A 144,179-nucleotide genomic window follows, 5' to 3' on the forward strand; every position below is an offset into this window, starting at 1 on the left:
AGTGAACAGCATCTCTTGATGTTTGGGGACATAGAGCAATTTGTATCTTCATGAGAGACAGTATCAAGAGAAGCTGACGCTGTCCAGAGGAGATATGGACCTAGTTATTGTCCAGATCACAGACACAGCCTGGGGCTGTGAAAGGCTCAAACAGCTTCATTTAGAAGAATGTCCTCTCCTGTGGGAAATGAGGAGAATGGAGGCAAGAAAAGCCATCCTGGAGAGTTCAGCTCACCTGTAAGGAGTTCAATGCCTTGCACAGGCACAGCATAGTGTCTTCAGAGGGTTGAAGAGTATGTTTCATTCTGATCTTGCATCCTTGCAGGCACATAGCTTCAATGTATTCTGTGTGAAAGCTGTGGGTGCACAAAAAGATGAGTTGAAAGCACAGCTGGGCCCAGGTGTATACAGGGACAGAGAGTGTGCTGGTGTGTGCAGGATGGTGGAGGAGCATGGCGTCTGGGCGTTCCCCTGCAAGGATCCACCTGTGAACAAGATGTCTGCTCTGCCTTTATGGTAAAGACAGTCTGGCTCTTGAGGACAGTTTTACTCCTCTTAAGGTAGACATTAACTTAGCTAGGTTGGATGCTTGGCAGTTGCAAAGGACATGTCTACACTATTGTTTCAGTTTGGATCACGAGTGAGCTTTAGAAGTGATTCTCCTGCTCAGCTCCACAGAGCTTTCCATGGATGCTGAGAACAGCCTAAATACTCCTCCCAGCAGCTTCCTCCATATTTTAGAGACGGCTTCAGGCAGTCAAACAATTGCCAAATTTCCAAGTTTGACAAAGCAGCTCTTTCACTGCCAAAGGAGGTACACTTCGTCCTTCCTGAGCAACAGCCCAGAAGTCTAATCAATGAAGTCTGACCATGACAATAAAGGAGAACCTGGACCAGGGTGGCAGTGGCAGATGAGGAGAGGTTGGATTTAAGCCCATGTGCACCCCATGCCTCTAGAGCAAGTCCAGAGCTGACTGTTTCCTCACAGAGATGAGAGGAAGGCCAGGGTCACCAGAGCCCTGGTCCAGCTGACAGACTATTGAGCAGCTCCCATCATTCCTTAACTGGGCCAAGGGCACAGCTGGGAAGGAGAATTCGATTTGAACACTACAGCTTGATGAGGAAGTATTGATTTCTCATTCCCTTTTATTTGTGGGTAGAAATTTGTCACCCCTATTTTTTGGTGGAAAACAGATAGTTTCAATGGATATTCCTCTAGAAGTTAAAATTAAAATATTTTCATTAAAAGAAAATTAAATTATTTGGGTTCAAAATATCACTGGAAATTAATCTACATCCAATAAATTCAATCTCAAAAGGCAATGGATGTTGAATTTCAGATTTTTTTAATCTGTGTGGATGTTGGGGAAGTCCTCCTTCTCCCTGTTTGCCAGAGGGAGATGATGCTGGAGCTCTACATGAGTGCTCTGCCTGCCTGAACCAAAGGGTTAGTTGCCCTCATTTCCTCCATCAAAATGATCATAGAATCATAGAATGGTTTGGGTTGGAAGCGACCTTAAAGATCATCTAGTTCCAAGCCCCCTGCCATGGGCAGGGACACCTTCCACTAGACCAGGTTGCTCAAAGCCCCGTCCAACCTGGCCTTGAACACTGCCAGGGAGGGGGCATCCACAGCTTCTCTGGGCAACCTGTTCCAGTGTCTCACCACCTTCGCAGGAAAGAATTTCTTCCTTCTATTTAAGCTGAATCTATCTTCTTTCAGTTTAAAACTGTTACCTCTTGTCCTATCCCTACACTCCCTGATAAAGTGTCCTGCCCCATCTTTCCTGTAGGCCCCCTTTAAGTACTGGAAGGCCGCTATAAGGTCTCCCCAGAGCCTTCTCTTCTCCAGGCTGAACAACCCCAACTCTCTCAGCCTGTCTTCATAGGAGAGGTTCTCCAGCCCCCTGATCATCTTCATGGCTTCCTCTGGACCCACTCAAACTGAACCATGTTCTTCTTATGTTGGGGACCCCAGAGCTGAACACAGTACTCCAAGTGGGGGTCTCACGAGAGCGGGAATAGAGGGGAAGAATCATCATCTCCCTTGATCTTATGACCACACTTCTCTCGATGCAGCCCAGGATACAGTTGGCTTTCTGGGCTGCAAGCTCACATTGCTGGATCATATTCAGTTTTTCATCCACCAGTATCCTCAAGTCCTTCTCCACAGGGCTGCTCTCAATCCACTCATCGCCTAGACTGCATTTGTGCTTGGGATTGTCTCAACCCATGCACAGGACCTTGCACTTGGCCTTGTTGAACTTCATGAGGTTTGCACAGGCCCACCTCTCAAGCCTGTCCAGGTCCCTCTGGATGACATCCCTTCCCTCCAGCGTGTCAACTGCAGCACACAGCTTGGTGTCATCGGCAAACTCACTGAGGCTGCACTCCGTCCCACTGTCCATGTCATCAACAAAGATGTTGAACTATGCCAGTCCCAGTATTGACCCCTGAGGAAAGCCACTCATCACTGGTCTCACTGGATTCAACGTTCTGCAAAATGGCAAAGCACTGCCTGACCGAAGCAGGCTCTGCTGCCTCTCACTGAAACATGCTGCTCTGGGTTGGTCCTCTCTGGGTTTTGGACCAGTAATTCCACCTCGGCTGTGTGCCTTGGGAAATGATGTGTTTCTGAGAGGGAAACATGGCACTTCTGTCAGCTCCCAGAGAGCCCTAGCCATGGTCCACATCCTCCTGGTTCTTCAGTGAGCCGCTTGAACACATCCATGGGTTGTTGCTTCTCACGTACACTGACTGCAAGCACCTTAGCATGGGGAGCAACTATTTGTTTGATATTCCTACAGCACTTAACACGATGAAGAAGTTTAGGGTGGTTTGGGATTGTTTTTTCTTCTTTTTTCAGGAGGGACCCTAGAAAGAAATGCAAAAAGAAATACAAGAAGAAAGCAGAAGATGATGTTATACACCATCTGATACAAGCTCATATTCCATGGCATCATAATGAATGTGTTCTGCTGAATTTAAAAAAAAAAAAAAAAAGGATTTTCTCAGCTAGCCATGGAAATGGAACATAAATGTGAAGTCAGTATGAACTAAAAATTTGTAACCTGATCCAGCCAGGTCATGGAGTGCTAAGAAGATTTTTCGAGTCACCTAAATCAAGGAATTGTGTGAGCCATGGGACTAATAAATCCTGATGTCCTGTGTCCTTCTTCTGTATAAGTGTTTACTGTCTAATGAGGGGACAGTTGTTAATTTTTCCTTCCAGAAAGAAATGAAATTCACTCAAACCACTTGATACCACTTCATCACTGGTTCCTGAGATAACCTGTGAGGGGCAGAACTTGCGATCTGCCCCAGGAGCATCCTGGAGGAGCCAAGGGAAGCCAGTGCACTGGCTACAGTAGTACTGGAGTACCTCTAAGGAAGTCTGGAAACACTGTTTGCAATGCAGGGTTTTTTCCTTCCACCTTCCATCACTTTGTCTTGCCTAGAGGAACCACCAGGTCTTTGGAAAAGCAAAGTATAAAGGAGTTAAAGGGAGATAAAAGTTAAAGGAGAAAAACATAAAAGAGTTCTGAACTAGGCAGGTGCTTACTAGAGAACAGGGTGATTCTACCTTTTGAGAAACTTTCTGGTAGGCTGCTCACTCAGCCACTTTGTCTAGTGAGAGCTGCCTTGGTGATGATGGTTTTTAGCTCTAGAGAACAAGTGCTCACAACTCTGACTTCCTGGCCATAAAGGGAAGGCAAGTTCATGCCTTTCCTTTCTTCATTCGTTCCCAGTGTGATTAAGTAGAAGCTTCTCGTGACCTAGTGAGACTCCTGCAGGGAGATGACAACCATCTGGAGAGCAATCTGATTAACTGAACAGATTAAGAGCACATTCTGCAAAGGACATGGGAGTGTCCTGGTAAGCTTCTTCTCTTTGAGAGTCTTTGAAGGATCCTGCCTAGAATCCCATTTTTTTGCAAAATATAGTTACAGTTCCTGTGCCCTTGTCCTGCCTTGAGAAAGCCAGAGGAAACTGCCAGTCACTCTCCTGCTGCTCCAGATGTCCCATCTAATGTCCTTCCTGGAGAGCAGTTGTTCCTGGACCCATCCTGGAGCTGCTCTTTTCCTGCTCTTGCAGAAGCAAGGGAGATGGAACAGCACTGGAGAACTGGTGCAAAAGTCTCCCTTGACTGACAAGTCAATGAATACTGAACTACTTACCTTTCCCAAGGGGTCACTGCCCTTTGACAGCCAGAGAGCTCAGGCTGATGGCTCTCTCAGGAGAGATTAGTCTTGCCTCGCTCTTACCTCAGGGAAAGAGAAAGCTGAGGCCACACTGTCACTGCTGGTTATTTCCATCTGTCCTGCTTCCCCTGTCGGCCTCCTTTGCTGTTTTTCTTCATTGTTCTTTTTTAAGGTGTAACAGATGAGTTGTGAAGTGCTGTGGGTGATGTCCTGGTGTCTCTGGCCTGCTGCCACTTCCATTACGTCACGTAGGAGCTGCAGGGTCATGTGAAGCCCCTGGAAGAAATCTCTGAGTTTGTCTTCATCACCCTGAGCAAACTTGCTACCAGCTATTGTGCAGCAATCTCCACTTCATGCTTTGATGTGACACCCTCAGAGAGCTGGGAGAAGAGATCCTTTCCCTCTTCCGCCAGCACTTGGTGTTAGACTGAAGGGCTGCAACATTATTGCTGCCTTATCTCTCATTGTCCAGGATCTGCTGCACGCTGCGACCTCCTGACACAAGTTCCCTTGGGACAAGAACACGGCGGGAGAGCAAACCTACCAGAGACCTGCTCCACTCTCTCCTCCCAGTCCCACACACGAATACTTCCGCACTCCCATCCATCTTGCTGGAGACCAGACTGCAGGTTCAACCCTGGCAAAAGATTTTCTTGCTTGGTACCTGCCCGTTGACTTTCTCTAGCATCTCTTGAGTCTGTGTTGCCCTTCTCCCTCCCCCAAAGGCCTGGCAGCCCCAAACCCTTGCCCAGCAGAGATGCTGAGGGGTTTCCACTGAAGCCTCTCATAACTGCTCTTCTTTCCTCTGTCCTCTCCCTCATGGCTTGGGAAGCCATGCACACCACGCTGAGTCAAGCAGGCAACAGCAAGCTCAAGCAAGTGTTTTTGTGGCTTTAAGTATTTGCTGCAAGTGCCAGAGTGCAGGGGGAGCAGAGGTGGCTGCCCCATGTTGGACACTTCCGTCTGTTCTCAGGCTGTTGCAGAAACTTGTGAACTTGGCCAAGTTCAGGCCCTTTCCAGCTTCAAACAGTCTTGGCAAAAACAATGTCTGCAGCTCGGGAGATTGATGTGGACTGGAAATAAAAGGCAGTTGATGTAATTTTGCTCCTTAACCTCCTGCGACAAGGCTTGGAGAGATGAAAAAAAAAATGTGATGGGAAGAGGAGGAGGAGGTGGAAGTAGCTTAGCATTTTAATGAAGACTTTTCAAAATGTCTCACACCTTGTCCCTGAATTCAATTTTCTTCCAGAAATTAACACTGAGGAGCATGGTGCTGTTGTCCAAGACAGCGGGGGATGATAATGCAAGATATCTGCACTGGTACATATTTTTTGGTTGATCTGCTTTTCCCCTTCTTTTGTTGAAGTTCAAGAAACATGCTTCAAAAGGTGTAAGTATGCACTTCAGACCTTGGGAAAAATGTTCCTTCCCTTGGAGGAGGAAGCCTGGTTTTGTGACAAAATTAATTTTTTTTCTTCTGTGGGGCTGTTAGAAACTGTCTTTACAGAGAATAATATTTAAAGTAGTTTGGTTGGAAGTGATTGCAGCCCTTTTTGTGTTACAACACACTGGAATACCTGAAATTCTCCTTAAAGTGTAGCAGCCTTTCCTAGACCCACTGACAACCTCCTGGGATAAACCCACGGAAAGAACATCTCTCTCCTGAGATGAGGTGTTCTGAGATGTCCCCTTCTTCTTCTCTCTGCCAGAACTCTGCGCCCACCATTGCCCACCTTTTCCACTGGCACCCATTGCTCAGGACAGGGCTACTGGTGCCCCAGAAAATCCACAGGGAATCATCTCCCTCTTATGGTGTGATCCCGTACTACACTTGGGTGCTCCTCTCCGAGCTCCCCAGCATTTGCTGCTCCTACGGGTGCTTGGAGGTGGCAGCTCGCCTGCCTGTGGGAGTAGGTAGGGGGGCAGGTGGAGAACGTGTCAACTAAACCATTACAAGAATGAGGGGGTCTAAAATGAGGATGGGCTGGAAATTAAGAAGAGGGTATAACTGTTAGCAGAGGAAAATGAAGGCAGGAAGGTAAAGACAAAGTTTTTCAGTTTATGAGTGAAATTGGAGGAGACGATCACCCATGGCTGCTGAGGACTGGAACCAGTGAGGCAGAGCTCCCAGCTGCTCCTTTACACACCAAATCCAAAAATACCCCTTTGTCCTGAAGCTGTGCTGGCTGTGGCACGCAGTCCCTCCTCTGGGAGAGGGATGCCAGGGGTTGTGAGCGGCACAGGCCTGTTCGCCCATCAGACAGATGAGCACTAACCTGGCAGGACTCAGTGCTAAGGCTGGAGGTGTTGCCTTCACCGCTTTGTCTAAACTCTTAACAATTCCATACGTCTCTTCTTGTCAGAGTCTGAGCTTGGTCTTATGGCAAGGGGGGCTGCAGCTGGGGAGGAGGGATGGCAAGAGCAGGGCAGGTTGCCCTGCCTGCAGTCCCAGCTTGCAGCCCAGCTCTACCTGTTCATGATCACCACGGTAGACCTTGTAGATCTCCACCTGATGTCTGCTCAGGGAAGAAGTTGACAACCAAACTTGCCAAAACAATCCTTAGGGCTGCAGGAAACATACAGAAGGCTGGGTCAGCACTGGCCTGCTGGGGCATACATTGCTCCATGGAGACCCAACTGCCTGGCTGGGAAGCACTGCAGCTCCCAGCTGGCCAGGGAAGCAGCTCCCCTCCTGCAGGACCCGGCTGGGAGGGAAGCTGGCATGTGCCTGGGTCCTGCCTAGGGCCCCTTGCCCGAAAGACAGGGCTGCCAATGTGCTCTGATGGTGCATGCCCAGAGCCTCGAGCACAGCAATCCCAGACCAGTCTTGTGCAGAGACAGATCCTAGTTTTCATCATTAAAATGATAAATGGGAAGCCTTCATGGAGCAGTTTCTGCTATGTCCATGCATCAGTCTTAAAAGAGGAATGCAGGAGCTTCCCTGTGTTCAGGTGACCGTTATTCAAAGAGCTCAGAGCAACTGTGGAGGCCTCACTTCATGATAAATATTCAGAGAGAAGAGCAACCTAGATTAACAAGAATTCCCAGTGAAACTGGCCACATTAATTTAAACCACCAAGCTATCCCCCTTTTGCTCGTCACACTTCGTGATTTTCATAAACATCACAAGTGCTTGTCTGATCACTTTTAAGCTAGACTATTTGTGTCCAGTTAACACCAGTAACATCCAAAAAGTTGGTGTGAAAGCGGTGCTCAGCAGCAGTCTGGGGGCACACGCAGGTGCCGGGGCCTCACACACATGGGGTGCATCCCCTTCACAGCTCATAGCAGAGGTACTGCCCCTCCACAGAGCTCCTCTCCACTTCCCACCTCCCAACCAGATCTCCTGCAGCTCAGCTAACATGACAGCTAATTAAGCACACTAATGGTCAGGTGCCCATCCTTTGAGATGGACCTGGGAGTTATCCAGGGGTTTGCTTCTGCTTCTGAGCAGTGCTGCTGGCTGGAGCCAGACTTCAGGAGCTGCTCCCATGCTCAGTCCTCATCTGTGAATTTTGCCCCCGGATTAAATCACTTTGACGCACTGCAGCAGCAGTGAAGAGGAAAAGCTAAATATATTGGCAGAATATAAGCCATGTATTTTGGTTATGCTCATCCCTTCACAATCCCAACCTGAATAGTGGCTGAATGCTCCAATGCTGTTCATTTTGTTGGGTTACATCCTTACAGCATGAAGGCTCCTGAAATTGTTCAATGAATCAGCAATAAAGCTAATGAATTTCAAAGGATATCCCAATATATGTGAGGTCTTCTATTTACAGGTTTTCCCTAAATATTTTTGCAAAAAGGAAAGCTGCAGTTCTCATGTAATGGCATGAACTTATGGGCTAGGAAAAGCAGTCTAGCTCCCGACTTCCCACTGACACAGGGAATGAGTTGGGAGCAAATCACTTCCAAACTGCTCAGGTCCCTTTCCTCTAGAGCTGCCAGGAGGAACTGCACATAGTTAGCCCTGCTGCATCAGCCCTGCTGCTCTCTAGGTGAAATTCCTGGACCCAGAGACCCATTAATCACCACAAACCCAAGGCAGAAAGCAGGAGATGAGTGTCTGTAAACCCTGGACCCTCATTTGCAAGGAATTCTCCAGGCTCCCAGTCCTGCTTGGTAAAACACCAGCATTCACCGCACCGTGTGTCCCGCAGAAGAAAGGCCCCTTGCCACCTACTGTTCCGTGCCTGCCCTTCAGGTGGAGTTTAAACAGGACTTCTCACTTAGCTTCTTACCTATTTGGTTTAACATAGTACATCTCTACTGACATTCAAATTATAGGGAAAATGGGGCGGGGGGGGGGCGAAATCTGATAATTTATTTGCTATTTTAGAATAACAGCCTCTGAGTAATGTTACCTACAGATGCAATGGTTGAAAATAAAACAAAGATTATGGAATTGAATGGATAGTCATGGTACAGCAAGCAGAGGTAGACACATCCTACTGAAATTGTAATTTAACATGGAAAGTACAGGAAAAAAAAGCTTAACAGAGGAGCAAGAAGGTTACCTACTGCTAGCTACTGCTAGGGAAGGTGGTGATGGAGAGGGAAGAAAAATACCCATAGAGATTTGTGAAATTCACCAAGTATTTTGTTCACACTCAATGTCCTGTCCATGCTCCCAATGCACAGATGTCACAGGAGATCCTTGTCCCACCTGGGAGGAGCATTTAGACCATTAAGATTTCTTTGTGTGACTGACTCCTCCAAAGTGGGCTTTTAATGGGCTGCAGTGATGGAAGCTGCTTGCGGCAGCTTCGGTGTCTCTCCCAGCGACGGCTGCTTCAGGCCATGGCAGCAGTCACGTGGCATTGCTTCTGGTCACTGTCTGGGTGACATTTTGTTCAGTATAAATTACAAATGTTACAAGTGAATGAACAGTTTGAAATTCATAGAGTCATAAATTGGAAGGCCAGGGGGGCCATTACCATCAGCCGCTCTGACCTCCTGCATAACACCAGCCATAAAACCGCAGCCGGGAACTCCTGCATCCAGCCCAGCAATTTCTGCCTGAGCAGGAGTGAATCTATGAGAAAGACACTCTGTCTTGATTAAAATCCCAATGTGACAGAGAGCTCATATATCCTGGCTGAGATCTCCTAAAGGCTAATTACTCTCTCAGAATTCATACCGTATTCTCGCTTTGAGTTTGCTCCTCTCCACAGGGTTCCTTACCTGCATTACTCACAAAGCTCCCCTGCAAAAACCAAACTGGATATTTCATGGTACCCACTGCTGTTTGGGGATTAAATTCACAAATCATCCTGAGCAAACAAGTAGGGGCATGAGATCACCTGCAGGTTTTGGAAGTACCAAAATATTCCGGACATTCATCAAATGTATTTTATACAAATGACTTGCTGAGTCCTCATCTAAAAGGAGTCAGAGGGTGCTTGTGCTCCCAGTAAGGGTGTACAGGGAAAAGCGAGGAGAGGGTGAGATGAGTGAGAGGGTTGACCCAGGGCTGATTAAGGAGAAAACTGGAGGAACTGTGCCAAGCCTCACCAGGAACTGGGGACCAAAAAAAGCCAAAAAAAAAGAGAAAAGGCACATTTTAGGAAGCGGAAGTGTTGCAGGTAAGATGAAGAAAAGGGGTTTGAAAGGGAGGTGCCAGGAGGAGGGACAAGTGCCACCTGTGCCAGGTGTGGAACTGGACTAAAAGCCAGGAAAATGCTTTCAGCCCCTGTGCTGGGTGCAGGCAGGGGAAGGAGACAGCTGCCAGCCACCAAGGCACCAGAGAGCAGAGGAGGGCAGGGGACCAGCTAGTTTCTCTACATTCACACCAGAGCAAAACCTGACCTCCCATTCCCATGGCAACCCTAACCCAGCTGCATCGCACCGAGGCAGATGAAGGCATAAATTTAACAGCAAAGCCAGTCATCTCAGACCCTTGGCGTGCACGATGCAGCTGAGTTTGGGTTGCTGGGGGAACCATAACTTTTTAATCACACTGCATTAAGGGTTTTATTACTCTGCATATTTATAAGGGTTGGTTTACTCAGATCCGTTGAGAGAGAGAGATTTGCCGTTTTTACTGTGTCTTTCATATTACCACAGGTTTTTCCCTCGTTTTGTACTGCACCGGTGCAGGCGACCAGGGTACCACTGCTGAGGGCAAATGCAGTGCAAAATAGTCACAGCATGAGCAAGCAAAATAGCAGAGATGCTAAAGAGACAACTGCAAAGTATCCAAAGGAGGAAGTTCATCGAGGCAGTAGATCAGTGCTTGATACAATATTTAATAACTCTGTGAATTTTGAGTGAAAAGGCAGCTGGGACAAATGTTAGAAGGATGTTTTACATAAATGGCAGCTACAAAGATTTCAACAACCAAAAAGAATGACAACCAAAGGGAAAAAAAACACTCATGAGCTACTTTCTGAAAGATTGAGGAACAAATGCAACACAGAAGAGAAGTATTCTGCCCTCCAGGGCCTTTGTGCACCCTTATTATTCCCCCTCCTGGCCTGTACAGCATTGCTCAAAAACCTATGTGGAAAGCTTTTGGAAAAACATTGACACCAGTCTTTGTTTGAATCAGCTGGAAAAAATGTACTTTCCAAAACATTTGGAAAGGCACAAAAATGACCTAAAGAAACCCTTGGAGGTTGTCCTGGGCTCAGGGCTCGGACAGATTTATTCCTTCAGATTTAGCTGCAGTGCTTTAACATGTGCCTCCAAACTGTACACTTTCACCCCACTGACTTTAGTATATTTGGGCTTCTTGCTGAGCTGCTCAGCCCATTAGACTGGCTGGAGTGGGAGGTGTAGAATGCCAGGGCCAGGCTTCTCCTTCTTCAGCCCTGGAGAGGACCAAGTGAGGTGCTGGGAGGCTGTGTGCAGCCCACATCGGGTGAGCAATTTGGCTGCCCCTGCTGAACCTTACAAACAGATGAGCTCATTACCAAGGAAAGTCCCTTCTGGAAGCAGCAAAAGCAAAAACTGTCAGCTTTGTGCCATGTGCTTTGGAAAATCCCTTCCAGTGCTCCACTCATCATGAACTCCATCCCAGACAAGCTGAATGTCTTATCTGGCTGTGCCTCAGCCCAGGCTTTTGATGCCAGCCCCATCTGTGGCAGTGATGCGTCAGAAGAGAAACAGGACATGTAGCTTCCTCAGTATGACTTCCAGCACTGGCTGCTGGGTCTTTGAGAGGGCTGTGGGCACCAGAAACACCAGGGCCTCCACAGGGGCTGAGAAGAGTTGGTTTGTTTATTCCAGTGAAATAAATACTGGGGAGAGAAGGAAGAAACAGGACCCACAGGGGGTTGCACAGGTTGGGGTGCTCCCACTGCTTGTATTTGTCTTCTCCATCTTCTCTCCTTTCTGCTCCTGCCAACTCTTGCCACAGCTCCCCAGCCCCTTCCCGCTCCCTCCAGCGATTGCCCATGCTCTTGGTGGGACCAGCAGCAGGAGCCATGGTAGCAGCAGCAGGTGCCCCAAGGACTCTGACACCTTTGCCTCTCTTGTCCCCTCTAACACTGCCAGCTCAGTGTCTCTTCTCACTCACTTTGCTCCAGTGTTGATTTTTCAATTTTTGAAGATTTTGGGCTTTGACTGTCAGGGCAATGAACAGGCAAATGCATCTCACATCAAAAGGCTCCAGCTGTGCTGGGCGAGCTGCTGCGCTGCAGGACTGGGGAGGATGAGCGCGGTGTGTTTCTCTGCACGTGGGTTTGCCAGGCTGCAGCCACAAGGTGACCTTCACATGGTGGGTCAGGGACAGCTGCCCTCGACCATGTGAGACTGCGTGTCATAGAGGAGCGGTCACCCTTGGTCAGACCAAATGTCCAGCTGACCCCATGGCTTGTCCCTGCCAGCAGCAGATGCCATGAGAGCAGGGTGAGGACAGACCCATTGCAGCACTTCCCCAACCTCTCCTCCCCACCTCTGGGGACCCAAGGTACCTCCTGGGCCAGATTTAATGTTTCTTTAGGCAATAGCTTTTAAATTATTTTCCTTTAAATGATTTTTTCCTGCCACATTTTGAAGCTGTGGCCAGATCCGACAGCCTCCGGTGGCAGAGCTCCACTGTGTAACTACATTCTGTGTGAAAGCACATCTCCATTTTGAAGCTGCTGCTTCCTGCTTTTTCTCCATGCCTCCAAGGTGTTGGCTGGGAAAAGGCGCTGAACAGTCATGGCCTATTTGCCGTCCCCTGGCCTCCTCTATCACCTCTTCCTTCAGCTGGGCTGAAAAAACCTGCCTTTTTTCCTGATATTGCAACCACTCTATACCTTCAACTACCCCTGCACCCACCCCTGCCCCTTCTCCTCCTTGCTGAGGGGGAGGGGGAGCAGAGCATCATGCGGGAGCCCAGCTGCAGGCACGCTGTGGCTCTCCGTAGTGCTATGATGAGCACTGGGGAAGAAAATCGTCCCCGAGCGGCTTCCCCGCAGGCATGGCATGGCATGGCATGGCAAACCCCAGCGCAAGTGAGCCAGGGGGTACCTGCTGCCACTTGCCCAGGGTGTTGGGCAGGAGATTACTATGGATGCATTTCATGGTAACAGCTCTGAGCTGCTGGGTGCCCTTGTGCCAGTAAAGCAATGCAGGACAGGAGCCTGGCACACACACAGCCTGAAGTAGGACACTATGGGTTCAAAATAATGTAATTCCATAAAGCTTTCTGGCTTTATGGGTCAGGCTCCCACACCTCCCTGTTGGTGCAGAGGCTGAGAGCCCGTACCTGTCCCAGGCTGGCGCCTCCGGCTGCCCGCAGTAACCCACCGGTGCCGGATTGCCGCCAGGCCATGATGGCCGCTAGTGCCAGGCCAGGGGAAATGCTCACACCTTATCCCAAAGCCCTTTGTGCAGTCACTGTCAATGCTGCGATGCATTTTTTTTTTCAGTGCCCTTTTCTTCTCCATACAGCCAGTAACTTAGAAGCACACAAGATATTTTTAGACCTAACTTCAAAGTGCTTCAGGTCTGCAATTGGGTGACTCAGCTGCCAGTGCTATTTACTTTACTTTTACATTCGAACTGGGTGATTACAGACCTGAATGGCTATTTAGAGACCATATTTCCTTGTCATGCTGTCATATAGTTTACACATGGCATTGTCCGTAAAGAAGTGCTTTGCACACCCAGGCACATGTCTAAAGGTTTTCCAAAGCAGGTGGTGAATAAAGCCCTGGGCTGTCACACCTCTTTCCTCTGTCTGCTTGTAAATCCACCTTCCTGTGCCCTTCGTAACACTGCCTTATTTCAAGATGGTCTGGCACACTCTGCCAGGAATGCTCCCCAAGATGACAGCTCACAAAGGATTGCTGCAGGATTTGGGTCACGGCTGGAGCGTAAGGTGGCATTTTCTCCCTAATGAAAGCCTCTCTCACAGCTTTTTTCTTTCAGAGGAAGAAATCTCCACAGCTCACAGAGCCATTTGTGCTGATTTAATGATGCTCAAGACATTTATCCTGGGGAAGGGTTCTGCCTGAGCTCCCTGTTTACTTCAAGCCCACTTATTTATAACATCCTTTCTTCTAGTTCTTGAATCCTTCACCTGCACGAACATCTCCTTTAGATCATCTTTACTGAATACAGTTAAGTGTAGCTCATGGGGTTATTGAATTACAGGCATGAACTTACCAAAATGAGATAAATCACTCACATATTAGCCTCTCTCTATTAAACACATTTCACCCTGAGGCATTTTTCCATAGAACAGATACTATATATCAAGCATTTGAATACTTGAAGTACCTAACACAGGCTTCTCCCAGCAAGAAGGCACACGATGGGAATGCAGCAGCACTCTCTGAAGGAAGCTTTACTGCCTAAAATATTTATTAGAAATAACATCCTCTGTGTGAGGCTTGAGCGGTAAGAGCTTGAGTTGGAGTTAGAGCTACATTTGCTCCTATCGGATTCTCTTTCACGTGGTGCAGTACTAAACGGCGATGTGTGCCGGCCATCGTGAGGTACCGCGCTGCAGCAAGTCACCTCCGGTCCCCAACACCTGCCTCTGCCCAGACCCTGGCACGGGAGGGGCAATGCCCCCCCTGGGGCCACTTACCGACGTGCCCCTGCCAGGCACCAGCTTTGCCCCCACAAATCACGAAGTGTGAGAGATATTTTTGTCTTTGTGAGATATTTGAGCTTGATTTGGCAGGGGGCAGCACTGGGAAACGGGGATGCCATCTGGGGATGCGAAGGGGACTCGGCTGCATGCTCAGCCCCCAGCACGGTGGGGAGCAGCAGGTCCTGGTGCTGCCCAGCCCCAAACAGTGCCACCTCCTCGCCCGCCCCGCAGCATCCTTGGACTCAAGCACCTCCAGAGTATCTCCAGACCACTCTAGCTACTTCTCATTCTGGCACTCATTTTAACTTCTCTTACCATGGCCTCACCTTTGGTATTTTCACAGGCTGCACCTTATCTACATATTTCCTTCCCTGCCTTGTGGTTTGACACATCTTGGGTTTGTAGTGTATTTTTTTCTCTCGTGCATCACCCTGTCCAAATCGGAAGCCTGAGGGGGTTTGGTGATGGTTTACTTGGGGGATCCTGCTCCCAGACTGCATCTACTGACTCCAAACCATTTATGCTATGAGGTCACTGGCTGAGCTTCAGCCCGAGGTCCGTGAGGTGAAGGCACAAAATGTCTTCTTGACACTTCACTGGGGGTGTGCAGAATCTCTCCTGCAAATGTTGGCCTTCTGCAGGGAAAGCGATGCAAAATGACCTTCCCTTTTGTGCATTTCTGTCCAGGTACAGAACTTGAGGGGAACCATCAGTGGCAATTAGAGAAGAGGGCTGACGTTTTCAGATTGTTGTTCAGCCAGCTGAAAAATGGCCAAAATCCCTGCAGAAATCCTCTTTTGCTAAATGCTCCTATTTTCTATTATTTTCAGTAGAGCCAAGGTTTGAATTATTTTCAGATAAAAAGATTCACTGAAATACACGGAAGGGAAAAAAAAATACATATATACAGTAATTTGCCCTGATACATCACCATGAAGATTAGTAACCTTTCAGGAACAGGCACATTCACTGGAACACTGCTGGATCCTTGCTCCTTATACACAGGATTTTGTTCTGAATAGCTCTTGGATATTAATTAAAATTTTATAAATAATTAGCATAATCAATATTTTAAATCCTGACATTGTTAAGGATTGCACAAGGATTGTTAAGGATCAACACAGGTGTATTTGTAACCTCAGGGAGCATAAATGACCCTATTTAAATACTGCTATTAAGTAAGTTGCCTCCCTCGAGGAAAATAATTTTTACAATCAATTAATTAGGTTTACAGCCAGTGAAAATGGTTTTCATTGTGGATGTTTAACTTTTTTTCCTGGAAATGCCTTTAATTAAGGAACAAACTGTAAATTTGGTAACAGTGATGACATCTATATATGATATTTATTGTCCTCTGTCCACCAAAGGGGTTTTCCTGCCCCATTTTGCAATGTTCTGCAAAAGACTGTGGTGAAAACAAAAGCTGCACTGCCTCTTCTCCTGCCTGTGCCTCTGCACCCTTCAGAACACCCCTCAAATGCACTAAACCCCACGAGCAGCACTTCTGGCTGCAGCACCCCTGGGCCATACACAGCCGCTGCCCATGGGCACACGTGTACAACGTGCTGAAAACAAAGCGGGGTGGGAGCTCCCCTTTCATGGCCTTTTTGTTCAAACTGCAGGTTTATGACACGTTATACCACTTTGTTTTCCAAACCCAGATTCCAGCTTGGACTTTCTCCCTTCCTTTGAGGTATGTGCATGTTGCTGCTTTACAGACACCATGGGTTACTTCATTAAAAGACAAACTTCTGTGATACCATTTCTTCTCATTCCCAGTGAATTGGATTTCATGCTTACAAATTTCTGTTAAAAAAACCCAAATAGACAAATATGACAGACAATCTTTCATGCCTGCTTTTTATGTTGACCCATTTTCACTGTTTTCTCTCCTGGTGGAAGCTAAAATCACTCTTGGAGCCATCTCCCACTCTGCAATATTTAAACCAAAATCGTCCATCTCATGCAAACATGAATCAGCTCGCAGTTTGTCAGAGCAGCAGTTTGGCACCAGTATCACCAGTTTCCCCAGTGACTGCATCTCACTGTAGGCACCTTTGGGGTGCTGCACTCATCAGAATTTGCCAGGCAAGGGCACAGCAATAAATCTCTGTGGGGGCTGGGAACGGGATTGCAGCTCCCGGCAAACACTTAACTTCAAGCAACACACCAGGTGCTCTGTAAGGTGACTGTCAGGTGGTCTCCTCCTTTAGTCCCCCTTTGGACAATTTGATCTGCGTTTGAGCATCCATGTGCTCTTCAACTTTTCAGTTGGGGAAAAGGTTTTCTGGCAGATTGGCCCTTCTGACAGTGGGTCCCCGCAGCAGCATTTTGAGCCATCACCATCCCATTGAGCCCCAGGGTGCAGATCAGCCAGTGTGACTGACCAGCACCTCCCCATCTGCGGCTGCTACCTTTCCTTCTCCCCTCAGACCCCACCAGCAATGCCGGTGCCTCCCAGGGAGCTGGAGAAGCGTGTGATTGCAAATGACAGCCTCACCTCTTCACCCACGGAGCGAGGGTTGGATGAGATCTGATCAAACAGCTGCTCATGGGCCCCAGGCGCCGACTGCCCGTCACTCAGGAGGCACAGGCTGCTCTCTGCATCAGAAGCCCCGGCGGTGCTCTCCCAGCAGAGCCTCCAAGGCGACTGGGGAGGGATTTTCATATCAGCTGGTTTCATCCGGCATGCAAATAAATTGCATGGATATCTTATATACCTGCATGGCTGGTGGTAGTGGAACACGTACTAGGAGCTTATATAGGGATTTCTAAGTTCCTGGGCTGGGACATCATATCCTGCTCACCTTTTCCTGCTCTTCTGAAGGTAAGATGGGGCAGAGAGCCAGAGGAAAGCCTGAAGCCTGTGCACAGAGGACTTCAGGAGTACCCAAGCTGTGTATGAGCTGTCTGCACTGACACAAGCACACCTCAAAGCACACAGCCACCACGGTGATCATTCCTGGCAACCAAATGCAGAATTTATCCCCAAAGAATCCTCCTCCATAGCTTTCTGGGTATCTCCATGTTCTGATCTACAGGAGCACACAGCTGAAGTAGATGTGAAGCACGCCAAACAATTTATTCTATCGTCTTCCCTACCCAGTTAAAGGGAACAACTCACTAAGGTAGAGCTTGGTTGGTGTAGGAAGCCTTAGAGTTCCCTGCATATATTTGAGAAACACTATAAACAGCAAAAGAATTTTAATTTAAAAAGTTGATCAGTAAGAATAGCTCTATATACACCCTGCCAGCATCTTGTGGGAAGACCAGCCAGTGAATACTAAAGGTGACCCTGCATAAACTGGAAGCACAACTGTAGGACATGGTCAGATTTCGGCACAGTGACTTGGAGGAGGAACGACAGGGTAAGACAATACCTCTTTGCCTTCTCATACAGCTCCTTTGGGAAAAGCGTTAACAACCCTTTCATAAGCATCTGCTCAGGGCTTTTCAACTCTCATCTCAGCACTCCTGTAGGCACTCTCCTTAGACAAATCCCTACTTCATCTCCATCCCTTCCTCAGTCAGCTGGATGCATTTCTTATGTACCTGGTGGGGTGGCAGAGAGGCTGCTGCTCCTCAGACATTGTGGGTGAAGCGCTGTACAAATCCAAAGCTCCCACAAATATTAAGCAAGGGCTTGCTCCAAGCACATGGTAGCTTTCCCACATCCCAGGCTAAGGAACCAAAAGCGCATGCTGTAAAGGCTATCCTTGGTGTTTCTGTGGGCATGGGGTTATGTGCCAAGATGTGCTGCGCTGCTTAAATAACAAGCACTCCTGCACTAGTCCTTCCTCCATCTCCCCTGGCTCAGTACCAGTACGTACTCACTACCCAGCCCACCCAACTAGGACCAAAAATGCAAAGCGATCGTTAAACTCAGTGTGAAGGCCAATAAGACACCCCAATCCTATCAGGCTGAAAAGTACTCTTCAGTATTTTGTGACATGGGAGCTTTCAGAACAGTGATGGAGCTTGTCCAGATTCCCATCCTGGGTCGGATCCGGTGTGCATCACCCCAGGGCAATGGCTTCTTTAACGTCAGTGCTGGTGCCAAGCTCTACAGCACAGGATCCCTTTAACTGAAGACAGTCCTCTGGAGACAGGTCCCTTCTGCCATTGCTGAAGCCAACTGCCAGGATAAAGCCTGCTTAAAATCCTCGAGGAGTGGTGAAACTTATCGCAAGAGTCCTGGTGAAAGAAGCAGCTTTGTTTCTGTTTTGCTTTCAAAGGGTAAGCACCTTTAACTCTCCTGCTGCTAGAGCTGTTCGTACGTCCCATCATTCAGATGACTGACATATTATTTCACAGTGTTCTTTATCCATAGCTGTGACAAGCAAATTACACTGAATTAAGCTCATCTACCTTGGTCTCAAGGGACGCTGGCTATTAAACTGTCTCAGAACTGGCATCCTGAAGCACTGTCACCACTCAGCCTACAGGAAGATGCTGAGACAGCTGTGCTACCCAACAAAAAAGGGATGCTCTAGTCAGGGCTGTAGCTAAAATAGCGTGCAAGGAGCACCACATTACTCAGTCCTTCTGCAGAAAATAGGCTCAACTTACAATGATAACAACGTTTAGTCCAAATGGCAGGTCTGCAACTTCACTACTGGCTCCAAGCAATAATCTATGCCTTTCCTTTCTGATCCACAATAACCAATATAAGATCCTGCAGGCTCCATCCCACTGGGTGGCAAACTGCCTAACTGTGCCCATAAAATCATCAAAGCCACCATACATGAAAGGTGGAGATCACAGCTCGCCTTTTAGTGAAGTCAGGATGGCCTTGGGGGAGATGAAGAGGAGCTGCTTATTGTTCAAAGAGCAATTTTAGAAAGAAACCGATGGACACTGGGGAACAGCACAAATAATTTCTTTGCATAAAATCACTTGCAACTGACTCCAACCCTTGTTCTCACTAACTGCTACCTCTGTTGGGGTCTGAATGGACAAGAGACATATAAGGTGAAAACGACAGGAACAGCTTCCAAGATCATTTTTGACAGAGCTTCACATGACATGGCTAACTCCTGCATGCTTCACTCACACTCCACTCACGCTTTGCTGTTGTCTTCTCATTTCAGTTGGCAAAGGAGAGTTGACACCACTTCCTATAAAATAACATCCTAATGATCAGAAGATAGAACATCCTAATGATCAGTCTCACAGAAATGTGCTGCTCCACACCGTGGGGAAAGCTTTGTGCAAAGCTACCATGGGTGCCGTAGCCAATGAGACACCTGGGACTTGGGCTGCTGATGGCCCTCAGCAAAGAAACACAGAGGAACTTGCTCTTTCCTTTTGGAGGAGCCCATCTAGCACAAATGAGATGCCAGGGACTGCGATAATGGTTGAACAATCAATGGCACATACATGCCACCTGCATCAAGTATCTCCCCTGAGAAAGCAAAGCATGGAAAGAGAAAGCCCATAAAAATTAAGCACTGTGCACAGAAAGTGAAAAGGAATTTGGAGAGACATGTTTGCTCACTCTGCTCCCACCCAGGCCTATCCCCCTAAGCTGCCTGAGGAGTTGGCCACCCACAGGTGAACCACCCCAGACCCAGATGAGATACTGCCCAGCAGTGGCTTCAGAATGAAGGAAAAAGGAAGCTGAAAGAAAACCTGAACTAAAACTGGCCTGTCCCTCAGCTGGGCAGTGTTCGGGCACTGCCACAGGCAATTCAGTGAGTTCATTTTCCAATTTATATATACACACAGGAAAGGATGGGATAGAACCGGTCTCCTATTTCCTCCTGCAGACTGCTCCTCCCACCACTAGATGCTGAAACTCTCTTTAAAAGCGGTCATTGCAAAAATTATTTATTTCTTCACAAAGAAGCTGCGTCCTTATCAGATATGATAAATTCAGAGCTGCCACAAGCTAGGCTTGCCGGGAGTGCCAAGGTGAAAGCGCAATAGCATATTTATCCTCACGATCAAGTTAAGATTGTAGTCCATTTTCAACATAAGCCTACTCCAGAAAAACAATTTGTTCTTTAATCAGAGCAACAAAGACAGGCTCCCAGGCTCTCACTATTTGAAACAGACTCAGATTGGTCCAGATAATTGTTGGTGAAAAACAAAAAGCTTTGAAGTTCTTGAATCTAGTGACAAAGGCTGAGCTAGGAGAGGAAAGAGGCATCACGGCTCACACGCCGGCTGCTGCATGCCGAGCTGCCATCTCCCTCACAGAAATTTGCAACTCCGCTATTAAATGTTCTCAAAGGGGCTTTCTTCTTCCTCCCTTTTCTGTAACCCTCACATAAAAAGCCCCCCAGACCAGAACGGGGACAGGGTTAACTTTTTTTTTTTTTTAAACAGTTCAGGGAAGTAATTTAGAGCCTTGCCCTCAGTATTCCTAAAACCAGTATTAAAAAAACCTTCTTTAATGCAGAAGATCATTTATAGTTGTCATGAATATGACAAGATTAACCTTATCTGCAATAGAAATATACCCCATCTTGAAGGTATCAGAGATTATACCAAGCAATGAAAAACCTTTTTTTTCCACAGTTCTAGAGAAAGAAACCTCAAATTCCTTGTCCAAAACGACCAGCAAAAAGACACCAGAACAAGTCAAATATTAAGATTTTACTTCCCTGTAGGCTTTAAGTTTGTTCAGGTAATGTTCAATATGTCAACTAAAAAATGGAGTAAGAATGAATTAAATTAGTGTAGCAAACTACTGAGAACTAAATGTAGAGTATAATTTAGTTTTATTATGATTAGTCGATAAGCTGCATCTTCATCTCAAATACCTTCTTAACAGGAAAATTAAATTCAAGTGCAAACTAATGACAAGAGGCCTTTTTGTCAGTTGGACCCATTCCCCTTTGCAAAGATGACATTCAAGCCAGGCTGCTACTTTTAAACAAAGCATTGGAGACATCACAATATACTGCTATCAAATAAGGTTTGCATTAATATGATATTAACTATTATGCATTAATATGAATATGCATCAATAAGAAAGCAAAAAAATCCAGGACAATAGTATTTTAGCCAAAGAAAAGTTACTCTTGTCGTCATTTTGGTACCTGGTAAGAGTCTAGAGATACTAAACAGGCAATTTCAACACCTATATATAATTTAAGGAAAGGACAAAAGAGGCTTGAATTTGAAAAACAAATCAAAAAGCAGTTTAAGGCACTCCCACCTACATATTTATCTTTATTCCAGAAACTGAGGAAAGACAGATTTCGACAACACTGATGTCAAAATGAAGAGAGTATCACACAGTGTTACTAAAGCAGCATAAACTGTCCTCAGCTTTTTTCTTTAAAGTCTCCTGAGTACTTAAACATCTACGCTACTCACATAATTTCATCTTCACCTCAAACATGCTTTGCATTTTGGGCTGGCTACCGATTTGGTTCTTCTCTTGCCCCCCATCAGCAGCTCAGTGCATTTGAATGGATCGCACTAGTTGATATTCACACTACATGAAGCACTTGCAGAAAAAAATCCTGCATATATTGCATATATTTATGTCATAAAATCATGGAGTGGCATTAGATACCAAGATAAGAATGAGTTACAGAAACCTTAGAAGAACTATTCAGACAGGAATGTCTCTAGGTTTTGTAGATGAAAAGGAGCTGTCTGATCTCTGAAATGTAGCTAGTAATAAACCCACATTCAGTGCACCTCCAGCTGATCAGCTACATGTACGCAACAGGGGTAATGACATTTTACGAAGGCACTGTATTTTTTTCTGTTATTTCAAAAGAAAAATCCTTCTCAGCAGTTAATGGAAGCCTGCCCACTTGCAAGAAAAATTGCTGTCAGATACTGTTTCTCAGGACACAACCAGATATAGATGTATGATGGGGGAGAGTGGTGTTGTTGCTGATAAAAAGGAATACAGGCAAAGGCCATATGCAGATTTATGAAAAATAAATTTATTACATAACACCTTGTTTTAACAATGTTTGATTTTTTTTTTATTCAGAATACTTGTGTCATTCATGTAAAATAGTTTGATACAGTACATTGTATGTAAGTTTTTTCCTCATAAATTCTAAGGCTCTCCTAACACCTTGATCCTCTGCTGTAGGAATGGCACCCCTAAACAACGTGCGAACATTTAAAAAAATAATTAACTGAACAAAATTTAAAATACACTACACCAAGCTGGTTCTCAAAAATCAAGATGAAATATCTGAATGGATGCCGCACCTTTTTAGGAAATATCATTCATGCTTTTTTAATCCCAAAGCATGCTCACAAATCATTAACACCAACAGGAAAAAAAATAAAACACTGTCTATGACAATCATTTTAGTTTGTTTGCTGAACCAAACATGTTTATATCAATGACAACATACTTATTTTACTATCAAATAGCAGCTTTAATACCAGTCAAGTCATAGATTTAAAAACAAAAACAAAAACTTATGTTGGAAATTAATCTTTGGGACATTTGTAATGGTTGGAAAAAAATGCAAATGTTTTCATGTTCTTAAAAAAAAATCTCATTGTAGCAATCATGTCGGCCATAAAACATTGATCTAGGTGAAAAATGAACCAACCCACAAAAGTCACTAAAAATAAACGTCTATCAAAATTGTCTCAATCGGAGTCACGGTTAGTTTGCTTTTTTGCCATGGTAACATATACTGTATGCTTCAAGTACCAGTTCAAAGATGTTGTGTACTATTGGTCAGATAAAGTTGTTACATCAAGAGAATTCACCACATACGACAACAAAAATGCTTGCCCCTAGCACATTTCACAGCTTCAACTGCTACAGACTGTCACTGAAAAAAATGCATCGGTCAGTCTGAACCATGTCAAGTAAACTATGGAAGTAGCATATCCACAACACAAACTGTGCTAGCACTTTCTTTTCAAGTCTAACCCCAAAAACAGGTACAATCTGGGAGCCACTACTCCGCTCTGTGGAAGGGGGTGGATCGTGGCGATCGGACAGGTTGGAGGTGTGGTTTTACAGTACATTCTCGTGGCCCAAGCCGGGTTCCAGGCAGGCAGCTGTGCGGCCAGTCCTGCAGCATTAGCAACAGTGCATTGACGTTATTGGGATGCAGCTCAGTACCGATGTGTCTGATGCGAGTACTGTGGAGGCTGCTGGGAGGTAGTTGAATATCCCATGCTGCTCTGTGGCTGTGATGTGCTTGGTCCAGGGTTGGGGTAGGCAGCATGGGGGTTGGAACGCTGCAGAGGGGTAGAAGCAGAGGAAATGCAATCCTTTTTAACAGACAGTTAGCAAGACAGTTTCACCTACTGATTTATTTCTTCAAGCACCAAGCACGCACAGTCTCAAAGCAGCTGCACTTCCAGGCTTTTTTTGACTTACTCTGATTACAGCAAGTGCAGGTCTGAACATCAGGAATACCAGATTAGAAAGTGACAGTTACCACCCTTCAGTTATCCATTCTCGTTACTCCTGTGAATCTACACCCATCACAGCCAAACCTCCAGCCAACCCTCCAGATGACTACGGTACACCTGCATGTCACACAAGGCCACCATCACTCATGGCAGTGGCATCCTCCACCTGCTCTCTTCCCCTGACCAGAAGGTATGTTGGGGTGGAGGTCCAAACGGTGCATCTTACTGCTGATGAGTCAGTTTGCATTATTCTGGAGATTTTCCTATACAAAGGATATGCTTGTCACCCTTTTGTGTGACCTAGGAACAAAGGCTGGGAGCTCTGTGATTATTTAGGCTAAAGTGTCATCTAGCAGCAGCCTTAAAAATACCTGAAGGAACGTTAAAGACAACAGCCACACATTTCTCAGTGGAACCAGACATCTCAGGGGGAAATGGTCATAAATTGTGGCTTAGGAGGTTCCAGTTAGACATTAGGGGAAAAAAAAAATTTAAAAATATCACTAAGAGACCAGTATAGCACTAGAAGAACCTGCCCAGAGAAGCTGTGAAGTCTCCATCTATGAAGGTTTTTAAGACTCAGCTAAACAAAGCCATGGCTGAGCAGATTTGGCATGAAGCAGGACTGTTGCTAAAGTGGGAGACTGAGCTAGATGGTCTCCAGAGGCCCCTTTCATCCAGCATTTCTACCATTATTTATTAAGTGGAGCATTCATCATTGCAAGAAGCTCTAGGCAAAACAGCAACTGCTTACTTCAATTTTAACCTAAAAAAGTTAGTTATTTACACATCATGCGTTATACAGGAAAAAAGGACTGCACATGAGATCTTCAATCTAAGCATATGACCACTTAGTAGCATTTAACATTCTGTTAAATTAACACAATTTCAGTACATTACTGTGCTGTTTTACATTTATGTTAAAGTCTACACACAGAGAAATTTTGCAGCATTTAGAAACTGCTGTGTAACTTCTGAACTCTTGATATCACAAGATGTATCAGGATTGTTAGAAAAAGCTGCTTCAAGTAAAGGTCTGGAAACTTCTCTAAGGTGAATATTCCAGGACTAAGGTATTGCTACTGAGACCTGAATATGCAAAACTATGGTGAATCAACATCCTGAAAAAGTAAAATATTAAAATAGCTTTACAGATTTTGTAAGTTGCAACATAAATAATAAGTAAAACTCCATTTTTTCCTGCCGTTCAGCATTTAGAACAGAAGCTATAATCGGGATGCTGAGATGACAGCAGAAATGAAAAGGCAAACTCCACCTGTTAACATACGCTCACGGGACTGAGCTAATTCTCTGGGGTGGATAGCGCAAAGGGGAAGAAATGGCTTGACTGGCACTTAATGCCAGCGGGAACAAACCAGCACTACTGAACTGCACCGTTAACCCAGGGACTGAACTTTTGTGACGTTTGCCTTCAGTCTTGAGAGAGGGACTAAGTCACTTTGTCAACAGAAGTGTCACAGCTCTGGGTCACCCTTCTCCATGTAATAAATACAGGACGTACTTCAGAGAGCAAACATATTCTTTTTGCCCAAGCATGGCTCCTGTATATAGGAAACTATCACAAGCTTAACCATTTAAAAAAATGACCATTCATGTCAGTTGTTTGTAAACACACTTTCTGCATCCTGACTTCTAAAACAGATCTTACTTTAAGATGAAGGCAATTAAAAGTCATCAGATTCTTTCATGACACTCAGCATAATTATCCAATAAATACCATTAAGCACCAAGAGGGTTATCACAAGCAAAAGCTCAGAATAGTGGAATCACTCCAGCCTGTTTCATCACATTACATTTGGAAGTGTCACACTGCAGACTTGAATGAGAAGGCAAGGAAGTCTGTGTGCCATGTAACTACTATTTTTATGCACGGCAGAAAAGGATCCAAGGTCAACTTGCTCTGCAGAGAGTAATTTGACTTCTGAGTGGATGGAGAAACTGTCTTAGTGTGCCTTGCCCAGGAGATGGCAATCCTTCTTCAAAAGCTTTATACGGGGAATTTGAGCAAATTAAATGAAGAACAAAGGAATAGGTGTTTGATTAAAACAGAGGGCTGTATTGTAATATTTGTTTGCTGTCTCCTCAAGTTGCAGGATCAGAAACAAAAAATGTGAGGAATTTTTTTCAGGGAGACCTGAAACCACCAACAGGCAACTTTTAACTGCTTCTGTTCTAGTGCCAGCAAGTTCAGGTCTCCTCCCTTTGACTACCATGTCTTCCAGATACTTTAACTGGAACAAATCTACCCACTGCCTTGTCGCAAGACTGGGGATGGAGGGGGGAGATTTATTTTTTTTTTTTTAAACCAGGTGTTTTGCCTCCTAGGGCGATAGCAAAAAGATTAGTCAGGAGCAGTCAAGTTACGAATAAGAGCTCCTGAGATAGCAAATTAGCAGTTGCCACTATCTCAAGGCAAAACTACTCTGAAATTACATTTGTTGAGAAGGACTGCCTCCAGCTATAATCCTGGGATAGATATCTGAGAGTACAAAAGTTTTGATGAGCATGAGCTGAAAACAAAACGTCAACTCCTACCAAGGCAATTCGAGTCTTCTGACTTCTCAACTAGCAAACCTCAGCTCTTGCTCACCAAAGTGGAAGCTGAAGTTTGTTCAAAATGCCAAGCTGCAGCAGCAAAATGAGGTGAAAGGCGTGTAAATAGGACATGTAAATGGTGCTCCCTGACACAGGACATGCAACCTCTGCATCAATCTCCTCAGCTATGTGACTCAACATAAGATTAAGAAGGAAGATTAAGAGACTTACAGCTGCATTTGCCTTTTTCAAAATACACGCAGAAGTGGTAGAAAGAGCCAGCTAAAAGGCCAAAATAGCAACCGACTGCAGCTTGACAAATTGAAAGGGATAAAGCTCCTGTAAGAGTGCTCGGGGATGTGTAATCCAACTAAAAGACAGACGATGTTTATACTTAGAGGCACCCACACTGCAGCAGTGTAGTTAAGGCTGACCGCTGTTTCACAAGTTTCAAACAGCTCTAAAAATTTACATCATTCAAGGAGAGTAACTTGAAAACTGATATGCTCTTGATGTCCCGGAATAAGCTGAGCAAAGGCACTTGGGGACTATATGAAGGGTCTCAATACAGCTCCTGAAAATACCTTGCTTTACATTTTTTAGTACTTTTGAGTTTTGCCCAATGCTGGAAATATACAGATTTATATAAGGATGAGGGTAATGCACCCAGACAGCCTTTGAGAATATCTGGTACTCTCAGGAGCAAACTCTGAAATACAAGATTTCAAAGCCCATTGGTGTTTATGGAGAAACAGTATCAAACTGTGAAAAGTAGGTTGGCAGCAGCAGTTTTACTGAAACCATTCTTTAACTCTCCCTAAGTTTTGCTACAGAATATAAGCATAGCTAAGTGGCTTTCCAATATTAGGGTCTCAGATTTAGATATTAATCTTTAACTGAAAACACGGACAGTAATTTCTGACTTCTCCATCTTTTTATTTCATCCAAGACTCTCTTCCAATTGGCCTTCTGTGCTATACATTCCATGTGAACCAGTATTTATCAGTTCCTGCAGGCTAATGTTTCCACCAGCATGCCTCCTCTTGAAACCTTCTATTCCCTAGGCTTTGAAAGCCTGCCACCTCTCTAACTGCTCCTGTGCATATCATTTGAAGACTTTCTTGCTCCTCTTTTGTATTTCTTAGCTTGCATTAACTAAAAGCTCTGTCCTTAACTCTCTTCTCCCCAGTCTCCAGGAATAACCTCACTCAAACCCACAAATTCAGGTATCATTCCCCGGGATGACTTACAGATACTCTTCTGCTCCAGACTCTTCCGATTTCCTAATGTCTGACCACAATCTCAAATGCAGGAAGGATAGAACACAGTTTTCAAGTCTTCCTCGAGCTTTTCCTACACTCCTCAACTTCCTCACTCACTTGTTCACCAACTCACCTGCCTCTTCAGATCTGTAATACTGGGCTTACTCAACCTGGAATCTCCCTTGCCCTAAAAACAGACATTATGACAGCATCATGTCAGGTCTTTCTGTTTGTCATCCAAAATACTGCTTCCCCATCCATTTGCCCAACTAAAACTCTTGCTCAGATTCTTATCTCACAGCTTGTTTACTGCAATATTCTTTGCCTCCTACCATTACAGGCTTGTTCAAATAAGGAATGGTATTTTTAGGTGATACAGAGCGCAGCACGCCAGGCTCGTGGTCGACAATCAGCATTCCCTAATATGAAGATAATAAATTAGTAACTGTAATAATCTCTGATCCTAATTTCCTTACTGCTAACCTAAAGAGCATCAGCATATCAATTTACAGGCAAACCATCAACTAAATGCATCTGAAAAAACATCTGAAAGATGCCAAAAAATACCAGTCAATACAGTGACATTTAAAAAAATTATTTTTAGCTAAAACTGCTGTAAACATGAGAACCAAATACACAATATATGAATAAAACAAATACCTGATAGTCTGAGGTCATAATAAGTCCACCTGAGGTAGTGGTAGGAGGAACAACTCTCACTTTTTTCAGTGGGGGTCCCTGTGTGTGACTGTTGTCTTGGTTCCCTGGATGACCAGTTCCATTAGTATGGTTATTGCCCTGCTGCTGCTGCTGGTTCTTCTCAATTGTTTAAACACAAAGAAAAATTTCAACTCAAAAGCAGTACGTGAAATAACATGAAAACAGGAAATAGTGTGAAAGCCAGTGAAGCATGATGACACTGTTCTTCCAGTACTTACTTTGTCTCCTTTATCATCTGGTTCTTCTTCTGTTAAAAATTCTCGTTTTGGGTAAGGGATTTGACAACCTGCAAAAACACTGCCCCCCAAAAAAGTCTATTTATCACTGTATTAGAACAGAAGGGTTAGACCTGTAACATTCATAGTTCACCCATGCTAGTTTCAAGTTGCCTGAGCCACAGCCTAATACTTGTAACTAATGAAGAAGTTTCCCCTGTCTTACTTTCATCATATTCTAAAACTTAGTAAACCTATTCACATTTATTTTTAATCTTCAGTTGCCTCTTATACAATCATGTAACTCCTAAGAGTTTTCACAGTTTCTGGTAACTGGACCAAACTGGTGGCTGGAAAGGTACACCATCTGTTAGATATCTGCAAGGGCACAAAGAGCTATCTTAATCCAGCTATTGTGTAATTCACAATCTCAGGACTAACTAAAAATACTCCTGGAAACTCCACTAACTTTTAATAAAACCACCTGGAGCAAAGTTTAAAAATAACTAGAAATTTCATCTGTCAATTCATATCTCACGTGAATTTGCTACTGCTAGTGCAAGCTAATATTTACCTGTCTTTAATCAGTAGAATGTATTTATCATAAAGTCTCTGTACACCTGTTAGCATTACTCATTGTGTATTCGCATTAAAATGCCAACCTAAAGTTGAGAAAAAAGCCACCACTGTCCTAAAAGCATTTTCTGCAGAAGTGAATCATGCACATGACAACATTAAATCACAGAGACAGCTCTTATAAATAAACCAGTAGGTTTTAGTGAAATAATTTCATTTTTAATTAATTGCTTATAAATATACATACCATATTTTATAAATTCTTCCCTAGATAATGGTAGAGAATCATACAGAGGATGCACTAATAGCTTTCCTAAAAAGGTGTACAAGCATGATCTCTGGCTAGTCGTTTGGGAGGGAGGCTTAATTTTTAATGAAATCATTCACTGTCCCTAAATTTTCTTCCTTTTGTAAATCTCTCTGTACAAACAGAAAAGAGGAGTGTCTACAGAAAATGGATTTAAATTGTTAAGGATGACAGCGCGGAAACATAGAGTTAACTTCCCCCACCCACTGAATTTACAACAAAGGCTAAGACAGAAAAATGTAAACTAATTAGAGTGTGTCATCTGGCATTCTGAAGCAGAGAAGTGGACCTGCGGGCACTTAGCAGTTGTCTACAAAGATCTGTAGCATGCATAATCAACCTGTCAGTGAATAACAAGATTAGTTCTGCAACTAATAGGATCAAAGTTCCATAAAGCAAGAGATTAATAAGAATGCTACTTAATTTTAAAAACCACAAATGGCATTTTAGTGGTTATAGCTTTCTTCGGTTGTTAGACAGCAAGTGTTTAGCTTAAACATATTTACAGCAGAGAGAAAGCACACATTTCTAAAGCATCTCTGGATGTACTGATAGGTTCATAAACCGACCACTTACTCGGATGTGGGAAGAGGATCTTCTAAGAAATAGGGATCCTGCATAGCCTGTTCTGAGGTAATTCTCTTTATTGGATCCATAGTGAGCAATTTCTGAAGCTGCAAAAATAAAAGATAAAAAGCTCTGCATTACCAAAACTGCTAAGAGAAACTTCACTGTTTTATTCCTCAAAGAAAAGCTGATACAAATGTGTCTGAATTCAAAACCCTAACCATAAATGGCATAATCACATTCTTCTCTCTTGTTAAAATAGTAACTTCATTTCCCATTGAAGAACAACTACTTTTACTTGCAAAGACCAGGACACTCGGTTCCAGTCACAAATCTTAACAAAAACATTCAAAGAGTTTCCACAACATACCAGCAGCTTTAATCATAGAATCATGGAATAGTTTGGGTTGGAAGGGATCTTTAAAGGTCATCTAGTCCAGCCCCCCCCTGCAATGAGCAGGGACATCTTCAACTAGATCAGGTTGCTCAGAGCCCCATCCAACCTGACCTTGAATGCTTCCAGGGATGGGGCATCTACCACCTCTCCGGGCAACCTGTACCAGTGTTTCATCACCCTCATCGTAAAAAATTTCTTATATCTAGTCTTAAGCCTACCCTCTTTTAGTTTAAAACTATCACCCCTTGTCCTACTGCTACAGACAATGCTAAAAAGTCTGTCCTCATCTTTCTTACAAGCCCCCTTTAAGTACTGAAAGGCCACTATAAGGTCTCCCTGGAGCCTTCTCTTCTCCAGGCAGAACAACACCAACTCTCTCAGCCTGTCCTCGTAGGGGAGGTGCTCCAGCCTCCTCACCATCTTCATGGCCCTCCTCCGTGTCCTTCCTATGTTGGGGGCCCCAGAGCTGGACACAGCACTGCAGGTGGGGTCTCACGAGAGCAGAGTAGAGGAGAATCACCTCCCTTGATCTGCTGGCCATGCTTCTTTCGATGCAACCCAGGACACAGTTGGCTTTCTGGGCTGTGAGCACACATTGCCAGCTCATGTCCAGCTTTTCATCCACCAGCACCCCCAAGTCCTTCTCTCTTTAATGGTCAGTTCACTTCCCACAAGATGATGTAACAGGCACATATTTATTCTGGTTTCTTCAACTACACTGCACTTAACAGGAAACAACATCACATTCATCTAAATTCAAATACTTCTTAGCAATTAATAAACAAGTGATTCCATGTCCATTATTGCTTATTATTTAGTATTGTCATATTAGTACATCTCCACTGTCATCCATAGTATTTTAAAGATGTCATATGAAGTCACTCCTTAGAAAATCTTTATGCTGTAAAAGAACGGAATAATCAGCACATTCAAAACACCCACCTGGCCAGATAACTTTTTATTACCCACTCCACTTTTTATTCTGACAAATATGGACTCAGACACATCTGTGTGCTACGTGCTGCTCAAAAGAGCAGTTGTGCAAAATCTTGAATTTTAGTTGATTTTTTTGTATGACATGATGCAAAATACTCTAGGGAAGACAATAAGCTGCCTGAGCTCTCGTGCTGTTGCACTATCACTGTAAGACCTCAGCCTCTACCTTTGTAACAACTGATGAATCGGGTATCAGCTACGTGAAAAAAAAAATCTTTCCAAATTGCCTTTGTTGGTTAAAGACAACGAAGACAATCACAAAGTATAAAAATGCAGAACACAAGGCAAAGTACAATGTTTTACAAAATAGCTGAACTCAGTTCAACTAAAAGTCCAGCAAAACCTTACACTTTGAGAAAGCACCTCTTACTCATATTAGGTATTTGCTGCCTGATGCCCATCTTTTAAAAAAAAAAAAAAAAAAGGCATACAAGACATTTTAGTAACAGCAGAGCAAAACTCCTAAGGTAATACACAAATTAAAATTTAAGAAAATAAAACTGACCTAACCAAAGCAAAGCAAGAAATCCGTATAAACAGTTACAAACATAGCTACTTAGATGAACATGCTATGAGAGATGCTTAGGATAGATACCCAGGAACTCCTCCTGAGTAACTTCAAATACTAGTAACAGACATGAAATCTAAAGTCAACAAAACATTAACGACTGAAAGGTAATTCTAAAAACTGTTTGTACTGGTTTTACTCTTCCAGTTTCATTTTGCACCTATGTAAACATTTCAAAAGCTGGCTGGACTTCATACACTTGTCACTGCAGCGTCTCAACAGTCATTTCCGATTAAAAAAACATTAGAAACATCACACTGTCACCACAGGTCTGAAGATTTTTCTCTGTTTCAGGAATAGTAGACCAGAGTGATTTTATTTAACTCTAGCACTAAATTGCAGTGATGCATTCTAGAAGAGATTCTTATTCAAAAGGTCTGGTGTACATGCATATACTTCTCCCCATCCACCCAGCAGTTTTGTGGAATACAGCTGTGCTGGACAAGCAACATACACAGGCCGAATGAGATAACCTCCAGATACTACACAGAAAAAGGAAAATAGTGAGTCTTCATGTTTCACCATAGAATACAATGTCCAAGGCAAAACTACACCATGATGTGTTATCAAAGACAATGATCTTTAAAAGAAATGTTACACTTTCAACCTTTTTTTAATCATGGATCTAACAAGATATGCAGAAACTACATAGGCAAATAATACTAATTTTACATTTGCTATTCATACTTTTCATGGGATTTAATTCACCTTTTTTATAAAGATCTAGTATTATGATCTATGGTCATCTCCTTTCACTAGCTATTAAGTAAGCATACATAACCACAGGGCAGACCTCCCCACTGCAGACAGCTAACATTAGGAAAGTATTTCTTCTCCTCAGCCTTCAGTTTTAATGTCATGATTAACAACATAATAAATATGTATTGCCACCATCAGTCCAGTTTTGTTTTTCACATCATCAACAAGGATTCACAGTAAGTTATTTCAGCTCTCTGAGTCTGCATGTAGTCTTTGCACAGTATCAGTTTGAACAGAACAATTCTTGGAAATTCCCAGAAAAACGGAAGGCAAAAAATGAGAAAGATTTGCCAACATACTGGAAAACATCACAATCAAAAAACATTGCAAAATTCTGGCACCATTTCTGGCAATTAGATTATAAAGCTGTCTGCTGCATGCTGACAAGATGTGAGCAAACTTGGTCATAACCAGCAACAGAAAACAGAAACCAGAAGAGAAATCTAATGATTGTGCAACCATTATCACACCAGGGATCAAAAACTTCTATTTTGCCCCCTTATTCAGGTGCCAGCACAGAAGTGAATCTTTCACCTATTATTACAAATATTTTCTATTTTAAAAACTGTTCAATTAAAAGATCACCCAGCTGAATGACATAAGAAAAATGCAGTAAGCTATCTATCAGCAACAAATGGTACAATCACTGCAGTTGATATGGACCACCATAACCAAAAGAAAGATGAAGTATCACTCAACCAGGAGCAGCAGTCACATACCCATTTTAAAAAATAAATCAGGGAAGTAGAAAAAAATGTAAGTGGCAAAAGCAGGAATGAGCCAAAGTTGTCTCATGTAACACATCAGTTCTGCATGTGAAAAGGGACCATGTCCATGAATGATAGTAAAGAGGGAAAAAATCTGGTTAATTCAAGTTGGGAAATCAAAACATTTCATTTTTGGCAATGACAACAAACTCTGGATTTACTTCTCCTGGAATTATTAATTCTGGCATATTTTACATGTAAACAGTTTATCTGTTCTGATGCAGAGTAAAAGGGCTATGAGACAGCTTGTGGAAGAGTAGGAGTATCTCTGGAAGAACTGGTACTAAGAGATTTGCTGAACTTGTTCAGGCTGTGGTGGAGGGGCCTAAGGCATTCACCTGCAGTTCAGCCTAGCCTCAGTGAGAATGCAAACCTAAGACACCTTCTGATTTTGGCAGTCCCTGAACAGAGTTTTACAATGTTACTTAGGAAAGGCCAGGGTTTTTAAATGGGATCTGATTTTCATTGTTCTGACAGACAGCAGTTAGCAGAAAAATGAGAGGATCCTGTTAGAGCTAATGAATGACGAACTTCACAGTACTCAGCTTGCAATCTGTACCTATGGGAGGTATAAAAGAATATGGCGCTCTCTACACTACTAAATACTCTGCTTTTCAGCTTGTGTGACACTGACACCATCCAAAGCGCACGAAGTGCTCTCTCTCTCTCTACCAGTTTTGTTGAATGGAAGGTGGGTAGAAGCCCAAACCGAGCAAGTGGGTGAGAGCTGAGTAGCATGTTCACTCAGGGGTCAATGCTCAAACTCACCTCCTGGTCCTCTTATCCAGTATTAACAGATATGATCAAGGATGGAGGGTTGGTAGTAGCCTGGTAAAGGACACCATTCCTTGATATTGCATTTTAATGTAAGCACTGATTTTTGGATAAATACAAACATGCTGAATAAAAATGCTGAAGACATTCAAACAGTTACCAGCCTGTTATGATACCACAGGGAGAAGAAAAAACCACTGTAGTATGTGTTTTAAGATATTCTCATGTGATTATTCTAACTTCATTTTTCTATTTAAAACAATTTCTAAAATCACAAGGCTAGGAGAGTGGATGAGAAATTTCTGGTCAGTTTGGCCAGAGCACTCACAGCTCTTAATAGAGGCTAGTTCATTCAGAGAAAGTCTTTTTTATGGACTGCCAAGATGTACAGCACAGCTTGAACTACTCAATTTTACCTGAGCTTCGTGTTAAATGATCAGACCAGAGAGCAGTGAGAAAGAAATAGTTGAGGGACTGAGAGAGGGGAAAAGCACTTGCATTAATTGAAGATGAAGTGACTGGCCACGTTACGCAGGTTGTTGCATGGAAAAGGTTTTTAGCTCAGATGGCCTAGGTATGACATGAAAATCTAGTGTGATTGATTTTAGTAGGGAGAATTGACTTGAGTTTTCTCAGCTACTCACCACTAGTGATAGTTAGCCACTTTCAGATTTTGGTACAGCAACATGGGCCTAATATTGAAAGCTTTAGACTCCAGATATGTCAAAAGTCAAACTTGTCGATGACAAGCACCATGTTTGTTCTCAAAGAAAGTGGAATTAGGAAGATAAGTACTGATGTATGCATTTCCATAATTTTGTAGAACACCTGCCTAGAGTAGTGGATGAGAAAGATCTGCAAATTCACTCAATTAATGTGCTTCACTTGCAGTCCAAGGATGAGTTTTTACATCCAAACACCATCCTATGCAAAACATCATATTCAATGGACACGTCATTGGTTTTTGCTTGTTGAACTACTTAATATCTAATATTCCTATCAAAGCCTAAATAGTATTTCTTAAAATTTTATTATTACCTACTTGCTATATCAAATGTATCTTTTTTAAAGTGTGTATTTTTAAGCTAAAACATAAAACATTTTGGTAAATACTAAAAACGCATTTATAAAGCTCTGTTATAAATAGCTACATGGTAACTGGATTCATTATGAGCAAAATGGGATGGACTACTTTGACCGTGCATAATGGAAGTTCAGCTCTTCACATATCAACATAAATTTATGCATTACATATAAATATACTGACTGCTCAGCAGCTTTCAGTTCTACCTGGATATAAAAATCCATTAAAAATCCAAAATCTCTACCAGAGAGAATTAGTTTTCTTGCTCATGTAAACATCTCCAGTATTTCACCAACTTTTACCTTTAGAGAGCAGAGACACTTCACAGTAAATGATGCATAATGGTACAACCACCAGGTAACTTCTTGCAGTGATTACTTGATTCACCTGATTATACTTGTGTTTGTTTTTAACATGAACCTTGAATATACATTCTATTTTAGACCAGCTGCAGTATAACTCATCTGCTTGGAAACCCCCATTCAAAAATGCTTATGCAGTATGCCACATGAAGAATATCGCCTCAGAGCTGCTCTGACTGAAGGATAAATTCCAAAATTTATATGGAGGAAAAAGTACTGAACAGAAAAAAGATGGCAGCTTAAAAACCCTTGGGTCTGATTATCAGAGAAGGTACGGCTTCCAGTGACTTGAACAAAAGCCACATGTCCTCAGACACCCAGGCCTTTTAACCATCCTCCCTTTCCTCCAAATCATTCCTCTCATCTCCAAGAGCAAAAAAGCTTCCTATTTTCTTCCCACACTCCTGCCCCCTCCCATAATATATTTACCTTGTAATTCTAGCCTGAAAACATTTAATCTGAGTTGGAAACATCAAGATAAGGAGAATGTCTTTCAGATAAGGAGAATGTCCTTTCAGAGAGACTAGATATACTTAAATTCTTTCTTCTCCACATATATATAAATTTTATTTTAGAGACTTGAATGTTCCTTAAAACACAGAAAAAAAAGGCCCAATATAGTAATTTCTGAAACAACGTAACACAGGCAGTTCCAAGGCTGAGCAAGTTTATAATTTTAACTGCAGTCTTCATAAAAAAAAGTTACACGTTCGAGAGAGAAAAATCATTGTAAGAGTACTAAAAAGTTTTCATAAGAAAGCTACAATGGATTAGTGCACCAGGAAGACATACTAAAATTTTCCAAACTACATATTCAGATCTCAAGTGGGTTTTTTTTGTTTTAAATCTGTAAACTGTAAGCTTAATAATGAGTATGTAAAAAAATTAGGCATTTAGGCCTTTTTTGAAAAATAAAAAATAGGCTATATTAAACATATGTGAAGCAGCAAGAGTTGCAGCAACACTGCAAATATAATTAGAAACTAAACATGACTTAAAAGACTGAAAACTTCTGATATACTAGATACAACACCTAATCTAGTGAACGACTCATAGAAGAATTTTATCAATGTGAGAAGATAAAGTTGTTTTGCAGTTCTCAGATTGCAGAGTGTGGGTTATTCCTACCTTTATTTAAAAATTAAGGTATAATATTTATAAAATAAAGTTAGTCACAGTGTACTTGACACCAGCTCAACTCTCACTTTGAACAAGTGTAACTTATGAGGAGCTTGATTTTTTTATGCATGCAGGAACTTACCAAGTGGAATGCCTTACTATCTGGTTTAACTTTATGTTTTTCCATGTATTTGATAAGGCTGCAGTTGGTATACCTAGAAAAGGAAAAAAAGTGACATTTGTAATATGCAGATCACTGATACTGCAAAGCTTTCTTAGTAGCCACAAAACATATTAATAAGAACAGTTTAGTCTCCATTGCTAATCCATTAAGCAGGGAAAAACCACAACTACCAACACCAGAGATTGCTTAAGTATCATTCAGACACTACAGAAATGCATCTCTCTCCCTCACATGCTTGTAAAAACACATTGCAGCCACACAAAAAGCACACTTTTTACCCACATGCAGACAGCAAACTATCACTTGGATTTAAACCGCCTTTTAACAACTTTACTACTATATAGTTTCATTCTGTGTATTTCTAATGCCAGTAAACATGGAGATAAATATTAATCCCATCCTAACACTCTCCTGCAATGTGCAGGTTGCTACAAGAACATCTGTGAATTCACTTTTTTGAAGAGAAGCTCAGAAAGGTTTCTAAATGGTTACAACAGCATGGCAGATGCAAGAAATGTATGTAACTGCAGCCCCAAATCCCTTGGCATGGAAACAAGGCAACAGGGTAGGGTCTTAAGTGCAGGTATTAGACTCTGGTAATGTGACAGAAAAACTCAAAGCTATTCTTTTCTTTAGCCTTCATAAGCTACCCTAGACACCAAACTTGGCAATTATACCCATTGTTTACTGGAAACAGTGTAAGGTTACCAGATTCCTTTTATGCAGCTATCACAGAAAAATAATTTCCAGTACCACAGATTTGGAAACAGCTGTGACTAACTGTGCTTAGCAATCTTCAGAGCTGTGCGGGGTCTTACTGGCATCACCCATTTCACACCTGCCACCTTTACCATTTACAGTCTGTCTCTGGCTACTCTTCTGATCGACACCACCTCAACAGGCCAAGTTCATCATTGTGAAACAACTTGATTTTTCTTTTTTTCACAATCTAAGTCATAACCTTTTCATAGTTCTTGTTTGGCATCTACATGGAAAAGAACCCAAGCTACAAGTAATTTAGGGTGGGCGGGAGAAGTAAAATATGCTTTCTTAAAGTTCAACTCAAAGCAGACTTACGTGTTTCTCCGGAAATCTTTCATTAAAGTTGAATGTTCAGGCATCTTCTTTATGTCTTCCCAATCTTTATCTGCAAAATCAGTATTTATTAGTAATTTTTTTCTTCCCCCCTCCAAGTAAAACAAATGCTTTCCAAGTATCTCCACAGCCCTGATTTTTTCTTTCTTCTGCTTCTCTATTCTCTAACTTTGCAGTTACTCATTTCTTTGTACTCCTTGGCTCATACTCCTTCATCACCTCTTCACAATAAATCTTCACAATACCAACACCTAAGAGGTTGCTGCTGTGAGCTGATTAACTCAAGAACTTAAAAAACCAGCTGCCAGCTACAGTGAAGATCACCATATGCCCAAAAGACAACACAGAAGAAAAACATGTCAGCCATTGGGCTTGCACCCTTCAGGACTGTTATTTAATTTATTCAGGCACAGCCATGATCTCAGGACAGGAGTACACAAGACTCCTGTAAACGCTGTCTCCCTCTAAGGGGTTTTCCATTCTGACAGCACTGTCTTCAGTTACAGGAAAATGCCCAGAGGTACTGTGTAAGTTTCTGTCTCAACATAAAAGAAATACTATTAGCCAAGAAAAGGCTAAGAAAAAGTAACATTTGCACACTCAAATTAAAGAATATTTCATCTCAACTTCTCTGTGTAGACAAAGCCTGAAATGGATTTAAAAATAAAACAAAACCAATCACTAACAGCACCTAGCCTCAAATGCATTAAGCTGTGTAACTCCTGAAACGGCTCTGAGAGCAAGTAGTTTGATTCAAGTCAAATCTTTAGTAAGTCTTATCACAACTGCAAAACACTGGGAGTTTAAAAATATTAAGTGAATAAATAAAAGTTAATAATTATTTAAGTAAAAGATTCTTCTCTTTCCCTATCCCAAAGACACGTGAAACTTTCAAATATGGCAAGTGTCAATTAAAAAGCAAGAAATTTGCTGCAATTAAAAGAAAAATAATATTTCTTGGTAAGAACCAAAGACGTTAAAAAAAAAATCAACTGCAGACCATTAGAAAGGATTATTGAAACCAATCACGAAACAATAATGACAGTATTTATGTAAGCTACACAAAGACAATGTGAAACCCAAATGAAGTAAGAAAAGCATAAGAAAAGGGTAAAATTCTAGGCTAAAAGCAGAAAGGCAACACATCCAGGAATCTCATACAGCAGTATAGAAGCAATGAAGTACGTACAGGACAAAAAAAAAGTCGAAGGAAACACAAGAGTGACTTTAGTAACAAAATTCTAGAACCACACAAACATAAAGATCACAAAATCCATATGATAGGAAGAAAAAAGTCCACCAGAACAGTAAAGAAAGATTATTAATAGTGAATGGACAACAAGAGGGAAACACAAGCAGTGAGGAGAAAGATGATCAAAAAGTAAAAATAAGGTCCCTGTTATTCTGACATCTGCGATCATGAGAACACTAGGAGACAAAGCATTAACTGAAAAGATGCAAGACAGCCTGTAGAAAAACAAGATATGATCAACACTGAGGGGAAAATGCAACAAGTGATATCCACATTGTGATTTTTTTGGTTCATGCAACCTGTTCTTTGTTCTGGTTTGGAATAAAGAAATTTCCTCTATATCACAAGCTTTCTACAAGGTAAAAAAAAACCCTGAAATACCCTCCCCTACTTCCAAATGCTATGTTTAATTTAGTATGAGTTAAACATCTGCATAATATGCACTAAATGTATAGATTTTTGCTTGATTTCATACAATCAGTAACTTTCCAAATCTATCATCGGTACTGAAGAAATGCAGAAATATTCCTTCTGGTTTTTAATCAACCACCATCAAACATGATCTTTTAAAATTATAAAACATTGGTACATGTATACGTACAGATAATCCTATCATTAATAATAGGTAAAGTATCTAATATGACCATTAGATTCTAGATTTATAACTCATGAAATAAAAGATTGTGTTTGAACAGCTTTCTTGCTTTGATCAGCTGCCACTTTCCTATGCAAAGAAAGCAATACAGATATCTTTCTTTGAACAGCAATGATTAAAAAAAATACAGTATGTACCTGCAGGAAATCCCATTACATTGAATATTCTGTCCAGCTGGTCATGATGATAAGGATTACTAGTTTTGATATCTTCTTGTCGACAATGGAATATTGGCTCTGATGTTAGCAGCTCTGCAAATATACACCCTATGGCCCAAATATCTTTAAAAAAGGAGAACAGAAATAAAATAAAATTAATCTTTCCAAAAGGATCTTGGTGAGGTAGAATGTTAGTTTTTAGCTTATCAGAGATAAGGTCCCTTGCACCAAAAATTTCAAGTTTCTCTTGTAAAAGTGCAACACTTCCTTGACTTTTCCTTCTAGCTTCAGATAGAGGTACATAATTTAGTAACTACACAGGAGCTGACAGAGTATCATACAAGTTTTTGTCGTGTTTTTACAGTGTAGTTACCACTTATTGCTATAAAAAAAGGATTTGATTAAGAAAAAAACCAGAGGAAATTATTTGGGTAACTGCCCCCGCATAAAATACAAATGAAGAAAGGCCAACCAACATCTTGCCCATTCACTGCCATACTGTTCCCACCAAGAAATGTGCCCTCTCTGATCATCCACTGGGTTTAACAAGTACTAAGTGACCCAAAAAATACAAGTTGAAAAGCAGTGATACTGGAATAAGCCTAGTGCTATCTATAAAACCTTGTGGAAAGAAAGTAACAAGAAAACCGCTTCATGCCCACATAAGCTCACCCCTTTGTTTGATAAAATCAGTTACAAAAAACCAAACCAAAACAAAAACCCTTTAACTGTTATGTCCCAATCTGCAAAATCAGATAGCCTGAATTTTCCCAGTTGTTTTCCTGATTTTTTTCTCATATATACAAATGCAATTTTTAACTTACATAAAGTAATGCTACGCTGAACTTTGAATGAACAAGAAAAGGTCATGAACAAGGACAAAAGCAAATGATGCAGAGAGCATAACCCCATTACTCAGTGTTTGCATACAGTCAGTTTTTATCTATGCTGAAAAAAATTATGCACTAAAGTCCATGCAGTTTCACATGCTGCACGCAGAAGAAAATGTCAGGAAAGTGAAGGAACATGTAAATGCAACCAAAAAAAGCAGTTTAAAGGAACATATAAATAAATTTATCTAATCTATAAAAGAAATACAGTATTAACAGAAAAGTAAATGAAAATACATTTAAGTCAAACGTTACAATTTCTGACAAAAACGCTGACATGATCTTAAAACAACAATGGCTAAGGTCTGAGGAAAGATTTTCAGGTTACAGAAACAACATGTATGCTAATATACAACCTCCATGTTCGTGCAAAGTAAGTGGAGTGTTGCAGGGGAATTTATTACCCCAAAAATCGTTATCAGGCTTTAACATATCTTTTAAACTACCCAGCAAGAGGAAAAACTTCCCAGTCCTCTTCCCTACAGTCTCCCTCCCACTGCAAAAGCTCTTCACATCCACAAAAGGTGAACCTCCCCCTGGCCTGCTACTGGGCTATTCTATTCCCCTGTCGTACAGTCACAGCACACACCGGCTCCTGCCGCCAGTGATCCCTTACCCCTGAACTGGCAAGAGCAGAGACTGGCAGAGCGAAGTCAACCACGCCATACTGAAGCTGTTAAAATTCAGACTGGCAAGTAAGAATTAAGTGGCGAGGAGGCTGCAGCATTCAGGTGATGTAACTAATGCCATCCTCACAGCATCTGCCTTCTCTGAGGTTTGTTTTTTTCTGGATATGCCTGATGCAGCATCAGAGCCTAGCCTGTTACATGACAGTGACCACATCTCATTACTGCAAGCAATTCCTGTTCACACTTGTGCTTTGAAAAAGCCACAGAGAGAAGCTAAAATGCAGCTTATACTTACAGTTTAGTTTCAGTGCAGCAAATACATTCTCCATTCTGTACATTCCTTATTTCCTGTATTTATTATACTAGGTAAAAACTTCTGCTATAAAATTCATGCACTGTGTCTCACTGTCATCATAATATAGATTATACTAATAGTTCAAAGATGCATCTGTATGTTGCCTCTAACAGCATTTTAAAAAGTCTTGTGTGAAAGCCGTAAAAACTTATATTGCATCGCAGGGCATTTGGAGCCAAAACCCAGAAATACTTCATTCCTATATATAGTCAGAGACCATAGTAAACTAAACAATGTGTTAAAGTTTTAATATTTCTTCAAGAAACCTTTGCACTACTTATCAATGCTTGGGTGGACTTTACATAAAGAACAAAACAGTAAATTTTCATCCAATTTACTCACCAATAGCTTTGGTATAATGTCTTGCTCCAAGAAGCAACTCTGGAGCTCGATACCAGAATGTTACAACTACTGGATCCAAGTCTGCTAAAGGCTTCAGAGGTGAATTAAATAATCGGGCAAAGCCCATGTCAGCTGCAAAATTCAAAGAGAGGTGCTTTAAAATTTGAGGAAAACTACCAATTATTTTTTTTTAAACAAACTGATTGAGTTTACTTGTTAGCGCTACCATCACTGCTAAATAAAATGCAAACGCAGACTGTAGCAGATATGAATTCTGTGAGCAGATTTTCTTAAAGCTTTTGTAGAAGTTACTGGATGTCATCACCTATAAGGTATATCATTATAAATCATTACTAACACGAGCCATTTAGAACAAAGAATTAACCATTGTTCTGAAAAAGCGCATCAACTCACTTCTCAGGACACTGGTAAATCCTGACTCATTTTACCTATATTCTCCAGTAAAACATTGTGTTATTACAGGATGATGTTTCAAGAAACAGCATTTTAAACGTGAGCAAAATGCAGGTTCTGCAAAGGTTAGAATGATTTATAATACATACGTGCACATCACAAAAGCTCCCTCCTCATGAAGTTAACTGTAGCAAGATTTCCTTCACACAAAAACAGCAACTAAGCCTACAGCATCTGCATCCCTGCTAATTTTCTGTCAAGACGTATTTCCAGTATCAAGATACCAGTACTAAATACCATTTAGGCTGTGATTTTAAAACTCTGTTTGGGGGCATTATATCATTAAAAACTGCATTTTAGAATTGGTAGTATGCAGCTGCCTAGAGAGTTGTCTGAACTACCAAATATAAGTGATACAGAAAAAACTGGGCAGAGACTAAAATATGCAGCTTCTCCCACCAAATTGTTTTCCCAACCCACCATTCCCCAAATCCCAAGACAGAGGGACTCTGTGGTGCAGGGATATACACATGCTGAGAAAGACTCGAATGAAATGAGATGAGTAGCCATTCTGAGGGAAAAGGACCTACATGCTATAGCTCAGTGGTTGAGGGAAAACTGCACTGTAAATATGGGTCTCTAACTTGACTACACAATCCTTAATAATTTTTTATCATATGCATTCCTATTTATGGTTGTTTTATTGCGTTTAAAAAGAGAAACATTTTACAGTTTTCTACATTAAAATATCGATTACTCAAGATATGATCAAGTCACTAGTAACTCTGAAAAATAAGGAAAATTGTTGGCAGAAAGTGAATTTATGACTCAAAATGACACAAAAAGCCTATAAAATTATTTTAAGTTAAATACCAGTTATGTATTTTTTAGAAAAATTAGTTACACTGGAAAAGTGGAAGCCCTTGGTATGGGTATAACTTCTGCATTCTTTTCCTGCTGTGGTAGTATCTTAAGAAAGTAAGGAAAAAAAAAAAAAATCTACATTTTGATAACACACTTAGAAATCCAGGGTCCCCCCCCACTCTTCCCCTGCTGGGAATGGATGGCTCAGAGGACTGGTGGTCCGATACAGAATCTTTCACCTGTCCATTAACAGAGTCTGACTAAATTTAGTTGTGCTCTAAGTTATTCCCAAATTAATTCAAAACTATAAATTAAGAAATAAATGGGTGGTCTATGTGCAATTACTAGCAAGTAGTTGTGTACAGCAAGTATCACCACCACAGTTGAAAGTGAATGTGCCCAGAGGATGACCTACATTCTCAATTTTGGAAGCAACTGCTCCATGAAGAATAAGGTAATAGGAAGAAATTGTCCCTTCCGCTGTCCATGCTGTACCTGTTTTGTACAGAGAAGACCTCTATCTCTACTGTGAACCTTAAACCTCGGAAGGGCATTAAAAACTTTCAGGGTAGGATCTGCAGAAGTGTTCAGCCCTGGCCCATCTGCCTCTTGGATTTCAAAGGGCGAGGGAAGAACTAGAGCAGCACTGAACGCTCCAGGAAAATCCTATCCCAAATCATTATACTAGTGATTAACAATATAGTTCAGATAAACAAAACAGTAAGAGTACAGAGTAACAATGCAGAAGAATAATCTCATAAAAGAAAGCCAGAGGGAAGTGAAAAAGATGAACTAGCTTTAAAAAAAACCCCTTCCAAACAGGGCTGCGTTACCATAACAAATCTAAGTTGGCTGTGCATTAGCAGTCTGCTATCAAAGCACTGCCACACTAAAGCACAGCCTGGTATAGCTTATTACTGTTAGACTACAGTTAATTTTTATTTATTTATTTACTTTAATTTAAAACAATTGAAGTTCTACAAATTATCCTCTCACTGTGAACAGTAACTCCCACCAGAAAACATTACAATAGTGGGGAAAGTGTGGGTCCTTCCTACCCGGGTACACCACAGTTAGAGCAGTTAGCAGTAGTTCTCACTAAGCATTTTGGTTGGATTACTGTGTTTTCTGGACTTTAAGATCCCTTGCATTCATCTCCAAGGGACCTGTCTACTCTTTCACAAACATTTTGTAGGCTAAATGCCACCTTTGATTCCATTATAAAATTTAAGGTTTGCAATAATGAGTAGTTCCCTATTTAGATTTTATAAGCAGCAGCAAGATAATGTCATGGCATTACAGGGGTAAATGGAGGAAATTTAAAAATCCCGTTTCTTTCTCCTCCTTTCCCCTAGCTAGCTCTCATCTTTATCCCCATATCAAAATCCCCCACCCCACACAAACACCCATGTAAACAAAATATAATGACATTTTCCACTTTTCATTGATGAGGCTACAGCATTTCATCGTCAGAACTGGTGCATGGGGCTAATATCAAGAAGCCAGTCACTCAGAAAACAGCATTTAGGCAATGTGCCCAGGCACATACTAGTATTACAGTGACTACTTTAGGTGGTACAACTGCACCTTCAGAACATTCTAACTTAAATGCTACACTGGGACTTATCAAAGATATAAACATACCAATTTTTACTCTTCCTCGCTCAGGACCTTCACCCATAACTAAAATATTAGCAGGTTTCTGTGGAAAAAAAAATAAATATACAATACATATACCACGATAAACCTAAACATTAGTCTCTGAAAAGTTAGTTAAGCTTTGTTTTGCCAGTTTTAAACCAACTTTGTTTTGATAAAAATGACAAGTTTCTCTGTCACAGTAAAGCTCTACAAGGACCCAGACACAAGCTCTCCCTGACTGCATTTTCCTTATGTTTCCTTTCAGTGTTTCCATGCTCCAGCACCATGCTCCCTAACTGACACCCTGCTGTCTGTCCTCAACCCGCATGAGCTGGCAGTCACTGAGCCATCGAGATTTCTACCAAAATTTCCCTAGATCTTTTTGGTAGGAGGCAGTCCCGTTGCCACCCACCACCTGCACCCCCAGCACAGGGACGGGAAGCCAGCTCTACAACATGTTTTGCCCAGGGTCATTAGGCACATTTGCAGACACGTTTTACATAAAAAAATACCTGAGATACAGATTAAACATTACCATATCACTTTGTATCGGAGAGAAGAAAATAATCTAAATTATTCCTATTTACAAGTGCATACTAATTCAGACACGTGCAAAACTGGAAAGCATTGCCTTTACATTATATTTCTCTCCATCTTCCCTTTCTTTCTTTCTTTTGCTGGGGAGAGAGAGAACTGAGCCAGAGTTCAGCTGGTTAGAAACATAACCACTCAGTTCTTAATCCTACATTTTCTGCCATACTGTTTCTCATAATCCAGTCTTCGTATCTGCAGTCAGAAGATTCCTCAAATACTAACACTTTATATAAATCAAACCTGCAGTGCGTATTTTGAGGGAAAAAAGTCAGGAAACTCACAACTAAAGCTAAAAATGTATACTAGACTTGTTTTGAAATGGAGTGATTTAGACACCCATTCATACTGTAAATCCTGGACAAAACTGGGGCTCCTATTCAGTTGTGAACTGTAAGAATTATAATAAGGCTGAGTCATAGCTCTTGCTTTGCTTTCCCAGTTTAAATCGATCTGAAGAAAAAAGTACCCCAGCAAGATGGTTTAGGCTACCTAAAAGTTAATATAATAAATCCCAATATCTTGGTGTGATTTACCAAACACGTATCCTAGGAAATTCTCAAGTCTTCCTGAATCTATCAGACTCCGGTGTAAACACATTCAAAGACACAAAAGACCATAATTTGATATTGATCTAGCAGTAATTCATACTGTGTAAAACAAGGTGCAAAAAATTAATAATCCAGAAAAAAATTTCCTTGAGAAACTTAATCACTACTGCTTATGAAAGGCTCCAACATGGATTTCTGAAATGGTATAATCCATGTACAAAACATATAAAAGGAATTTGAGGTGTTGCATCTCTTCCCTGAGAGCAGGTTAAAGACAGAAGAAAATGTTATTGTGATCAAAAAGGTAAGATATATCCCATTATCTTTCCAACAGCAATAACAACAAATTCAACTTGTGTTGCATTATCTCAGTGATATGCAGAAGAACTTGTGTCTCCCCCCCCACCACCCCTTTTTGTTTTAGTGGTTTGTTTCAGTTTTTTGTTTTTTGTTTATTTAATAAAGGCATACACTCAAGGTAAGCACTGCTTCAACATAAAATAATGTGCAGTATGTGGGCACACAGCTCACAAAGCATTCAATTTTGATTGTTTCTAGAAAAGTCCTAGAAATAAACAAGCAGCATAAATCTTTAAATTCAGAATTAATGTTGAAGTTTAACGCAATTCAAACTGCTAGGTAAGAAAACACATAATTTCCCCACATAAACCACTCTATTGCTACACTGTGACTCAAAGAGAAAATATGCATATCTTCTACAAAAGCTGCTTCAATGTATCTGGGGTGTTAATAAGCTACATGCCTAATTAATATTTTTTAGTAGAGTTAATGATACATTACAGAGGAACTAAATTTTTTCAGATAAATAATACATTGACCTAAAGTGTAACTTCCACCCCTGTATCTTCACAGGTTGATAATACTCTACAAAACTGCTTGTAACATCCTCAGGATGTTTCTACCTTAAAATATTTTACTATTTGGATTTTGATAGGGACAAGGAGCCATATTCACCCAAAGACTCCATTATGCCAGATGATTAATCAGCACATCACTGGGTAACAATTCCTGCCCCAAAGATCTTCTACCCTAAATTCAAGGTAGGCACAGATGAGAAGAGAAAGCACAAAGAGATGAAACAGTACTGGTTAGCAAAATAAGCAGCAACAGCTTGATTCACACTCAGATTTTCTTTTTTTTTTTCCTCTCAGGATTTACAGAAAACATTTAAAAATACAGACAATTTAGAAATCCGTGTAGGAGTCTTCTAGAGCCACAAAATAAAATCCTAAATCAATCTGGAATAACCATTCACAGTTCACCTCTTTCTAGAGTCAAAGGCCCTTCACTGAAACAGCTCTGAAACAGAAAAAGCTTACTACAGACAAAAATATTTATATAGTCACATCACTGTAAAGATACATCATAACAGTTAAAGATTAAAAAACCCCTAAATTTAAAATCTGAGGTCTCATTCTGAAGGTTCCCATTCCTAAATCATTGCATTAGTAGCCTGGAACAACATCATTAGTTGAAAGAACTTTCCAAACAAGGCCATTAATCAGTATTCAAATTCAATAGGGGGCTATCTACCAGAAAGCAATATAGGGGCAGTATTGGTGTCCCTAAACCATAAGCATTTTGAGGACTCACTGAAAAACATTCAAGTCCTCTAACAAAAGTCAAAACGTGGGTCAGCGATTCTTGTTAGGTATCTTTGACTCAAGTCCACCATCTGAAAAAACAAAACAAAAAACACCAACTCCCCAGATTTGTCTCTTTGGCCATTAGAAATCTATTCACAACGTAAAATAAGCAGTAATTAGAAACAGAAGGGAGAAATTTTTACAAAGTTCAGTCAAATTTGTTAAATTTTGATTTAATTTTAATTATCCAGAGAAAATGAAAGTTTAAAGTGCTTATTCAAATCACCTGGGCTGAGCAAGTGAAGAAAAAAAATCTTTACATTGTGTTCTGAAAACACCTCTTTTTTTTATAACTACAAATGATTGACTTTAGTCACTCATTTTTGTTCTAATAGAGACATATTTACTTTTGCTGTCAAGTAAAAATAATTTGCTCATGCCAGACAAATGCAAATGAGAAAGCTGTTATGACCCTAAACCGAACGTGAAGAGCCATGCAGCCATGTACAGCTGAGTACTTCAGAGACCAACAAAACAACTTTTTGACAGCCCCATAGAACAAAATTTAAGAAGAATCACCCTCCTCCACAACCGCCTCAGCAGCAGGGGAATAATTCATTCTCATGGAAGAACTGCCTTGTGACCATGGCACAGCACTAAATCTTATCTTGTCCTAAATCTGGCTTTGTAGGACTCCTTGTGTGATTCCTAGACAAATCCTAATCTTGTGCATTTAATCACTATTACTACTGAAGAGAGAACAAAGATCCTCACTGAAATATTTTCAGGTACTTCTAATTTAATCATTATTTGCAAAGTGCAAACAGAAATTCTAAGCAGCAGGTTAATTTCAAAAAAAGGAGCTAAAAAAACAGAGGCTATACTGACAGGTTCATAGGTCTATAAAGAACTTCAGGCGGTCACCTTCATCCATCTGCCTGACCTGACACGTGATGCTGCTCTGTTTACCCTAAAGTCTCTTATCACGAAGGCTGCGCAATTTCCCAGGCAATCCACTCTCTCACTCTTCTCTATTGCAGTGTTTTTCCTTTTCTTCTAGCACAACAAATGAGGTTACTCCACTGCTCTTCTCTTACACATCAGCAGAAAGAGGAGACAACCACTCCTTCACTGCAAGGGCTTGTTACGCTTCTGAAGTTCTACATCTCTTTTCAGTCCTATCACCTAGATTAAAAGGACTCTCTTCTGCTCAGTGTTTCCTAGTCAGTTATTTTTTCTGGATGCGCAACCAGTCTTCTTGCTTCCTTCTAGCTGTTCTACCTTGGGCCACTTATTTGTTTGAACTTGAGTGGCCCAAATTACACACTGCTCTAATGCTAAATATAGAGGAGGGACTGTTTTACATGCCTTGTATAGCATCTTCTACTTTATACAATCCCAATACGGTATCTTGTTTCACCTCACTGTGTAAGGCTATTGACTCATGTGAAGGTTACAAGTCATGCATTTTCTTCACACCTTTTCTGCAGGACTGATACTTTTTTTTCCTTTTTTTTTTTTTAATCGTTACATTTGAAGAAGCATTGCAGTCGCATATTGCTTCTTAACATATGCTGAAAATGTTTGTGTTTATTCAGAGGGGAAACTCAGACTTTAGAACTTATCTGTTTTTCTATTTTGAAGATAAAAATGCAAATAACATGAAAATTAGACAAATCTATGTCTTGATGAGATGTGATCATATCAAAGACAGCATTCCTGTTGTTCACAGCAAGTCATTCATACAAGCGGGAGACGACTACTTATTCTGTGTCCACATACTAGGTATCTGGAAATCACAGGGCATTTTCTCATGCTCTTCCACTAAGTTTTACTCACCAAAGCAGTGACCAAAAAACCTGACATTTTTGGACAGCTTAGCCTTTGTGACCCTTGATAGTTAGTACTTTTAGCATCAAACCAGGTCTGTAGGAACTACTACTCCACATAGTTTTTGCTACTAGGCTACTAGTCATTAGTTTCCAAAGGACGATTTTAAACATACCTATCAATGACTAACCAAAATTCATTTGAATTATTGTATTATAATGTAAATGGTACCTTTTTCCCCCCACTTAAATGTTTGCAGTAGAGCCATGTGTATTCATGAACACACTCACCCTCTTTATACCTCCATTTTAATGCACCTTTTAATAAGGTTTTAGTACCATCCTAACCAATTTAATTTGGATGATACCATACTTAAGAGTTTGGCTACTAAAACGTTACTCAGGAGAGGGTTTACAGTGATGGGGTGAGTCACACCAGTGACTTTTGTTAACCACTAGTATTTGCGCATTGTTAATGGCTGTGCCACCAATTTTCAGAACCGGCCATCCCACCCATTTCTACCTGTGATAAGCCAAGATAACTGAAAAAAAGTATAACATTGTTTTTCATTTTTAAAAAGCAGTTTAAAAGAACAATACTAAGCAAAGCACTTTCATCCCTAAATTATTTTGCTTTTGCAATCATGGCCCCGACAGTGATTCTATTAAGATTTAGAATGAATGACTTTTTAAGTTTTAGACTTCAAAGTATTATATTAAACAATACAGGAACAGATTCAAATGCACAACCCTACAATCACACAAAAAAATTCAACTTCTTCAGCTGTGTGTGAGAAAGTGCCTAAAAAGCATGAAACACAAATAAGTTAAAAACGTCTTGCTGTGAGGTTTGTAATTCAATGGCGTGGAAAAAAATAAAAATCAAAAAGGTTTTGAAAGACAACTGCAAGGGCTTACCAAGTTGTAGCCTGCTTGGAAGAACACTTTCATGACATAGCAGCAGAAATCTTAATATACTGATGTGGTTTATCACTTCGCAGTTAGGTCCTCTGACAAGAAAAACTGTGCAGCAAAAACCTACAAGCCTTCAGCTAGCCTTGCAAAATTGGTACCCCATCTCAGGGTCTATGACTCACAAAACATTTATGCTTCTTAAGGTACATTTGTCTTAAGTTGTTGATCTTCAAGTAATCATAACATACACCCAAAACATTTCCTTATTATCAAGGTGGGATGCTCCCCTATTGCATTCTTAGGGATTGGAACTGACTTTTTTTGAACATTTTATGGTTAAAGAAAATAATTCAATTCTCTTTCCACTTTGAACAAAACTGACTACTTCAAGGCTAAATAGTACTCTAGCACAATGGAAGTGTCAATACAACCATACTGAAATGATAGTATCAGCACTTTTCTGAAGTTAATTTATTTCCTTGAATTCAAAGATGTGCATTCACAATTAAGATAATTTCAGCTGTGTTTATTAACTGATTTTGGGCTTTAAAAAAATTATCACCAAAAGACCACCACAAACACTGGTGAAAACAATGGCTCCACAGAACTCAACATGTATTAAATCTAAATATTCAAGTTTTCTTTTTAATTAAAAAACACATGAATTGTGAAGAGCACTGGAAAATTAAGAAAATCTATTTTAATTTACTTCCTGTTAATTATCTTATAAAGAACATCTCAGAACTGTTTAAAAAAATAAATCAAGCATCTAAATAAATTTTTTATTAAAACCAGGAACCATTAAAATTACCAGTAGCAGTCAAAAACAAAACCCTAAATTATCAAAGCACACACAGCTCAAAAATTTTAAAAGTACAGAAAGTATTTGGGTATGATAGAAGATAGAGGGATGCCATATCTATGCCAGGGAGGCCTTCTGCTAGTTATTGTCACCATATTTTATCTCTGTTTCAGCATGATGAAAACTGTTGGCCTCACTATTACATTTTTATGCTCTGAACACACTCCAAAAATTTTCTTCCGTTGCTGTCACTCAGTTACTGCCAACTTGGGGCAATGTAACTTATTAAAGGCTGTACATAGCCTAATACACAGGCTCTTCTATCACTTTCATTGGAATGGAATTAAAGATGAAAGAAAAAAAATTAATTACATTTTTCAGGCCAGATCTCGCACTCCCTAAAAATGTACATCAGGACAAGCTGCAGGGTGTGACTTTCTGTACTAAGTCTCCAAGGAATGAAAGGTGGATATCATTGGCAAAAACATTATTACAGCAGGAAAATCTAACATATCAAATATCCTTAACACATAATTTAAAAGTGTAATAGCAAACAAGAAATTAAAACAAATAGTCTTGCAGAAATATATTTCCTGTGGGTTTTGCTCACGAGCAATTACTCCGTCCCTACGTCAGGATGACTCTGAGTGCTGCAGACATACCAGAGCAGGATCAAATGCAAGAGGAGAGTATGCACTGATACTGGTTTTTAGGTACTATATTATTCCAGATATAATTCCATCTCCTTTTTCATTTTAGAGTTCTGCCTCACAAGTGAGGATTTTGAATGGTTAACAAAAACACTGAGTACCACTTCTGCTCACTCACTTTGTTGAAGCAGCTTCTGCAGGTTGACAGGCATGCAGCAGTACTGTAATCTCATACTTTCTAATACTTTCACACAAAGGAAGAAAACTGCCTTATTTACTCTTTGGTGTGCATGCAGTTGTGGTAGGTAGTCCATACCATCTTCCTTAACAGCTCTATTTTATTTTTGTTTTTCATTTAAATAATACTCGCTTCACTTCCATATCATCCTACTTGTATTGACTAATACATAACTCCTCCTGTTCAGAATGAAGAAAAATTAAAAAAGGTGAAAAGCCCATGAAATTTATTACTATGCACTTTTCAGTGGTTGTCTGGGCTTTGCTCATGCTTACTTGTTAAAGCACCTTTGTGTACATAACAAACGCGGTATTTCAAACAATGCCCCAAAGATTATGTTTTGTGTCACTCGTGTTCAGAGCAAGTTGGAAGTCCATACAGAGCAAGCTTTTATACGGGTAAGTCTGCCCTATTTATGAGGTGAATTTTTCACAAGCTACTTTGAAACAGCTCAGATTTAGTGTTAATCAAAGGACTGTTTTCTCATCTTTTTAACTTTTCCTCTATAAGTATAGATAATTCATACAGATCATTGCATTTTCTGTTTACAGGAAGATGCAGACAAAACAATTATTATGGCTACTTCCTGTATTTTGAACAATTTATATCCCTATCTTCCACAGCATTTTATGCAGTCATAACTTTACCACAAACTTAAGGTATTTAGTATTAAAAAAACCCAACAAAACTAAACTGCAAACTGTACCTACGTGTTTCTAAAACCATACTCTCGCATTTTTACTAAATCCTACTGCAGGGTTTTTATTGACTAATCTTACTTCAAAGGTATATTTGTGATCAAAGAGTTTCTAGTCCTCCACACCTCTCATGTCAGAACCAAAAGTTATGTTCATACTTTTTCCGTCTGGCTAGTACAGCTCATTACCTTTACAATAGGCATTAGATCTGAAGTTTCTAGAATGCCTTTCCTCTGTAGAAGTCTTACCTCTATTTGTATTTCTATATCTGGATATGACTCAGCCAGTTTACCTATCATTACTGTGTGGCAATGCACTGAGATGACTGAGCTAGCCTTCAAACAGTGAAGGATTACTTACATTACTCTTTTTCCAGCACCATAATCAGAGATATCTGACCATCTTGGAAAGCCAGCCCATGAAAAAACAGGCTAGTAACAAAAGAACAAGTTTAAAGCTACAGAATTATTTGCATCCCCAAAGTTTCACCTAATTCAGGCAAGACTGTTGCTATTAAAAAGATAAAAACAGATACAAACTACTTCAGAAATCCTCATATATATACACAGATATAAAAATTATCTATGTATCAGGTATCTGTATATGAATTCTATTCCTAAATATACTGCTTATATTACACCCATATAATTCTCATTACATCGTTCTACTTCAGTTATCAATCTACTTAAACACCCAGGAATTTTAAAAAGTCAAAATATTTCTAAGCTTGAAAAAAAGGAATAGCAGAAGTATTTTACCAAATCCGAATTTCACAAATCAGCACCTTAAGGAATGAGCCCTCCTTATATAAAGAATGCTAGTTCTGCACAGGGGCATCCTGCTTTCTGAAAAGTGCAGAACTTCAAGATAGAATGATAAGAATAACTACACTTGCTAGGAAAGTATCTCCTTTGCAGTATTCAAAAATCCTCAGCTACTGAAACCAGGATATTTTCTAATATTTCAATAAAAAATAGAAATATAGACTTCCAAATCTTAATTTTTATTATGAAGACAGTGGTCATCTGACCATCTTTCCATACATACAAACGGCTACATCCTGTTGCTGCTTCTCCTCCCCTGCTCTCCCGTTTTTTGTACTGTACGATAGAATGGAGTTCACACAGGTTTTAATGCACATTCCTTTTGCAAACAGCTTATTTTCTCTTCTGAAGCCTTTGCAAGGGCAGTATAAATGGACTCTGAGATTGCTGCAGTAACAACTACTAAATAAATTTTTGACTGACTGAAAATGCCAAGTTCAGCATACATGAAGTGATGGGATTCCTCAGCTGTCAGACAATTTTGGGTAGCTGACTAAAGATTTTCAAAGCACCACATCTCTGAACACCGGTGAAAGTTGCTTCATAAAGAACCATTAAAGGAAACCTCAAGTCTTTTGGACAGTTAAACAATGAAGGCAACTTTCACAAGGAGCTCCTACAACTTCACAAGTAATGTATTTGAGTAAACCTTTCAGAATCTCCTAACAGTCCAATTTTCCTCATATAGTCAGAAATAACAAAGCACCATATACACTGACATGAAACTTAAGTGGTATTCCTTTTGTAAGCAATATGTGGATCAAAAATATCCCACCAAAACCACTTCTCCATATTAGAAAAAACCCCTTACTGAACTGGGTTCAGCTCTGGGCCCCCATCATAAGGACATGGAACTGTTGGAGCTGGTACAGAGGAGGCCACAAAGACGACTGGGGACTGGAGCACCTCTCCTATGAAGACAGGCTGAGAGAGTTGGGGTTGTTCAGCCTAGAGCTGAGAAGGCTCCAGGAAGACCTTACAGCAGCCTTCCAGTACTTAAAGGGGGCCTACAGGAAAGATGGGGAGGGACTCTTTACAAGGGCATGTAGTAATAGGACAAGGGGTAACAGTTTTAAACTGACAGAGGGTAGATTTAGATTAGATATAAGGAAGAAATTCTTTCCTGTGAGGGTGGTGAGACACTGGAACAGGTTGCCCAGAGAAGCTGTGGATGCCCCCTCCCTGGAAGTGTTCAAGGCCAGGTTGGACGGGGCTTTGAGCAACCTGGTCTAGTGGAAGGTGTCCCTGCCCATGGCAGAAGCATTGGAACTAGATGATCTTTAAGGTCCCTTCCAACCCAAACCATTCTATGATTCTATTATTTTCTTTATTTGACACATTCTTATTAAAACATTCATCACAAAAAGCCTTGACATTTTCTGGTTCAACATGATGCTACTTGGGTAACACCTATGCATTTTTCTAAATGCTTTTATATGACATGTAATTTTCCTACAAAAAAATTTCCAATTATTCAGCTTTCCGCTTTGCTACATATACCTCCTGCCTCCAGTGAAATCACTCTGCTATAGGACTCTCCATACATTTAGAGATCATGCAGAAGAGATACATAGCATACAATTTTAAATAGGCAGTACCTTTTTGAGCATTCTTTGTAGTTAACTGGATTTATTAGTAAGTTTGGCAAATTTAATCTTATAGGCATCAAGATATTACAGTCTGATCAGCCCTTATTCTCTTGGGGAAGGGGTAAAGGGCACTTGTGAGGTTTCAATAATTTCAGTAAAAAACAAAGATATGAAATCTTTGTCAAAAGCCTTCACTGAAAAACAACAAATACATATGATTTAAAAAAATCTTTCACATACTTCATGTATTAATTCACTCTTTCTCATCATGGAATCTTTCAGTCTGGAGTATCTTAAGACAAGGTGTTCTCTGATGGCTGCGGCTCTTGAAGCCCAGGTCCTCAGCATCTAAGTCCTAGATCCTCCTCCTGCATTTCTCACTGCACATATTCCAGCTCCCTCCTATGCCTTTCTCTCCCATATCCAGGATCCTCAAGCTCCTTTCCCACCTCCTATCTGTTCTGATGACCAAGCATACAGGGCCAGTGGAGAGAGGCATGCACTATAACTGATCAGTGAACCACTGTCTTTAGAGCGCAGACAAGTCAAACTGAAATGGCCCTGGTGCAACTCTCAATGCATTTCTCTCAGAACACACATCATCCTCTATTTGGCATCTGCTTTTCATGAAATTTGAAAGAATACAACTGGTTTGATACCATATCTTTTTACCAAATATATCTGAAATATAATATAACAGATATAAAGGTTACTTGGGGGAACTAGCAACAAACAGGCTTACCGAGGTAAGCTTTGTCCCTTAAGCTGCCAGGCTATGACGACACAGTATCAGTAGACCAACGTAAAGGTTTTTTCTTGTGGAACATGTAACACCATTTGCATTTTTTCAGCTATTTTTCCTAAAGACTGTAGTAGCAATGGTATTTCTCCTATCTAAAACTGTAAAGCACCATCTTGTTTTCAATTTAGAAGTCAGTAGGCAATACGTGGACACACGTGTTTCTGGTACTGTTATTAAATATATGTTCCACCAAATAAGGACAAACTTCTCAAAAGTCACTACAATTACATTAATTCTTGGTGAAAGTCACTGAAAAGGCCTGCCTTGATTTGATACCCTGTAAGGTAAAGATGTAAATTGTTATAAAGATCAGTCCCAAATCATTCTATCTAGCACTGAAGGGCTCTAGGAGAAGGAGGGGAAAGAAGGAGGGGAAAGAAAACAAAAGCAGTACTCTTCACAACAGCATTTATAGCCATATGAAGAAAAAACTGCAGGTTAGTTTCAGCCTAAAATTTGCAGTTCCCCTTTTGCAACAGTTCTTCACCGTTAACTGGTCCGAGATCCCAGTTTAAAAATTATTTCTTTTACACTGACATAGAAAAGTCAGGAAGAAATACTCTGTTTCCATTGCTTCTCATGTCTGACAGTTCTGCAGTCGGTAAGTGAAAAATATCTCACTAAAATGTCAATAATCATGTAATGTAATTTCACGTCTCCAAATACTCATCTGTGTTGTACTCATTTGTCCCTAGGGCATCTGGTGGTTAAATAAGCAGCCCTACTTTTTCAATTTCTTTTTTGCACCTTGTACTTCTTTGATGCAGAAGTCTTCACTGCCTATGGAACTCCAAATTCAGAAACTTACCTATATTTCTTCTAGGCAATAACAGTCTAAGAGCAAGTCTGCCTAGGTTTGGTCACATTATTGGCTAGGTAAATTAGCAAAGCTCTTCTAATAATATATACATTGTTCCACCTTGACCTTCGTTTAAACTTCGGAGAAAGATTGTGTTTACTGTAGTTTCAAAACAAGATTATGTTCATGAACAGAGAAAAAAAAGTGTTGCCAGTATCACTGCCAGTTGTAAAAGACAAGGTCATGGGACTTGGCTTTTATCACTGCAGAGAATTAATTATTTTGAGAATTATTTATGGAAAAGAAATACTGAGCTAAGAAGCAAGAAAGTTATTGATAAACTAAGTGCAGGTTCTAACAAACAAAACACAGTACACCAGACAAACTGGTAGTCAGACCTTTTGGAAACACCTGCAGAAGATAATGAAAGGCTAAAAAAACTTTCTCATCTTTATGATACTCATAAGGTTGGACTTGACAAGCAAGTAAATGGGGCTCTGAATAAAAGCAGTAGTCTAAGAGAGATGGATTTGGAAAATGTTCTTGAAATAGTGAGATTTCTGACCCTTCCTTGCACCTCTGTTTTCATTTGAATCAAGTTTATAAACAAGCTTTCTACTTGTAAGTTACCTGCAAACCATCTACCAAACGTTCCCTTACTCAGCACTCCATCTTACTATAAAGAGGAATCTAACAGTATTGTATGATAAAAGATTATCAAGAACTTTTAGGATTGGTTTCCCATTTTTGCTAAACACTGGTTCCTTGGATAAAAATTATGTTCAGGTGTCTCTCTAGATCTCATTTGTTATCACAGATCTTGGATTTTTACTCTATCCTTTTACAATCCTTACTTAAAACTTGTTAAATGACCTTGCACTTGCTTATAAGATCTGAGATTAAAGATGATCAACCTGTAAAAAGCTATGAAAGATTATATTCATATTCAAGGATTGCTTGAATGGAAGTGGCCTATTAATTAAAAAAATCTGTTCACTATCTTTAAATATGGCCAATTTACAAAATCACCGGGAAGTCTTGCAATGAAGACCCAAATACAACTGGAGAAGTAGACTGAATACAGTATTTTGGTTTATCTTTTCCATTTGATTTCAGTGCTTTAGCGCAACAGAAATAGTAATCCAGCTAAGAATAAGAGATGCAGGACTAACCAAAGGAAGGTCTAAAAATACAAATCTCCATACAGTTTAATCTTGTAGAACTGACAAGTTTTTTAATCTCTCAAGACTCAGGTATCTCTTTCTAGAGATGTGGTCACAGAAGCATTTCATACCCAAAGCTGGTTACAATTTGATGATCCAGTAGAAATATAGCTTTCATTTTATGACCACACAACTTTCAAAAAAACTTTCAGGTATACTTTTTTTTTTTTTCCTCGGGAAAAGAAAATGGCACCATGTCCTCCCTCTCATTCTGCTGCAGTCAAGATACATTGCAAAAATGTCTTCCTTCACTGCAAAGGCTTTGTATTTCACTGCTTTCTTCGTATCATTCCTTATTCCACATAAGCTATTTGATCTTTCATATTCTTCTTACTCACACCTGCACCCACATCCCCCACCCCCCTCCAGCTTCTCTTCTATTGATTTGTCATGAGCTGGATTTCAGATTTTGTAAAAACAGTAACTGAATTTTTCAAGGCAGATCAAATGATGAAGATGTAAAACATTCACAGAATGACTGAGGTTGGAAGGCATCTCTGGAAACCATCTGCCAATTCACTGAAGGTGTGCTCAGTCCCACAGTCCAGGTTATTCACTATGACGTTAAACAGCACTGAACCCAATATCAGCCCGTGGAACACTGCACTAGTGACTGGTGTCCAGCTCAACTTTGTGGCACTGATCACAATACTTGGAGCCCATCAACTCAGTCAGTGTTCAGTCCACCTCACTTCACTGTGTACTTACCTAGCCTGTACTTCATCAGTTTGTCTACAAGGATGTTATGGGATGCAGTGTTGAAAGCCTTACTAAAGTAAGGAACATCCACTGCTCTTCCCCCATCCATCAAGCTAGTCATTGAAGGCTTTCAGGTTGGCTAAGCATGATTTCCCCTTCATAAATCCATGCTGACTACTCCAAATCATGTATTTCAAATGTATGGAAATGGCTTCCAGGAGAATTTGATCCATCATCTTCCCAGTGATCAAGGCAAGAGTGACTGGTGTGTAATTTCCCTGATCCTCCTTCTTGCCCTTCCTGAAGATTGGAGTGACATTTGCTTTTTTCCCCTCAGGAACCTCCCCTGATTGCTATGACCTTTTAAAGAGAGGGAGAGAGTGGTCGCACAATGATTTGCTTATATGAAGCACATGATTTTATGTATCTCTATAGGCTTCTCTACAGTGAATTCAGAGATCTCTAAGCAGTATGCCTTCTACTTTTCCGATTGGAAAGCTGGTAGTACTGCAGCAATATACTCTGTATTTCTAGCTTCAAATCTGCATTTGTACAAAGTTGACAGACATTACTCAATCAAGAGCTTGACCTAACAGGCCACTGCCAACAACAACGTCCAAGAAGAAAGCAAGCCAATGGATTCTCATTTGCACAGCAGTTCTTTAAAAAACAGGAAAGTTTCTCTGGATTTTTTTGGTTGCTTTTCTGGGTTGTTTTGGGGTTTTTTTTGAAAAGTCACTGGCGTGAGCATCAAATACTCAGTTTTGCAGTCTCTTCTGATCATTTTTTCACTTTGATTAGTTACTAGTTTAAATTAAATTTTCAAGACATAAAGAAAATGCTCAGAAAGGCAGGCAAGGGAGTAGTCACGTTCCCTGTAAATAGAAGCATTAAGAAACAATAGATAATGTTATTTTAACTATAGAATATTTAGAATTATAGTAAATTACAACTCACAGGAAAGCATGTTATTACAGCCTATGCAAGAAAACAAGGTTCTGCCAGACACATTGTTCTTTTGTGATCTCATGAAACCACACACTTACATAATGAAAAATGCCTTGGAAACAAAAATCTTGGGAAATGCAACTGCTGACAACCAAAATAGTGATCGGGTTTGGGTTGAGGTTTTTTTTCTCCTTTGAAAGCAAAACACCAGTAAGTCATGTCAATATCTTTTGAGAAATAATGCCTATTATCTGTTCATATACTTAAACAGGGTAGAAGACCACCCTGCTTTTAAAAGCTGCTAACTTTTCTAGTAATGTGCACAGCTTTTCCTACCATTTAAGCATTTACGCTCATTCCTTCAAATGACCACAGTTTTGTAAGCACTAGAGCAGGACCAAAGGGCATTCCTGTATTTCTGAAGTAATTCTTGAATATTGACAAGGGGTACATTTTTGGATTCAAGAGCACTAATGTGGAAAATGGTAAATTACCAGGGTAAAAGTTCCATATATTTAACTTGGCCTAAAGCGCATACTTAAGTGATTCACAGCCAGAGCCTGGAAAGTGACTAAGATGTTGTCAACAAAAAACCACCCTGGCAGTGGCTACTCCTCATTTATTGTTAAAAGAGCATCTTTAATGTTCCCACTAATCCCAAACCTGGCAGCAGGTATCCTTGGGAACAGTCCAGGTCCCAGGAAGCAACATTCCAACTGTATTAAAGCTTGTCCGCCTGAAAGCTTATTAAAACACAGTGCTCGTCCCACAGCAGCAGTTTAGCTGAGCTGCACACTAGAAACACGTTAGACTGCAGTATCCTGTGCTAGCGCTAATTTGCAATCGGTCACATCCACAGCAACACAATCCCAGACTAACTAGGACATGGATGTTGTTATTGACAAAGGCTAAGAGATTGTAATTCCTTCGGCAAGAGATAGGAGGACAGAAATGGGAAGCAGGAGCTCAGCACTGTGTTACCCACTTCCATACCTGGCTTGCCAAATTGCAATTCATCTGTTCAGCACCCACTCACACCATGCACAAAGAGACAGGCCAGGGAATTTAGTCTGAAAATTTGGGAACAAAAAGCATTTCATCCTAGTGTCTCAGCTGCAGTACTACAAGTAAGAGCTGTTGAGATTTCCTCTTTTTTTTTCTTTTTTTTTTTTTTTGTTTGCGGGTGGTTTTGGGGTTTTTTTTGTGGGGTGGTGGTATGTTTGTAAGCATTGCTGCACCACGTGAGCACTCAAATAGTTTCAGTGCAAAACTTATTTTTAATTTAAATTGCAGACTAATCTTACTGTCACCACACAAAACCAGTGGAGGGGTGATGTTACCAAATCACTTAGCTGACAGAGGATTCTGCAAACTAATACTAATGATGCACTTTTAAATGCTAACAGGCATGGCGTAGAAGTTGCTGTACCATGCTAAGGGACCTCTATTTTAAGCCCATTACTTGAAATCTTCCAAGTGTGCTGCAAAGTCCATCTTTCCTTTTCTCTTGCTGTTGAGGCTGCAGATTGATGAAAACAGATCTATGGCCAGTCCTCTGCTTATGATTATTTTTAGTGTGGAGTAAGAACTTCGAGTAAAGGATGAAGTCCAATAGCTGCATATCAAAGTAGAAAAAATACTAGGAAAAGAAGGCAGCAAAATACAGTATGTTTCAAGCATGCTTGATAACTAAATTCAAAATATTATTAAAACTGTAATTGATGCACTTTGTGGTAATTACATGAAGTGTTCTTATTTCCTTCCTGCTACAGTCAGAGCATGAATAAACAATCTGCTTTCAATTGCTCTCAGTCATGAAATTAAAAAAAGCTGAAGAATATGCAAGTCAAATAAGAAGTTTTAAAAAGACTGACATTTATTTGTTGAAAAATCTTACTGGCATGTTTCAAAGATTTATGGAAAAGTTAACTACTCAAGCACAGCAGTTTTCAAAGATAACAAATATAATCAACATCTCCCTTGCTCTGATGGAAATAGTGAATTGGCTTTCATGTACCCAGTGAAAGGAAAAAACCAGCAGAGAGTTAACTAAACAGTTAAGTTATTGCTGAGATTTGTATGCATTTTCTTTGTAAAAGACAAACCATAACTAGAAATAACACAATAGACAATTATTGTCTTCCTACAGTTACTATTTCATACAGAATGTACTCCCTTTATACAAATCTTACATGAATTAAGATTCCTCAATTCCACCATTATGAAGACAACTTCAGTCTAGGTTTATGTGATTTTAATAGCCATTAAGTTTTACTGTCTGCTTTGTGGATACTAGCAAGAAATGAGTTACTGTATGCTGTATTTTGTTTCTGATTACAGAAGTCAAGATCTCAAAAAACTCCAAAACATTACCCACCTAAAAGATAACTTCATTAAAAAATCTTAAAAAAAAAAACCAAAACCCCCAAACCAGAAAATTGCACTTAGATGGAAGATAATTACTTTCCCAAGACAGAGTTTTCTTACCCTTAAAAAAATCCTTATCCTATGAGAGAGATGTAGCAAAAACCAGATTTTTCTGCCAGAGTACTATATTCTTTAGCTTCCTACCACCCCCAAGCACCATCACTCTTATAATAGCTAATATATGAAATGAAAGCAAGCATGTTACTTAAGCAACTCTGTGTGTTTACCTGCACACATCTAAATCTAGAGAAACACAAAATATTTAGAAACTACAGCAACACCTATCATTTTAAAGGCAGAGTAGGAGAAACATAATATATCTGTCCAGCCATCCAATTAGGAGTTAAAATTGATGATTTAACACTGATATTCCTGAAGGGTAATATTACAGGTATCCTGGAATAGAAACCACATCTAAGAACAAGCATTAACATCAGTTATTTTGTTCTGGACCAGAATATACGTGCTGTTGAAGTCCCAGCTTGCAAGCCTAACTTTGCACCAATATGCTCCTGTCTTGCTAAGACAAAACACTAGGTAGAATCCCTTCTGTTACTCAGGCTATTTCCAGGGACCCTGATAAAAGGAAGAAAGTATCTGACAGATACAATTCTGTCTGTTCTCTTACATGAAATATGTGCCTTCTAAATTCAGCTCAAACTGAATGGTTTCAAAACAACAAACCCAAAGGTTTCCATAGACAAGGCAGCACAGGCAGCCCCTGCAGAGCTTTTATAGGATTCTCACCAACATGGGTTGACAAGGTTCCAGTGGGAAGACCTCTCAGTCTCTGCCTCAAGCTTTTGGTCTCTTCCTCAGATTATCAAAAGATAGCCAATTGTGATGGTGGTTTTTCTGCTGGAAGAAAACTTCATGCTGGACTGAGACCACCAACTCATTTCACATAGGTTGGAAAATGAGATGGTAATAGTTTTTGCAGTTGCCAACTTAAACTGTATTTGAGCTACAAACCTAGATGTGAAAGGCTCTGTAATAAATTACCAATCTCCTGAGCCATCCAGTTAACAACATGCATGATTTTCTTTTTAAACTCAATTATGCTTAAATTCATAAATTTTCTGAAACTGTAGAAAGTAAGACATCAGAGAAAAATCGATTCTTGATGACAGGTCATTTGTTTTCTGTATGCCTCAAAAATATACTGAAGAGCACTACTGCAGGCAGAACGTTACAGTAAGATATTACATTTTGGTTTAAAACAAAGTGTGTCTAAGTACTAACATGCACTATATATTTCTACATTATGTTTTGCTCCACTATTTCACAAATCATGACAAAGTCACCACAATCTTTTTGACGTTTTCCCTCAGTGCTGAAGCTTTTGTTCCATTTCTAAAACCAGAAGCAAATTAGAAACAACATCCATACAATTATTTTAATAAAGCAAAGCTTCCTTTTATTTCAGGTCTGAAAATGTTATTTATCAAAGATAAATCTTTTCCCATCCATTTAAACAGAGGCTGGCACTCTGTAAAAGCATTTACTGGGCATGAAAGTAGCAAACAAATAACTAGTCATTGATTACATTTCCAGGAACACTATTAAAGCTATTTCAGAGACAAAAAGTGACGCTGGAAGAGTAATAAGGAAGCCAGACTTACTGCACCAAACATAGAATAGCACTGGTAATTCTGACTCATGGGAATGAAAGGTCAAACTAATGATACTCTCATACACTAATGAAATGTCAGTAATTAGAAGCATCATATACAGTTTCATACTTTGACAGCATTTTTTTTCAATTTACTTCTAAAACTAAGAGCTACAGACAATTGGATCAGGAAAACTACCCAATTTTAAGACAACAGACAGAACCAGCCGAGCCAGTTATGGGCGTATTTCAAATGCAACTATATAAGAATTGGTGAGATTCACCAATTTAAATCATTTAATAGAATTTGCTGGTTAAGGAACACTAACTCAGGTTCAAAATGTTTTGCTTATAGTGTAGTTTGGATAAACATTAGTTTATTTGCAAAAGTCTTCAGAAGTTGGCATGGCTATAATTCTGACAGATTATAAGTATTAGGAGGAGATAACAGCCTTCAAAAGTTACCTTCATAAGTAAAACTGGTAATTTTAGGGATTTTTTTTTCAGCAGTTCTTACAGCCAATCATCCTCTCCCCCACCTACACACATGCCGTATTTAGTTATTTATCTTGCCTGCAGTGATACTACCAGAGGCATTTTCTGTACCTCAACATGCCTGTTATTTAAATGAACACTTTTAAAAATAGTTTAGAAAAATAAAAAAAAGGAAAACAGCCATCTGATATACTTTGCTGTCATAAGCATATCAGATCATAGCCAGCTTTTAAAAGTCGCTCTACTAATCAAAGCTGACTGCAGTACAAAAATATATATTTATTAGTACATGCCCTTAGCACAAAGGTTTTTGTTTCCCAGTGATTTTTTATAAAAACAATCCTTGCCCTCAATCATCATCGTCCCAGTGCTAAAACCCATTGCAGATCCACTTACCAAATCCCTGTGTAACACCCAGTTAGCATGCAGGTAGTGAATACCATCTAGGATCTGATATAACAGTGACTTCACCATTCCCCGAGGTAACTGAACTGGTTTCTTGTTTGCTTTAGAAGCCCTGTGAAACTTGATTATATGCTGTAAACGGGAAAAAGAAATAAAAATAAAAAACTGTAATATTTTGATGTACAGCATTACAAAAAGATTGCCAGCAATTCCTTACACAGACTTCTTAGTTTTTTTCAACCTTTCATCATTCATATTCAAAACTAGAAACATGCATCTTAAGTACTAGAAAATTAATACTATCTGAGGTAAAGTGATCACTGTTCCAAGGAAATCTCTCAAAAATAAAATCTGTTGTTGCTGTGGCTTAACCCTGGCAGGCAGCTAAGCTCCACACAGCCACTCACTCAATCTCCCACAGCGGGATGAGGAATACAAACCCAATGCAATTTCCTAAGCAAATTCCCTTGCAATTCACTGATCTTGGAGGTTTTAGGGGTATTTTTGTTTGGGGGTTCATTTTGTTAAGACAGAACTGATATCTTGTGTATCACAGCACATCATTAAAAGTGCATTACATAACTGCTATATAAGGAGTTTTCTCCTACAGTAGGTGGCTTTTCTCCTACAGTAATAACGACACTGGAATCTTCAACACCTAATGCCAGACAGAAATTCTTGCAAACTGTATTGGGAGTTTTAAACATTTAAATTAGAAGCTCAGATGTATTCCTTCTTTATTTACTATACCCTTAAAGCACAGTACTCTCAGAACAGAAGCTGTTGACAGAGCAAAGCTATAAATCTGTCCATAAGAGAGTCAGCCACAGAAAAAAACCTTTAACAATTATATGTGCATACACAGGCAATGACATCTAGCAACAGTGAGGACTCCAAAAGGATATGCTGTCTTAGCACTCGAGTCCCAGGTGCCATTAACTTCAATAGCATAAGGTGCGCCATGGTCGTGGCAACCATTTCTATGTTTGCCTCCTTTTGAGAGGTGATTTCTAGAACAAACTTTTCCATACATTCACACTTATTTTCTGTAATGGCTCGCACTTGTGTGATCATTGAAACAGCCCTGATCTTGTCCATCCAAAACCTGGCACCAAACTTCTATGACATGTTCTTCCTACGTTCCTGAGCTTTCCAGGTGCCAATTAGGTATCGAACTACTCAAACCCTTTGGGGAAATTGTGTTTCTTCTCTTGCTGCAGCCCATCTCCATACAGCCTGCCCTCCTCTGCTTCAGGCGTCGAGTTTGGCTTTCCTGGGAGGAAAAGGCACATCCCTGCCCTGCCAGAGGTAAAAATGGAGCCGCACGCAAGAGACAAACGCTGATGAAAGCTAACAGTCCCTTCCCAGTCAGCCAAGCACCACGTGCATGAACATCCCTCAGCCTGAGCAACAAGTTTCGCCTCCTCTCGCCTCCCACTTCCACAGTGCTCTGCTTCCAAAGCAATTGTTATTTTTCATGCAGCAGCCAGAGAGAAGTAAATCTTCAGAGACAGATCAAAATACAGACGGCTCTCCTAGCCTTTTTTGTTCCTGCTCTAATGCACTCCATGCCCTTTTCCCAGCCTTGTTTGAGACCTGCTGTGCTAGATATGCTCAGCGCTGGAGGACTTGGTCCATAGCCGGCTCTGTGGGGCACGGAGTCAGCCCAGTCACTGCAGCTAAGTCTCTTGCATCCAGATACAGTGAACAACCAGGAGCTGGTATGGCTGGGGAGTTCTGGAGTTTATATGGGTATGTGCATGTAAACATGTAGCTCAAAATTGAGGGTCATTCCTAAGTTACTTATATACAAGCCAGTGTTTCATTAACAGAAGTGCTTCTGCAGTGATTCTGCTTAAGTATGAAGCAATGCAGAAATGTATAAATACAAACAAGGACAGGTCACTACTAGTCACAATCATCCAAACAAATACAAAGCCTTGCAGCACATTTTGAAACAAAAAAACCCAAAAACTCAAGCATTCCTAAGCTTCTGTAGCTTCACATATCATAAATATGGGGGAGCAGTGAAAAAGAACGTGCTTGGTCTCTCTCCACATCAAAAAAAACCCCTTTACTCCATTTCCTCACAACTTTTTTTTCCTTTTGTTTTTTGTACATCAGCATTTAGAATGTCTCAGCATTTCAGCTATTCAGTGATTTTTTTTTCTTTAATTTTATTTTGGTAACAAAATCTCAATACCAAGTATCAGAACTTCCAAGACATTTAACGGGGAGAAAATATCTTTAGTTCAGCTTAGCTGAAGAAATTAGTTACTAGGCAAATACTGCTGACCTATTCCCAACTACAAGGAACAGCATTTTCAAAAGAAATTAGTTTTACTTTGGTTTGTGCTGTCTGCCTAAACTTCATGCGAGGAAAAACCAACTGATGATTCATACTGCGCAATTCTTACATGAACGCATACATCAAAATTTCCATCTCATTCTAAATTGCCTCTGTTGTACCCTTTGATCTGAATGTGCTTAGTATCTTTTAAGATTAGTATTACAATATGTATTCCATTGAAAGCAATGCTCAAAACGTATGTCACATTTAAGTCAAGGCACACACATACCTTTTTCAGGGAAAGGTTGCATGGTATTTTGGATTCTTTACAATGATACTTTAATTTTTTTTTTTGAGTATTCCAAATAGATCTTAAGTTTACAAATATTAAGTTAACAGAGGAAAAGGGTATATATCTTAGAACAAATTTACATCGCCTCCAACAGGTTTATATTTTAAAACTATTCCTAAATTAGGACTAAACAGCCTTCCTCCCAAATACATGAAATCTCAGCAGATGAACTGAGTAAAAAGCTCTTCCCACTGAAACACATGAATTAAATTTCAATTATATACAGTGGCATTACTCTCACTTCATGTATTCATGGATGACACTCAATGTACCTAAAACTTCAAACTCTTCCATTCAGCCAGTATGTTTCTCATTTTTCAAAGGGAATCCACCTGCATAATCAATTACATTTTTCTGCACCCTACTTCAGCTATAATGGAGGGTTATATCTCCATTTATTTAACTAGGTTTCTAGCTAGTGAGAGCTGAATGCAGATTTTTATCTTCTTAAAGAGGTCACAGATTAACTGTGTAGTGTGCTTACCCAACATTTTCCATTGCTTTTCCTTTAGCACTGAAAACGTTTCCAACAAACATGGGAGTAAGAGGCTATACTGTTTTTAAATCCCTGACCTTGTCCCTTTTCTGCAACTAAAACTCTAAGCCTGGTACCTACAAACAATTCACCTTACCCAGAGGTCATGCTCAGCGTAGTCAAAGAGAAGCCACACTTTCCTGTCAGCATGAGAAAGAAACACCTTCTGCAGAGAAATAACATTTGGATGCTTGAGCTCCCGCAGCAACTGCAAAATAAAGAAAGTCCACAACAGTTATATCCACACATCCAGAGCTGTGAAAGGGCTGGAAAGATGAAAATTTTAATAGTCTTTGCTACATACTCTACAATGCAAACAATAAAAGTTGAAATTTGCAAGTCACAGAAAACAGCACATTTTTTTAAATGAAAGAACCAGTCATTAGTTTGAAACCAAAGCTGAAAGCAGGTCATAAGGCCCTTAGGGCATTCACTTCCTATTCATTTCCTAGAATCACAGAATCATCTAGGTTGGAAAAGACCTTGAAGATCATCCAGTCCAACCATTAACCTAACATTGACAGTTCCCAACTACACTATATCCCTCAGTGCTATGTCAACCCGACTCTTAAAACACCTCCAGGGATGGGGACTCCACCACCTCCCTGGGCAGCCCATTCCAACGCCTAACAACCTGTTCTGTAAAGAAATGCTTCCTAATATCTAGTCTAAACCTTCCCTGGCGCAACTTGAGGCCATTCCCTCTTGTCCTATCACTTGTTACTTGGTTAAAGAGGCTCATCCCCAGCTTTCTGCAACCTCCTTTCAGGTAGTTGTAGAGGGCGATGAGGTCTCCCCTCAGCCTCCTCTTCTCCAGACTAAACAACCCCAGTTCCCTCAGCCGCTCCTCGTACGACATGTGCTCCAGACCCTTCACCAGCTTCGTTGCCCTTCTCTGGACACGCTCAAGTAATTCCATGTCCTTTTTGTAGTGAGGGGCCCAAAACTGAACACAGTAATCGAGGTGCGGCCTCACCAGTGCCGAGTACAGGGGTAAGATCACTTCCCTGTCCCTGCTGGCCACGCTATTTCTGATACAAGCCAGGATACCATTGGCCTTCTTGGCCACCTGGGCACACTGCTGGCTCATGTTCAGCCGGCTGTCAGTCAACACCCCCAGGTCCCTCTCTGACTGGCAGCTCTCCAGCCACTCCTCCCCAAGCCTGTAGCGCTGCTGGGGGTTGTTGTGGCCCAAGTGCAGCACCCGGCATTTGGCCTTATTGAAACTCCTACAGTTGGCCTTAGCCCATCGCTCCAACCTGTCCAGGTCTCTCTGCAGAGCCTCCCTACCCTCAAGCAGATCAACACTCCCCCCCAACTTGGTGTCATCTACAAACTTACTGAAGGTGCACTCGATCCCCTTGTCTAGATCATCAATAAACATGTTAAACAGGAGTGGCCCCAAAACCGAGCCCTTGGGGACACCACTCGTGACCTGCCGCCAACTGGATTTAACTCCGTTCACCACAACTCTTTGGGCCCGGCCATCCAGCCAGTTTTTTACCCAGTGAAGTGTTTGCCCATCCAAGCCACGAGCAGTCAGTTTCACCAGGAGAATGCTGTGGGAAACGGTGTCAAAGGCCTTACTAAAGTCAAGGTAGACAACATCCACAGCCTTTCCGTCATCCAATAAGCGGGTTGCCCTGTCGTAGAAGGAGATCAGGTCTGTCAAGCAGGACCTGCCTTTCATAAACCCATGCTGACTGGGCCTGATCATCTGGTTGTCCCACATGTGTTGTGTGATGGTACTCAGGATAAGCTGCTCCATCAGCTTCCCGGGCACCGAAGTCAAGCTGACAGGCCTGTAATTTCCCAGATCATCCTTCTGACCCTTCTTATAGATGGGCGTCACACTGGCCAATTTCCAATCTGTCAGGACCTCCCCGGTCAGCCAGGACTGCTGGTAAATGATGGAAAGCGGCTTCGCAAGCACTCCAGCCAGCTCCTTCAGCACCCTTGGGTGTATCCCATCCGGTCCCATAGACTTGTGTGTGTCTTATGTGATGCAGTAGGTCACTGACTGTCTCCTCCTGGAATGCAGGGGGGTCGTTCTCCCAGTCTCTGTCTTCTGGCTGAGGAGGCTGGATTCCCTCAACACAGCTAGTCTTGCTATTAAAGACTGAGGTAAAGAAGGCATTAAGCACCTCAGCCTTCTCCTCGTCACTTGTTACCACGTTTCCTCCTGCGTCTAGCAGGGGATGGAGACCCTCCCTGGTCTTTCTTTTGCTGCTCACATACTTACAGAAACATTTCTTGTTGTCCTTGATTGCTGAAGCCAGATTAATTTCCAGCTGGGCTTTAGACCTCCTGACTTCTGCCCTGCATAGCCTCACAGCATCTTTGTAATCATTGTGAGTCACTAGCCCCTTCTTCCAAAAGCTGTAAACTCTCCTTTTCTTCCTGAGTTGCAGCCAAAGCTCTCTGTTTAGACAGGGTGGTCTTCTCTGTCGCCGGCTTCTCTTACAGCACCTGGGGACTGCCTGCTCCTGAGCCATTAACACTTCCTTCTTAAAGAGTGTCCAGCCTTCCTGGACCCCTATACCCTTCAGGACCATCTCCCAAGGGATCCTGTCAAGCAGGTGCCCAAATAAGACAAAGCCAGCCCTTTGGAAGTCCAGGATGTCAGTTCTGCTGCCCCCTCTCCTGGCCTTCCTAAGAATAGAGAACTCTATTATTTCATGATCACTGTGCCCTAGACGGCCTCCAACCGCCACATCATCCACCAGTCCTTCTCTGTTCACAAAGAGGAAATCCAGCAGGGCACCTTCTCTGGTCAGTTCACTCACCAGCTGCGTCAGGAAGTTATCTGCCACACATTCCAGGAATCTCCAGGACTGGTCCCGGTCTGCTGTGTTATATTTCCAGCAGATGTCTGGGAAGTTAAAGTCTCCCACAAGAACAAGGGCAAGCGATCGTGAGATTTCTCCTAAATGCCTGTAGAATATTTCATCCACCTCTCTGTCCTGGGTGGGTGGCCTATAGTAGACTCCTACTACAACATCTGTCCTGTTGGCCTTCCCCCTGATTCTAACGCAAAGACACTCCACCCTGTCTTCACTACACTTGTACTCAAAGCAATCATAACAGTCCCTGACATACAGCACCACCCCACCACCTCTCCTTCCTTGTCTATCCCTCCTAAAAAGCTTGTAGCCATCAATTGGCACACTCCAGTCATGGGAGACACCCCGCCATGTTTCTGTTATAGCCACTACATCATAATTTTCCTGTTTCATCATGGCTTCAAGCTCCTCCTGTTTGTTACCCATGCTGTGTGCATTGGTATACATGCACTTCAGATGGGCTGGTGTTTTGCCCATAGGCTTTACATAGAAGTTGAAGTCTATGTAAACCTCGCTATTATCCAGGATCAAGACGCCTCTGCAAACAGCCAGCTGTGGCATTCGCCCTTTCCCATAGGCTGTAATCTTTGGTAGAGCCATTTGGGGTATCCAGTTTTCTCCTGAATCCCAATTATCTGAAAACCCTGCATTTCGGTTGCAGTCATTCAAAAGCTGAATGGGATGACTCATTTAGAGCCTTGTCAATGCAGTCACCTAAATGAAGATGTGGTTTTTAAGATGGAGTCAGCTGATCTACAAGGTCACCACCACCTACAGAAGAAGGTCCAACTCCCTCCCACAACATGTATTACACCAGTTACAGCACTCACAGAAGCCATCCACAAAACAGCGCACAGTTCAAGAGAAAACTAACCCAGACACACAAAGGCAGTAATTTTCTGCTGAGTTCCTGAGCTGAAATGACTTGCGGCACTAACAGCAGAATGAGCACTAGCAAAAGGACACAGCTAGGAGCAAGAACTATATATTTCAGCAGCAGTGAGGCATTAAGCCAGCTCAGCTGCTTTAGAAACTATGGCTTTAACCACCACCAAAAGGAAAACAGAGCCAAGATATAGCACTAAAACTGAATGCAGACAACATCAGTCTATTTGAGCTATAGGTCATGTTACAATTAGACTGTACTCACACAATTGCTAAGAAGAAACAAAAGTTTTATCTAAGCAAGCTATTGTCAAGCATGGCTACCCAAGACTAGATGAATTCTTGCCAGCTCAGTCTGCCAGAAATTATGACATCTTTAATAAAAGGAATGGCTAGGGTTTTTTAAAAGACAAGGGTAATTTGAACTACTATTTGAATATAGAATAGAAAATTAACATTTTATTTCTGAGATTTAATCTATTTTCAATAAAATATAATTTTTCCGCTACATAATAAAAGAAACAAGAAAATTCATTCCTTTCTACTGATACCTTTGTCACATGTGATAACATTTTAGCTGCTACTGAGATCGTAAAATGGGAGTGGATATCTGCACATGTTTGTTTCCTTCTTTTCTATTTCATTTGAGGTGGACTCTCATCCCTACTCACTGACCGTTCCTTGAGCAAGAGGACCTATAGCCCACAAGCTTGAGGAGATGCAAGAGATTTGTAAAAGCACTGCATAGAGAAATTTTAAGGCAGGATCTGCAAGAAGTGTGGAATTCTGTAAATGGCAGGTTGACTCCAGCCAGCAGCTAAGATCCACATAGCCACTTGCTCATCCCCCTCAGTCAGATGCGAGAGTAAGAGCAAAAAAGGCAAGCAAATTTGTGGGTGAGGATAAGACGGTTTAATAAATGAAGGAAATAGGAATTTTAAAACAAAACAAAAAACAAACAACAGGAGCAATGCAAAGACAATTACTCACCACTTCCACAACCAGACCCATGCCCAGCCAGTCTCCAAACAAAGGCTACCTCCACAGAGGGAGGAGGGGCAGAGCGGGAGAAAAAGAAAAAGCCTAGACACTGTGCAACCATCACTCAGCAACAGCCAAAACACTGGTGGGTTATCAACACTGCTTTAATTGCAAATCCAAACCACTGCACCATACAGGCTGCTATGGAGAAGATTAACTGAATCCCAGGCAGACCCAGTAGGGCATCAATAACTACTGGTGGGAGTCAGCCTCTCAACAGCAAATGAGATTATAGGGTTTAAGGATACATTGTGCCAATCCTTATAGCAAAAGACTTTTTGTTGAATCTGTTTAAATTCACAGCTTAAATTTATGCTAAACATTTTAATTAATTAACTGTACCCAGAAGATTGCATGACAGTTCAGCAACTATGTGTCCATACCAAAATTTTATCAGATTTCCTGTGGCCTGATGACACAACTGTACCAGACACAACATGACTATTCCTTAACGGAAGAGGTAGATACTAGGGACCTAGAAAATAATGTAATTTTCCCCTTCATCCCCTCCTGTCCCATTTTAAGTCCATCCTACTTCTTATTCCCCAGACAGCAGCTATCATCCACTTTAAAAAAACCCAACCTTTTCACATCAAATGTGATTCACCTCGAAGGACACACAGATAATCCATCACCAAAGCTGGTCCAGAACATGACACAAAGATGAGGAGCTTTGAGTAATGCAGCAGAAGGGTTCCCTGTCTACACAGCGAGGCAACATAGACTTAATTATCCTTTGTGCTAGGGGTAGTCAATCCTGCAGACTTTGAGATTCACAGCATTCTTCTTAGTCTGCTAGGTGACAGGCTGCTGCCTTTCCCTGTTTCAAATCCAGCCAGTAGCAAGGTACAAGTAACTGAGCATGCACTTCCTACAGCACACACACAATACAGACATGACCAGCCATGCAGGTATCAACAGAGGCAGGACAACAGCATCTTCTTTGCAAGCACCCACGTAAGTATCAACTGCGCTTACATGAAACTTGAACACCACAACTGGCCTGGATCCTGTTTCTCCACTCTGGCTAATCAGGCTTAAAGTCTGTATACATAGACACGTATTCTCAGATCCCTCTGACTCCAGTGCAGACCTTACGTCTGTTCAGAATCCAAGCCCAGACACTGTGCCCTTTCATCCAGGTTCCAGCTCTGATGTCAGGTCTCTTCAGATTTCAGCCTCCTCCTGCTTGCTGGTTCTGCATGTTTGAAGTTCACTAGCAGGTCACACACACAAGCTACCAGGGAGAGCTGTCTGAGTGTTCGTATCTGACCTACGTCTCTCCCGTATGCAGCTTCTGCAGACCTGAGGTATTCCCAGCATCTGTCCCCTGCAGACCACCTAGTCCTGCCTCACATTTGCTAGCGGGTCACAGATGCACTCACAGAACAGAGCGCACACTCACTCAGAGAATAGTTAGGAACAGGCACAGGACACTGTGGTGACCACGTACAGAGCTTGGCCCAACAAGCACCACTGCCCAGTAGCCTGCTTACATGAAATCCGCCCTTTATTCCCTCTCCATTTTTTCATGTTGCTTCTGCCCCAGTCCACCCTGATCTCTCCCTTTCCTGCCTTTTATCCTTCCTCTAAACATCCTTACAGAATCCCTGCAGTCCTCTGAAATACCTAATAAAACCTTTATCTTCCTTAAGATCCATAGCAATCTGCTTTACTTCTCATCGGTTACAAAGCCCTAGTTGACTCTCTTCAAGGACACACCTGAAAGGTTCCTTTTGTGGCCCATCACCAATGTTTTAAGAGTTCTGGTCTTTGTTACTGTCACTGATAGCAGCTGTTACTGTTTGTGCATCTGTGTGTGCAGTTTATCATTTGTGCCGGTTTTTGCCTTTGCCTTTTATGCTGAATAGCTCTTAACTACCTATTCTTTCAATCTGCTTAAAAAACCCGATGCGTTTGGTCAATGCTAGACAGCTACAAGCACCCCAGTGCATAGGATGGCTAATATACATCAGCAAAGCCATCAGAATAAGGAAACAATTGCTGCAGTGGTGACAGATGATTCCTGAATCACTGTCTTGGAAAGGCTGAAATGCTCCAGGACAGTAATAATGCAGAGCAACAAATGCAAATGTTGTCTGAAGGACAGAAAGAGCTCATGCAGATGATAACACATCACATGGGCTGTAAACAGCATTTCCAGCAGCCTCACTCTCCATGAACCAGGCCTCTCCAGCCCATATGCCACATGCCTTTCCTACCAGATGACTCAACTCACGTCCAGCAGCTGACAAGAGTCCACTGAAAACAGAGTAGACTGCAAGAAACATGGTTTGACTATCAGTACAATGCCTGCTAATGATATGGGCCATTTTTTGGCCTAGTGACTCTGGTATCTAATTGCTTCTGTCTATCCTAGTTCAGCTCTACAGAACACAGAGAAAGTAGACAAGAACTATGCATTTGGCCCTCAGCAAATTACCTTCCATTTCATTTACATATCACATAATGATTCAAATCCATGTCTACAACGAGAAAGGTTTCCCTTAAATCAGTTGGTCTGGGTGTCCCTTATAAAGAAGAAAGAACCAACTGACCTTCAAAGAAATAGAAATCAGCAAATGATGAAGATGCTCATATATCTGGTTTGACTTGAGCATTATAACCCCATGTTGGCCCTGGCTGATCTTGCCCTTCCTTTCACAAATATTGTTCAAGACACAGCCAGGGAAACAGCATCCCTATGTGCAAGTCCTGGGCTCACACTAAGGTTCCTCCATCTCCCTCTTCAAATGCAGAAATACTCACTCCGCAGCCATGAGGCAGCTGAGGGACAGTAAATGAAAGTGTCCTAACGATGCATAAAATTGTTAAATTACTTCACAAACAAGGACGAAGCAGGGTAAGACAAGATGTTATTAAATAATCAGCCGCAGCATTAAGGCAGCCTGGCAAACTGCAGCATGACTATGGCAAATCTTTTCTCACACAGGGACACTAACAATAATTACCTGTCACATTAAATATGAGCTGAACTCAGCGCAAGTCTTTATGAACATGATCTTCCTTCACTGATATTCCCACACTTCCCATACAGCTCTCCACCACTACAGACACTTCTCGTGAGCCAAGACACTGCACTCTTGGCATAAGTGAGGATTTCTAGCTTTACTGCAAATGTCATTCCACCTCCACTCTTGATGCTTACTACTATATGTGGTCTGCAGGGAATGTAACCTGCTTAGTGTTGCAGTACTACCATGCTTATTTCTGTAATCGAGCAGACTCATTTGCTAGAGCAACTGGACAGGTGACCTGGCCCATAAGGAGTTTCTCTGATGTCCTGTCTCAGGACATCAGCTATTTTAGAAAAGGCAACTCCTTGCTCTCACTGCCTTCTTACGAGTGCTATGCAACACGTTTCTCCTAAAGCTTAGGACAGTCAGAAAGCTGGCTAGACACAAAGCTACTGGCAATATCAAGCAAAACATTCACTTAAGCAAAAATCACTGTTGTGTCATCTTGCTAGTTTGATGGCATAAATTCAAAATCTGATCATCATCTCATGCTTCAGAAAGGCTCACATCAATTCCACCAAGTGATCCAGCAACAAACAAATCACATACTAATAGTCATGTCGTGGACTTAAGACAGAAAATGGGCAAATAGGGACTTGGAACAGGAAGCAGATTGCAGTTGATGCAGAAAGGCAGGCAGTTTTCATACCAGAAGAGGACTGACAAAGATTTAGTCATCCTGTAACAGATAAGATGCCAGTGCAACTACTGCTACAACAGATGAGCATAGGCAGTAGCGAGACATTACCTGAAACACTATGCGCAATGCTGGCCAATTCAAGGAAGATTAATTCCAACTGCAACAGGGCAAAGAAAGCCCAAGCCTACACCCAGGGGAAGGGAGAGTCTACTGCACAACAGGAACCCAGCAAGCCAAGCCAAAATCCTTATAGCCTGCTAAAACGAAGCCAGAGAAAGAAACAGTCTCTCTCTCTCTTTAAAATGAAAGCGGGAGAGAAGAGCTATTCTAACTAACTGACAACATTATCATACATATAAATGGGCATAAACTAGTCATGATTAATTTTGGCTTGAAGGCTGATTGTTTATAGTCATCACTAGAATGAGACCCACTGCCTTCAGAGATTTTTCTTTTCCTTTCAAGTTTAACTTATACACTCAATTTTTGAGGGTGCACTTTGCTTGTCTGCAAGAGCAGAATATGATGATTCCAGAGTGTCATCCAATTCTGTATTCATAAAATATTTTTAAAAGTCAAATCTGTATTCTTAAGTTTCCTCTCAAACACTGGACCTCTACTCAAGTACTTTAATCTTGTTATTTAAAGTAAAACCTAAATTTTATTACGTAAGTTCTTAAATTCCAAGTTGGCTTAGCTGCTATACAGTAGATTCAAGATCTGTTTGTTTCAATGTAAATATGATTTTAGTTTTATATTCTCATGAGTCAGATATTCCACAGTACTAAGAGAACAAAATACGTGCTGAAAGTACATGCTGTTTTCCTTTCAAAAGTGTTCAAATGAAAGCTTACAAAGGCAATATAACAGAAAAAGTTATAACACTACTCACACTAAGAATTTATTATGAAGCTGACAATACATTTTTGACGCTTCAGTTCTTCAGACATACAACTATGTGAAATTGTTGCTTTATTATATTCTTCGGGTTTTATTTTTAAGGTCATAAATGTTGCAAAAGAAGCCTGACAACAAAAAATGTCAAGAGAAAAAAAAATGCACATTTCTATTTTTAACTTCTGTGGTTTCCAAAACAAATGAGTCTTATGTGATCACACATAGAAGACGGTATTTATTAGCACCTCTTATGTCCAAACACATTCAAAGTAATAGAAGAGGTGTTATTAAAGTTCTCTGAAAGAAGGGAGGTGGATGAAGAATCCAGATTAGACAGACACTGCATGTCAGGCCTGGTCAAATTCTGCTGTTCACAGAAAACATGATTCCTAAGGATTCCAATTTCTAACACGTAATCAGTAGCTTTGTCCCACTTTCACAGAATTAAAAATAATACTACATTTTGTACAAAATCTCTCAGGAATACCATTTTAGACCTGTAACATAGCTCGATAAAGTACTCACATTTTACATACCATGCTACTATTAAAGCATTTGAGAGCCATTAGACCTTCCAAAGAGTCAAATCAAACATTTGTATTCCTCAATACCTTGTTGCCTTTCACCATGTGGAAAGATTGCTAAGAAACCATTAGATGTCTTCTGACACAAAAATTGTACTCATCTAAATGATTTCTGTGTTTGGTCTTGTGGGAAACTGCTTTCACTGTTAGTGTGGAAGGGACGTAACAGCCCCCATAACCTGAGCAACCTACACCCAAACATTGTTCCTTATCGCATAGCTGGTATGGGATCTCTTCCAGCAAGCTCACTGGGACAGTCATTTGTTCCTTACCAGGGGAAGATGTTGAAGAGAATGAATCCTGGTATAACCCAGTTTCAGCTTCTGCCTAATGGGGTCCCTCCAGCTGCTGCATGCTGCCTCAGAATATTTGGTCACCCTCACAGCAGCTCTGAAAGAGCCCGTACACCCTCCTTCCATCCCCTCTGCTGGCAAGGGGGAAAAAGGCTTGATAATCGTGTAAAGACATGTTCTTGTCACCCAGGATATGGAAGCCCCAGTGTGTGAGGAGAACAAATTCACTTCTACAGCAGCCTCTGCCGAGGTCAACTTGGCCAAGACCAGTAGTCAGCAGCAGCTGCCTTCTCACCTGCCCAGGGGCACAGGCCTGCTGCTCTAGCTCTGCCTCTATCTCTCTGCCACCTTCCAGCCCAGAAGTTGAAAGCCAGGGTGACAGAGTCACTGCAGAGGTGAGCAGGACTGCTGCAGAGGCTTTCCCTTTCAGATAAGAGGAGCAGCCATCAACCAGCTCGGCCCCTGCTTATTCTCACACCACGTGGGTACTGTGTGCCTGCTCCCTACAAACCCGGACAAGCTCCTAACAGCAGAGCTGTACTGGGCCCTAAGTCTCCTGCCTGGGAGACAAAAATCAATACTCCTCTTTCTTTTGTTAATGCTCAGATGTGAACATTAGGATACAAGTCTCCATTATACCCAAACCACTCAACCAGGTTCCTACCACTTCCCGTGAGTTACATTAAGCAACAGTGCAACCAAATGCTGGTTCAACTCAGCTTGCTCACACAACAGAAAACTAACAAAACTGTTCATCTTCCCCTCCGTGAAGATGAACTTCTGCATCCTACAGCCACACTATCACTGGATCCAACACAGAGGACATCACCTTTTGTGCTGATAGCCTGCATTTGTTACAGTAGGAAACCATAAAGTCCTAGGAATGCCCAGATGCCTCCAAGGCAAACCCTAAAGAGTGGAAATGATCAGAGAAGCCAGCTACTTATTGTTCTGTAGTTTTCTGTCCCAGCAAACTCAAGGCTGTTCTATCTTGTACACGCTGCCTATGGTGTTTGAGAGACACCACACAGACAGGAGACAACCAGAGTACAGCATCATCCACCCCAGCTCTGCTTTGTCCCATTCAGCATTTTCATCACCGAGAGTGTCTGCCACAACATCTATCACTTCCTCTTCAGAGTCAAGTCAAGAACTAATGCCATCATATGAAAATACTATATGGTGTTTTTACATACAAACAAGCTTTTCAGGGATATTTTTGTCAACCATACCATGCACCAAAAAAACAAAGCTACATGGAAGTCCTGCAAAAAGTAAAGCCAAAACAAAACAGAACAAGCAACTTCTCACTAGCCAAAGGAAGCACAGGCAAGTGAAGTACTTGCAAACCTGCTAAAACTGAATGAAAAATGTTAATCAACAAGAGTAATGTCAGAAAGTCACTTTATCACTTTAAAACCTAAGATTCCTGTATAGGAAACTGCCCAACCCAAAATCCTGAAGCTCTGGTTAAAACCTGGTTAACTGCTCCAGCTTCCTACAGCCTTGAAGAATTCTCCTGCTTTGCCAACTGTGAAATAGCATTTGCTGCACTATTCCACGTGGATAGGCGTTAACAACTTTCTTCCTTGTGATTACATCAGAAGACCAGGAATCGAGTGTTTGGGCTTGTGTGTTTAGTGTATTTCCGTACAAATCTTCTCACCATTCTATCCCCCTCTGCTCTCCCATCTAACAGAAATCCATCTCTTGGTATGATGAGCATGCAGGTTTTAGTGCCTGCTTAAATCCTCAGAAGTGAAAGTACAGATCACAAAAGAGATACCCAGAATCCCAGGCAGTACATACATCTGCAGAGAAGATGAGATGAGCAGCCAAACATCCAGTTAAGGTCCTGGAAGAGGCAGGATGCTTATCACAAATGCTTATCATGGTGGATTAATGGGGGGAAGATAAGGAAGAATATAACACTACAAGTATCTTCATATTGAAGATAATGATTCAACTAGGGTAATTAGCACAATAACTGTTAATTCTACCAGTTAAACAAATGGTTTACATGAAGACATTGAAAAAACCCTCTTATTTCAACAGAGTAAGAGCCTAGCTAGGTTCTTGAACATAAGGTTTAAGTTCTCATGCTGCAGGAAGTACTGAAACATAGGAAGAGTCTTTCATATACATATATAAATTGAGCTCATCCCATAACTGAGTCAGCCATTTCAATGCAGGTCTCTGATGTAGTTCAAGCCTTTCCCTTTAATTGATCTATTTCAATAATTGTTTTTCCAAAGATCATCCACTGATCTTCAGCTCAGGTGTCTGCACCGAATAAATGTCTTAGAAGAGTAGGCTATGGGCATTTTTAAACATGTAAGTTACTCAATAGTTCAAAACTGAAGTTAGTCATCATAAACAAGACAAAAGCTACTGTAGATTTGCAAAAACAAGGGAGAGTTTCACTGGGATTTATATCAAACTGCACTCTTCCCAGATAGTCACAGAGTAAAACACACAAGCTTCAGCTCTCCAGAGAAACTAAAATGGATATACCTTATATGCAAACCAAGCTCCTCTTAAGATCACCATGCTAGTAAAATGCGTAATTGGGGTAGTCCAGAATACACTGTAACTAAGTCTGGCATTCAGCCTTGACTTTTTAAGTATGACAACAAATAATTTTATTAATTAGATGTACAGATGACATTTTAGGGTACAACAGTGATGATTAGCTCAGTAGCATTTTGATATTACATATACCCACATAATCAATATAAACAGTATGGCTATTATCCTCAATTTGATCATCTTCATGAGGTTCCTTTTCTTCCTTTTAAGATATTATTACTTGATAGAAAGGGGGGAAAAATTATATGTAACAGAATTAAAATGAACAACACGTTTTGGGGAAAAAAATTCTCCTGTTAACTGCAAACAGCAACATCAAAAGAATAGTAAGGAAAAGAGATTCAAACCCTGGAAATCCATGGTGAAATTAATTCAACTGCAGGAAAATTCAACCACAGTATCAGCAGTTGCAAGCCTGGAAGCATAGCTGAAAGCAAAGCCAACAACAGCTCAAGAAATGCTGCTTCAGGTTACTCTTTCTATCCCTACGCCTGCTTTTGGGCTCCACTCCCCGCTTTGCTCTCGATGCCTGCTTTCTTGACCTCTTCAGTGTCTTCAGTACTGTTGTGGGCAACTGAGCACCACTCAGCCATTCACTCACCCCTTTCCCCCCAGCACTCAGAATTAAAAATGAAGCAAAAGGCTCAGGAATCCAGATAAGGACAGGGAGGGGTGGCTCACCCATTACTGTCACAGGCAAAAGACACTCATTAGGGGAAAAAAAAAGAACATCACTTTAATTCAGACACTAACAACAACACTTAACAGAGTAGGACAGTGAGAAGCATTACCACATCTTAAAAACACCTTCCCCCCACCCCTCCCTTCTTCCCTGGTTTAGTTCTACTCTAGATTCCTCTACCTCCTCCCCTCCAGCAGCACAGGGGGCTGGGAATGGGGGGTGCAGTCAGTTTGCCTCTTCATCCACCTTGGGGGGAGGAGGGAACCCCACGCATTCTTTCCCTGCTCCAGCGTGATGTCCCTCTCACAGAAGACAGTCCTCCATGAACTTTCTCTGGCTGAGTCCTTCCCATAGGATGCATTCTTCCCAAGATGCTCCAGGGTGCGTCACCCCCCCATGCTGCAGTCCTCCCAGCACCAAACTACAACAGCAGGGGCTTCTCCTCCCCTCAGAGTCCCAGCCTCCTTTAAGCACAGCCATCTGCTCTGGTGAGGGGTCCTCTACAGGCCACAGGTCGGCCTCTGCTCCACTGCAGACCTCCCACGGGTGGCAGGGGGGGCAGCCCTGCTGTCTCACCACGGGATATGGCACACCTCTCCCCCTTCCTCCTCCTTTCTTTCACTGACCCCAGTGTTCGCATAGGTGTCCTTCTCATAACTCTCCCTCATAAGTCCCAACTCCCTCCCAGGTTCGCTTTCTTAAATACGTTATCGCAGAGGCACAGCCACCGTCACTGACTGGCCTGGTCTTGGCCAGAGGCGTGTCTGACTTGGAGCTGGGGGAGCTTCAAGAAGTTTCTCACAGGGGACACTGCTGCAGCCCCCTCCCCCACTACTAAAAACCACACCACACAAACCCAGCACAAATACATTCCCCTCCTTCCCCCACCAACCCTGTCCCACATGGGTCCTGCATTGTACTGCTGTTCTCTTCAAAGGGCACATGCTGCAGCAGCTCAGAGCAAGGAGAAAGCCTCCCAGCTTCTTGTTCCTCTTCCATCACTACTGCAGACCCTGCTGCCCAAGAGGAATGACTCTACAAACTCCTCAAGCCATGCAATGAGGCCAAATCCTTCTTGACTGCTAGCCAAGTTAGTGATTCTCTTTTAATAGATAGATACTGAGTTAGGATCATATCCAGAGCAGAGACACCTCCCTAACAGCAGCCAAACTTCTTCTGTGAAATTAAAGCAGAACAAACTGTTCAAAACTCTTTAGGTAAACCACTGCAAGAAGACTAACAAAAAATTTTCCCAAATCCCTCTGAAATGGTAGCTGATACTTCCCAAAAGCATTCAGCCTGAAGGAGTTACAGTACTGGGAAAATTTCTGCCAAAATGGTTGAAATAAGAAAAATTTAAGATGCTATTTTCAGCTCCTTTAGTTCAGAGTAGATGTCTACAACAGCAGGGAGGCTCAGCTTTCATGAAGGGACAGGAAGAGCTTCTCCTGAAGAACATTCTTTGCGCTTTCATTTTTTTGCATCTCACTTCAAGGACTAACATCTTTGAAATCACAAAACCAACTGGAAGTTGACAAAGTAGGAAAGCCTGGTACTCACCTCAATCAAAGTGAAATTAGGATAGGTATAGTTTTACACTCTTGAGGAATGGACTGAAAATAAAACTATTCACTCCCCCCCACACACACCGAAGTTACATGCGTTTCCTTTTACTAAGCAGTTTCGGCTGAAACATTGCAAGAAAAATAATCTCAGGCAGCAATAAGAATATACAACAGTTAAACTTCAGAACACTGGTTCTATCAGTATTTCTTCGCAAGCTTGTCACAAACCATAACTACAGCACATTATTCATCAGTTTCTAAAAACATGGCATATACAAATATAAGCCTGAATAACTTAAGAAAATGTTTGAATAATATTCATGGGTGTATTACAACCTCTGAGGCAACAACAATGCCAGTTTAGTTTGAAGTCTTCACTTAAATAGAAGTGAGCAAGTTTTAATCATTATGAGCCAAAAAGAACTAATCTCTTTAGGAAAATAACTGAAGTGCTAATGCAAAAGTCAGATCAAATATGTAATTTAAGACACTGACTCTAATCATGGTTTTAAACTGCTGCATTTAATCTGCCCTAAGGCAGGCAGTAAATTGTAACTTAAAAACACTATCATTTTTAGACAGCAAACATAACAGGTGCGCAAAATCTCCCATGACATTTGTACTGATTTTATACTTCTATGATAAAAATACAGCACCCAGCGTAGAATAACATGATTCAAACAAAATCCAGCATGCACTCAAATCAATACTTTTAATAAGTCTGTTTGCTAGTAGAAAGAACTTATGTTACTTACTGCTATTTCTCTGCATGCAGACATAGAAATTCCAGTACCTTCTATTTGCTTTAAAGCGTAATCTTTATCATCTTTCCTGTGAAAGAAGAAAATAAGTTTTTTTAAAAAATTGCACCATTAATTCAAATTGTGCTCTTCACCACCATTCACAGGACAGTTTCTAATTAATACAAATTCTGCATCTTATTTTCTTTTGCTTCTTTACTAGTTTAATGTCTGGATACCCAGCTAAACCATAAACTAACCACCTTGATAAAGCTAAAATGTAAATTTGCTCTCACTACATAAATAGGGTTTTTTTAAAAAAATCCTTTTTTAAACCCAATGATCAATATTTCTTCTATTCCTTCCTTCTCTTCTTAAGAAGAAAACAAAAGCAAACGTTTAGTACAAACTAGAAATAAGTCTAGCTAGGGCTACATCTCCCATAAATGCATTACCCTGGGACACAGCAAGTGTTCCCCGTGTTGTAATGAATTCTTGAGTAGCCCGGAAGCAACATCACAGTAACATCTTATCTTTTCTTTCCTCTAGGTCACAAAAAGTGCCCTAAAATTTTGTTCCTACCAAAGTAATAAAACTAGCAAGATTAATGAAAAAAACGCAAGGTCTCTCTGCATCTGAAGAATCCAAAGAAATGTTTGTTCAGCTTTAAACATGCACAACACTTAAAAACAACACCACCATTCCCCCATACTTTAACCAATATGTACCTTACAGTCATTTATTTAAAATGCAAACCCATTAGTAACTCCAGCTACCAAAAGCAAATGAGGAAGAGACACACTGCAGCAAAAGAAGACATTGAACTCTTGCCCAACCTCAGTCTCAAAGAACTCAAGAGTTGGAGATGGAGTGCTCGTCCTTCCCACTTGTGGGCTGGCATCCACAGCACTCCTGGGGGACACGGCACTTAACAGTACTGCCTTCAGAATTTGGAGCATTCATATAGCCCTGAATCTCCAGGTTACACAAGAATCCTTATTAACTTTTAATTAATCCATCTTTCACAGCTGTGAAGAGCCAAGCTGAAAAAAAAAAACCCAACTCAAACTTCCTAAAGGCAAATAAAACTGCAGTTAAGCATTTAAAACATACGCACTTGATTCCTCCAGCTCTCACTAAATATTTGCAAGGCTTTGAATTGCTGTATTCCTACCTGAAACACACACTTTCCCCTATTCATCGCTACCTATTTAATCTCTCAAATTATCAGGTCCCATCCAAGAGATTTTTCATGGGGTTCAGAGACAACCCACTGTTAGCAATAACCTTTCAAAACAGAGAAGAGAGAAAAAGTGGGAGATTAATGGACAAAATCTGAACACAGTTAATGAGGAGGAAGAACAAAACAGCAAGTGGGCGAGAGCAGATTTCAGTAAGAGGGCAATTAGATGGATTCAGCAAGATAAAAGAGGGGAAAAGATACAGGATCTGACACAAACAGGAAAAAAAAAAAAAAAAGAGTAGGGAGGACAACAACACAAGGCATTAAAAAGCTTCCATATAATAAAACCCTAAAACTTCCCAGCCTGGCAAAGAAAGAGCCAGTGCTGACAACAGACTCATACATGGCCAGAACCAGGTGCAGGCAGGAAACAAGTTCTCCCTATTTCTCACCTTAGAGGAAAACAAGTTGCATAAAGCCCAAAAACAAGAAACCATCACGGTGTTAAGCATGTAATTGAGGTGTGCAACTCATGATGCCAGAATATTGTAGGCATCAAAAGTATAAACAGATTTCAAATCAAATTACACAAATTTATAGAACACAGGGGAGTTACGTACTCCTTCAAGAGCAACTACTGAACATAACCCCAACCTGCTTTCCAGCACAGAGATTTCCTATGCTGCTGATGGAAAAAGATACAGGGAAATTTTGTCAGCTAAAAATAATTTTACCCTCTATCTGCCTTAGCTAGCAATGCCTTGCGGCTGTTACTGCATAGCAATATGAAGCAAAATGGATTGGACTAGAGGTTATTCTCATTGCCCTATGTGCTCATCTACTTAGTTTTGAAGGTGTTTGGAGAGATCCCTATTTCATGAGAAGTGCTACCACACAACAGCTACTGTTAGAAGTATTTACCACCAACAGAATACAAAGCAAAAAGGGTCAGACTAAAGGTTATTCTCATTGCCCTGTTGCTTATCTGCTTAGATTTCAAAGTATTTGAAGGAGAATTCAGTATAACGAGAAGTGCTACCATACAACTGGTATTATTACAAGCATTTCTGCTAGCACTGTCTACAATGAAGCCTGTCTTACATTTAAGATTGTACAACTATTTTTAATTGGTCAAATTTTTGCCAAACTAAGTCTGGACGAAAATTTTCCATACCAGATGGCAGACTTTCTCTGGAAATTTTTAGAAAAAAAATACTTCAGCTGTTTCCTAGAACAAAACTGGAAGAACACACTTTCAGTTGTGTATGTTATCTCTTCTACAATCATTGCTTTAATGTTGAAATTTGACAGGGTGGTTTAAGAACGTACCATTTGTTCTCCTCAATACAATGGATGAAGAAAGATGTCTCTTAAAATTAACCTCACATTAAAAGGCTGTTAAACAGTCAAGACCCAAAGATCCCATGCCCAACCTTGCTCTGCCCTGAGAGCAACCGAGGGCTGTGGGGAATTAACCACTCGCTCATTTGCTCTGCCCAGGTGCTGCATGCAGGAACCAAGAGCAAGTGCCCTCTGCCCTGTCCTCAACCTACCCATGCAGTTGAGAGGAAATATAAGCATGGTAAAAAGAAGGAAAAGAAATTAAAAAGCCTTCCAAGACTTAAATTCTCTGAATTGTGCATGCACAGTTGAGATACAAAGCAGCAAACCAATTAATAACCCTCTCTAACATCTGTTCTACACTGAGGCTGGTAACACACCATGGCTACCCATTATACCATTAGCACCAGCTTTTCCGCTAACAGAAGTAGGAAAGTCCTACTTCTACCTCTGAGTCAAGCAATGATTTCCTTGGGAGCCAAGGGAAGTGGGGGAAATAACTTTTAAAGAGAATGATAAGAGTTTACAGAAGTGTTTTGAAGCCAAAAGGAAAGCCAGAGTGACCAAGCTTATTTTACACAACTTCCAAAAACATTTTGCCAATAGTCTGTTTAGAATTGTCAACACAGCCCAAACTGCTTCCCCATGATTTTGGATATGGGCAATTTCCTTCTCTGAAGATGAAAAGATGTTCAATGACAAGAAAGAAAAAAGCAAACAAGAAAAAAAGAAGGGAAAAAAAACCCCTGATTATAAACATCTTCCACAGCCAACTGTTGGTAACAAAATTGACCACTTAGAAGGAAGGAATTTAGTTGAATTATGCTTTGAGTCTTACTGTGCCCTTAAAATGCAAGCTGCTAACAGAGAGGTCCTGTTGGGAAAACCAGTCCACTTTCTCTGCTGCCTGGGAATGAGACGTTAAGTAACTTCAGCAGCTCCTTCACCTACCAGCAGGCTTAGAAAACCTGGTCAATCTGCAAACTTATTTTCATACCAATATATCATACTTCCCTGCACTTAAGTAGGCTGGCATCTTCAGCACAGTAATACTCCCCACTAGTAACAGGCAGTTGTGAGGGCAGTAAGAGTAAGAAAACTCACTTCGTACATGGCTGCTAGAAATATTGTAGTCACGTGCAAGCTACATAACCCTGTGTAAAAGTGTCATTTCCTCAGAGGGACAATATTAACATCAGAGATATAAACTTGAAAAAAAATGGGTAGCTGCAACGTAACTTCCAGAGGACTTTAACAACAAGAATAAATATACCTGCAAAATCACCATAAGAGACCATAACTATCTAGTTTCGTTCTTACAGCTTGAATAAACTAAAACCAAACATGCCATCTTTAAGAGAATTAAGCTATTACTATAATGCTGCTTCCAAATACTAGTTTTTTTAAAGTTCTATTGAATTTGAAAGTACAATGGCACAATAAGAAACATTCACTCTATCTGGAAAAAAAAAAAATCAAAAGGAGTAGAACAGATGCCTGCTGAATGCGAGCACGTTGCAAAGCTTTAGTATTAAAATGCCTGGTATTTCTACCCTTTATTTAGAAGGATACTTTAAGCATAAATATGTTCAGCAAGTGGGAGAAAATATCCTACACATGGAGAAAAAGGAGTCTTATTACATAAAAGGCAGTTTTAAAAAAATCAGTTCTACTGGTATTTCATCTCATATCATACAGTTTGCAGAAAAGTATTGGCACAATGCTATAGTATATCCTTTATTCAGATCACTAGATGAGTTTAAAATTCAGTTGAGCAATAAAAATAGCATAATAAAGTACCAAAGCCTTAAAATCAATGGTAATAATTCTAAATTTACATTACAGTTACAAAGATATTTCAAATTTAAAATTAACTGGTCACAATTTAGGAATAATTTTGTCTTTACAAACAAGGAAATGTAAAACTTGACTGCAGTTAAACATCTGAGGGAAATAGGCTCTACAGTCTTACAACTACCACAGGGAACTATAAACGCAGCATCTCTTCTACAGAAAACTCTAAGGAATCTGCTAATTGTTTATGGTTCTTATTCCCTAAAGAATACAAGTCCTGATAATTAAAAGGTAAGCCTACCAATAAAACACATGTGTTTTTTTTTTTTTTAATTCTACCCTTGAGAACTCCATTAACATCAATAGTAGTTGAAGTAACACATCCTGATTAAGCACAACTGTCTCACTATTGCTGGAGTGATTCTGCCACTGCAGTACTAACTCAAAATTCCTGAAAGCATTAAATACAGCATTTTGATTTTACTAGCAGAAAATGAATTTGTGCTGTAGAGCACCTAGATGGACACCAAGTAACTCCAAGCCCTAAACTGTACAACATGTGTAGAGTAGCCCATCTCTATTAACAGCAAAATATGGACACAAACTTTCTTACATGCTAGGGAGCCAGGTAAAGCAAAAAAATACTAAATCTTTATTACCTACCAGAATGTCAAGCAAGAAAATAGATGAATCTGAGGTTTTATTATAGTTTAAGTATCAGAAAAGCGTTCAACAGAAAAGATTTAAAATACAAATGAAGAGAAAGGTAACATGGAGTTAAACTCTGGCATTCCAGTTAGTTTTCTTTGTCTCTCCTCCCCTATGCATTTTAGTGAAATTTGTAACAAATACATGGACGCACTCCACAAGTAGATTTGAGATGGAAGGAAGAACTTAGCAAAACACACTGCTATAGGTTAGAATATGAAAATAAAACACTTATGACAGCAAATTGTAACATTTAGGAGACTTGACATTTTCACTTTGTGGCATCAACTCCTGCCTCCTACCCCAAGTCACAGCAGTGTTACTTTTTGGTTTTGTTTTTACATCAGACTTTTAAATAAATTAAAATCACCCTAGTCACACATGATATCCAGTGAAGTCTATTGGAAGAAGTAGTAATTCAGTTCTTTGGAAGCACAGTGAATGCACAAATGCAATTTTTGAAGCTGAAAGATTTTATACCTTTATACTAAATGCCAATGCTGTACACACAGCAAACACCTAAATACACACCAAAACAGTAAGTTGTTTTCTAGAAAGCTCATCAAGATGAGGGCAGACTGGTACCCATTCAAATGATGACTTGGAAGAATAGAATTACTTCTGTTTTCTCTTCCAACACCACATTCATGGCACCAAAGTCTTGCCAGAATAAGATATTTATACCAGGAGTTCTATTTATTTTTGCATTTTGTACCTGCTGTCAATCCAGAAAATGGGTGGAGAACCAAGTGACCAAGGACACAAAAGAGGCTGAGATTCTCAGTGCCTTTTTGGCACTGACTTTCACATCACAGTCCACTTGAAGAACTACCACGTTCCCAAAGCTATTGGCACACTCCTGGTTAAAGGAATTAGAGGCAAACCAAATTAGGGACAACTTCAACAAACTGGACACACACGTAAGTCCATGTGACCAGGCTGGCTGCATTCAAGAGTGCTTAACCAAGCTGGCAAATGTCATTGCAAAGCCATCTGCAAAAGGTCACGGTGAACATGGCAGGTTCCTGACGACTAGAAAAGGGCAAGTATCAGGACCCTCTTTGAGAAGAGCAAAAAGGTTCAATGATATTATAGGCCAATCTGCCTAACCTCAGTCCTTGAAAAGGTTATGCAGTGAACCCTCCTGGGAAGCTATTTTCAGGCCCATGAAAGAAAAGATATGACTGGCAACAGCTGGCAAGGATTTTCCAAGAATGAGTTGTGCCTCATTAACCTGATTGTCCTATACAACGAGAGGACTAGCTCTATGGACAATGGAAAATACTGGATGTTACCTTGGCCTTAACAAAGCTTGTGACATGATCTCATAGTATAATCATAGCCAAATTAGAGAGCTTGGACAGCCTAACTACAGAACAGCTCTAAAAATCAATTGGACTGCCAGACTTAATTGGTTGTAATCAATGGTACAAATCCAACAGGCTGCCAGTTACTAGTACATGCCTCAGGGGCAGATACTGGGGCTGATATAACATCTTCATTTACAAATGGAAAACAGGATGAAAGGCATCCTCAGCCAATCCACAGATTATGCTAAACTGGGGACAATGGTTGACATACCAAGGAACTGAGCAGCTATCTAGACAGACCTCAGACACGAAGAATAGGCAGACAAGAACCTCAGAAAGTTCAAAGACTAGTGCAAAGACCTGTCCCTAGTTTGGAATAACCCCACACAACTGAACACACTGTCAAGTGGGTCAAAAGCAGCTTTACAGAGCAAGACCTGAGGGTCTTGGTGGACAAGCTGAACATGACACAGCAATGTACCCCTGTGGCAAAGGGGTCCAAATCCTGGGCTGTATTAGCAAGAGTGTACCCAGCAGGTGGAAAGAAGCAACTATTCCCCTGTGTTCAGCACTGTGAAACTACATCTGGGAGTTCCATATTCAGTTTTAGGCTTTCCAGTACATGAAAGACACTGACATAATGAACAAGGCCAGCAGAGCAGCAGGAGTCTGAAGTACATGACACATAAGGAGAGGAGAAAGAGCCAGGTCTGTTCATCCTTCAGAGAAGGCTAAGGAGGGATCCTACCACTGCCTTCAGTTAGGTAATGGGGAGTACAGGGAAGGAGTCATACTCTTCTTGGAGGTGCCCAGCAAACTGGTGAGAAGCAGCAGTCAACTAGCAAAAAGAGAAATTTCAGTCACATAGCATGAAGAAAAAAACCCCATGGCTAGTCAAAAAGTAGAAGAGATTTGACAGAATTCTTCATACTCAGAGATATTTAAAACTCAGCTAGGTAAAACCCTGAAGCAGCCTGAGTGAATTTCAAAGTTAGTCCTGCTTTGAGTGAAAGGTTGAACCAGATACCTTCTAGAGAACCCTTCCAACCTGAAGTATTCTATGTGGGATTGTAAAATGAACTACATTGTTTATGATTCACGTGAGACTGTAAGGAGTTTCACAGCTGTCTAGTACATTCATTATGTATTTTCAAGACACACAGCTAATTCCTAATACTGTTTTCCATGTCTGACAACAGTTCCAGAACTTCACTAGAAAAGAAACAGGGCAATTCTGGATGCATACATACATAACTTTGAGGACCATTTACTCTAAAGAGATTTAAAACTTCATTTTCAATGTAATTTAATTAGCACAAGGACACAACTTTGAATTTCATCTCTTACTGGAATAGTATCTTCCTTTATTCAATATTTAGAGTTTGTCCAGTATTTGCAATAGTAACTGCCTCTTAAAAAAGGAAATCATTCTATGGCTCGTTGTAAAACTAAAGCAATGCACAGATACTGGTACTTGTAAGCAGCATAAAAAAACCCCAAAGGTTACATTTTTGTGAAAAAGCCTTTAGAATTATATTTTTCCTCAATAGTATAATTACTGGTATCTGAACCTCCAAATCTTAGTATATCCTATAGATTATTTGTAAGGATGCCACACAAATTAAGAATAAATGCATTCTACCTACTGGATTTCAAGGACTTTCACATAGATTCCATAAACTTCCAACGTGCTTTGACACAGAAAACCATGGAGACCTAACAAAACCCTTCCATCCCTAAAGGAAGTTGACTTATGTCCCCAAAGACCACTGCACCCTGGCAAGATCTGTATTCTAGACATGGATGCTAGAGCACTGTACTGGTTTTGGCTGGGATGGAGTTGGTTTTCTTGGTAGTAGCTCCTATGAGGCTGCATTCTGGATTTCTGACCAAAACCACACTGATTACACACCCGTATTTTAGTTGTAGCTGAGCAATGCTTACACAGTGTCAAAGTCTCTTCTGCTCCTCAGGCTGCCCCATCAGCAAGTAGGCTGGGGTACATAAGAAGTTGGGAGGGGACACAGCTGGGACAGCTGACCCCAACTGACCAAGGCGTATCCTTTATCATACAATGTTGTCCTCGGCAATAAAAGCTGTGGGGAGAAGGAGGACGGGTAGGTATTTGGAGTTATGGGATTTGTCTTTCCAATAACCATTACGAGCCCTGCCTTCCTGGAGATGGCTGAACACCTGTCTGTTGATGGGAAGTAGTGAATGAAGTGTTTATTCTGATTTCCTTGTGTGTGCAGCTTTTGCTTTACCTATTAAACTCTCTTTATCTCAGCCCATGAGTTTTTGCACTTTTACCCTTCCAATTCTCTCTCCCATCCCACTACAGGGAGCAAGTGGCTGTGAGGGGCTGAGCTGCCTACGGGGGGTAAATCTCAACAAGCACATTCAAGATGCACAGCCTTTAGAACTGAAGAATGCACCAAAGTTTACTCAGGTTTACAGTCACAGTCCAACTGGGTGAGACTGAAAAAGTTTCAAATTGTAAAACATTTAAATGTGTGAAATCCAGTGGTTATCACTGCACACATTTAAATGTACAAAGCTGGAGAAGTATACCTGTGCAGAGTGAGATGTTAACAGTTCTGTGATGATAGAAGGTAACAGCCGAAGAGCAAAGATGATATTCATCAACAGAACATAAATTGTACAGGAAAAAATAACAACTTGGTACAAAGGCTGAGAAATTGCATTATAAGCACATGACTTCCCAGATATTTCCCACATTTTAGGTCTGCCCTGGTCTGACTGAGTGGCAGGGGGTTTCTGGGTAGCAAGGAGGGGGCTACAGCAGTGGCCCCCTGTGAGAAGCTTCTCTAAGCTCCCCCAGCTCCACATCAGACCCACCTTTGCAGCAAGGTCAGGCCAATTAGCAACAGTGGTCACTCCTCTGCAGTAACATATTTAAGAAGGGGAACCTGGCAGAAGTTGTAGGAGTTGTGAGGAGAAGATTTGTGCAGACACCAAGGTCAGTTGAAGGACAGAAGACGAAGTGGGGAGGTGTGCCAGAGCAGACTCCCCTGAATGAGGGGAGTCCGCAGGAGGTGAGACGGCAGGGCCGCCCCCCCGCCCCCCCCCCCATGGAGGTGTGAGGTCTGATGAAGCCACAGTTAATGTCTCAACCATCCGGTAAAGAACTCTGGCAAAGGAGAGTGTTTCTATGGAAACACCGGGGCTGTTCAGGTAAGGCAGGGAGGTGCAGCAAGAGGAGGGGGTCCTGCAGAGGTGAGACCACATTTTTCGGAGGCTGAACTTCCCTATCTTGAGTGACTCTGTGAAGAGCCAATAGAGAAGCCGTTTTCATGAAAGGTCAAACAACAGTCATACCTGCAGGGAGGGGGGAGTATCTCCCAACAGCCCCCGAGCCCACCGACTCATTTCCAGAAGAATCTGAAGGTACAAACTGCACATGTACCAAAAGCAAGGAGAATTCTAGAAGCATAAACGGTGCATGATAATGAGTCCAAGTGCCCACATGGAGGAGGGGCAAGGAATTATAAAAGGGCACAAGTCAAAGCCCCAGGTGGCTGCACCCCACCAGAATTGGACCCCTAGGCTGGCTGGACCAACAATGGAACCAGGACTGGTGAAATCTTCCTTTTTGTCTTTCTCTCTCTCTCCTCTTTCCCCTTTTCTCTGCCATTCTTATTCTATATGCCCGCATATAAGGCAAGGCTTGTTTGGGCATGTTTGAGGCTTGTCGGGGTATGTTACAAGATCTGCCACTAGTCAGTGTCAGTCTAATGCCTGTTGCAGAGGATGCAAAGATTACTGACAAAGTTTCATGCCAGTTATCTGTTGTGAGTGAATAAAAATGGAGTTGTGTGAACTGAAGAATCCTTGGTGTTGTTTCACCTTAATCCCGACCTGGGAATCGGCAAATCTGAGTCATCCCAAGAAACTGGGATGTGACAGGAGGTCACCGGTGGAGCAGATGCCGATTTGCAGCCTGTGGGCAGCCCCACGCCGGGACAGGTGACTGCGCCTGAGGAAGGCCGGGACCCCGTGGGAAGAAGGCCCCGCTGTTGTAGTTCAGCACTGGGAGGACCCACACACCTGTGGGAGTGACTCATGTCCGAGTTGGTTTGTGGAGGACTGTCTCCTGTGAGAGGGGAACCGCGCTGGAACAGGGGAGCAATGCCAGAAGTTTCCCTGCCCCGAGGTGGAAGAAGCAGCAGCACTGACCGCACCCCCATTCCCCACCCCCTGAGCTGCTGGAGGGGAGGAGGTAGAGATATTCTGAGCTAAGGGGTAATGGTTTTAAACTGACAGAGGGTAGATTTATTTTAGAGGTAAGGAAGAAATTCTTTTCTGTGAGGGTGGTGAGACACTGGAACAGGTTGCCCAGAGAAGCTGTGGCTGCCCCCTCCCTGGAAGTGTTCAAGGTCAGGTTGGACGGGGCTTTGAGCAACCTGGTCTAGTGGAAGGTGTCCCTGCCCATGGCAGGGGGCTTGGAACTAGATGATCTTGAAGGTCCCTTCCAACCCAAACCATTCTATGATTCTGTAATATAATTTCCAGAAAGAGATTTTTCTAAAAATAATTAATTTTCCAAGGGCCACTTGTTGTGGGCTATGTTTTGTGACCAACCAAAAAACACATTTCAGTTATACTGGCTAAAACAAATTGGATAAAGCAAGACCAGAAGATAAACGTTAGCTCGAATTACTGCTTCTTCATTTGACTGGACTTAAAAACACTGATGAATGGGGTAGTCCTATAATATGCATTAAACCTACAGAAAATAGGTTAACATTATCTTCTCTATTATAAACTGCCTGCTATACAACCAAAGGACAACTGTTTTAAAAAGTTCAGATTTATTCAAGCCCAGAGTATTTAAATGTACTTACAACCAGCTTAAAGTTTATCCTATCATAGATTCTAGCTTGTTCCTTTCACAGAAGAAATCTGCCAAAAATCAGATAAAGACCCAGATTCTGCCATGAAAGCCTCTTATGTACTAATAAATTGAGAAAGGATCATGAATAATACGACCCTGTTGGAAAAGCTGGGAGTCCAAGCTACTTTGTCAGGGATTTCAGCTAAAAAGAATAGTTCACAACTATTCTCTCATCTACAAAGTTACCTGCGATAACTTTCCAGAAAGAGGTGAAGAGAATAAAGAACAGTTGGGCGTAGTTAATCTGCAGATGAGGATAAATACAGTTCATAAAGTAGTGTGACTTAGATATTTGTGCTTGCCAGTAGAAGCAGCACCTCACACCCATACTAAATGTGGCTGCTGGCACCAGTACATGCGTTACAGTTTCACACACTTCTAACAGTGCTCACTCCCAAAGGGGAAATTTCAGACTGTATCCATATTTCTACAATTGTAAGTGTTATGTTCTACTTCTCTGGCTTCAAACATGAGACATGCAAGAAAAATATGAATCAAAAAATGCATAGAAGCATGTTTAAAAAAATATGTAGTGAGCAACTGCCTAGAATCAGCTAGAGCTGGATCGGGAGCCTGCAAACAATAGGGCAGCCCTGCTGTACCAGACCTCTGCACACAACCAGGAGCAGAGCTACACTGGGCACAGGTTTCGAAGGACCTGAGGCAGTGGCTGGGAAGAGGGAGCAGCCAGCACACTCCCCTGGCAACACCACTAACCACCTCGGGAGTCAGTGCTGGTCTAGACCCACACAACAGCAGCATGGCCCCTGAGGAGCCACTGTCTTGTCCAACAGGTACATGTCCAAGGGCATGTCCTCATTTTCATAGGTGTTACTGATGTGCAGGGGCTCTCAAATGATACTGGTATGTAGCTATTATCAGGAAGACCAGCTACATCTTGCTTGGCTTCACAGAGAGAATATGACACACTGAAATAGAAAAAAAAACAGTGAAAAAAAAAAAAATCACATCCTTTATCTCCTTAGGTTCCTTTTCCTTCGTATTTAAACTAGAGATCTGCTAGAGTTAACTGTCAAAGACAGCTGGATAGACCTTTCATATGATCCAGAGCAAGCATTCCCATTAATACAGTCCTTAATTTTATAAAGACATGCCGTAGATTACAGCTACATAGATCCAAGTTTCAATCGATGCACTGTATGATCATGCTAGGTTTTGGTGAGCCTTAGAAGTGTCTGCATAGTCATATCATTAAATTTAAATAAATTGCATAACTCAGAAGTTGACAGAAACTTCATATTTAAATTTTGATTACCCTGCTGTTCTCTCCTTTCCCTCTTCCAAAGAGGTAACAAAAATATATTGCTATCTTAATGCTAGGCAGCGATTATCTTCAAGTTTGTCAGTAATTTCTAGCAGAATTAAATTTTAACTTAAAGGACTAATAGAAATATCGTATTTAAATGTAAATACCAAACAACCTAGAAGAAGAAAAAATTTAAAGACTTATCTCTGAGGTATTATTTCAACAAATTTGCATGGTTAGGGGTTTTTTTTCCTTTTAAAGATATGTACATAATGCACAAAAAAGCAAACAGGTAAAAGACAGCATATTCAGAAGCAGGACGAAAAGCCAGTTTATGCTCGCTCTTGATGCTATTAGCCCCCCTCCTCCTCAGAAACATACATTTTATCCTGAAAGAAAATTAATGCTTCAGCGTGACTAAGTCTTGTTAACACTTTAATATGCAATTTTTAGATACAGTATGTTTTAAGACAAAAAAACCTTTTACAAAAGGATAGAAGAGTACAAGGAACACAGTTTGTGACTGAAGCACGTTTCATGGACTTGGATCTAAATTTACAACATGTCATGTGAAAATAAAAAGCCGTATTACTCACCAAAACGCTAACACAAAGAAATTATTGCAGGGGAGATGCACTAACAAAACTGAATTTATTAAGAGTCTAACTTAGGCATTCATACTTTTTCCATCCCCAGAATACTTACAGGACATGGCAAGATGGCTGTGCCAGAAGAGCATCATTATTCTTATCAGATAGCAAGGCTTATGCTGAGAATATCTTCTACTTCAAAACAAATGCTTCAGTAATCAGACCTTATCATGGGTAAAGGAAAGGTCATTTCCACAGCTGGAGGAAAAAACATCAACAGCAAGCCAACAAACACTAGGGCTTCTGAGACAGCTGACACTATGTGGTGAACGGCAATTACTGATTAACTTACTTCCTTTTGTTCTCTGATTTTTTTTTTTAAATTAACACCTTTTGCCACAACATGTAGTTTGGCGAGAAGTTCAAAGTAACCAAGTAAATTCAATGATAACACTGTACATGTAGTTCTTCTGATCTACGAATTTGCTGCTGTCAAAAGAAAAGCCTTTTCTTGACATCTCTGCTTTACTGCTCCTAGCCAGAATATCCCTCCCCTTACACAAGCTCTGATCTGTGTCATACTCCTCCATGACATGATTCATCTCTTGCATTCGGCAAAAAGTTATCCACTCCTTTTTTCCTGGGTTAACAAATTCTGTTAGTCTACAGTGGGGTATGATGAGTATCAAAACCAGCGCTACAATATGTGGTAAGAGCAAAGACAACAAAGGAACTGGTAGAAGACAGATAGAGATGGAGGAGAAAAAGCAAGATGCTGCTCACTTCACTCCCTGCTTTCTGGTGGTGGTGAAACTACAGGGAGTATGGCTGGACATAGTTTAAAAACAAAACAAAACAAAAAAACAAGCCAACCCCCCCACCTAGCCCTGCAAATAACTCCAGCACAGAAGTTCCACAGAAGCAAGAATCCCCAGGATTTGCTTAAGTATCTTCTCCTCCTTTCTCCCACAAAACTGTAATTTGACAGACAGCCTAAAACCCACACAATTATGAAGACTGTTCCTATGAGGAGACTAGTTGATGGTGGCAATATCCCACTCCAGACTCAAAGCTCCATGCTGCTTTATTAAGGAACATGGCAGTCTTACCAGTATTTTTATATAAAGCAATACAAGAGGTACCTATGTAAATCCTCTATAAAGCAAAAGATCAATGTATTTCATTTGCACTTTCCTTCTCTCAGATTGCTCTTATCGGAAACTAGAAGTTGCATAAAGACAGCACAGCATTTCAAAGCATCTGTTCTGAAAAGCAAACAACAAACAGGGCTAAAGCACTGGTCTAAACTTCAGAGGACCATAAATTCATTGGGTAACCTCTGGTTTTGGTAAATTTTGCTTCAGTAGTCAAATCTGAAATTATTTGGTTTACATCGAAGAAACAATATACTGGCCGCTTTAAAAAAACCTTTTATGATAATAAGCTTTTTAAGTCACAAATTTGCCTAACAGTCACAAACATACTACTGCAGAAGCTACAGGTTCATGGGTGATATTTTCTTATTTAATAGCCCTTAACAGATTTATCTTTCATAAATTTAGCCCATCATTGAAAAACTGTTTCCTATCTTCTCAATGACACTCAGGATTTCAGACACTCTCCCTGTCCCTCACTCTCACAGACAGAAGAGTCCTTGTCTATGGGAACGACTGAAGTTTTCATACAGACACTGCTCCACATTTCTGAGTATCCTTGTTAGCCCTCCTTAGGTCTATTATACCCTGCCTGGGATGAAGGGATTAGAAGTGCCTACAATACTGAAAATCGGATTTACAGCAACAATGACTCTGTGCTTTGAGCTCCACTCCATTGCTAGTAAGTCTTGTGATTCTCTCTGCTTTCTAACAATTACTTGCACTGAGCTGGCACTTTTACAAAACTGTCATTATAAACTCCAAAGATCTTTTTCTTAAATAATAATAAATTCAGATGCTAATGTTGTATGAGTAAAGAAAGGACCATTTCCCCAAACACAACACTTCACATCAGTGAGCATGATATGTTATTGGAGAAGGACTTTGTGTTATTGAGGGCCAAGCCTTCACAATCAGTCCTCGCCTTCACTATCCCAAGTAACACTCATCAGCAAAGCTGTTTCCCAACTATTTATGACTGCTGATTTCCAAACAAAACTTTTGAGCAGCACAGATTCCCAAGAGATACCACTAATGACCTCTCAGCATTAATTCACATCTCTAGCTAGCTTCTCTATCCAGAGAAGGACCATCTCTAAATTCAGCTTAAGACTTTGGTAGGGGACTTTACAGAACGCCTTTTGGAAATCTGGATAGATTACATCAACTGCGTTGCCTTAACCTGTATGTTAACTCTGTCAAAGGATTTTAATAGACTTCGGAGGTGCTGAATGTGTTTTGTAAGGCTGTTGTCTCTTCACCTCAGCACCTTTCATGTGTCTACTGTCTCTGCTCTTGGGTCACCTTACTAGTTTCCACTCTTCCAAAAAGTCCTTTTAAAAACTGATCTCACCACTGCCTCTTTCCAGTCTTCCATGACTGGCACAATTTAAAGCACTGGATTATACTCTCTGTTTAATAATTTGCTTATTTCGTTCTTGAACTCCTTCAGATGTGCAAACACATCTCACCTTAACAACAGACTGCTCTTCACTTCAGTTTGTTCAAATAGCCCCTTCCCCAAACATGGCAATTTGAGACAGATCTCCCAATGCAGTCCTTTGCCTCCAATTCTTTAAGTTCTTTCATAATGCACAGAAAAAAAAAAGCGCTTTTCTCTCTTGCTGTCATTTCATCTTCTCTAAATACTCCTTTTATAGGTCCGTGGTGCCCTGGTTCTGTAGATAGCATTGTGCTACTCATATCAGAAAAGAGGGAGGAAAAGGAAGATTAATTTCATGCCCTTCCCAAGTAGCTTCTCAAGGTGGAAAGAGCTTGTGTGTGTGCGTTTGAGGGCCTATATGGGGGGAGGTTGCTGGGCAGGCTCTCACACTACAGTTTTACACTTAGCCTACCATCACTTACCTTCTATTTCTCTATTCATCATTCATAGAAGACTTAGTTTTTCAAAGAATATATCCTCACTCCCAAGGGCTTCCTTTATTCTACTATTTCACCATGTCAGATTTTTTTTAATTGATGGTCTTACAGTGTCTTGATGAGTGATACATACCCACTGAGAGCCCAGTGAAGCTTCAAAAACGGTTTCCAAGCAGCTTGCAACATTTTACCTTCTTGGCTCTCTTTAGCTTTAAGAAGCCATCTCCTCCCATCACTACCCCCTTTTTTTGTCTTTTTTAACTGAAGTTAAGTGGTACTTCAAGCAGATTTCTTAACCTTTTATAGATTCAGCATCCCTCCAGGAACAGAGAACAGACCATGTTTGTCACAGACAGCCCTCAGTAGTAAGTTTGAATCTGCTCTTTCATCCTGCTGTAGGCCATGTCCTGAGTCAATTCTCCCATTGTGGGTGCCCTGACTAGCTGTTTCAGTAAGTAGCTACTCACTGCCCCAAAGTTTTGTCTTGGCACCCGCCCCTGACACAGCATCCACCTAAATGAAATGAGGCTAACGAGCCATTCATTGCTGTATTTTCTGCTTTGTAGTCCTTCTGATCTCACACAGCATAGGCAAACTAGTCAGGCAGATGGAAATGCAGTCCTAATGCTATTTTTCCCCCTTACATGTGCCTGGAATTCTACCCACAGAGCTTTCAGTGCTGCAATAGCTACTCTTCTTTTTGAGTCTTTTGGTATCTGACGCTCATCTGGCAGAGTCATATAAGCTTCCAGTTGAGCTTTTATAACACTGAACTAACAGAACAGTGAATGGCACTGTTAGCACATTTACTTGTGAGGGGTTGTTTTGTTCAACCCTGCTTAAACAGGATTGACATTCACCCAAAAAGAAAAGAGAGAGTTTGAACGCTAAGCAGTTCAAGTACAAAAAATTAGATAAGATTCAAATTACACTTGAAAACAAATTTGCCGCCTTGCTGTCTTGAAGTCCACTCAGGTAGAGCTTGCTCCAGTTGCTTTTGTTATGCTCCATACCTTGCACAGTAGTTCTGTGAGAACAATGGAGTTGATGAAACCTGACTTCCCAAGGCTTCGTTGTGGGATTATCCAGTGTCTGAATGCAAACAGTAATTGAAAGTACACCTGCAGCTAAGGCTTTCCCTCACAGGGTAAGGCTATGCCTGTCCCAGAAAACACATCTTGACCAGAAACACAAGGTGGAATCAGGGGTTTACTGCAATTCAGATCCTTTTGTATTCCAAGTTCTCAGCCGCACGTATTATTCACGCAAACAATAATGAATTTAGTCTTCTTTTTTAGTGGAACTCTCAAATGTCCTTTATTCAAATGTCAACATCTTGTACGCAAGGTGTTACAAGCACACAGCACAGAGCTTTCCCAGAAAAACAGGCAGATTGTTTCAGTGACCTTTAGTTGCATTCTTCCCTGTTCACAAAACATGTGCATTTTTTCAAGACCAATTTTAATTTTGGATGTTTAGGCTATCATCTGTAGTTGAGAAAAATCACTATATTCTCTCGAACATTTTGTCCTTTAAAGAAAGTATCTGTGGCTTTAATCCTGGCTTATAGTTCTTTTCGTGCAATCCTAAACTGACTGTAAAATATGTTTTATCATATTACCCCTTCACACTCTGGGTAGTTCAGATGCAGTCGAACAGAAACTGTTGCCTGAACAGCAGTATCTTTTTGCTCAAGTATTGCATATAATTTTACAAGGACTCTGGCACGCCGATCTTCATATGATTAAGTCAGTCTTTCACTAGGATATACAAAACACATGCAATAGGGTAACATCAGTAGACTTCTTCATAAAAAAGAAGAATATTAAATTGTCTATCCAGTCCCTTTCCTATATAAGCTACTAAAGACTTCATATGCTTCTGTACAAAATTCAATATGTTTATTCAAATAGCTATTTCTCAAATGGGGAGCCTACAACACACAAAAGTTAGCAACTAGTTCACAAGTGGCCTTGTACCTAACAAAAAATTGTAGCTATGAATAAAGCTATGCTGTAATCCCAAAAGTGCTATTATGGGGGCTTGACAAGGTCTCAGAAACCATTTGTTGAGCCTCAGAGGAGACAAGAGAGAACAGCAGGCTAGCCAGCCAGAACACAAAACCCTCCTGAATGGTTATCAGCCTGCACGTAGCAGTAACTCACAGCATTACTTGCCAAGCTCGCAAAGAAAAGATGGGGGGCAGTGAGGGGGGAGAGGAGCATAAGAGTTAAAGCACTGGCAGAATGAAGCCTGAAACTGAAACTATGCTGCCATCCATTCACACAAGATGGGCTTCTCTACTCTAAACTCAAGACTGCTTTACAGTGGAAAGATACCAGAAAGAAAGCCTTTTATTAGCAGCAAAGCTAAGTATCTTGATGCTCCTGCTTCAGCTTCATTACCTTACTTGAACAAAGTTAGATAAATTGTCTGTATTGAACCTTCAAGAGCATTTCCAAGACTTAAATTAAGAGAGATGGGTGAACTGATTACTATCATCTACATAAAGTCAGAATCCACAATTCTGAGTATTTTATAATATTATTAACAAAGTAAGCCAGCAGTTTGTTTTATACTTTAACCATAAAAGAGACAACTCTCGATGATCCCAAGGGTCTTTTCCAACCTAAATGATTCTATGATTGATTAAACATAATCTTCATAGTCTTAATCAGTTTCAAAATGAGAATTTTGAATGAGATTTGACATCCCTTTAGCATGGACCCTTTTGTCGTATTTCCAAAGTTTAAGATCTGGCAGTTCCTCTTCCCCCAACAAATGCCCAGAAAGCACATTTTTAACTCAAATCATTTGAGCTGATCAAATCTAACATTGTTCATGGCAGCAGACTGGCAGAAGACATGCAAGTTATTACTTTGCACAACACATTATTTACCTCATCCTAGGAGACAGTCCTAGCTGCAAGTATACTCCCAATCTGAATTTGCATTTAGACAGTGTATAATTCCACAATAAAGCAGAGCCTTGGGGAGGAGGAAAGAAAAAATAAATATCAGGTTTCATAAACACCATTACTCACACAACTATTGTGCAAGCCACAAAAAGTTGCAACCAAAACTGGTGCAGCCTGTGTGACTTTAAGACAGCAAGGCTACAAGTCCATCTTCAATTCTGCAGTACCTCAAAAGCAGCTAGCACTGCAGATGTCTTTATACAAGGACTCTGTATAGCCACAGAATTCTTTGGGTTTTAACAGTTCCAGAAATACAGAGGTTATCAGTATGTGCAGCTACAAAATTAATATATATATTTTTTCCCTTATGGTCAAGACATTTCTGATGTTTCTGCAGGAATATTTGAAAGCTGTATTTTCCACAGAACAGTTATCACATGCACAGACCACAAACAATATTGTTGAGAACCAGCAAAAAGGTTAAGGAATGCATCTGGATATTCATCCACTACAGGTTATTCTTTTAGAATCTGCAGAGGCCACCAAAGGTCCTGCAGAAGCACGGAAGGTATTAGAGCCTCATCACATTCACCCTTAAAAGCAAAGGAGACACCACCATCATCCTTTTTTTTTTTTTTTTTTTTTGGTTAAAAAAATCCCCACTATCAGATATGAAGAAACACTTTTTCATAATCTGCTTTCAATTTGCTCACTAAAGAACTACTACTGTATTGCAAATTACCTGCGCTGTGTGTACTTACCACTTCCTTGCTTATCTACCTGAACTTTCGTTCTCCAAGTACTTTTCTTCAAATGCACAAAATGACAAAATTAGATTCATCCTTTAATGCTACTATTTGATTCCTGCCCTCAGATGTAAGGGGCTCCCTTCCAGGCCAGGTTTAGGGTTTTACCATAACTTCTATTAGGATTATCAAAACTCAAGGTTGGAAACAAGAGCTGCAAAATCTCCTCCTAGTCCAGGAGACTTCGAGGACCCAGTTTCCTGACTCACCTCTCCTTCCCTACTCAATTCCTGAGACAGAAACCCAACGGCACTCTACTGATCATTGATTTCAGCCCCAGAAAAGTTTCTCTGTCATTTTTCTCCCTGTCTCCAAACTCTTTGTTAACACAAGGAAGAATCTACTGCCATAGTCCAGACCTAGTCTAGCTGTACAGACAGGTGCTTTCCCATGCAGATACTATGCCTAAGATCTCAGCTCCCGAACCCTGCAGAGCCTCTCAGTCACCTCCACCTCTGTTCTCACCTTTCCCTGAAGAACAGTTAGCTCCAGGTTCATCTCCTCCTCCTCAACAATGCACAGCCCATAGCATTCACCACTTTTTTTAGTGCACCCAACAACTACACATATTCTACACTGCCATCCCAGAAGCAGGGAGCACAGTACGTTGTTTCTGGCATGCCACTAGACATCTTGGTATTTAGAGATAGCTCATGTTTTTCTTTCATTCCCACCACTTACTTCTAGTGCACTTATCACCCCCAAGTTCCACTCTTGGACACTGTTGATGACTGTACGCAACCTTCACATGGGTGAGCAAGGAAGTGGAGCAGTGTCTTCTGCCCTGAAGTTTCCTCCGAATTTTTCAGAAGTTTGGGGACCTAAACAGGATACAAACCCCCACAGGAATCAGTCTCCAAGGTGACTGAAAAATGCAACACAACATTTCTAGCATATTGCAGCAGCCTATCAAAAAACCTCTTGCTTACTGAAAAGTACATGCATGAAGAGCCTATGTTTAGCACATACAAGAGGAGACAATTAAATCAAACACACACAAGTACCAACTCTCCCCTATGATTTGCTTTCAGTCTCAACATTCTGCAGTCATTCGTGTTTACCAACCATTGCCATTTTATTCCCTTCATATTCAGTTACATATTAGCTTAATGTGTGCAAAAACTAGGATAGCATTAGGCTTGACACTGCAAATAGGGAGTTTTCTTATGTATGTAGTAGTCTAGAAGAAAAAGTACTATTTGGGAAACTTCAATTGTCTGTCTGTAACCTGTGCCACTGTTTTAAAAATTTTAATCATTTTTAACACTCTTCAAACAGAAGACACTACCAGACCATTCAGTTATTTATGATCCTCCCTCCCTCCATCCCCAGTCAGCATCCTGTAAATGAGCACCACTGCAACAAGTAACTATCACACTTCTGCTGCTTCTAGGGCAGTCATGGAAGGAAGCTAGAGAAGTTCACCTATTACTCTTATTACAGACTCTTGTAGGAAAATTCAGATTAACATCACACTTTGAAATGAAAGGATTATCCTCTGAAATTAAGAACCAGAGCCAAGCTTGCAAGACAGGCTGTACAGCAAAAATAGAGAAATGGCAAACATTTTATTCTAAGACAAAAATAGCAACACACCAGGCAAACGGTAAAGACTGAAGATAGCACTCATTTTGTCAGGACAGAACAAAGAAAATCCTATGAAATGCACGAGATGTCTCCTTTTGGGGCTGGAGCCCAGCATTTCTGCTAAAAAAGAAGATACTGGTTGTCTGTGGTTCAGACCTATACTCATGATTCTGGTTTCCAGTCCTCACTAAACTAATTTTATGTTTAAATCCAAATAAAAGATGATGAAAGGAGACTATACCCTTCTGGAACTGGAGCTGCACCTAACAATGTTAACCACAGCAGGGGTGGGAACACACAGTCCACGCCAGCAGCCTGTGCGCTGCCTCACATGTTCAGTTCATTTAACTACAGCAACCCAGTCTCCATCCCGTATAATCACGACCCAGACATTTGCAACTGATGTCCTGCTTCTCATTGTCCCACTGCTTGTCTGTGGAAAATTACTTCGGTGGAAGATGGCAGCATCTTGGTATTAACTAGCTATTCAGAATGATCTACTTCTATCACTATTTTAGGCACAGCAATGAATGACTTATAAGTCAAGAAATTCAATCAAGAGCCACATTTTTATAATCATTTTGATACTCACTGGCACAACAATCACATTTTAATGCCAAAATGGACACATCTGAGCTGTAACTTGTAGGTCTTGTAAAGTGCATATCACCACGTTGGCTGCTGTTGCATACTGTTGGAGTACAACCTTGCCATACACAAATTCAAGCCACTGTACCTTCGTTATATTGCCACTGTAGTTTCCAAATTTCAGCATAACTAGAAGTCTGTTCTTAAGAAACAAGAGATTTTTCAGTTTCTGCTACAACAGCCTGCAAATTACAGCTCTTCAGATTTAAGTGGTAATAAAGGACATTTCTGTTGTTTTGTTGTTGTTGGTTTTTTTTTTTTAAAAAAAAAAAAGCTTTGAAAAGACTTTAAAACAGAAGAACCAAAGAATACCCAAGAGCTAGAGTGAACAGACTACCTCACTGTCATTTGGCCAAAAGCAGCATCCTCTGATGACATCCACTTTCTCTACAATCAGTGCCCTCACACACTATCCCCTACTCCCTCACAAGAAATCAAGCACAGCAGTACATGCCCCCATTATTTACATATATTATTCTAATTTATAAATCCATAATAAAAGCAGATAGAAAAAACACTGGTGTTTTGCAACACTATTCTCACACCCTCCTCTCTGCACTTGTCAAAGGCTTCAAGTAAGAATGAAACACTAACTCATCTTTGCTGCAGGCTATCAACACATCTGTGACAAGATAACGAAAGATCACACCAAATGAAGTCCAAGGGCCACAGGAGGACTCACTCAATCGCACGCCCTTAAAAACCTATAAAGCTTGGAGCCACCTAACCAGGTGAGAAGGGAAGGAAGCAGATGGGAAGACACTTATATGAGTGGTTTACCAGAAAAATTAAAGAGAACAAGACTTCATCCAATACAGCATGCATACCTCATTATGTAGATACAGTTTAATTAGGAACTTTCTAACTACTATGGTAATGGATCCAAAAGAGACTCAGGGCATGTATTTTAAGAAGATAATACCACATATTACATACATAAAGTCTGCGGCATTTAGAAATTCCACACTATTGTTGACAGGAGTGAGAAGCCAAAGGCTTGCATGCTGACTCCACGGCTCTCACCGCCTGCCTGTAATCTGCACCAACTGCTTCAGTTCAAAACAGTTAAAATCAACACACATGAAGATTCAGCCAAAAAAAAAAAAACCACCAAATCCTCATGTCAATTAAACTGCGAGATAACAAGAGTTGTTTGCAAGTTTGTAGTGAAAACTAACAGCATGAAGTTCATGATACAATTCCTGCAAAGGCTTGATATAGAACTTCCAGACATGTTGTTTCACTTCTTGCCAAGTAATATTTCTCACTGGACTCACCACTTCTAGTTGTGGCACTCCCAAACTCAATGTACCTCTCACTAAATCAGTTTGATATAAACATTGACAAAATAAATTATCTATGATGTGACGTAACTCAGTCAATGCATACTCATAAATACAAACAAACTGGAGCTAACCTCGTAACATCCTTATGAAGGGTCAAGTGTTTTGAAAAAAAAAAAGTCAAAATTTCTAAAGTAGACGAAGGTAGGCTCTTCTGCATGCACTGCAGAGCTTGGCCTGATCTCTAACAGAGTAGCCTAACTTCTAAAGCTGAAGAGCATCCAACTTGTTACAAGTTAGTCAGAAGTGACTATTTTTGATAACATTACAAAACAGACACTAAGCTCTTCACTTATCTTCTTCCTTTGACAACAGGTTATGCAGTTTATCTACACTGTATTAAAACAGTTCCTTATTGTTCACCCAAAAAATTCCATGTCTCCCTCTTCAAATACTCTGAAACAAGAATAGCACCAGCATCTTATACATTACCCAAACCATTATTTTATCTAACTTAAACATATTCTGCCTTCTCTTTTTTTTTTTTTTTTATCCCCCCAAAGGGAAATACTCAATCTCTTCAGTTTCTCTTTATACAGAAGTTTTTGAGAGATTCATCATCATTCTTGCAATATCCATTTAACCGGTAAGTAGAAACTATGACATACTGTATTAGAGATCAAGCAAGCCAGTAGTTTAGTGGACATCCACTAGTTTTCCACCATTGTTTCCTACGCAACTCATACAGACCCTCAAGGAAAAAAAGTGGATATAGATTGTTTAAAGCATGCAAGCATTATTATTTTGTTTCAATTGTGTTTCAAAATGTGTCAGTATGTCCAAACGAAAGAATCTGTCCCTCCACCTACAGCAATACTTCCAACACAGAACTATGGTAGCTGAAATAAAAACAAAAAATAACCTCCAGCTGCACTTGTGTTTGGGACCTACATCACCTCTTGCAGTTCCTGAGAGTGACTAGGAGAGCACTAGCTTGCTTACTGGTGGTTCCCCACCGGCAGAGGCTCACCACGTAAGCTGCTTTCTGAGAGATTAAGAATAGCTTCCAATAAAGCACCAGGGGATGTTACTATAGCTCGAGATCTTAAATTATATCATTTTTTGCTGTCGTAATTAAAAAGTTAGATACTGCCTAAGAGTGACATTCAACAGTTTCTTATTCCCATCCAAACCACATCCGATAAACAGGAAAAATTAATATCTGGAAACACTCCAAATTGCCACTGAAACAGACAGCCTTGCTCCACAGAATAGGCTTCTCTCAGACTTCCGACTATAGCTGTATCACAAAAACAGAAGGGAGAGGAGAGCAAACAAAAAAAAAGCAGTACAAGATCAATTCCATTAACACTGGGTACCAGTCTGGCATCCGCACACAACCAGCACATGCTGCCAGCTCCAGGGGAGCATGTACCTAGTGTGCTACATGAAACGGGCAGCCAGGCTGGCACAAGTAGCCCCCGCTGTCCTGCCACCTCCCTCTGCCCAGACCCGGCACTCAGTTCCTAATCAGCTTTGAAAAAGCCTGATCCAGTCAATTAAAAAAATATATATTTTTTTTTTTTAAATCAAATCTGTACCTTAGTCCAACAGACTAAAACCTGCTGGCATATTTTCCAAGTCCAGCATAAGTCAAATAGGTGGGTTTAATATCTGGGTTGAGTGATGTTCTGGAGGGAGCACCCAAACGGCACGCAAAGCAGCTTTTATGCAGGAAATAACTGAGATTTTCTGGACAAAAAAAGTAAACTATCCTACCACCACTAGACACGAGTAACAATTTCTTTATCTGAAGACTGACATTCAACATGCCATGCCTGCATTCCCTTCCCAGTGTCTGCCATTAAGCTGCCTTCTTGTACACCTTTCTGCTATAAAAATAAACCCCATCAATTCACACAGAGTTTGTTCTAAGCAGGTTTTAGAGCCCACTGCTGGTACTGCACTGATGAAAAAGCACCATTCAACAAAAAGCCAGTAAGATTCAACCACTGACATCACAGACTTAAAAATAAGAGGGATTAAAATAAAAACTTGAGAACAGAATGCAATTTTGCTGCAGGCAATGTACCAGGTAGAGTTCAGCTGCAACGCTTGACATTGTTATTCAGCTAACTTGATCATCAACTGGGTCAAGTTTGGCAGCAAATATGTAAGAAAACCTCCGTGGAGCCATACCTGGTGATCCTCTAAGATGGCCCACTCGAGACGCCAAGCCTCACCTTACGGCAAAGGGCACCACAGGGCTGGACTGGCTTTTTTGTTGAAGCACAGCATGAAACCCAGCTTACAACCTCAGCAGGTCACTAAAGCACATACTACAGAACATCTCTTTCACTCACTAGAAGGATTCTCACTCCATCAAGATTCCTATAAGACTGTCCTTCAAAACGTTCCTGTGTAGTTCAATACAATTAACTTCCTACAATTAGGAGACACAACTGCTATCTAGTTTTGAATTGCCGTACTGCACCTCAGAGGCAGCTGTAAAAGCAATCCAAAAAAAAAGAGGTGAAGACCGCAGTTGTACTGTGGACACTAGCTCCTACTACTCTTAAAGTGGATTTTTATTAGCAAGGGCTTTGAACATACATTTGCACAAACTGAATTATTAAAGTTTAGTTCTTTTCAGTGCTTCTTCATTAGACATTCATATATAGAAGATGTTATTTAAGAAAAACCTGCTCCAATATTTTTAACAAAACATTTACAGTCCTGCAGCCCATTCTCCGAAGTACTTTAAAAATCATGAGGTACATTAATAGACAAAGATTTGTGCCATTTAAAAGAAAAATTAGAATCATGTAACAAAGTTTGCTTTAAACTTATAAGGTCAAGGGAAAAAATAAGAAGATTAACTAAAAGATAGCAAACAACTTCATATGTAAAGAAAGTTTGAGCTGTATACTACAAACAACTCAAGAAGCAGGTTCATCCATCAGTATGTACCATTTGGGGAACACTGAAACAATGTAAGAATTTTTTTGAAATATTTGCATATTACAATGTACAAACATTAAATTCTGTTTCATACAGTCCCCACTGCAAAATATAACATCCAGCCATAGATTACTATAGCTTCAGGAAAACAAAATGTTACTACACATTTGCTTTTGCAATTTAATTGATTCCTTTGGATAAAGGGGTAAATGGAACCTTTAAGTCTAATTCCGTCCATCTAATTTAATATCACATATGTACAAGTGTACTGTAAGCCACCAGAACATCTATAGATGTTTCATTTTACATATTTCAGTGATTGTCCAAGGGCAATTACACAGCATATTTAAAAGATAAAGTTTGCAGAAATCTGGAAGGAAAATCAGAAGTATTAGGGAAAGGGAAGGGAACGGAGGCACTAAATGAACAAGAAAGAAAGAAAAAAAGGAGACAATATACATTGCTCACCCTTTTTTTCAAACTTTTATCAAATACCATATCTTGATTTCTGCCCTCACCAAGAGGAGAGAGGATTTAAAATCATACACGCTCAAGAACTGTAAGGAAATTCTAAAGTCACCCTTGAGTAACTACCTATTTTTAAACCACACGATTCCATTTCTCTGAAATTACTCAAAATACACTACCATCAGTACACTTTCCCGAACACAATCAAGCAGCCTGATGATTTCACCAAAAATGTGTTTGAATATATGCTCCACCAGTGTCACATGCTGAATTCCCTACACGCTGCTGCAGTCCAACATGCTGAACAGCTGCGCAGAGCCTGACACGAATATTAGAAATGTAGTCATATTTTTCAGTACCTCAATCTATTTTTCATATTGCAGGTGTGTATCAGCACTGAAACGAGGGCTGGCTGTACCAGCAAAGTTACTACCTGCATGTAAGGAGACTTGAGGCAATAGCTTATCACACTGATGACAGTATATTCCTCTTCCCCTCACAGAAAAAAAAGAATTCAGGCAAGATAAGAATTCCTCCTATGAACACTTTGAAGAATCCAAATGTAAAATCTGAGAAGTAGTTAGCTGACTCATACCAGCAGACAAAATTCATGCTGAAGTAACTGTGCCGCAATTAATACCAGCATGTTTAAAACACAGACAAGGTGTGACCAGTCCCATTACACCGTTCTGTAGGTAATGGCTAAAGCATTTCTAGAATTAAAGCTTATGTAAACAGAAACAGATCATGTTTCAGCCATAACTGACCACAGCCTGCTTTAAAAGTTTTTTATTTATCAAATGTGAAAATAACACCCAGACTTTTAAAATGCATGTTATTTGAACAACAACATACAGAGCACCACTATGAGGAGACTGCAAGAGAAAGAATGAATATAATTTAAAATTTAGGACCTGTTACAAGAACAGCCCATGCCTCTCCTCCTTCTGCTCCCTACTTCCTATTGTTCTGCTGTTCAGCAAGTGATGCCATGTCATGGACGAAGGAAACGTAAATGACAGTTTGCTAGATCCTTCTTTAAAATATTTATGCAAAGAAATTAATTTACTCAGGTCTGTACCAAGAACTGGTCACATGTAAAGCTCTTTTAAGGCATTCTAAAGCCCCGAAAGGACCAGCAGACTTTGGTTCCTGAAGCAGCCAGCAAGAATAACCAAAATGGTGACTACAAGTAATAAATCAGACAAAAAAGCATTATTAGAAAAAAAAATAATCAAACCCTGTTCTACGAAGCTGATGGTCGGGTTGAACGTTGTAAGTGGCTACTCACGTATTCAAAATGAAAACCTGTTCACTTAAGCGTTTTCCTCCACTACATATTTTTTTCTCCAAAACCTAACCGTACCGAAACAAGACTCCAGCATTTCGCTGAGGGGATGGGAACGCTCCGAGTGCCCTACGGCGACCCAAGCACAGTCCGGACGGCAAAACGCGGGGTTTAACCGGGCGGCAGCAGAAGCCACGACACCGAGAGAGAAAGAAGATAGGGCAGGGCCGGAGAATGGGCGGCATTAACGTGGGGGGCCGAGGGGGACGCAAGGGCCCGTGGGGCAGGAGGCGGTGGGCGCAGGGCAGGGCGGCCGGAGCAGGCAGCGCGGGCGGCGGGCCGGGAGGGGCCAGGGGGCGCAGAGAGCCCGCGGCGGGGTCCGGGGGAGCCCCGCTCCTCACTCACCCGTCCTTCCGCTTGGCTTTGTAGACGTGCCCGTAGGTGCCCCTGCCCACCTTGCAGCCCTCGTACTCGAAGAGGTCCTCCACCCGCTCGCGCTCCCCGGTCAGCTTCACCTTGAAGTCATAGTCCATCTTCAGCGCCCGCCGCGCCGCCCCGAGCCGCGCCGCGCCGAGCCGCCCCCAACAGCCGCGCACCCCGCCGCGCCCCGCCCCGCCGCGACCGGGCGGCAGCAGCAGCAGCAGCAGCAGGAGGAGGAGGAGGAGGCCCCCGAGCCGCCCCGCGGACCATCCAGGGGCGGGCGGGCGGCGGCGGGACTGCTCCCTTCCCTCCCGAGCCCCGTCCTCCGGCTGCTCCCTCCCCACCCCGCCAGCTAGCGGCACAACAGCCGGTCTCCCGGGCGGAATACGGCAACCGCGCCTGGCCGCACTGCCGCAAAGAAACGTCGCAAACTGCGGACACCTCCCCGGCCCCGGGCGCGGCGGGCAGCGCACCACGTGGAAGGCGGCGGGCTGCGACCTCCGCCGGAGCCCCGCCCCCGCCCGTCCCGACATGCCTTGCGGGCCCGCAGCACGCTGGGAGATGGAGTCCGGGCGGGGGGGCGCAAAGCGCCGCGATGCGTGCCGGGAGTTGTAGTCTTGCCCGCGCGAGGCACGCTGGGAGGTGTAGTCTTCAGGCGGCGAGGTGGCGCGGTGCCTGCCGGGAGCTGCAGTCCCCGGGCGGGGCTGCGGCGACAGGGCCCGGCCTGGGGTAGCGGCACGGGCAGAGGCCGGACGGGTGGTTGTTTCCCGGAGCAGGATCAGCCCTCCGGGTTGGGCAGCTGGAGCTGGGGCACTGCCGGCAGTCAGCAGCCGCCACAAACTGTGGCTGTCGGCATCAGGGGTCGGTTATGGTGAACGTCAGGATCTCCAGCTTACTCCAGACTGGCGAGGGCAGACACAGCTGGTCTTCGCCAGCTCAACCTGCCAGACCACCTGTTAACATTGTTGTATTTAAGACAATTCTATGATTTCAGGTGTAGGCACGGTCAGATGCCACCGTGCTGCAGAGACAAATCAGGATCATGGCGCCTCGTATTTAATGCAAATGCTGTTACCTTTAGCAAGGCCCCTGCATGTGACCAGTAACTGGGCCCCTTCCATTGCCTCTCCTTGGCTCACAGAGCCATAGTTACCAACCCAACACAAAGCCGGCTAGTCGTTTTGCAGAATAGAGAGCTTGTAACTAAACTAAAGCTACAGTAATCTTTCTAATTACAGCCCATTGGCATTTTTAGTAGTTGTGCACATAGGCTTCGCAGTTCATCTCAAGAAAGCAATGTGGGTAAGTAAGCGGGCACTCAGATCCCTGACTTAAAGACAAAATATCAGAGAATGTGGGGGCTCCTGAAAGAAGATACAACATTTTCTGGAACTGTCTGAAATCATCTCCATTTTAATTAACAAATCTCCATTTTCATTTACACGTTAGGGTTGATTCCTGATAATTGGGGATAGGGGTGTGCCAGCCTCCTGAGCTGGCATCACTCAATTGGACTGATGTCAGATGCCCACAGCTGGACTTTTGGTATGTTGCTATGTAGTTGTTGGGGGTTTTATATATGTTAGATAAAGCAATTAGGCAGGAGTTACAAAAAATACATGCAATTGAAAGAAGCAGCAAAACGAAATTTTATTTGTCCAGTAACTCAACTAAATTATACAAGATTATTGCCCAGCACCTCACTACACCAATCAACCAGAAAGAACTCAGGGCAGCCCAGCAGCCCGTAAAGATAAAACAGTCTGGAAGATCGTAAAGGTCTTTTCCAACCTAAACAATTCTATGATTCTATGCCATCCACCTCGTAAAATTCATCCACCCCAGCCCAGAGCAGAGCAGCATGACTCTACTGCTGGGGACGCCTGGCTTTGGGGACTTCCAGGGACAGCAGGGACCAAGCTCACATGGCTAAACCCACCACGTGCAGCACCTCTTGCCTGCCAACAACCCTCAGTAGTAGAAATAGGCACTCTTTGTAACTTTGTACTCTTCTTTGCATTATTAATCAGTCCTTCATGGAGGCAATAAATATCCAAACTCCTTCATGCAGATCCAATTATTGCATGGTAATTACTGGGTGAGTTTAGTCTGTCCTGACCTAAAACACTGCAGGGTGTGGAGGAAGAACAATGCTTGGAAAGAAAAGAGAGCATGAATAAAAACAAGAATACAGAATCCAGACTCGTTTTCTGAGGATCTGTGCTAGGTTTTACATGTTTACATAAACTGCATGGAAAGAATTCCATACCTTGACAAATAAACTCTGAGAAGTCAAAACCACAATAGAAATAACTTTTCTTCTCTTTCAGACTTTGGTCCTTTTGTAAGAATGTTTACAAGTCTGCTTTTCTGAAAATGTTTCTTTCATTAGTTTTTCATAACATTTGGACCATGTGCCTTCCAGACTATAGCTGTAAATTTGCTGCTTCTTCACTCTGCTTTCACTTCAGATACTTGTATTGCAGACAACATTCAATTTCACCAATTCAGACAGGTAGTCCCCAAGTCATAAAAGATTTGAAACAGAAAGCACACCTTGATTCTTTTAATGATGAAAAATGAATATTGACATTTCAAGGTGAACTTTTAATTCTGTTTCATAGAAAGTTGCATACTTTTTGTGTCTTATTTTAAAAATCTGTCAAAGTATAATATAATTTCAAGAAAAGGTTTAATTTTGGGGTCCATGCTTAAAAAGAAAGACATGACCAGGCCATGATCTGCTATTCTTGCCTCTCAAATTCCCACAGTAGCCTTTTTAACTGGCAGGATTTCTTCTCTCTTGCTGCTTGTTTTGCATTCCCTCCTTTCATGCTGTCTCAGAAATCAATTAAAAAATATAGGTTTAACACGTCCTGCTGAATTTGTCTCTTTGGATCTTTCCTCTTTCTCTTTTTTCCTCTAACGTTCATGGCTTGCTTTATCATATTCTTCTGTTCCATGTTTGTGTAATTTCTAATGTTTCCTGTACACACACACTTTTGACATTTTTTGTTTGAAATCACCACACCTGTGAACAAAATCTGAGCTCTCAAGAGGAAAGTGACTGTTACTGTGTTAGCACCAATAATGTGCAGCAGGTTGGAGACAGTTATCAAAGCAAGTCGTGTGCTGAAAGGAAAGTAGTCAAGGAAGGTTCACGTCATTAAACATCTCTGAATGTAGGAAGTTGTATTTCAGGTGAAAGCCCTGGACTCTGGGAACTGGATGGGTTGTGGTAGTAAGCAGACTCTGCCTGTTGAGGTACAGCACCAGATCAAGCAGGTCCTGTACCCGAGCTAGAGCAGCAGTACCGAAAGCAAAGTTGGTTTTGTTGCATGTGTGTTTGCATGCTAACAGTCACAGTGTCGGTGCTAGAATCAGAGTTTGTGAATCAAAGCTTACAGCTGGGGAATGTACAACAAGCTACTTACTCTGTGTTTTGCAGTCTTCATTAATAGAGAAAAAAATACAGAAAAGTGTACCTTTAATGTTTTTGCTTTCTCATCTTTTTATTTCATAAGTGGATAACCTACAACAATCACATCCACATGCCATTAGAATGTCCACTTGCTCCACTTACTAATTTGCCAGATTTGATTGTACTTTTGCTTTTCATAGAATTTTTCATGTAAGAGTAGCTACCTGCTAAAAGTTTTCCCTATCTGCAAAGGGACACTCTTTAGCACTGTGACTAGGGCATTCCCAGCTTGGTAATGAGTGAAAAGGGGCCAGTCCTGCTATGTGCTATACATCTTCCGCTTTTGCTTAGACTAGGGAAAGCTGAAGGCAAGAGAATAATGTGTTGGCTTTGCTTTTTTTCTTTTCTGTGTGTAAAGAAAAGCAAATTATCATATTTGCACAGTTTGAGTATTTTCCAGAAACCTTGCAGTTGTTAATGTGCAGATGAGTTAGCTGAATACTGGCAGCATGTAAGAATGCAGTTTACTTAAAGCAGATAAGTAAAGTGCTGGTTCTACAAATAGTTTTGTACACAAAGCAATGTGGGGTTTTTTTTTAATTTTTCACTTAATTGTACTTTACTATAAAGTTTACCAGACTAGTGATATGCTTAATCTAACAAGGCATCCTTGATTCTGGCAGAAGTGCAATTTAGTAACAAATATAAATCAGTTCTTTGGATCTAGGTGCTGTATAGGAGAGTGGTGCTTGCATTCAGTGAAACATCTGTTTGCCAGACTCAGGACCACCTACAGTAACTATCAGCCTGATTGTTTTATGATCCCAAAGAAGCCAGAGAATCAGTTCTCAAGAGTCTCGACAGACCATGAGAATTCAGCCTATGAAGTCCTGGTTACTTTGCTATTGAAAAGAGCCCTACTTGAGGGGAAATAAACACCTGTAGGAGTCTGGGCTGCGCTGGAGGGAAGTTAGTGCAGGCAGAAGAATGCAAGGACGAAGACAAGGCCAGCAAAATAAGTCTGGCAAAAACACACAAGATAGCAGATGAGAAACATCTGTGGTCAGCAAAAGCACACAAGTCTGAGCAAAACAGGGTATGAGACAAGGGAGTTTTTGGCAAGTTTTGGGCTTTACGTACTAATTGCAATTAACCAATGCAAATGCTTGTAGAGGCGCATGAATAGCACGTGCAGATAACCTGTAGCCTATTAGAAGATAGATGAGTGCGTGTACGGAACTTAGTAGAGTATAAATGTAACCAGGATTGGGAAATAAATGGACGATCTGATCATCATATTGGTGTTGTGTCATTCCTGTTCTCGCATGGAGAAGTAAGGACCCCGGCATTTTGGTGACCCCGACGTGATCTGCTACCGACGTGATCTGCTACCGACGTGATCAGGTGAACTGTCCGTTTGGAGCCGATGTGATTTACTATCGACGTGATTTACGACGTGATAGAATCGTTGCTGATTCTGATAGAATCATCTGAACAGAAGCCGGAGGAAGGCGGGGGCTGTCAGCCGGCGTTACTGGAGGTAAGCTGGGCTGCCCAAGAGAGGCAGGAGCAGATCCGCGCTAAGCCGGGAAAGTAGGGGCTTAGATACCGACAGCATGGGGCTCGCTGCATCAGTGACAGAAAAGGCTGCAGTTCGAAGTTTGATGCAGCTCGCAGAGGAGACAGAGGTGGATCTCAAGGAAGGGGATTTAGCCACTCTGCTTCTCTGGTGTAGACGTAGGACATTAATCACTAATACTGATCAGTTGTATGATGAAGAAGTTTGGAAATCTATTGGGACTAATTTGTTGGAATCGATTCAAGCAGGGAACAAAGAAGCGAGAAAATTAGCACCTACTTATCGAAGTGTTCGATTGATAGTGGAAGCAATGAAAGGTCGAGCTTGTGTTGCTGCTGCTGCTGCTCATGCGATTGCTGCTGCTGAGTGGAAGGAGAGTGACAAGGAGGAGAAAAAGAAGGAGGAAAAGAACTTGTTATTTGATGGTGTGCCTGCGTCCTCTAAAGTTGTGTGTTCCGTGTCAGAAAGGGAATTTTGGGCAGGTCCTAGGATTGAGATCGAACCCTGGGTGCCGCCAACAATGCCCTCTGCCCCACCTTTGCCTGGTTCATCTCCTGATACTTTGTCGAATTCCGTAGACCCAGTTAAAGTGCTGCTCCCTATGGATGTGGATGATGAGTCATCTCGAGCAGTCTATCCTAAACCTCGTTCTGAACAGCTTGCTAGTCTGTTAAAAGAACAAGAGAAAGCAGTGTCTGACCTTTTGGATGAAATGCAATGGCTAGATTGTGGGTCAGCTAAACAGGCTATTCGTGAGGCATATAAAAAGGCTCATCAAGCCATAAGGGATGGTTTGAAAGCAGTTGAAGAGAGCGTCTGTGGGCCAGAAGCTAGGGGTGTGCCCGGTGGGCAAAATAATTCTGAGAGACCCCCACAAGAGACTCAGATTACTGAGGAGAAACTGAGAGAGAAGGAAAAAAGAGCCAGAGCTTGGGTAATGCTGTTGTTAGAGGACGGAGAGATGACTCCAGAAGAGGCGGATAATTATCTGAGAAGTAAATTTGGAAATGGGCTTACATCAAAGGAACGGAGAGCATACGCAAAATATAAAGAGTTAGAGAAGGGAGGAGGAGAAGTTAGTTCAACGACTCCATTAAAATGGGTTGCTGGATGTCTGCAGGGTAAAGACGAAAGAAAAGGACATGAAAACAAGGCCGCTTCTTCGGCATCCAGTCCTCCCGTGCCTGATCCGCCCCCCTCGCAGGACCCTAATTATACTGTGGGGCAGAGATGGAAGGGGGTGATTGAACATGCAGTTATAGAAGGGCAGATGCTGCCACCTAGTGTCATTGCAAAGCCAGTTGTCGTGCAAGGGAACCAGCGGGTGTGGCATCCATTTGACTGGAAGACTCTGAATCAGTTACAAAGAACAGTCATGGACTTTGGGTATGATAATAAACAAGTTATGACCGTGATACAATCTTTTTTTCGCAATCAAGATTTAGTGCCGACTGATATCAGAGCACTTTTGGAGATTATTCTTCCCCCTACTGCTTTTAAGATGTTTAAAGATAGATGGCAGGAAAAATGTAAGATTGCAATGGTAAACAACCTCCATCAGTTGGATGGACATGATCCTTTAAGATTTGCTACACTTGATCAACTTATGGGGACAGGACAGTATTGTAATGGAGCAGCACAGGCAGCCTTGCACCCTCGTATAACACAACACTCTCAGGCACTGGCCTTAGAGGCGCTTCAAGAGCTGCCTCAAATTGGAAAACCGAGACTACTTTATCATCAAGTGAAGCAAAAGCCAGATGAGCCATATATGCAATTTATTGATCGATTGAAAGAGGCACTGGATACTGCACCTAATCTTACACCTGATGCTAAAACAGCGGTGGGGAAAGATTTGGCATATCAAAATGCAAATCAAAGATGCCAACAAGTGATTGACAGTCTCCCACGAGGTGCTAGCCTGACACAGATGGTTGAGGCATGTTCACGATTGCCACCATTATTGGAGGAGCAAGAAAAGGCTACTATCCACGCAAGAGCTCTTGCTGCAGCTTTAAGACCTATTACAAGTCAGGGAAAAGGAGATTCTGGACTTAAAAATGCTAGGAAAAAGGAAGGATGTTTTTCATGTGGTAAACCTGATCATTTTAAGCGACAATGTCCTCAGGCAAAGAAAGCTACCATAACAGCGCCATTTGCCGGTACCTGTAACCGATGTGATAAATTTGGGCATAAGGCCAGCGAGTGTCGATCAAAATTCAAGAAAGACGGGAGCCCCTTGCCAGGAAACTCCTCACAGAGCGCCTTTCCGGGGGGTGCCAAGACATTCAAATTCCCCCAAGTGGCGGCTGCCTTGACGAGCTTTCAGCAGCCACCCGAAGAAGTGCAGGCCTCGATTTGGCCGTGGGAGTCAACATCACGATAGTAGATGATTCGGTGCATGTAGTTCCTTCCGCAGTTACACGACCATTAGGACATGGACTTAGTGCATTATTGATAGGACGATCCTCGGCATTGAAGCAAGGAATTATGATTATTCCTGGATTAATTGATTCTGATTATACTGGACAAATTCGGATAATGGTGAGAATTCTAAACCCTCCAGCCACATTGCATAAAGGTGACCATATTGCTCAATTAATTCCATTTCGAGCACATGTTATTAAGAGTCAAGATCGCAAAAGAGGCGATCAAGGATTTGGGTCTACTGGACCAGTGACTGTTGCCTTTTCACAATTGATCACCAACAATAAGCCTATGAGAATAGTCACAATACTTGGGAATGATGGAGTTAAGATCCGCTCTGAACAAGTCACACTTGACACTGGAGCTGATGTCACCATTATACCATATGCTGCATGGCCATCTTCTTGGCCTTTGATTATGGCATCCAACATGGTTGTAGGAATTGGAGGAGCATCCCCTACACAGCAAAGTGCACATTTTGTTACCATTATAGATAACAAAGAAGGTCTCAGAGCACAAGTGAAACCATATGTACTGCATACGACACTCTGGTTATTAGGGCAAGATGTCTTGTCTCAGTGGGGATGTGTATTACAAATGCCTTTTTTTAGGGGCGGCCATTGTAGTGAGCGACCCCCGTCCTGTTTTAAAACTGAGCTGGTTAACTGATACTCCTGTATGGCCACTACCAACTGAGAAGCTCACTCATTTAAGGGATCTCGTGCAAGAACAATTGAATGCTGGACACCTTGTCCCTTCTACCAGTCCGTGGAATACACCTGTGTTTACCATCAAAAAGAAGTCTGGAAAATGGAGACTGTTACAAGATCTGCGAGCAGTTAATGCAGTTCTGCAGGACATGGGAGCACTTCAGCCAGGATTACCCAATCCATCCATGCTCCCTCAGGGCTGGGACATTGTGGTTATTGATTTGAAAGACTGTTTTTTTACAATACCTTTACTTCCGGAGGATTATGAAAAATTTGCCTTCTCTGTCCCTTCTACAAATAGAGCAAAACCTTCTGAGAGATATCATTGGGTAGTGTTACCACAGGGCATGAAAAATTCTCCCACAATATGTCAATGGTATGTGGATTTAGCTCTACGACCCTTTTGAGAACATCATATCAACTGTATTTTGTATCACTATATGGATGATTTGTTGCTTTGCCAAAAAAACCCCATTTCTGAAGAATTGATTCAAGAACTGATAGAAGCTCTAAATATAATGGGACTCGTGGTCCCTGAAAAGGTGCAACAGACTGAGCCATGGAAATACCTAGGGATGACTTTAACTGAATCTACTGTTAGGTCACAGAAGCTATCAATAGTACAGAAACATTAAATGATCTACAGAAATTGGTGGGAGATATTCAGTGGATCCACAGTATTTGTGGCATTACTAACACAGATTTACAGCCTTTATTTAAGTTGTTGCAAGGAAATTGTAATCCTCAAGAACCTAGGTCTCTAACAGTGTCAGCTAAACACGCCCTGGATAATATTTCCCTGAAACTGAGTGTTAATTCTGCAGCTCATATTGACCCCGTTCAAGCATTACAATTGTTTGTATATAATACAGAGTCAGAAGTATCAGCTTTTTTAGGACAATGGTGTGAACAACAGTCTAATCCCCTCAGAATTATTGAATGGTTATTTTTATCGGCCAGAGGACATAGAACAATAACATCACGTGTGGATGCGATAGCAAGTAGTATTCGAAAAGGTGTTCAGCGAGCAATATCTATTGCTGGAAAGGAACCGGATCAAGTAGTTGTGCCATACACACTGGACCTAATTCAGGCTATGTGTGAATCATCTATGTCCTTCTCACTGGCTGTGATGAACAAATCCTATCAAACTGACAACCATTATCCAAAGCATCCACTATTTAAAACTGCTTTAACAATGACTGCTGTTCCTGTCATTAGTCGACAACCTTTACAGGCTTTAACAGTATTTACAGATGCCAGCAGCAAGACCAAAACAGCAGGATTTGTTTGGAAGGAGAATGGAATATGGCAATCAGAACACTTTGTTTGCGATACATCTGTACAGATTTTGGAGCTTAAAGCAGTGATTGCTGTGCTTAACCGCTGGAACATTCAAGATTTAAACATTGTGACTGATTCTTTATATGTGGCAGGTGTAGTACAACGAATCGAAAGGGCCTTGTTAGGACATGTAAACGATCCCACCCTTTTTCAGGCTTTTGTCGACTTACGAAATACTGTTAATCGTCGTACACATCGGGTTTTTATCATGCATATAAAGAGCCATACTAGGCTCCCTGGAGGTCTTGTAGAAGGCAACGCTCGAGCTGATCAGTTGGTTGCCGCTTTAGCAGACATGGATAACATTGTTCAAGAAGCCTATAAATCTCATGCCTTTTTTCACCAGTCTGCAACTGCATTATGCAAGGAATTTAACATCCCTAAGACCCAAGCACGGGCGATAGTGGCTGCTTGTCCAGACTGTGCCACTCTCACACCGCTACAGGATGGTGGTGCGAATCCTCGTGGCTTACAGCCACGGGAAGTTTGGCAAACTGATATCACTGTATTTCCGCCTTTTGGGTGTCTTTGCTACTTACATGTGTCAGTGGATACCTGTTCCTCATTTATATGGGCCTCTGCTCATGCTTCTGCCTCGGCAGTAGCAGCTCGTCAACACTGGACGCAAGCGATTGCAGTAATGGGGTGTCCAAAGAAAATTAAAACTGATAATGGTCCTGCATATCGGGCAGCCTTCACCACTGCCTTTTTACAACATTGGGGAATTCAGCTTCTCCACGGAGTACTACACAACTCTACTGGGCAAGCAATCGTTGGGCGCGCCCATCATATATTGAAACATCACCTTATTATTTTGAAAAAACAGGGGGAGACAGGGGGTTCCCCTCATGAGATATTGGCAAAAACATTATTTGGTTTAAATTGGCTTAAAATACGTGGAGGGCAAGATGAACCGCCTGTGCGAATACATATGCAAACAAACAAGCATGATTATTCTTTTCAAAAAATTCAAGTGCAATTGTATTCCCCTCAATCTGGGCAATGGGAGGGACCTATGCAGTTGTTAACTTGGGGAAGGGGTTATGCTTGTGTTTCTACAGGTAGTGATTCACCCAAGTGGGTCCCCGCAAAGTGGGTGAAACCATGGATCGCAAAGAATGACGACACCAACCCTGTGTCCCGAGGCACTTCAGAGACACCAACATCGATTGAACTTGGTCCTGACGCCATTGTTAACGGCACTACATCCAGCAAACAGTGAAGTTCTTTGTCTTTTACCGAATCTGCAGTCATTTTATGCAGCTATTCGAACACAGCCGCTCACCATAAAACAGCTTGAAGAACATGACACAGCTTGTACGAAACATGGTCTAAACTGTCGACCTTGGGTTTTTATACATTGTGCATGGTGTGACAGGGGAACTTGGAGAGTCACGCGTGCGCATGATCGGGAAAGTGTGTATAAATGTCACATGTGTGCTGACTGGATTATCTTTTACTGAAGCAGATTGGTTGTCTGATTTTGTAGGTAGGTCAGTATATCAGCGATTAGCTGTTGGTACAGAAGGACGGATTAGAGTTTTTAGAGAACAACAGCAGTTTTCTAGGGCTTTAAGCCTAATTGAAGATCTTGGGCAAAGAGTTTTAGCGGAAATTAGTTTTGAGCTTTGTAAACGCTTAGCTTTGCAATGTATTAGGCAAAACAATAAGGTAGTAGATGGGAGCTATGGTGTTGGAATAAACGTTCCTTGAAGTTGGCAGGTGCACAAGGATAACTGGAAAAGAGAGCTAAAACAATGGCGATGTGTCAAACGTGGGCGATGTTTATTTTGATTTGTTTTATAGCAGGTAGTGAAGGGATTTTCCACATTACACCCAGAACAAATATTTGGGTAACGTGGACAAATACAGCTGGGATGTCAGATTTTTATTTGAGCTTGCAACAGGTGGATAATCCTTTTCGAACCTGTTTGATTGGCATTCCGTTGCAGGAAAATGAAACTGACTTTGATGGGTACTGGAAACAACAGAGGGTGGACCTGACTAGTAGCGAAAGTGAAACTTGTTTAAGTCCAAATGGCATCTATGTTTGGCCCACTACACGTAGTGCGGCCTGGCAGAAGACAGTCATCGAAAATTTAAATCAATCAGCTCATTTACCTTTGCAGGAGCTGGACTTGCTAGCTAGCGTTGTGCCTGTCGAGTATGTTGATGTTACTGCAACTAATATGCAGGACTGTAATGATACAGTTCCTCAACTCCAGCCAGTGAATGGCACAGGAGTGGTTTGGTTCGATGGCCCATGGTATGTTTGGTTGGCACGGAGTGGACAACAAGGCTTGTTTGTAGGTTGTCAAAATGTAACAGGGCATTCTCCTTGGAATGATTTGAAAACAGGAGGGTTTACCGTAAACACCAAAGGAGGTTTTAAACTTCTGCCCAGAGTGTTACTGATTTGTGGAGATAGAGCATGGCCTGGTATTCCTGTACGACCTGTTGGTGGTCCATGCTACCTTGGGCGGCTAACATTGTTTACTCCGCACATGAGAGAGTTATTGAATGCCAGTAGGAGACATGAGTCAAGATCACGCAGATCTGTTCGAACCTTTGACGACACCTGCAATGACAACGTACAGCTACCTTCATTAGCTACTGTTATAGCTACTTCTTTCTTCTTTCCGCGAGGAATGGCTGGCATAAATGTAAAAATACATACGTAGATTAGCATGTTGGAGTGAAAAGCAATTTAATCTAACTTCACAAATGCTGAGTGTGCTGCTTACTGATGTTGATAGTGTTAGGCATGCTACTTTGCAAAATCGTGCTGCTGTAGATTTTTATTATTGGCACATGGGCATAGATGTGAAGATTTTGAAGGAATGTGTTGCTTTAATTTGTCTGACCATTCGCAGATCATACACCAACGATTAGCGAAAATGCAAGATAACATGAAGCATATTACAGAGGGACATGGTCCTTTTTCAGATTGGCTCGTTGGTCTCAGACTGAGAGGTTGGTTACAAACATTGGTCAAAGGAGCATTGATGGTATTGATAGTATTGCTGCTTTTGATGTTGATTCTTCCTTGCTTGTTCCAATGTTTGCAGTGGATGCTGCAAAGTTTGGTTGAGCAAATAAAAAAAAAAACACGGGGGGAGATGTAGGAGACTGGGCCGCGCTGGAGGGAAGTTAGTACAGGCAGAAGAATGCAAGGACGAAGACAAGGCCAGCAAAATAAGGCTGGCAAAAACACACAAGACAGCAGATAAGTGAGAAACATCTGTGATCAGCTGTTACGTGCCGCGATTGAGAGACGGGAGTCCTGGTTGGAGAGCCCCCATGTCTTCCATAGCGTCGTTAATTTTTCTGAGGTCGTGGAGCAAGCGCCACCTGCCGGTTTGTTTTTTAATGACAAAAATAGGCGAGTTCCAAAGACTGGTAGAAGGCACAGTTACGGAGGCTCCCAAATGAGCAACCAACCACCAAAAATAAAAAATTAATTATTAACACAGTTAACTAGCTCTCCGTAAATTACAGGTTCAAATGTCTGTGAGAGGAGAACAGAACAACTTTCTAGGGTTTAACGGCAACCCAAAATGCATAACAAAGAACTTTATGGGGAACAAAGCCCCACTCCCTAGGGTTTAACAGCAACCCAAAACGCTTTATCACTGTGGTGGTTTGACCTTGGCTAAATGCCAGGTACCCACCAAGTCGCTCTATCACTTCCCCCCCTTTCCCCTTTTTTTCTCAATAGGGCAAAGAAGGGAAAGAAAATAAGATAGGAAAACAAAACAACCCTTGTGGGTAAAACAACAGCAGTTTTAATATAAGCAAAGCGAAGCAAAGGTCCGCGCGCGGAAGCAAAAAAAAAAAAAAAAACAGATTTATTCTCTACTTCCCATTAACAGGCGATGTCGGGCCTTCTCAGGAAGCAGGGCTCTGATACGCGTAGCGGTTGCCTCGGAGGACCAAGGGTGACCCCACCCCCTTCCTCCTTTCTCCCAGCTTTATACTGAGCAGACGTCATATGGTATGGAATATCCCTTTGGTCAGTTCGGGTCAGCTGTCCTGGTTGTGTCCCCTCCCAAGATCTTGCCCACCCCGTCCCACTGTGGGGGGGGGGAAATGTCAGAAAGAGCCTTGGTGCTGTGTAAGCACTACTCAGCAGTAGCCACAACACCAGTGTGCTATCAACACCCTGCCAGCTCCCAGCATAAAACACAGCACCATGAGGGCTGCTACAGGGGAAAACCAATTCTGGCTCAGCCAGACCCGATACAATCTCCACCCCTTATTCCATACCATTTACGTCATGCCCAGGTCCCACATAACACTCATTTATTCATTCCGTAAGCTTTCTTCACTCCTCTAGATGTTCAGTGACTTGGCTGCCATCTGTCAAGGTGGATGTTCAGGACAGGAGCAGTATGTTTGACTGTTGGACTCCAGCACTGGCTAGGTTTGGGTCATCATCGCATGTATCTGGTTCACTCTTCGTCGTTCCTACTTCCTCCATCACTTCCTGCAACATACAACTCAGCTCACAGATTATTTCCCCCCCAAGGTTAAATCTCCTTGAGGCACACACTGAGTAGCCCCATTCTCCCGCATTACCCACCAAGTACATCCAGGTCCCTGAGCAAAAACAATCCCACGAGTGGGCTTGCCTTTTCCCAAGGGAGGAGCAATCCATACTGCCTTCCCCAGCCATTTCCCTGTGTGTACTACAGGGACCTTATCTCCTCCCACAGTATGAAGGGGTTTTGTTTGGGCAGGACCAGGACGGTTAACAGATCCTCTGGTATTAATTAGCCAAGTGGCTTCTGCTAAATTTATATCCCAGTGTTTCCATCCCCCATTGTCCAATGCTCTCAACATAGTCTTCAACAGTCCATTGTATCTTTCAATCTTTCCAGACGCTTGTGGGTAATAAGGGATGTGATACACCCACTCAATGCCATGTTTCTTTGCCCAGGAGTTTATGAGATTATTTCGAAAATGGGTTCCATTGTCTGATTCGATTCTTTCAGGAGTACCATGTCGCCATAAAATTTGCCTTTCAAGACCTAAGATGGTATTTCGAGCAGTGGCATGATTTACAGGGTACGTCTCAAGCCAACCAGTAGTTGCTTCCACCATAGTGAGTATGTAGCGCTTGCCTTGGCGTGTTCGTGGCAATGGTCCAATATAGTCAATTTGCCAGGCCTCACCATATCGAAAACTCAGCCATCGCCCTCTGTTCCAGGGAGACTTTACTCGTGTGGCTCGCTTGATTGCAGCACATGTTTCGCATTCATGAGTGACCTGTGAGATGGCCTCCATGGTCAGGTCCACCCCTCGATCACGAGCCCATCTGTACGTTGCATCTCTCCCGAGATGCCCGGATGTTTCATGGGCCCATCGAGCTACAAATAGCTCACCCTTGCGCTCCCAGTCCAGGTCCAGCTGAGCTACTTCAATTTTAGCAGCCTTGTCTACTTGCTCATTGTTTTGATGTTCTTCGGTGGCACGGCTTTTGGGCACGTGGGCATCTACATGACGTACCTTTAGAGCCACGTTTTCCACTCGGGCAGCGATGTCCTGCCACAATGCAGCAGCCCAGATGGGTTTACCTCTGCGCTGCCAATTGGTCTTCTTCCACTCCTGTAGCCACCCCCACAGGGCATTAGCCACCATCCAGGAGTCAGTGTAGAGATACAGTACTGGCCACTTTTCTCGTTCAGCAATCTTTAGGGCTAGTTGGATCGCTTTTACTTCTGCAAACTGACTTGACTCGCCCTCTCCTTCAGTGGCCTCAACGACTTGTCTTGTGGGGCTCCACACAGCAGCTTTCCACTTTCGATGGTTTCCTACCACACGACAGGATCCATCAGTAAACAGAGCATACCGCCTTTCATCTTCTGGTAATTCGTTATATGGTGGTGCTTCTTGGGCACGAGCCACCTCCTCAGGCAGTGCTCCAAAATCTCTACCTTCTGGCCAGTCCATGATCTCTTCCAGGATTCCTGGACGGTTGGGTTTTCCCAGTCGAGCTCGTTGCGTGATTAACGCTACCCATTTACTCCAGGTAGCACTGGTTGCATGGTGTGTAGAAGGGATGTTTCCTTTGAACATCCAATGTAGTACAGGCAATCGCGGTGCCAAGAGGAGCTGTGCTTCTGTACCAACAACTTCGGAAGCGGCTCGAATCCCCTCATATGCTGCCAGAATCTCCTTTTCAGTTGGAGTGTAGTGGGCTTCTGATCCTCGATATCCCCGGCTCCAAAATCCTAATGGTCGACCCCGAGTTTCACCTGCTACCTTCTGCCAGAGGCTCCATGTGAGGCCATGCTCCCCAGTTGATGTGTAAAGTACATTTTGCACATCTGGTCCTGTCCGAACAGGCCCAAGAGCTACCGCCCGAGCTATCTCCTGTTTGATGTGCTCAAAGGCTTGTTGTTGCTCAAGACCCCACTCAAAATTGTTCTTCTTTCGAGTTACTTGATAGAGAGGGCTCACCAGCTGACTGTAACCTGGAATGTGCATCCTCCAAAATCCCACAAGTCCTAAGAAAGCTTGTGTTTCCTTCTTGTTGGTCGGTGGAGACATAGCTGCTATCTTGTTGACAACCTCCATAGGCACATGGCGGCATCCATCTTGCCATTTTATTCCCAAGAACTGAATCTCCTGTGCTGGTCCCTTGACCTTGCTTTTCTTTATGGCAAACCCAGCTCTCAGAAGAATCTCAATTACTTTTTGTCCTTTCTTGAACACTTCTTCTGCCTTGTTGCCCCACACAATGATGTCATCGATGTACTGTAGATGTTCAGGGGCATCACCCTTTTCCAGTGCAGTTTGAATTAGTCCATGACAAATAGTGGGGCTGTGCTTCCACCCCTGGGGTAGTCGATTCCAGGTATATTGGACACCCCTCCACGTGAAAGCAAACTGTGGCCTGCACTCTTCTGCCAAAGGAATTGAAAAGAATGCATTGGCGATGTCGATTGTGGCGTACCACTTGGCTGCCTTTGACTCTAGTTCATACTGGAGCTCTAACATATCTGGTACAGCAGCACTCAGTGGTGGCGTCACTTCGTTCAGGCCACGATAGTCTACTGTCAACCTCCACCCTCCGTCAGACTTTCGCACTGGCCATATTGGGCTATTAAAAGGCGAATGTGTCTTACTGATGACACCTTGGGTCTCCAGTTGACGGATCAGTTCTTGGATGGGAGCCAGAGAGTCTCGGTTCGTGCGATACTGCCGTCGGTGCACGGTCCTCATGGCAATTGGCACCTGTTGTTCTTTAACTCGCAACAGTCCTACAACAAAAGGATCTCCTGAGAGGCCAGGCAGATTAGACAACTGTTTGACCTTCTCTGTGTTCACACTGGCCACACCAAAAGCCCATCGGTATCCTTTTGGGTCTTTGAAATACCCCCTCTTGAGGTAGTCAATGCCCAAGATACAAGGGGCTTCTGGGCCAGTTACAATGGGATGTTTTTCCCACTTATCCCCGGTCAAGCTAACCTCGGCCTCCAGTACTGACAGTTCTTGACATCCGCCTGTCACTCCTGAGATCCAGATAGGTTCTGCCCCTCTATAACTTGATGGCATTAATGTACACTGTGCCCCGGTATCGATTAAAGCCTGGTACTTCTGTGGATTTGATGTGCCAGGCCATCGAATCCACACTGTCCAATACACCCGATCATCCCTTTCCTCCTCCTGGCTGGAGGCAGGGGCCCTCTATTCCTGTTCTTGGTCAGAGTATTCACTGTCTGACCCTTGCTGTGCCAGGCCGGAAACTCCTTCATCAGGGCCAAGGGAGGTGATCTCAGTCTTCCTGTATCTGGGAGATCGCTGATTACTTTCTTGTGGTTTCACGCCAGCTACATTAACAACCTTCTTGGATGTTGTCTTCTTGGCAGGGGTCTTTCCTCGCAATTCACGTACACGAGCTTCCAATTTGAAGGTGGGTTGACCATCCCACTTCCTCATGTCCTCCCCCTGGTCACGCAGGAAGAACCAAAGTTCTCCACGTGTCATGTGCCTAGGTTTCCCTTTCCCTCTGACTGGGGTGGAAGAGAACCGATTTCTTGGGGTGCTCCTGACATCTAAGGCACTCGCCCGTAGAGATGAGGAGGTTCCAAGACTCTCTTCAAAGTTCTGAAGCCAGGAAGAGACTGCCTCCACAGTTGGCGTACATCTTAGTCCTTCTCCCATATCCATTTCTGGATAGTACATCGCAGCCAAGCCCGCAGAATACGAGGATGGTGCACCTTTAATCACCTTCCTCCACATGGCCCGTGTGCACAGGACATCCTCTGGATTTTTAGGGGCTTCATCATTATCTGGACCACTATAGATGACTTCCAGCACTGCTAGTTCTCTCAGGTACTGGACACCTTCATCCGCAGTAGCCCACTTCCCTGGGGAGTTGTCCGTAAGATCTTCCTTGAAAGGATATCTTGCTTTAACACTTGAAAGGAGCCGTCTCCACAGACTGCAAATTCCTGTTTCTTTTCCAATTCCCCTTTCAATTCCTCGATCTCTAGCAAGGGAACCCAGCTGTTGGGCTTCCTTACCTTCCAGCTGCTGAGCATCAGCCCCATTATCCCAGCATCGAAGCAGCCAGGCAGCAATCCGCTCACCCGGCTGGCGGCTATAGTCTTTCCGCAGATCTCGCAGTTCTGATGATGTCAGGGACCGGGTAGTTTCTGCCTCCTGTTTAAGTTCTGTTATTCCCTCTTCTGACCCCTTTGCTGAAGGACCTGCTTCTTCCTCTTCTTTCTCCTCCCTTATTAATCGAGGGTATGGACCTGTTGTTCTCCTTGTCCACTGTTTCTTTTTTACTACTGGGGCAATCTCTGCTGTTATTGTTTTTGTTTGAGTTCCCGTTTCCACCACAGTCCTTTGAGAGCACTGAACTGCAGCTCGATAAGCATAGGCCAGGCCCCAGTACAGCGCTAGGAGTTGCTGATTTTCATCGGGATAGACAAGGCACCCTTCTATCAGGTGTTGTGTCAGTTTTGCGGGGTTGCTTGCCTGTTCAGGGGTAAGATCCCAGGCTACAGGAGGTGATAACCGTCCTAGGAATCTGCCCAAATCCTTCCACTCCCCCTGCCACCCAGGGACAGGCCGCCTCAGGGCACATTTTGGTATTCTCTCACCCAAAATTTGCTTTCTCTTACACCAAAAACCTAACGAGCTCCACACAGCCCACAATAGGCGAATAGCATTAATGAACAGTATCAAAGAGCTAACATAAGGATTAATAAGTACTTCGGGAGCTTGCAGAATAAAACCACTCATGATGTTCCCAATTTCTTCCAGCATGTTCCCGAGCTTAGCAAAATAAAGATAAGCAGAGCAATAAACAAACCCGTGACCAGCACAAGAGCTTGTCGCTTACTAACTGCTATAGCTATAGCACAATTAATATAAAACTGCCGTTGTCCCGCCCCACGTTGGGCGCCAAAATAGACTGTGGTGGTTTGACCTTGGCTAAATGCCAGGTACCCACCAAGTCGCTCTATCACTTCCCCCCCTTTCCCCTTTTTTTCTCAATAGGGCAAAGAAGGGAAAGAAAATAAGATAGGAAAACAAAACAACCCTTGTGGGTAAAACAACAGCAGTTTTAATATAAGCAAAGTGAAGCAAAGGTCCGCGCGCGGAAGCAAAAAAAGAAAACAGATTTATTCTCTACTTCCCATTAACAGGCGATGTCGGGCCTTCTCAGGAAGCAGGGCTTTGATACGCGTAGCGGTTGCCTCGGAGGACCAAGGGTGACCCCACCCCCTTCCTCCTTTCTCCCAGCTTTATACTGAGCAGACGTCATATGGTATGGAATATCCCTTTGGTCAGTTCGGGTCAGCTGTCCTGGTTGTGTCCCCTCCCAAGATCTTGCCCACCCCGTCCCACTGTGGGGGGGGGGAAATGTCAGAAAGAGCCTTGGTGCTGTGTAAGCACTACTCAGCAGTAGCCACAACACCAGTGTGCTATCAACACCCTGCCAGCTCCCAGCATAAAACACAGCACCATGAGGGCTGCTACAGGGGAAAACCAATTCTGGCTCAGCCAGACCCGATACAATCACTCACCTAACAAGTGAGAGCTCTCAACCTCGAGGACCTGCTCAGGGCAGCGTCCCGACCCATGGCACCTCAAGGAGTTTCCTTGGGCAGCATCCTGACCCAAGGGGAGAGTCCTCAACTGCAGCATGCTGCTCCAGGGGACCAGCTCAAAATGGCTCTCCCAGGGGACTCCATTTATACTCAGGCTGAATCTGACCTGTAGTCAATAGCGGCTCCCATTGGCCAAAGGCCCCAGTTACCAGGAGGCCCTGAGAACAAAGGCAGTCAGGAGCTGCTGCCCTTCAGCAGCCATGAAGCCCTGTTTTCACTGGGCGGATGCACCTGCCACAATCCACCCCGTGACTACGGTCATGATTCGGCTGGTTTCCTTGAAGTGGTGGTGCAGTCACCTCTTGCCTCCAAGGTTAAAAGGGAGTGCGGTCCCGGTGAGTCTCCATACTCGTTGTGTGTTGTCATCCCTAGATGATTATACAATCAAATCTTAAAAAAAACCACCAACCGTCCAACCATACAATGTATTACAATCAAAATTGAAGGAAGCTGATTAACCATTCCAATTAGGAAGATTCAAACATATCCAATTAATGCTTAATAGAGCAACAATTGCCTCAAGTCTCTTGCCACTTTCTTCATTTTTTGACCTAAAGTGACATTAACACAATAGCACCAAGTCCAATCACATTCTTCTGAATGCTGCCAATTTCACAAGATTCATTCACCACCCCGTTGTCATCCAAGTCTTGATTGTCCATATGGATCCCCATGGCCAAGCAGGATGTCGAAGTCATCTGTTCCTCCAAGATCCTAACAAAAAACCAGAACTAGGCCTCGGATCAGAACCCGGGCATCAAGTTAAAAATTAGTAGTTATCTATTGGGCACTAATATGGTGAGTTCTTCCACCTTTCCCTAAGGCTTCCCAAGCATGTCAGCTATGCCCATTAGCTTGAGGGTAATATGGTGTATGAAACACCCACTTGATGCCTTGTGTGCCCACTCCTGGACCACCCCGGCAGTAAAGTGGCTCCTGTTACCTGATTAAATTGATTTGGGTGTTTCCTTCTCTATCTGCCATGTGTGGCAATAATGATCTCACTGCACACAGCGCTTCCTCGCCCGACTGCCACAGGAGGGGGCGGGGGGTTTCCAGAGATCTTAACCCCTTCTCCTGGCGTGGTTTTAGCGAGCTTCTGAGCCAGTCCGTAGCAAGCAATTGTCGGCGAATCAGCCGCCCATAACCGGCTGTTAATTGCCACCTTTTGTTTGGTTTGCGGACTGGCCACACCGGAGAATTCTAAGGGGAATGTGTACCATTCATAATCTTTTTCAGTATCATTAATCACCTCAAAAACACCCTGTTTGGCAGCAGTTGGCAGTGGATATTGAGACACACAGGTAACTTCCGCGCCCCTAACTCCAAAACTCCACACTGCCGTGTGGTAAACACCACTGTTTACTGCCAAAACATCAAACTCTAGTATTTTTCCTTTGTTCTCGAGTTCTGCCCTCCAGCAATTGCACCAACTTCGAGATGTTACCAGTAGATTGCCCATGTAATATCGCCCGGGGTACCCCCGTGCCAACGCCTTCCGCCAAAGAGGATTCCTTCCTGAATCATGAAACCGACCTGATTTATCACGGGGCCGTTTAAACCCTCTACGAGGAGGCTGCTGGGGGGGAGTTTCCGACTGACTTGCCGAACCCTCCGGCTTCCATCCCCGCCCCCACCCGGGTCAGTCCAGCCCATCTCTCACCCATAAGTAACCAGATCATGTAACACTTCTGCCCACGTTAACACGTGCATGCGAGGGGCAGGGGGGGTTCGCTGGTTGCATTCAATAGCTCTTTGCACCCTTTCTCTGAGGGACTGGACATGGATCTTTAAGGCAGCCGGGAGCCCTCTGATGAGAGGTTTAAGGTGGCTGGGATCCACTGGCGTGGCAAGCGGGATTCCGCACCGCCCCCTCTCATACATCTCCTGAATGCCAGCCGCCTTTTGTACTCCTCTCCTTAGGGTGCACACACCCAGCCCAGTAAGCCACTCGAGATGTTATCGACTGGTACCCGCTGGTCCGTCACTTAAAAACACTCTGGGACCCCAGAAACCTCCCACCTCGTCATCACTCAACAAAATTCGATCCCCCCCCTGTCAAAGAAACTCTCCACAAATACTTGCTTTCAGTTTCACCCGGTTTATGTGAATATTTAACCTGAAGCTCACTAAGCTCGGGTCCCCGTCCAGGGGGTTGTACGGACAGAGGTTCGGGGGTTCCCACCTTGTGGACCTGTACGCCTTTGTTTTAATAAGAGGTCGCAAGTGTCTTTCCTCCAATTCCTTTATTTCCTCCGAGCCACTTTCATCAGACTCTCCCCAAATATCTCCATCCCACTCCTCAAGATCTACATTTGTAATTAACTTTCAAATCTGAACAACACTAGGGGGCTTTTTTGCTCATGCCAGCATAATTTCAATTTTTTTTTCTAATAACAACCTTCTCTCTCTTTCTCGTAACAATTCTGTCTTTAAATGATCGATTTCCAACCGCTCCTCTAAGGCATCTCTCTCCACTACTACAAAATAATCCTGCACCTGAATCAAGCAGGCACCTAAAATGGCACACATTTTTCCTTCACTTCCACTATTCCACCAACTTCCCCGTCTTTGTTCCAACTTTCTCGCAACTTCCACCAGACCAAACCACCTCTCCCTCGCCCATTGTATCTCTGGGGGAGAAGGGGCACAACTATATTTCTTTAATAACTCCTCTATCGACATCCTGCCGACTACGCCAATTGTTACAGAGGCTCCCAAATGAGCAACCAACCACCAAAAATAAAAAATCAATTATTAACACAGTTAACTAGCTTTCCATAAATTACAGGTTCAAATGTCTGTGAGAGGAGAACAGAACAACTTTCTAGGGTTTAACGGCAACCCAAAATGCATAACAAAGAACTTTATGGGGTTTAATGACAACCCAAAATGCTCTATCACTCACCTAACAAGTGAGGGCTCTCAATCTCAAGGACCTGCTCAGGGCAGCGTCCTGATCCATGGCACCTCGAGGAGTTTCCTTGGGCAGTGTCCTGACCCAAGGGGAGAGCCCTGGACCACAGTGTGCTGCTCCAGAGGACAAGCTCAAAGTGGCTCCCCCCAGGGGACTCCATTTATACCCAGGCCAAATCTGACCTGTAGTCAATAGCGGCTCCCATTGGCCAAAGGCCCCAATTACCAGGAGGCCCTGAGAACAAAGGCAGTCAGGAGCTGCTACACTTCAGCAGCCAAGAAGCTCTGTTTTCATTAGGCGGATGCACCTGCCACATCAGCAAAAGCACACAAGTCTGAGCAAAACAGGGTATGAGACAAGGGAGTTTTTGGCAAGTTTTGGGCTTTACGTACTAATTGCAATTAACCAATGCAAATGCTTGTAGAGGCGCATGATCAGCGCGTGTAGATAACCTGTAGCCTATTAGAAGATAGATGAGTGCGTGTACGGAACTTAGTAGAATATAAATGTAACCAGGATTGGGAAATAAATGGACGATCTGATCATCATATTGGTGTTGTGTTGTTCCTGTTCCCGTATGGAGAAGTAAGGACCCTGGCAAACCCCGATATTGAATATTATTTTATTATTTTATATTATTTCAATAAACATAATCATAGATATATTCAGGTTGGAAGGGGCCTCTGGATGTTATCTAGTTCAATATCCTGCTCAAAGCAGGGCTACTATTCAGGTTGCGTGAGGCTTCGTCCACTCAGGTCTTGAAAACCTCTGTGGAGAGAGATTCCACAGCCTCTCTCAACCTGAGACTGTCCTCAGGGTGAAATTCTTTGTCCTTCTCTTGGTAAAAATCCTTGCTCTGTCTTCTCAGTAATCTCCTTGTCAGTTCTGGCAGGCTGGCCCGTCTCCCAGCTGACGAAGCCCTGGTGCCCACAGCCTCTCTCACACGGTAAGTGCTCCAGTCCATCACTCTCTTGGTGCTCTCAGATGAAACTCAACCAGTTTATCAGTAATTTTCCATATCAGGATTGTTCTATCCCCAGACTGGGCATCGTATTCCACATGCAGGCAAACAAGAGCCACATAAAGGGAAATAATCACTTCTGGATGACCCATTGTCTGTGTTCCTCTTGGTACAGTGCCGTTAGCCTTCATGGCTGCCAGGGTGCACTCCTGACTCCTGTTTAACCACTGCCCACCAGTACCCCCCCATCCTTTCCAGCAGGGACAGTCAGTAAAGCCCCCATTCAGTATTGTCCCAGAGGCTGGTCACTCCTAGATGGAGGGCTTTGCATTTGACCTCGTTGAACTCCGTGAAGTTCCTGATGGCCCATTCCTCCGGCCTGTCCAGGTTCCTCTCAAACAAATCAGCTTAATGTCACCACTTTGGCGTCATCTGCCCATACTAAGATCCAGTTTAAAAAAAAATAATTATGAGGTTCTGCCTTACTTATATAACATCAGGTAATAGAATAAAGTTACTTTCTAAAGAACTTAAATGACTGAACAATCAAATCAAAACCAGGGTTACAGATTTTCTGTTACTACAAAACTTAGTAATTGCCTGAGGTTTGCTGCCCTCCATCGGCTATTTTAATTATAGTTCCAAAGACAGTATTTTACTGCAGAAAGCATTGCTACAGTGCAATAATAATATTCCAGGGAAAGATCTACTATTTTTATTTTGTAATAACAACACCGCATAAAGAAACCTCCTGCACTTAGTTCTAGTGTGCTGTTGTGAAACATCGGTATGAACAGGACATGAACACAAAATTCTGCATTGGAGGACAGGTCAATGGAAAATAAACTAATTCAGCATAATGTTTCAGCACAGAAATATGGGTTTATTTGTCTGTCTAAACCATCACCTTCTTCTGGGTGAGCACCACACATCTGTGCTTGATACCAGAGAAGATGTTGTGTTTGACTGTGGAATAATGATTACTAAAAACTGACTATGAGAGGAAAAGATTTCAAACATAGGACAAACAATGGTGGGAAGAAACTGACTTTTCAAGGGATCCAGGCACTACTTTATATACTCTGACTTTATTATGAAAGTAAAATTGATCTTCAGGAAGGACATATTTTAATTGCTCCATGCAAAGGTAATCATAATACAATACTAATTATTCATATGGTGGCAAGGAACATGAATAACAGCGAGGGTTACATGTTTTCAGTACAGTGCACAGGTCAGGCCTCACTGCTAAGAATGTGTCCCCACCATCAATTTGGCTCATGGAAACCATATACTGGCAAGAAAGGAGCGTAAACTAACGCGAAACCTAAATGTAACACTTGCGTAAACTCTTTTTCTCAGCCAGAATAAAGAAATCCTGGGGTGCATAGTTGAGGTGGGGAGTGGAAGTATCTTCCCGGACACGGCCCTGAGCTCTTCCTGCAGTCACTCATCAGTGAGGGTTTGCCTTTGCATTGAGACCAGTTGCACAAAAAACTGCCCAAACTTTGTTTATTTCTGCAAGCAAGTTTGAACAGAAGTATAAGCAGTTTGGATGTTCTAGGGGTGAGGTGCTTTTGGATATTCTAGGGGTGAGGTGCTTTTACATGGTTAAAGCATCCTTCTCATAAAATCCTCTCATTTTGCTAATTCAAATCACGTAAGATAAGCAGCACGCTCCTCTGTCACAGCCTGGCAGTTCCGCCACGTGTTGAAACAATCTGCAGAAGCAACTCAGAAAGTCTGTGGATGCTATCAGTGTATCAGCAATTAGCATAGACGAAATTTGTAAAAGGGTTCGCAACTTCTGTGAAAAACTTTAAGGTTCCGCAAATTGAAATGATTAAAATCACAGCTTGAAACACAAGTTTCTGTGATGGCACTGAGCAATTAATGGTTTTAGAAAATGGGGACGGTGAAGGGAGATTCTTGAAGAAGGTAAATAGAAAGCAAGGAGGGAGAGGCAGAGTGTCAAGGAAAATGAGGGAAGTGACCCATTTAAAAACGCAGGCCTAAGGAGAGAGCAGGGAAAAAATGTGATTGTAATCTTATTCCGTATGGATTTATTATAAAGTACCAAACAACTAACTGAATCTGCAGTCTTATGCTGATTTGATAAAATAACAGGCACTGAAATTATGAGGTTAAAGATGTTGAGGTCGTTCTACAGTTGAGAAACGATGTATTTGTGAAATCCCCTTTGTGTAAGTTTATCTGCCTTCACAGTTAAGGCTCACACCCACCAGAGTGGGAATAACCACGCGAGTTTTGACCAACAATGGGTTTGCTAAGGGGATGCCGTACCTCAAAAGACTTCCATTACATGTTTAAAGGGAAAAAGGATTGTGGAGAATGGCAGGTTAGGAAAAACGAAAAAAAAATCCAAAGCTTTACTGAGAACACGTGAAGGGATAGCGCGCACAGCACCGAGCGGGGACCTTGGCAGGAGCAGCTGCAGACAGCGGGCTCCGCCGGGCAGGATCAGCCCAAAGAGCGGCTGGAGACGAGGACGGGCCGGGGGGACGCCGGCGCTTTCCGTTTTCCTCACGGTGTCTGCGCCCGTTAACCCACAGCCGCTTCGGAGACGGGAGCCGCAGGGCCGCGAGCGACTCCGGCGACTGGGAGGGATATCACAGGCGGGCAGGCGGGCTGTATGTGCCGGGGGGGGGGGGGGGGCCGAGGCCCACGGCCCGGTCCGGCGGCATCCAGCAGCCGCCTCAGCTCAGCGCGGAGCGGCAGCTGCCCCGCCCCCGCGGGCCTGCGCGCGCCGCGGCCGTTGACCCCCGCGGCACGCGCACCGCCCCACGGCCGCAGCTGCGCGCATGTGCGGGAGGGGCGGGGCTTGAGCGGCGGCCGCCCTCGCGCCCTCGGAACCTGCGCTGGCGGCTGCCGGCAGCCGCCCGGACCGCAATCGGGGCTGGAGCGCGTCGCTCGCACACCCGGGGGTCGGTTTCGTTCCGGCGTAGGCGGCGGTCGCTCCTGCTGCTGGGACGGGGCGGGGCGGGACGGGAGCGGAGCGAGGGGCCGAGCCGGGCCGCCCCGGTCGGCGCCGCGGACAGCAGGCAGGGACGGGCTGTCGGGTCTCTGACTCCCGCGGGGCAGGCGGCGGCATGGACGCCTCCCCGGTTTCTCGCAGCGGGTGATGCCGCTCCCCGGCGGGCAGGCGAGGCGGGGGTGCGGGCAGCGCCGGAGGGAGCCGATCCAAGCGGTGGCGGTTAGTGGCGGGGCCCGACCGGGGAGTCTGGGGAGGAGAGAAGCGGGAGGACATGGGCTGCCCTGCCCTGTTGTGATTGGTCGGTGGCCGCGAGGCGGCCAGGTGATTGGGCGGGAGCCGTGTCAGTCACTGCCCTTATCCTCCCCTCCCCCCGGCGTCTGGCAACAGGCGCTGTCTGGGGCGGCGGGGGCGGCCGGGCCGGGGCTCCCGCTCCCCCGCCCTCTGCCTTTCCCTGCTCCTGCCGCGCTGCCCGCGGCCCCCTGCCCCGTGAGCGCGGAGCTCGGCCCGCGGCCGCCTGCGGGTGTGGGTCGAGAGCGTGCGCCCTGCTGCCGGCCGGGGGGCTGGGGGGAGGCGGCCGGCCCCAGGCCCTGGGCTTGGATCGCTTTGGGTGTCCTGCGGCCTGTTTCTTAATTACCTTCTGATTCTTCCTTTGTCTGTCTTTCCTTCCCCAGGCTCTGTGGGGTTTTCTGGGTTTGGGTTTTTTTGGTGTGGTGGTGTTTGGGTTTGTTTTTTTTTTTCAAAGTCGGTGAGATCATCTCTCCTGGAGGCTGCAATGTGACAGAAATGCTAAATAGCCCTGTCGCTCGGGGAGGCTTCCTCATCCAAACTCCGTAGTCGTCTTGCTTGCAATCAGGTGCTAGTCCTTCAGAAAATGAGTACCTAATTGAATTGAGGGTAGTAATTCATGGAAAGAGGCCATAACCTAAAAGCATAAGGTATATATTGCTTAGCTAAAAATGAGTGTAAACCTTCAAGAATGGGCCAGAGTAACTATGAATTAAGAACTAAAGGACTTAGGCTTATGTTGCAAATTCTAGAAAATATAGATAAATTGTTAACATGTAGCTCCTGTTTCTTTGCAAAAAGGAAGAGTAATCCTGAGTCATAACTGGATTTCGATTTCAGGTTTTTTACATCTTGGTAGTTAATATCCTTCAACTTTTCAGTACTCTGAAATATTTTACGTGCCAAAGTACTTCATTTTGATGCAGTTAATACCCTTCAGCTTTCACTACTCTGAAACATTTTAAGTGCCAAGTACTTAGTTTTGATGGCATTTGATAAATATGGATAGTAGTTGTCATCCGTGCAGTTATGTTTAACAGATGGGACAACTGAACACTTAACACTTACTGTTTCTAAGTGAGTCATTAAAGAGTGGGACTAATCATCCTACCATAGAGTTGTCAACAAAACAGTAATTTTTTTTCTACCACCCACATTTTCTCTGGATAAGAAATGAAAAGTAAAGTACCTCTCCTTTGAACAACAGTTAAAATTTAGATTGAGGGAGACTACATGTGATGGACTTTGCATCTTAAGAATTTGTCATTTTTTTTTCTGTGCAGCAATGTAGTGGTTTACCCAGGAAGTTGTTTAACTTACTATGGTCATTGTTGGGCAAACAGTAACACCTTAGTTGTTTTAAGGCTTTCACCTAAATAGCAACCTTATGTGAAACTAAATGAATTTTATCTGTCCTCTTTCCCCTCCATGCTTTACCTGTGTCAGATTGTAAGTCATCTAGGACAGAGACACTTCAATATTAGGTGCAGTATGGATTGGGCATTTTCATGACAGCCAAGTGATGGATGTCATCAGGGTAATAGTAGTGCTGACTGTGTTGTTGGGGGTGTGGGTAGCAAATGCCTTTGTTTTGAGAAAACCAGAGTAGTAAGACAAAGAGCTGGCTGAGAAATTTGTGTTTAGAAATGTGATATGAGAAGTGACCTGATTTCACGAACATAGCCCTTGTGGGAAATGGAAGTCAGCAGTTACCTACAGCTTGTGAGGCTGAGCCAAGAGAACAACAGTAAATTCAAAACCCCCACAAATATTATGGGAATAGAAAATGTCTTGAAGGGGAGATACTTGGATTTGATTTCTTTTAATTTAAGTGAGTTAAGGAGCTGGGAGGGAAGTATTACATACATCAAAATGCAGTATTGGACACATACTGGAGGCAGATGAGTGTAAAGATTGATTGGGAAGAGGTGTTTAGAAGTGCAGTAACCTGTGTGGGGGGAGAAGTAGCATATGGGGTGGAAAATGAGGAGACCAAGGATGCATCAAACTGGATCCCACAAAGAACGTAAGAAAGGTATATTAAATGTATGCCAGCTTCTGCTGTTGGCAAATACATTTTCTGATTCTTCATATCTGTTGGCAGCATTGATAAAGATTTGCTCTTTATTGAATGTATGTCTAATAGTTAGTTGGTTTGGTCTGTTTGTTGTCATGTCACCTTTCCTGTGAAGGCTAATTACTGGTTGGGAGTGTGCTGAGAATGCTGTTCTATTTTCCCCGTAATTCATACTTGAAGTGACTTTGATATTGTTTGTGAATTGACAAAAAAAAGAAAAAAAGTATTTACCTAATAATTTCCCCTCCACACAGAAGCAGAATGATACTATATAGTTGGGTCTTTTTGGCCTGGTGATCTCTTCAGAGAAGTGATCTCTTTTCTCAGGTGTCTGCTGCAACAGGTATTACAGATGGCTTTTGTTAAACAGGAAGCCCCATTGAAAGAACAACATTTTCTCTTCTTTCAAATTGAATGTTGAAGAACAGGTTTTCTGTAGAAAATAGAAAAGGTGGGAAGTGATCTGAGATCTGATTGGCCCAGGATTGAGTCCTAACCAGAGAGAGGTGGTGATGGCACAGAAATCAACAGAGAATGATGCCTCTTTCTGACACTGGAAGGTTATTTATGCCTTCTGATAGTGTGGTCCCACTGGTTCAGTGTTTGGAAAGTGATGAAGAACTGTGGGTGAAGTATAGTCCTTTCTCTTTTACATCAGTTTTCTGGAGATGGGTATCCCTTTGATAGCTAATCCTTGGATTAGAGAGTGCAAGGAAAATATACTAGAAATGTAAAACTGTCAAAAGAGTCGGTTCCACCAAAAATGAATCTGTAGGCTTTGTGCTATGTGGGGGGTAGTACTGATGGAGATACAAATCTAGCCTTACCTGCTTAGCAGTAGATGTTTCGAGTAGAAGATAGTCTTCTCTAAAGCAGTAGTTGTGGTTGTCAGAAGTCTACACTGGGTAATTACAGTCCAGTAATTAGAGAACACAGTTTTCAATGACACTTTAGGTTTTAAAATACTCTACACTGCTGTTGTATTTTACTTAGGAGAAGGCAAATAGATTTTATATTATTCCTTTAACTTTCTAGAATATCCTTATTTAGCTTAAAAAAATAAATCTGCCATTGCTTTTTTATTTTGAAGTTGCTGTACCAACTGGTATGTCCTTTCAGTGACCAAAGGGGACTTACAGCTAGTTTTCAGCAGGCTAGAAGCAAAATAGTTGCATAATAAACTACACTGTTGACTTACACGTAAGATGGAACTTGGTTCATCTTAATCATATTTAGCTATTAATAAATTAATTTCATGGAAAGTGCTGGGAATCTTTTACTGTAAATTAGGTAAATTCTTACTGTGATTACTGTGCAGTCTAACCTTCTGGTTTTGTTCAGGACAGCCTGGCATTATTGTTATGGATCGCTCTCGGCACCGTGCAGGAAACGGCAACGAGCAGGCATCTTCACGAGAGCATAGTCATGGTGAAGATGAGAGACAACGGCAGCTGGAGCGCCTCAGCAGGGAGGAGGCCTATTACCAGTTCATTAATGAACTCAACGAAGAAGACTACAGGTTAATGAGAGATCACAACCTGCTTGGCACTCCTGGTAAGATGTGGATACCTTCAGTAGAAAGGTGTGATGTGCAGTTACACTACTGCTGTCAGGCACCATGTGTGGTTCTATGACTCAAGTAGCCTGACTTCTGTGGCTTTCTAGAAAGGAAAAAATCATCCATTTCCGTTCAAAATTAGTGATAGTCACTAAAAATTAACAACTTAGATAGTAAAGCTGGAATAAAACTGTAACTCTTTCAAATGCAGCCTCTCCGTATATAGGTAATATCCAAACCCAAATAATTACCATCTGGTACTCTAAAGTATATCTGTTAGTATGTGGCAGTTTGGGGGGGTATGTGAGCCGACACAAGCAGGACGCAGGAACAAGCACAAAACCACAGATGAAATGCAAAGGGTAAATTTATTCTTGTTACCTCACAAGCCAGGGGATCTCTACAGCAGCACCCAGGCAGGGGCACACAAGTGGGGACACAGGCGCTGTGGAGCTTGGCCCTTGCTAGCCAGAAAGAGAAAAAAGAAAAGATCTCAAACCCGCTGCTTTTGCCTGTATATATCAGGGATTTTCACAGGCGTAGGTTTCCACTGTGCTTTGATCTTTCCCACAGCAGGGCAGGAATCTCAAGGATGTTCGATAAGGTGCCTCTGAGTCTATCACAGGCCTGTGTTATCTAAATGCAGTCAAGCATACAAAGCTAAACAAAATTAGTATGATGTATGTGTTTTTCGACACCACTGCAAGTCACTTGAGCGTCTTTACAATTCTCCTTGCCAATCTTCTGCTCTGTTCCCACAGGGGGCCTCTGAGTTGTTACTGAAAGTTGGCATCCTCTCGACACACATTCAGCATCTTTTTTTCTTCTACCCCAGTACATGCTTCCTCTGTTATCTGTGTACTCACAATACAGTCTCACATTAGTGCTGTTTTCTTTTTGGTTTCATTAATTTTACTTTGTTTCTGAAGATTTTCATTCAAGATAGAAAATATTGTTACTTCTGCACAGCTGTGTTGAGCCAATAATAATGTCTTATCTAACAGCATTATCAAAATGTAAATTATTGCAGGGGAAATAACAGCAGAAGAGTTGCAGCAGCGCTTGGAGGGGGCCAAGGAGCGTCTGGCATCACAGACTGATCTGGATAACAGAGAAGGTGAAGGTAGAACTGTTGGAGGTAAACATTCTTTGCTAACGTATATAGATACACATAGTATGTGATGCATAAATATTGTTCTGTACAGATATTTAAGAGAAATGCAATTTCAAGTCTTGCTTTTTCATTGAACCTCTGTGCATTGTTGTAAAAGTGATATTTCCTAACGATATGAACACAAACTTAAATATCTCATGAAAACTGATTTATGTTAACCATTAATTACTTTCTCCTCTTTTCCTGGTTTCCCTTTGCTAGTAAATGTAATAGCACAAAAATAATTTTAATTCTTCTAATTCCTAAAAGGTTTTGTCATGTATTAGAGAAGTTGGGACAGAAAAGAAGTTAAC

General features: G+C 42.1%; 2 protein-coding genes across 24 annotated transcripts in view; one reads left to right on the forward strand and one right to left on the reverse strand.

Annotated features, from left to right (window-relative positions):
- Positions 1–22,126: 22,126 nt before the first annotated feature.
- On the reverse strand, positions 22,127–112,478 carry LOC141939714 (cyclin-dependent kinase 8). 16 transcript variants are annotated; one of them, XM_074859985.1, is made up of 17 exons: positions 112,291–112,311; positions 102,827–102,914; positions 97,008–97,150; positions 95,753–95,964; positions 84,621–84,827; positions 83,800–83,875; positions 68,085–68,195; positions 64,802–64,942; positions 45,110–45,167; positions 42,188–42,319; positions 39,951–40,094; positions 37,889–37,958; positions 36,770–36,842; positions 29,811–29,908; positions 28,355–28,433; positions 28,077–28,235; positions 22,127–23,421 (listed from the first exon to the last, which is right to left on the reverse strand). In XM_074859985.1, the coding sequence occupies exons 5-17, from the start codon at positions 84,683–84,685 to the stop codon at positions 23,296–23,298; spliced, it is 1,332 nt and encodes a 443-aa protein (XP_074716086.1). In that variant the 5' UTR covers positions 84,686–84,827; positions 95,753–95,964; positions 97,008–97,150; positions 102,827–102,914; positions 112,291–112,311; the 3' UTR covers positions 22,127–23,295. The 16 variants fall into 16 exon arrangements, with proteins under 16 accessions (XP_074716086.1, XP_074716085.1, XP_074716082.1 ...); XM_074859984.1 differs by lacking the exon at positions 112,291–112,311 and adding an exon at positions 104,332–104,415 and having other exon boundaries at positions 97,008–97,116; XM_074859981.1 differs by lacking the exon at positions 112,291–112,311 and adding an exon at positions 104,332–104,415.
- Positions 112,479–138,660: 26,182 nt separating this feature from the next.
- Positions 138,661–144,179, forward strand: part of LOC141939715 (E3 ubiquitin-protein ligase RNF6-like) — a 9,260-nt gene continuing 3,741 nt past the window's right edge. Inside the window, exons 1-4 of one of the 8 annotated variants that reach the window (XM_074859997.1) lie at positions 138,680–138,742; positions 139,464–139,727; positions 142,496–142,708; positions 143,743–143,850. In XM_074859997.1, the coding sequence (XP_074716098.1) occupies positions 142,516–142,708; positions 143,743–143,850 (301 nt within the window). In that variant the 5' untranslated portion in view covers positions 138,680–138,742; positions 139,464–139,727; positions 142,496–142,515. The other 7 variants (XM_074859999.1, XM_074860004.1, XM_074860000.1 and 4 more) reach the window with 7 other exon arrangements.

The sequence above is a fragment of the Strix uralensis genome, chromosome 2, assembly GCF_047716275.1.
Source record: "Strix uralensis isolate ZFMK-TIS-50842 chromosome 2, bStrUra1, whole genome shotgun sequence".
Taxonomy (NCBI): Eukaryota; Metazoa; Chordata; class Aves; order Strigiformes; family Strigidae; genus Strix; species Strix uralensis.

What these genes read in the sequence shown, in the direction of transcription:
- LOC141939714 (XM_074859978.1), bottom strand. Translation starts at nt 112,418, where the DNA reads ATGGACTATGACTTCAAGGTGAAGCTGACCGGGGAGCGCGAGCGGGTG. An exon ending in GGGTGTTACACAGGGATTTG is followed by an intron (nt 45,168 to 64,801) that starts GTAAGTGGATCT and finishes TTTTTTCCACAG; the next exon opens with AAACCTGCTAATATTTTAGT. An exon ending in CAGATGATAAAGGAGACAAA is followed by an intron (nt 28,236 to 28,354) that starts GTAAGTACTGGA and finishes TAAACAATTGAG; the next exon opens with AAGAACCAGCAGCAGCAGCA.